Genomic DNA, 144,179 nt, shown 5'->3' with positions numbered 1-144,179 from the left:
TCCTTTCCATTCCCCATTTCAGAAAAAGATAATTCTGGATAGAAATTATATTTTATAGATGCAATTCTAGGGAAGATTAAACTATCAAAACAACTATAAGCATGCTTTCTTTTGTTTAAGTCATAACCACTGTCTTTTAATGTAGCACAAGATATTTCGGTGGTCAAAGTCAATATTTGTGAAATATTTATTTTATCATATAATGCCAAACCGTGGGTCTGGTATTATAGTCATAGATTCAGGTGACTGAATTTCACCATATAGCTTCTTACTGTTTATAACATTCCCGAAAATGTGGCTAATTCATCTGAATGAACCCTCACCTATTACAGAGCCCAAGTTTCACGCAAGGGCCCTGCTACCATTACCCGACAGCTCTTGTAAGCAATGTTCAAATCAACAAATCTTTTGTAGTTCTCTTTAATGGAGTCTGGATGATGAATTTACATCTATATATCAGAAACATTGTCTTCTGCCCTACATTACTAATGTCAGAAAATTGCCTCTATATAATTCATCAAAGTATGTCTATAGACTCAGTCCTTTATTATCTTTTCTCTTGCAAATTGTATAATTCCCCTTCATTCAACGTCAGGGGAGACCTTTAATCTTGCCTAGCTGCATTCTGTAGGACTTTCTACATTAAAGGGCTTGAGCAGGTGCCACTGCAGGAAACAAGAATGGGAACAAACAGTGATGGGGATAGTCCTACGTTTGTGACTTAAAAATAGCTGTATAGAATTTTCTAAGAGATCACAGCCTAAAAAAGATATTTTAAATGTTTATTTGATAAAAATTAAAATATCACTCATATTTACACATTTCTTTATATTTCTATCAGAATTTTCACTCAGTGTTATTGACTTATCCTTAAAGAACATTTCCTCCTGGATGCATCTCCAATATGCATACTTTAATTCTTTGTCCTCTTTAATAACAGAGACTAAAAAGAGTGAAAGTCTGGTAATACAGTCAGTGCATTTCCACAGTGTAATAATGGGATTCTTGGAAATGACAGACAAAATTATATGATTTCCAATCCTAAGCCTTTGATGTCTCAGTGCTTTTTCTACTCTTCTCTTAGATTTTGCTCCAGTGATATATGGTGGGGAAGTCACCATAAAAATCTTCAGGAGAAATAAATGCAAATGGATTTTAAATATCTGTTTACAATCCTTACAAACATCCCTAAGTATGGGTTAGACACGTCATGGGAAGTTTTATTTCTTGTTCTGGCACATGCATCATGCATCATGCATCATGCATGGGTTATGTATGTCCTCAAACCATGAGACTCAAGAAGAATAGAGGTTTTCTGACAATGGTACAGCAGATTTGCTTTTAGTTTTAGAAACTAGTGAAATAAATTGTCCAAAGAATCATTGACGAAAAGACAGGAACTATAACAGAGACTGACTTGTATTCTTCTTTGTCTCCCCAACACTCATCAAAATACCTGAAGCATGGTAGCTGTTCAATAAATGGTGTTGGATTGAGAGGGCTCTTGTTCAAGTTAGCACACTTCTCTGCATTTTATTTTCCTTACTTATAAATTGAATCTAACATAGGTTCTAGAGTCATACAGCACAGAGTACTGATCTTAACTTCCCTCTATCTCTAAAAGGCAATTATAATAAGGGAGAGATTTCCCAGGATTATCTTTCCTGTGTGGACTTGGATTAGAATTGGTCTTAAGAGATTTTTTTATTATTATTCACTAGGGTTGAGGCTCTGTAAGCCCCAAATACATAGGGTTATTAGTTTTTTATTTACTTTTCTACTGGGGTTGATATCTTTAATTGAAAAATAAAAAAAATGTATGCATTTGTGGTGTACAACATGATATATATGTATGTGTGTGTATGTATATATGAAGTGGAATGGCTAAATCAAGCCAATTAACATAAGTTACCTACATAATTATCATTTTTCTGGTGTGGGGGGAATACTTAAAATCTACTCTAAAATATACAATATATTGTTATGAACTATACTCACTATGATGGACAATAGATCTCTTGAACTAAATAAAACTTTGTATCTTTTGATCAATTTCTTCCCAATCTCCCCAGCCCCCAGCTTCTGGTAACCACCATTTCACTCTCAAGAAATTTCTGCTTGGAATTTGGAAAGTGGAAAGAGAGGATCTGCCAGTACATGTGGAAGGTCGCTGCAAGGCCACAGAGGCTACTACTAGACCATGTGTGTTCCTGATCTGCTAATCACCTCATTGGTATGAGGCATCAATCAGGCTTCTCCAGCTCCCCCCAGATAGGCTCCTTCAACTTTCCCCAGTCCTAGACAGAAACTTTTTTCTGTGTGTAAGGAAAGCAATACATCCTGAAGGTCCTCTGGTTCATCTGTGTCCTCAGGTTCAGGTGCAGTGATCAACAGAAACGGGAACCAGTGTGCCATTGTGGGTTCTACTTTGTCTTCATAGGTTACAGATTGCTCTTGTTTTGCATCCGGCTTTTTCCCAGTTTTCCAGTTTTCTCCCCTGATGATTTGCAGTGACATCAAGACCACCACCAGATGCAGAGGCAGAAGTCTTACTTAGACTTCTTCACCAGCCTCTCTTCATGGTTCCTGATTAGTGACATTTTTCTTATCCTCCAATTATCTTCTTTCAGAACTTTATTTCTCTACCCTCCATAATTGTGTAAGTTCTAATGCCTTTGATAAGCCCCATTCTCCATATGACTCGTGATTTAGCTCCCTTGGTGCACCCTACCTGATACAGTGATTGGTACCAGAAGAGGATGCAGTACAGGTTCTCCAGATTGGCTCTAGTATATCTGAAATTGGTTCTCTGATTCGATTGAATTGAAAGAAATTAATAATCCTATTTCCAGTGATAAAAGAAACACTGTTTCTGCCATAGAATAGAAAGTTACTTAAATCATCAAATATGCCCATCTATAATCAAATGGCTATACAAGGTACAAACTGGAGTTATCGAGTAGCTGCTGTCATTGCACATTTCATTGAAAATAAGGATAATAGGGGCTTAGTTGACTATTTATTAAGTATAATAGAGAACTTGGAGATTAACAGAGTCCAGATTTATAAAAACTAACTGAAAGTCTATTTCTATGGGTAACTGAATTGCATTTCAAATGCACTTCACAGCCACGCAAAGTCTTATGTGAATATTAGGGCACTAATTATATGAAAAGGGATGAGATCCTGAAAATCAGGATGGGGGTCATATGAACAGATTACAAAGAAGCCATGGCTTTTGAATCCCTAAAGTCTTCCAGTCTTCCTTTGCTGGCAGAGGTAACCTTTCCTCTCTTGTCTGAGAAGATCATTTTCCCCTTCCTTGGAAAACCTATAGTGGCCTCTTCTGTGGCAGGTATCTCAAAAGAGACTATTTAACTGCTCAGGGTCTAACACAATCACCCACCATTGCTTCTGGGCTTATAACCAAAGTTTCCTCAGACCCTAGGGGAACAAAATAATTGCATGTTTTTCCAATTTATATTGACAGACCCTGGGGTACATATATGGAAATAGACTGTAAGAATACTAAATAAGAATTAAAGGAAAATAATGTCAGATTGAATCAAATTTGTAGATACGGTTGCACTAAGTAGAATGACTAGAAGTTGTTTAACGGTTTGCTTGCTTGCTTGAAATATGGAACCAGAGGTAGCACTAAATGAAGTTGAAATACCAATGGATTTATGGTTTGAGATCTGTTTATCCATCCCTTTGCTATGTCCTCCAAAAAAGGCCAGAGAACATTTCCTTCAGCAAGACTTTGAGAAATACATTTGTGAGCAGAGTGACAGCCTCCTCAATAGCTCTAATTGTGGCTGTTCCCTACAGGCCAAAAATAAGAGTGCAAATGCTGCCATCAAACTGGGTTCCCTGAATTCAACAAAGATGATGAAAACTTGAGGTTGCAGGGGTCAAGGGGAAGCACTTAATCACCAAGACAAGATGTATGTGGTAGCTTCATGGGACAGGAGAGCTATAGTAGTAATCAAAAGGATTTGACCCGCAGAGATCTTTGGCATTGGCTAATTGATCAAAGCATTCTTATAAATTAAAAAGACGTGCATCCTACTAACATCTTACTTTATGTGGGAAAGTGGAAAATCTCTATGTCTGGTGAAAAGAAGTATGAATAAATCTCCACACTAAAGAGATAAGGCCCCTCAAAAAATTAACTATACTCAGAGCAAACTTGCATAAAGGTGGGGAGAAGAGAACCAGGTTTAACATAGGAACAATCTTATTATACTATCAAAAATTTATATCATAATTCTTCCAGCCTTCTCCAGAGGGAGCTGAAAATATTTACCAGAGTTACATGCACCAAGGAAGGAGAAATAATCAGATTTTTCAGGGATTCTAGTTGCTGTCTCTGAATTGATACTAATTACTGAGACCCAAAACACCACTGTGGTCCAGCAATCAGAATGGGAGCTTGTTGTGGTTGGGTGATCAATGGAATTTTGGCTTGTGTCCATCTCATAGTGGACTCAATAGAATCGTGGATCCACTCTGTGGTTATTTCCCCAGACTCAGAATGCATAGTTGAAATAGACACACTTAGGAACTGGAAAAATTCCTGTATTGGGTCCCTGATCTGTGAAGAGAAGGTCATTATAAAAGGAAGGACCAACTGGCAGGAATTAAAGCTGCCTTTATCTACCAAAATAGTAAGCAGAAGTTTAAAAAACACATTTCTGAAGTGATTGCAGAGATTCCTGACATTAAGGATTTGAAACATGCAAGGTGGTGATTCCCACCTCATCCCCTTCAGCTCACCTTCACGATGCTTCTGCCAAAACCACTGTTTGTGACTTACAGAATGACTTATAAAGCTTCACAGCATATACCAAAGCATTGCTTCTGACCAAGGATCTCATTTTTATAGCCAAAAAAAGAAAAGTTAGCAATGGACTTGTGCTCATGGAACTCACTGTTCCGATCATGTTTCTCATCACCCTGAGGAAGCTGACCTGATATTGCACTGAAGTGGCTTTTTGATGCCAGCTGGGCAGCATCACCTTGCAGACTTTGGATAATGTTCTCCATAATGTGTTCTATGGTCTACGAGGGTACTTCAGAAAATTTGTAAAAAAATAGAATTGAAAGATAATGTGAATCTTTCCATGAACATTTTGAAGTATGCTCATATATTGGTGATCAATATCTGATGCTGTTTGTGCCACAGTGAATGACTCGTGGGTTTGGGAATCAAGGGAAAGAACAAGAGGTGGCTCTTCTCACTGTTAGTAACAACGATCCACTAGTAGAATGTTTGCTCTTGACTTCTACAACTTTAAACTACTGAGTTAGAGGTCTTAGTTCCCAAGACAGCAATGCTTTCACCAGAGTATACAGTATAGGTTTTATCTGAGATGAAAGGTAAGAGACCCATGTAGATACTTTGTGCTCATCACACTAGTGATCCAGCAGGAAAAGAGTGACATTACTCTACAATTTGTCAAGATTAATCCAACTATCAAGGAGGAGTTGTGTCACTACTATATTGTGGTCATATGGTAAAGTATGTCAGGGGTATAGAAGATCCCTAGGGTAAATCCTAGTACTCCTATATCCTCTGAAAAAAAGTTAATGGGAGAGCTGATTCCTTCAAGATGGCAGAATAGATTATTCCCATCATCTCACCATCCCATAAGCAACAAACTTACAACTATTAAAAAGCAAAGACTTCCAACCTGGAGCTGGGGGAGGAGTAGGGGACACCTGCAGAGTTCATGAAGGCATGAGAGGCAATGATGAGAGGGAATAAGGACTGTACTTGTTCTTCCAAGCCAGCCAGGTACAGAGGCAGGGACTAGCTGTTACACAAGCTGGAAAAGTCAAATTGGCTCCCTTTGCTTAAACCTGCTTGGAGTCTGCAGGGGAAAGGAGGGTCTTAGAGCCCACCATACCAGACCACAGGCCACAAAGTCTACTGGCAGATTTTCCCCAGGCCCACATAGGAGCAAGCTACAAACCTAACAAGAAGTGAACATTTAAAAAACACATAAAAGAAAGGCAATATTAAAAGATGTATCTTGAAACAACAAATTGTCAAAAAGTGGGGAGAATGACACTAAAGTGTAGCATTGGCTTTGTTTTTTCTTTTTTCTTAGATATCAAAGTTAAGTTGTTATCAGTCTAAAGTAATTTGTTTAACATGTTTTTTTTGTAAGCTTCATGATAAGCACTACACAAAAACTTAGAAGAGACATACTAAAAATAAATAGCAAGAAAGCAACATGTAAAGCTAGAGAAAACTACTCAACCACAAAGGAAGACACTAAGACAAGAAAAAAGGAAAACGAAAAAGATCCACAAAACAAAACAAAAAATAGCAAAATGGCAGTAATAAGTCCCTATATATCAATAATAACCCTAAATGTAAACAGATTAAATGCCCCAGTTAAAAGACAAAAAATGATTGAATGGATGGATTATAAAGAACCAACAATATGTGGCTACCAAAAACTCCCTTAACCAATAAAGATACATACTGGCTAAAAGTGAAGGGATAGAAAAAAATATGTCATGCAAATGGAAACCAAAAAAGAGCAGGAGTAGCTGTACTTATGTCTGATAAAATAGACTTCAAGCCAAGGAGAGTAAAAAAAGATAAGGAAGGTCACTATATAACAATAAAGGGATCAATTCAACAAGAAGGTATAACAATTCTAAATATATATGTCCCCAACTTCAGAACACATAGTTATATAAAGCAATTACTGTTGGATCTAATTGGAAGAGATTGACTCCAACACAATAATAGTTGGGGACTTTAATACCCTGCTCTCAGCAAAAGACAGATCATCCAGACAGAAAATTAACTAGGAAACATCAGAATTAATCTCTACTATAGGCCAACTTGACCTCACTGATATTTATAGAGCATTCCACCCAACAGCTGCAGAATACACATTCTTCTCAGCAGCAGATGGAATTTTCTGTAGAATTGACCATATGTTAGGATATAAAACAAATCTCAACAAATTTTTAAAAATCAAAATCATATCAACTACCTTATTCAACCACAATGGAATAAAACTAGAAATCAACAACAAAAAAAGGGATGCTAGAAACCATACAAATACATGGAAATTAAACAATATGCTCCTAAACGGAGAATGAGTCAAAAAAAAAAAAAATCAAGAAGGGAATTAAAGTTTTTCTGGAGACAAGTGGAAATGAAAACACAACATATAAGAACCTATGGGGTACAGTGAAAGCAGTTCAAAGAGGGAAGTTTATAGCAATAAATGCCTACATTGAGAAGGAAGAAAGACTCAAAAAACTTAAAGTTACACCTCAAGAAGCTGGAAAAACAAGAACAAACCAAATCCCAAATCAGTAGAAGAAGAGAAATATAACAAAGATCTGAGCAGAAATAAATGAATTGGAGATTTTCAAAATACAAAAGATCAATGAAAAAAAGAGTTGGGTTTTTTAAAGGGTAAGCAAAATTAATAAATCTTTTAGCTAGACTAACAAATAAAAAAGAGAGAAGACAAATAAAATCAGAAACAAGGAACATTACAACTGATACCACAGAAATACAGGGACCATAAGAGTCTACTAAGAACAACTATATGGGAACAAACTGGAAAATGGAAAAGAAATGGGTAATTCCTGGACACATACAACTGACAAAAGTTGAATCATGAAGAACTAGAAAACCTAAACAGATCAACAAGTAATGAGGTTGAAGCAATAATAAAAATTCTCCCAACAAAGAAACTACGAGGACCAGCTGGGGGTTTTCACTACCAAATTCTATCAAACACACAAGGAAGAATTAATACCAATTCTTCTCAAACTGTTTCGAAATATTTAAGAGGAGGGAATACTTCCAAACTCATTCTGCAAGGCCAGCATTACCCTCATACCCAAACCAGAAAAAGACACAACAGAAAAAGAAAACTACAGGACAAATATCCTAATGAACACAGATGCTAAGATCCTCAACAAAATACTAGCAAACAGAATACAGCAACACATTAAAAAGATCATACACCATGATCAGTGGGATTCATGCTAGGGGTGCAAGAATGGTTCAACATATGCAAATCTATAAATGTGATACATAGCATCAACAGAATGAAGAGGAAAAAAAACATATGATCATTTCAATAGCCAGAGAAAAAGTATTTAATAAAACTCAAAACCCTTCATGATAAAAACACTCAACAAAGAACGTACAGAAGGAATGTACCTCAACACAGTAAAAGTGACATACAACAAACCCACAGCTAATATACTGAATAGACAAAAATTGGAGGCTTTTCCTTTAAGATCTGGAACAAGACAAGGATGCTCACTTTCCCCACTTTTATTCAACACAGTACTAGAAGTTCTAGCCTGTGCAATGAGGCAAGAGAAAGCAATAAAGCACATTCAAATTGAAGAGGAGTCAAACTATCCTTATTTGTAGATAACATGATCCTATACACAGAACACCCTAGAGACTTCAAAAATGGCTGGAACTAATAAATGAATTCAGTAAAGTGCCAGAATACAAAATTGACTCACAAAAATCAACAGCCTTCCCATAAGCCAACACTGAAAAGGCAGAATAAGAAAGTAATCCCATTCACAATAGCTACCAAAACTATGAAATACCTGGGAATAAATTTAACCAAGGAGGTGAAAGACATCTACAATGAAAACTATAAACCACTGGTGAAAAAAATTGAGGAAGACACAAATAAATGAAAAGATATCTCATGTTCATGAGTTGGAAGAATTAACATCATCAAAATGCCCATATTACCCAAATCAATGTACATATTCAACACATTCCCTATCAACATACCAATGGCATTTTTCACAGACATAGAAAAAATTATCTTAAAATTTGTATGGAAACACAAAAGACTCCATACAGGGATCTTGAACAAAAAGAACAAAGTTGGAGGCATCATACTTCCTTATTTCAAAATATACTATAAAACTATAATAACCCAAACATCATTGTACTGGCATAAAAACAGACAAGTTCACCAATAGAATAGAGAGCTCTGAAATAAACCCATACTCTTATAGCCAACTGATTTTCAACAAAAGCGCCAAAAATATACAGTGGGGAAAGGACACACAGCCTCTTCAACAAATAGTCCTGGGAAAACTGGAAATCCACATGCAGAAGACTGAAACTAGGCCTCTCTCTCTTGCCATACACTAAAATCAACTCAAAATGGATCAAAGACCTAAATTTAAAACTTGAAACTATGCAACTACTGAAAGAAAATATAGGGAAACACTACACGAAGTGGGAGTGAGCAGCACTTTTTTGAGTGAGACTACAAAATCACAGGCAACTGAAGCAAAAATACATAAATGGGACTACATTAAACTAAAAAGCTTCTGCACAGCAAGGGTATTAACAAAGTGAAGAGGCAACCTACAGAATGAGGGAAAATGTTTGCAAACTACACATCAGACAAGACTAATATCCAGAATATATAAGGAACTTAAACCACGCAACAGCAAAAAAAAAGAAAAAAAAAAAAGTAACCAAATAAAAAAATGGGCAAAGGACCTGAACAGACATTTCTTAAAAGAAGACATACAAATGTCAAACAGGCACATGAAAACATACTCAACATCACTAATCATTAGGGAAATGCAAATTAAAACCACAATGAGATATCACCTCACTCCAGTAAGATTGGGAGTTATCAATAAAAAAGAAAATAACAAATGCTGGAGAGAATGTGGAGAGAAAGGATCTCTCCTACTTTGCTGATGGGAGTGTTAATTGGTATAGCCACTGTGAAAAACAGTATGGAGATTCCTCAGAGAACTAAAAATAGATCTACCCTATGACTCAGCTATTTTACTACTGAGTGTATACCCAAAGGAAATGAAATCAATATATCAAAAAGATACCTGCACTCCCACATTTGTTGCAGCACTATTCGCAATAGCCAAGAGATGGAGTCAACCTAAATGTCCATCAACAGATGAATGGATAAAAAAAACCATCCTTTATATACACAATGGAATAGTACTCAGCTATTAAAAGAAACAACATCCTATCATTTGCAGTAACATGGTTGGAACTGGAAATCATCATGTTAACTGAAGTAAGTCAGGCACAGGAAGATAAATACCACATAATATCACTCATATGTGGAGCATAAAAAAAAAAAAGAAAAAAAAAAGTGGTTCTCATAGAAGCAGAGAGTAGAATAATGGTTATACCAGAGGCAGGAAATGGGGGTAGGAAAAATGGTGGACTAGTGGGTACAAAACTATGCTATTTACCCTAAGTGAATCACTGTGCAGTACAAGCATATATTGAAACAACACACTGTACCCCACAAATACGTACAAGTAAACATTAAAAATGAATAAAAAAAATAAGTAAATATTAAAATTTTAAAAAACTAAAAATAAATTAATGGAAAACCAAACAGCTGAATATATGCAAGACTGCTAATGAACCAGACCCTTAAGGAATAAAGATCTAGGTCACTCCACTAGACAAGGAACCACAACCATTCAAGTTTCTTGCTGAGAGCAAAGGGAATATCAAAGAGGTAGTGAAAGAAATATCCTCTAAATATTAGCCAGAACCATAGAATCATTGCAGAAATAAAGACCGTAAAAGTATTTCTGCCTTATGTTAGTGTGACTAGATTTGTGTATATATTAATGATTCCCTTTCCCTACTCAATAATGACATTACAGGGTATAAAATGGGGAATGTGACCCAGCTTGAACAGGAATACACAATCACCCCAAGATCAACTGACACTTGGTCTTTGTATCCTTTCTCAGGAGAAGTTTAGTGTAAGAGGGATGACTGCATCATCTTAGGTGGAAGCACGGTTTTGCTATTGCCTTTATTTGGAAGTTAAATATGGATAGACAGAGTGTATGCAGATGCTGAGTTGACAGAGGGCGAACCATGCATTTTTGTTTTGTGTCAACTTAACTAAGCTAGAACTACGTATTCCAGAACTTCCTTTCTTATGAAATTCTTGGTTAGGTGGGCTGCCAGGGAAATGTGCGAATGAGTCGGGAGGGAGAAGTGAGATAGAGGCCACTATGCTTAGCATTTTAGTGCAGGACCCAGGTACTGCTGCAGTTCATATACCTCCCAGTGATCTGCTCCCTCACTTTGTTGGTGTCAGGTAGCAGCTGGGTTTAAAGCTAACTGTCTCGAGCCAACAGCCTTCTCCTTTTGCATCTCTGAGTCCTGGGCCAGGTATGTGTGTCAGTTCTGAAAGTCACCAGGTACTCCATGTTAGATGCAATGAGGGGGTGACATGGGTTCCAGGTAGTCCTTGTCTTTCCCCTTGGTATATCTATCTTCCCTGCTTGACTTCCCACTCTGCTGACCTCCAGAGGTGTCAATCCTACCATGAGAATCAGAGGCTTTCACAGCCTTCATCACCTGGCTTGATCTCCTGCTTAGTGACTTTATGGTCTCCTGCTTAGTGAATATTTTTCCGATTCTCCAAAAATCCCTTCTAGTCTTTATTTTCCCAGATTTTTGCACAATTGTGTATGGTCAGATAATTATATTAAATCCTTTATTTCATATCATTTCAGTTCCCCTGACCAAGCATGAGCTGATAAAGACTTTGATTCTGATCCTCTTGGTATCAAACTTAACCATAACTTACTGTTCAAGTTTAGATTCCTTGAACAGGTGTCATGATGGTGAAGAGTAAGGAAAAAATTCATGGAGCCCCATTACTATGATTAAACCTGCGGCTAGTGGATTGAGAGACAAAATTCACCTCTGCTATTTTATCCATGTCTTATTGTTCATAAACCCATTTACTTTTCTATGTTTATATCCTCTCAATTTTGTACATAAGGAGGGGATTGAGTTTTGAGTAATGTTGCAAGAAAAAAAAGGGACCATAGTAAAGATAATTAATAAAGGGATAACTGTCCACCATCAGAAAGAACTAAGACTTTTTCTACTATTTTTATTTATGTTTATATTGTTTTTCATTAATTTCCATATTCAAAACACTGAGATCTCATTAGCACGAGCTGCTGTAGCACCTGTAATGGGAGATCCCTTTCTTTTCCTAACTCTCTTGAACTGCCCCAGACAATCGACTCTTGAATCCATATGGGAAGCCTAGATTAGCTGGTTTGCCTTCCTTCTTCTTTATTGGTGTGGATTCTACTTATCTTTCAGGACTGAACTCACATGTTAGAATGAATGGAAAATCATCTTCTGAGACCTCCTGTAGATTGTTTCACTTCTTTCTTTTGTTTGTTTATTTTTGGTTTTTACTGATATATATAATTATACATATGTATGAGGTACATGTGATAATTTGAGACGTGTACAATGTGTAATGATCAAATCAAAGCAATTGGGATATCTATCACCTAAAGTTTATAATTCATTTGTGCTGGGATCATTCCAGATCTTCTCTTCTAGCTATTTTGAAATGTACAATAAATTATTGTTGACTATAATCACTTTACTGTGCTCTCAAACACTGGAACTTATTCCTTCTCTCTAATTGTATCTCTGTACCCATTAGCCAACATTTCTTCATCTCTATTTGGAAACCACAGATGGATCTTAGGAGCTTACAGAATTCTAGGAGCCATCTAAATAATATGTAAATGCATACATTGTTTTTCTGAGGAGAAGGTTTATATAATTTATCCGACTTCCAGTGGGGCTCACAATTTAAGAGTTTTACAACTACAGCTCCACCTGAAACTGTGTTTAGCTACCAAGAGCAGGTGGATAAGTTGAATGACTATGGGGGGAGGGGTCACCATCTTCTTCCATAAGCTATTGCCTCCCAAAATTATTACTGTGCATTGCTTCAATTGCAAAAGATTTTACATTTTCACCACCAATATTACTAAATGAGTATGCTTCTTATTTGTAACTCAAAAGTACATATGTAAATAATTTAAACTCATTAGAGAACTGCAAGTATTAGTGTATCGCAACAGCTAAAATGTATCCAGTAAAGCTCATCTTAGATTTTTAAAAACATGCAGATAAATGCAGATGCATCGAATATTTTCTTATCTTTCTGTTCCCTCTACATGATTTCATTTATTTTTATGTTTTCAATTCTGGCTCAAATACAAGTGACTCCAGCATGCACCTTTTATCTCATGAGGACTCACCACAAATTTCCCTTAATAAGTGAACTGCCATAGACTTTAGGCCTATGCTGAAAGAAATGGCTTATTCATAGGCAACTACAATTAGAAAATAATTCCACATATACATACATACATACATACATAAAGAGTTGACAGAATTTGTTTTCCTTGGGATATCCAGCACAGGTCTCCTGGTTTAGGATGTAGTGCATGGTTTACAGCAGCTAAGATGTCCATTAAAAAATAACTGCTCTTCGGTCATTAGTATAAGGAAATGCTATGTCCCTGCCTTGTCAGTATGAAAATAAGATTTTTTTTTCTTGCAATGAACGGTATAGATTTTCTTCCCTTTTCTCATTTCATTCCCTGCCTTGCTTCTGTCTTGTTGCTCTGATATTTCTGAGTTACCAAGCAAGTAGGCCATTTAAAAAACACCAACTGGTAAGGATAAATCTGCTCTTGGCCCATGCATAAAATACTTGAAAGTTAAAAAAAAAAAAAAATTAAAAAGGATAAGAGCTTTTCAATCAATTTGATAAAAAATTTAAGTTAATTAAAGGAAGACTCTATTTTTCCCAAGAAGGCGACACTGATCTTTATTATTAATGCATACCAGCGTTCCATAGCTGTGCATAATGATGGCCTGTAACATCAGGAGCAGTTTCATCTGGAGCCTAATTTGTTATAAAATCTTTTCTAGTATTCTTAAAGTGTGGCCTCTGCCACTTCCTCCCTCCTGCTCTGGGGCTAGTTCTGAACTCTGAGAGAATATCTTCCTTTCTGCCATCACCTGAGAATTAATTTGCAAGATTGTTTTCAGCTTTAAAGCAGTTTCTCAACCTTCCAAAAAATCATTTATAGGATTTTCACTTTGCTTTTATTTTTTTCTTTGTGTTCTATTCATAGAAACTCTTGTCAAAACATCATACACACTCAATCTTCTCTTCTGTAAGAACAGCCGTAGCAGAGAAAGCAGAGAAAGAAGATTAAAGGGAGCAACACTTTAATTCAAATATTTCAGTTTGAGGAAACAAAAATATGTCCCCAAATAGGAGTATCAAGTTTAATTGAGTCATTCATTACTGCATTCATTCATGCAGATAAATATGCATTGAGCACTTTCTGTATGCCAGGCAGTGTATTAGACACTAGGAACATAAAGACATTTAAGATAGCCCTACAGAAAAGGAGATTAATGTATTCATTACCTTGTACAGTACCTTTTGTCCTAGATACCATGAGGATAAATGAAAATTAAGTTACAGTCCCTACTTTCTAGGGATTATGACTTTATACAAATATATAAAATAGAACCCAATACAGAACATTGTTCCAGCCTGTGTGCAGGCAAAAGGTGTTATATATGAAAGTTCATGTGAGCCAAATGTTCAGAGACTCTGTGAGGCAGATAGATCAAGAAGGATGGCCTGAAATGATGGAATATTAATATTTTATAATATTAGTTGGAAGAATGAGCTAGATGAATAAGTATCCATGATAAACTATTTAAGAAAAATGTTGTGATTCATTATTTGTAAAAATAAAAATCAAAACCTCTAAAAAAATAGGATAGGATGCATGTGAACAGAGAGTGAGAGGAGGAGGACATGGTAATATGGTAGACAGCAAAAGTTTCCAAAATCCATGTAGTGTGCAGACAGAATGGGCTGTCTGTGATGTGCATGGTGTAATATCCAGGAGAGAAATATGACATTGTGGGAAGCAATTTGCACCTATGTTCTCATCTCTGAACCAAGAGCCAAATCTTTTCTTGGAAAAGGCATAGCCATGTAGACCCCACCACATATGCAAGACAGACTGAAAGTGACTAGGACCTGAGAATCTACCAACTTCCTCTGTAAAGAAAGTGTTGGAGAAAATACCCAGTTACCTGGAAGAAATCAGTCCATGAGACAGTAGGAGTGCTTGTGGGCACAGGTGACAGGAAGTTCTCCAGACATTAAACACCAAGTATTTCCAACGGTGTATAGATACAGTATTCAAAATTCTCAACAGGAGACTTGTGCACATTTTCCAGGAAAAAGCAGAAGAGATAAAGATACCCATAGAAGTTGGTTTAATGCCCAGACAGAAGCAGTGGAGGGAATGAAAAGAAGAGAAAGAAAGATGATCAATCAAACTATTTCTAGTCTAGATAAGTGGGAGAAAAAAGGTTGTAAAATGGAGACTAAATGAGAATCAAAGAGAGGAGACCCTCCTGTGCTAGATCCCGCAAGGCTGCCAGGAGGGAGAGGAGGAGGAAGAAACAACTAGGCCTTCTCTCATCCCAGATCTCTTACTCAATTTACCTTGTGGAAGGAAGATTTATTAAGAAAGGAAGAAATTAACCTGAATCATCAGTTTTCCCCAAACCAGCTCATTGGTAACCTAGCCCAGTATCCTCAAAGTTGGCCAATTCTCAGTAATTCTCCTCTTAGGAGGGAGGATAAGGGGAGTGGAAAGAAATGAGCTATAAGGATCATTATACCAGCAAATTCTTGCTAAAGGCTAAAAATACAGTGACATCACACTTAGCCTATGAGTCAGTGCACAAAGTATAGGCAGAAGGTGGGAACTAGGTGTAATCAAAATGAGCTCCCCTATGGCTTAGAGTATAGGCTAAGATGTTGTTAAAAAAAAAACAAAAACAAAGTTGTTTCAGTTCCTTGTATATTCTGGATATTAATCCTTTGTCAGATGTATATTTTGCAAATATTTATTCCCACTCTGTTGGTTGTCTTTTAATTCTGTTAATTGTTTCTTTCGTTGTGCAGAAGCTTTTTAGTTTGATATAATCCCATTTGTTTATTTTTCCTTTGCTTGCCCGTGCTTTTGGGGTCATATTTATGAAGTCTGTGCCCAGTCCTACTTCCTGGAATGTTTCCCCTATGTTTTCTTTAAGGAGTTTCATTGTTTCACGAAGTATATTTAATTCATTAATCTATTTTGAGTTGATTTTAGTATGTGATGAGAGGTATGGGTCTAGTTTCATTCTCCTGCATATGGATATCCAGTTATCCCAGCATCAGATGAGTGGATACAGAAAATGTGGTACATCTACACAATGGAATACTACTCTGCTATAAAAAAGAATGAAATACTGCCATTTGCAACAACATGGATGGACTTAGAAAAAACTATATTAACTAATACAAGTCAGGTACAGAAAGAGAAATACCACATGTTCTCACTTATTTGTGGGAGCTAAAAATAAATAAATAAATACACAAACAAATGGGGGTGCAGGAAGAAGACACAGCAATCACAATTTCTTAAAGCTGTTAAGACAAGTGAACAGATATGATGTTGATGGGCAGGAGAGGGGAGAGAGAGTGGAGAGGGGGGATTTGGTAAAAGGACACAAAAATCAACCACATTGTATACTGATAAAATAAATAAATAAATAAAATTTTTTAAAAAAAGGAAAACACAATAGCTCTCAAGAAAAAATCCAGATGTAGGGGACCAGCATGCCAGGCCAGCCTGGCAACTCTGCTCCAAAAGATCACTAGAGAAAACAGGTTCTTTTCATTCTTTTCCTCTTGCTGTTCTTGTGTATGATCAAGGGAGGATCAGAAGGTATGGAAGAAAATCTATTTTTTTTTAAGCAAGTGATATGCAATTTGACTCCTCACTTCTACGTATATATTACTGATGAGAGATTGGTTGCATAGCCATATTAAGCTGCAAGGAATGTTGGGAAATATAGCCACTGGCTGACTGGTCATGGCCACCCTAGGGAGACAGCATACCAATAAGAAGGAATGCCTGAGGTTCTTGGGTTCTCTTGCTATGGAATAAGAGGTGATGAATTTTGAGAGAAAACCAGCTTTCTACCACAGTTTGTCTTCCATAGCCAACCAAACCATGCACTCCTTCAAACGCAAATTTACCTCCACCCCGAAGAGAAAACCTAAGGTCTCATTTAGTTACTGCAACAAGTTCAAAGCCCCAGTCCATAGCAATTTTTCATTAAGCCCAGCTGTGGTTCCTTGCAGTTAAGTTACCTATAAACTAATAAGCAAGTTAGTTGTCCCTCCCCCATACACAGTCTATCACAGAGAAAAAGAAACATGATAATTTCAAGAAAAACTTTTATTGGAAAAAAACTGGAAAACCCACAGTAGTCAGTAATTCATTGTAATGATCGAATCCTGCTGGACAGGCATTGCCAATCCTCCCAACGTGGCAGCAAAGTTCCTTGATTGGGCCCTGATTCTTCTCTGTGGGAAGAACTCTTCTGTCCATTATGGTTGAGGGGTCCTGGCTTCACCACTTGAGCCGTTCTTCTTTTCTGTTACCTTTTGAGACCACTACGGAATAGGGTGAGGAAAAGTATTCCATCTTGAAGTTGCATAGTTTTGTAACTGTTCAACGTACAGGACAAGAGTTACTTCGGTGATTGAAAAACTATGGGCATTAGTAAACTTGGCTTGGAGTCTCTTTGGCTATACAGCTCCCTTAGACTTAGTGGTGATTCAGTCTATTTGCATCCAGTCAGTCCAAGTGTAAGTAACTCTATTGGTCTGTTTTCTGTCACCTATACCAGTATACCTGAAATTGGGTAATATATATATATAGAAGAAACATTTATTTCTTACACTTTTGGAGGCTAGGAAGTCCAAAGTCCAGGCTCACATCTGGTAAGGCTCGTCTTCTTTGTGGGGAGTCTCTACAGACCCTTGTGATGACCCCAGGGTGTCACATGGTGAGGAGAAAGAAGAGAGCTTTTTTTTTTTTTTTAATTTATTTTTATTTTTTATTTATTTATTTTTTTAAATTTTATTTTGTCGATATACATTGTAGCTGATTATTGCTCCCCATCACCAAAACCTCCCTCCGTTCTCCCACCCCCCCTCCCCCCCAACAATGTCCTTTCTGTTTGCTTGTCGTATCAACTTCAAATAATTGTGGTTGTTATATCTTCTTCCCCCCCCCCCGGTTTGTGTGTGTGTGTGTGTGTGTGTGTGTGTGTGTGTGTGTGTGTGTGTGTGTGTGTGTGAATTTATATATTAATTTTTAGCTCCCTCCAATAAGTGAGAACATGTGGTATTTCTCTTTCTGTGCCTGACTTGTTTCACTTAATATAATTCTCTCAAGGTCCATCCATGTTGTTGCAAATGGCAGTATTTCATTCGTTTTTATAGCTGAGTAGTATTCCATTGTGTAGATGTACCACATTTTCCGTATCCACTCATCTGATGATGGGCATTTGGGCTGGTTCCAACTCTTGGCTATTGTAAAGAGTGCTGTGATAAACATTGGGGAACAGGTATACCTTCGACTTGATGATTTCCATTCCTCTGGGTATATTCCCAACAGTGGGATGGCTGGGTCGTATGGTAGATCTATTTGCAATTGTTTAAGGAACCTCCATACCATTTTCCATAGAGGCTGCACCATTTTGCAGTCCCACCAACAATGTATGAGAGTTCCTTTTTCTCCGCAGCCTCGCCAGCATTTATCGTTCACAGTCTTTTGGATTTTAGCCATCCTAACTGGGGTTAGATGGTATCTCAATGTGGTTTTGATTTGCATTTCCCGGATGCTGAGTGATGTTGAGCAGTTTTTCATATGTCTGTTGGCCATTTGGATATCTTCCTTAGAGAAATGCCTACTTAGCTCTTTTGCCTATTTTTTAATTGGGTTGCTTGTTTTCTTCTTGTAAAGTTGTTTGAGTTCCTTATATATTCTGGATATTAATCCTTTGTCAGATGTATATTTTGCAAATATTTTCTCCCACTCTGTTGGTTGTCTTTTAACTCTGTTAATTGTTTCTTTTGCTGTGCAGAAGCTTTTTAGTTTGATATAATCCCATTTGTTTATTTTTCCTTTGGTTGCCCGTGCTTGGGGGTTGGTGGGGGGTGATCATCTCTATAGATGCTGAGAAAGCATTTGATAAAGTTCAGCACTCATTCATGACAAAGACCCTCTATAAGTTAGGTATAGAGGGAAAGTATCTCAACATAATTAAAGCCATATATGCCAAACCCACTGCCAATATCATCCTGAATGGGGAAAAGCTGAAAGCTTTTCCTTTAATAACAGGAACTAGACAAGGATGCCCACTCTCACCACTCCTATTCAACATAGTGTTGGAAGTACTAGCCAGAGCAATCAGAGAAGAGAAGGAAATAAAGGGCATCCAGATTGGAAAAGATGAAGTCAAACTGTCCCTGTTTGCAGATGACATGATCCTATATATCGAACAGCCTAAAACCTCTACAAAAAAACTGTTGGAATGGATAAATGATTTCAGCACAGTAGCAGGATACAAAATCAACACACAAAAATCAGTAGCATTTCTTTTCTCCAATAGTGAACATGCAGAAGGAGAAATCAAGAAAGCCTGCCCATTTACAATAGCCACCAAAAAAATAAAATACTTAGGAATTGAGTTAACCAAGGAGGTGAAAAATCTCTATAATGAGAACTACAAACCACTGCTGAGAGAAATTAGAGAGGATACAAGAAGATGGAAAGATATTCCATGCTCTTGGATTGGAAGAATCAACATAGTGAAAATGTCCATACTACCCAAAGTGATATACAAATTCAACGCAATCCCCATCAAAATTCCAAAGACGTTTTTCTCAGAAATGGAAAAAACTATTCAGACATTTATATGGAACAATAAAAGACCACAAATAGCCAAAGCAATGCTGAGCAAAAAAAATAAAGCTGGAGGCATAACACTACCTGACTTTAAGCTATACTACAAAGCGATAATAACCAAAACAGTATGGTACTGGCATAAAAACAGACACACTGACCAATGGAATAAAATAGAGAATCCAGAAATCAACCCACACACTTACTGCCATCTGATCTTTGACAAAGGCACCAAGCCTATTCACTGGGGAAGGGACTGCCTCTTCAGCAAGTGGTGCTGGGATAACTGGATATCAATATGCAGGAGAATGAAACTAGATCCATACCTCTCACTGTATACTAAAATCAACTCAAAATGGATTAAGGGTTTAAATATACACCCTGAGACAATAAAACTTCTTAAAGAAAACATAGGAGAAACACTTCAGGAAATAGGACTGGGCACAGACTTCAAGAAGAGAGCTTTTACATGCTCATTTGCTGTGCTTATAAAGCCACCAGTCCACACCCATGATAATCCTTAACCCATTACTCCATAGATTAATCCATTCATGAGGACAGAGTCCTCACAATCAATCACCTCTCAAAGGCCCCACCGTTCAAATATTATAGTCTAATTTCCCATTCTCTTAACACTGTTAATGTGGGGGTCAAACTTCAGTAAGTTCTGGGGGGACATTTCAACCTCAGCAGTTAACCACACTTGAAATCTTTTTCTATACATACATCTGAACTCTCTGCATTCAGTTTTATTTTCTGGCTTCTGTGCTTATCCTATCTCCCTATCTTCATTTTGCTAGTGATTCCTTGAGTCTTCTGAAATAATAACCATGAGTAGAAAGACATCACAATTTGACTTTTATTTGGACTTACTCCCATTTTCTGGCTGATGAATCTTAATAAGAAATAACTAAGAAAGATCTGGAAACATCACTTGCTGTTTTAACTACAGAAGCAGTGAGATATTTCATCCTAAAGGTCCCCAAAACCTGGATTCTCATTTTATTTAAGCTAAATGCATTCTTTAATTCCAAGAGCTCAATTTTATTCCATTTTGCCTGCACTTGAGCACTTTCTTGCTCAAGATTTTTCTCTTGTAAGACTTTGCTAGAAGCAACAAGTAGTGTTCAACACAAAAAATGATTTTAAGTTGTTCTAACCAGTTTATTTGGAGTAGTCTTGAAAAACTCATGGTCTACCCGAATAGTTGTAACTAAAGATTTGACACTAGATTTTCAAATTGTGATATCTGTGCTTTTGACACCCAGCACCAAATCATTAAGAAAATCCAAACTATTTTTAGATTTGTTATGGCAACCCTCTACTTCCTGGTTACAACTTCTCTGTTAGTTAGGTTATGAATAACATTCTGTAATAAAGAGACAAAAATGCAGTGGCTCCAATAAGACAAAATTTAGTTATTTTCCTCCTAATATGGAAGATCTATACATTTAAAATCTGTATTTGGTGAAAGGATTGAATTATGTCCCCCATGTTTTCTGTATTAAGCTTAACCCCTACTGTAACTGTTGAGGGTGGAAAATGTTATTATGATAGTTGAAAGATGGGTCCTTGGAGAGGTGATTAAGTTGACGCTTTAATGGTGGTCATGGATGTGGTTCTGAGGGCTTTGAAACGAGTATGCACAAGGAGCTCTATCTTTCTCTGCTTCCACCATCTCACGGTCTGATACCCTGTGTCACTGAAGCCATCACCAAGGAAGTCCTTCACCAGCTGTGTTCCCTGGACTTCAGACTTCCAGCCTAAATTTTATTTTTTTATAAATTACTCAATTCCAGGTATTTTTTGTAAGTAACAGAAACGGACTAGTTCTTACAGCAATATACATATAGTCATATATATGCATACATACATAAGTGCATAGTAATACACAGTACACAATTGAGTGCATATCCCATTGTATCTTTATTTTATGAAAGAGAAAAGGAGGAATACAAATGATATGCAGAGTGTATATCATAGAATTTGCATAAGTTAAATGGTGGTATAATATATCTCTACTAGACCACTGTTTTTGTAGGCAAATAAGTTACAAACATTTTTCTTTTATATGCCTTACAATACTTAATTAGTCACCAACTTCTGTTCCTTTTTCTGGGGCCTTGCTCCAGTTCTGATATCAAAATTTTATTGACATCAGAGATGTCATTATATACATTTGGGCCTTAGTTTTCTAGTGTAAAATTAAAAATTTGGACTATAGTGTCTCTGAAATCTCTGCCAGGTATAAATCCTGTGTTTCAGTGTCATTAGTATCACTAATACTAGAGTCACTGGTGTGTCCTTGCCTTGCAGAACCTATAGATCTGGTAGCTAATGGTCCTTCCCTCTTCCCAACAGCAATCCATGCTCTGGTATTAGCTCTCCATTTGTTTTTCAAAATCACTTCTTTTAACCTCTTTATGAATGGATGCTGAGGACCTAGCAAAGAATGAGAAGGTCACTTAAGTCTCTTCCACAATGAAGACAAAATTTTATAGACAGATCTGTGAGTGTCTTCTGTCAATTGTATAAGACTCCATTAATATATTATGTACAAGCCATATTTCTGTTCCAAATTATCAACCTAGCTTTATGTTCCCTTACTACTCATTTTTACAGGTGTTTTACTATGCTATATAATATGCATCTTTGAAATTTCTTCTATATTTTCTTGGAACATTTCACAGATTAGTAAATGAATAACAAAGTCACAGAACAATTTAGACTTATACTCAAAAGTCATCATGAATTCCACACCCCCATTCCATATATTTGCCATTTTTATTGCCACATTTCCAGTACCTTTTTCTTTCCTTTTCTTTCCTTTCTTCAATTCTAAATATTCAGTTTTGGGTTGTTTTTTTTTGTTTTTGTTTTTTTTTTCCTTAAGCTGGCATCATTTCCCTTCTGCCTAAAGATCCTTACACTTTTTTATAGCAAAATTCTGCAGATGATTAATCTTTTATTTGGAGATGCCTTTATTTTGCTTTTAGTCATTCACTGACTATAGATTTCTTGATTGAGATCTACTTATATGTGTGTATAAATATATGTGTGTCTGTACATAATTTTTTCCTTTTAAAACTTAAGACATTATTCCACTGTTTTCTGGCCTCCATTGTTTATAGTGGAAAGCTAGTGATAATTTGAGTCTTTTTCCCTAAATAATATGGCATTTTTCTCAGCCACATTTAAGATTTTGTCTTTTTCTTTGGTTTTCAGCAGTCTAATGTTAATGTGAAAAGATGTGGTATATTTGTTTTTAATGTATGTAGCAATCATTGAGCTAGTTAAACCTCTAATTGTATGACTTTGGAAAAATTCTGGTCATTATTTCTTTAAATATTTTTTCCTGCTAAATTCTATTTCTCTTTTCCTTCTGGGACACCAATTATGTGTATGTTAGCGTGTTTTATATTCTTTCACAGGTTTCTGAAGCTCCATTTATTTATTTTTTTCAATACTAGTTCTCTCTCTCTTCAGATTGGGTTATGTCCATTCATCTATCTTCACTTTTACTGAATTTCTTCTGTCATCATCTATACTAAGTCCATTCTGCTCTAGTAATAACTTTCACATATTTCAGATATTTATCTTTTTTCCTAGAGTTTCTCTGCTAACATTTACTATTTTTTAGTTCGTTATGAGCATATTTTCCTTTACCTTATTGTGCATAGATACAAGAACTGCTTTACAATCCTTGTCTGCTAATTCAAACATTTAGGTCATCTCAAGGTTGGACTCCATTTATTTTCTTTTCTCTGAAATGGAATATTCATACAGAACTATTTCCTTCTTCCAAGTATCAAATTCTGTCCAGTATCTGCCTCTGTTAATCACTGCTCAGTGCCTTTGGGTAGTTGCTTTTTATATTTTGTCTAGGGTTTATGGCTGTTTTCTCTTAAAGGTTTGGGTTAATAGGAGTTATTTGCTATTACTGGAAGCAATTCCTACACATCACTTCCATTGCTTGCATATAAGATAATGGCTATATTGTTTAGCCTGTCATTCAAGACTCTAAACAATCTGGCCCTAATACGTCACCTTCAATCTTTACTTTCCACTTCCTCATTATATAAATACCACCACCCATACACACTGAAGTCTGTTACATGTCATTTATTGTAGAGGATTCTTAAAGCAAATGTACTTCACAGGGCTTGGTTTTCCAAAGCCTTGCAGTTTCAAATATTGACCTAGCGGAGGACTGGAAATTTCCCTTAGGCTGTAAAGTCTCTGGTGTAAGATAAAGATTTGTGGCACAGCAAGGTTGCTGGCTCAAGGACAGACTAGTTACTGATTGTTATATAAAAATACTGAGAAATTGCTGTAGGATCATTTAATTGTCTAATGGAATGTCATCTGGCTTGTTTCACTGAAAGTTACCAGCCTATATTGTTAAAATATAACCCCTCCTATGTTCTCTTCCTGTAACTTCCTGGTCTGGAAAATAAATGCAGGATGAGAACCCCAATTCGGGGTTAATTTCCAGAGGAAGGGATGGCTCCTTTCTTGAGCCTTCCCAAAGGAAGTTAACTGCTTCAGGGCCTCTCACTGCTCAGAAGAGATGGGCTTTGAGTAATCCTTTGCATCTCTGTCACCCAGGGGAAGTGGGGTGACAAATCCATGGGGGGGCAAAGCAACAAAAAGCAACAATTTGTTCATTGAACAAGAGGTTTTTGAGTACTTCCTATGGATCAGGCAGTTGAGAATAAAACCAGCATTGCCCTTGGAGCTGAGAGCCAAACATGGAAGACTTTAAATGTGCTTTATCATTACTGCCTTGAGTCTTTTCTCATGCTCAGTTGCCTCCTCTGTATTTTATTTTCTTCAAATATTTTCTATCCTTTCTACCTTTCAATACTACACATCCTCAAATTCTGTTTCATCACACCCTGTAGAAACTATATTTATTACTTTATTTCCGTCATTGAGGAAACTAAAGAATGTCATATTTTCAGTATGCTTTCTTTGTGTTACAGTGTTTTTCCCACTGTTGATGTATGGAAATGCTTAGTGAGTGAATTAATGCTATTGACTTCCTCATTACTTGATTTATAATTTATCATAATATTTAGTGAATTTACAAATTTGTTGCTAACAGGACCAAGTGACTATGTTAAAGGCCAAAATATTTTCATCCACAAATGAGAACTAGAATTTACAATAGCATTTAAAGCATTCTAATGCTTTTATGCATTAAGAATAGTTTACCTGTATTCTTCCCATACTATTGTGAATCATCAGCATATCAAGGGTGAAATAATCAGCATTTCATACTGATGTTTTACTGTTAATTAAAGTGTTAGTTTCCCAATATCATGATTATGTTTGCAATGCTTTTGCAGTAACTTTCATGTTCATTCAACCCAGGAGTAAATCAAGAGAATCAGGAGGTCATAGAAACACATTCTCTTTATTTTGAATATTTGCATTCATCAGTTTATCTGTTCTCTCACCTTCCAGCCAAGATTGGCCTCAGAGGTTAGTGGTGCAATGAGAACTATTCATGTCAAATAGAATGGTTCAAATTCAAAAGAGGTCCAAAGAACAGTTTTTGATACTTGAAACCATAAGTTTTTGCTTAGAATTTATGACATATGTATTAGTGCATTTCTCTTAAAAAAAAAAGAAGCACATATGTACATGTTCAGATAAAAGCAACATCACTATTATCTATCCTATGGGATTCTATCACCTGAGCCACAAATCAGAATACTGACAAAAGTTTCCATGCCACAGCTGAGTGTAGAAAGATGTCTGTGAAGTATAGATTACATAATAAAATACCAGAATTTAAGAATAGTATGGTGACTAACAGAGCTGAATTATAACTAGAATCAGAAATGCCCTGAAAAACACAAAGCGTGCAACCCTTACAGATGATTCATTTTAATGCAGAAATGGTGGCCTCTACATAGTGCACTCTCATAATCTGGAATTTCTTGATAGCAATTTTATATCTTATTTTGGATCCATCATTGCACATTGTGCAATCCTGGGAGCACACAAGCAGGACTGACATTCTGCAGTGTGCTCCAGAATGGCCAAAACAATCTGTTCTGATTGTCAGTACCCATATCATAGCAATTGCTAAATATTTTTATAATATCCTCTTTGTCTCTCTGTCACTGTCTCTCTCTCTCTCTCTCTCTCTCACACACACACACGCACACACACACACGGTGAGTGTTTTATTTTAGAGTGCTGATTTTCCCTACAGTGGATAAAGTACATTGCACATATAAGGTAAAATCATCTATTTTAGCTCACTGACTTAATGTTTTTTTCCTATATTTTTTAGGGAAGTGATATCTAATATGTATACACACACATGCACATATGTATATATATATATATGTACATGCACATGCACATATGTCATATATGTACAAAGACAAAGACACTTTAAAATGTTTATGGAAAGATTTGTATTATATTTTAATTATATTTCTTCATGAAATTCTTGAAGTATCTTTGCATATATGCTTTTGAGTTGGTGTACTCTTTTCCAACTTGCTTTTTTTTTGCTTTTCAGTATTTTATCTTTGAGATATAACCATGTCGCTACCTGTGGCTCTAGTTTATTTCTATGGACAAAAGTATTCTATTCCGTAAACACACCACAACTCCTTTCCATTCTTCCGTTGATGAATATATAATACCAGATTTTCAATTTTACCATTGAAAATGGTATTTTCAATATAAAATACCATTTTTTCAATTTTATGATTTTATAAAATGCTTCTCTGAACATTCTTTTTTATTTCTTGTAGTAAATATGTGCAAGCGTTTTTCTAGGATATATACTGAGGAATGAAATTGCTAGATGATAAAATACAGGCATCTTCAACTTTACTGCGTATTAACAAATCATTTTTCAAATAGCTTAAATCTATTTATGTGACCAGCAATGGCTAATAGTTCTTTTGCTCCAGATCCTTACTAACACTTGATGTCGTCAGACTTGTTTTTTTTTTTTCAATGTGATGGCTATAAAAATGTACCTCATTAAATTTTATTTTATTTTTTTCTGGCTTAAATTAATGTGGCTGAAAATATTTTTATATATTTATAATTTATTTTTGTTTCCTCCTCTGTGAATTGCTTGGTCAAATCTTTGCCCAATTTCCTATTAGGTTTTTGTTTTCTGCCTTGAATATATTTTCCCAAAGTTCATTCTAAAAGAAAATAGTTGATAAAATATGTCTTCCATAAATAGAAATGAGAATATATAATGTAAATTTAGACATGGTCACCAGATACATCTTATTCTTTGAAAAAATAAAACAGAAACACAAAGGCAAAGTTCATTACTGGACCATAACAGTATTTGGAATCTTGTTAAGTTACAAACTGGGCACTAAGAAGGGCTTCTCGCTGCCAGTAATTGCCCTACGGGGTTGCCCTGATAGTGGTGGCCTTCTGGTCTGGAGGGGAGTCTTACACTTCTGCGGGGGAGTTTCCTGGATGTGGCCAGGGAGCACCCTGTGAAAGGCCTGTGTCCAACACTTACTCATGTTGACTTATCTCAGTGATTACAGAACAAGGCTGCCATCCAGACCCTACTGGCTCTTCCAAGCAGATGTGCACAGGTGGCCTGCAATCTCAAGTGCTCTTCTATAAATAAAGTTTATAAGGGGATTAAGTGATCACTTGTCAGTCTGAAAAGAGTTGATTGGACCCCTGAGCCTGGTTGCTTGAAGATCTGAGGGATGCTTGTGGCATCTCCTTGTCCATGGAAGCTTTCTTTTCTAGATCTGTCTGTGCCTCTCTACCTCTAGAGATTTCTGAGCATTTTTAAATAAAATACACAGCTCATAAGCAATGTAATGTATTAGATTATGTAGGGCATATTAAAGCATTCATGTTTTCTTTCCTCAACATATAGAAAACAGATGTCTTTCTGAAGCTGCTCAGAAAGTGAAGGTGTAAGGAAGGAAAAATCATGTTTTGCAGCCAAGAAAACGAAAGAACTATATTTTCAGCCTAGGGTCCTGATGTGCACAAGGGCTTGTCTCCACACCTGGGTATGGCCACTTGTTAACTTTGTGAGTGAGCCGTTTGAGTGTAAGTTGTCTGTGCCTGATATTTGTGGCCACATTGAGATATCCATAAAAATTAATGATAATAATAATGAAATAAAAACCCCTTCAATAGACTGAAGTTTCATCTTATTGAGTACAGTTGAGATGAGTGAATCCCCATCTGTGAAACTGACGGATACATGACAGTGAGAAAGTGAACTAAGTTATCTAAGTCTCAATCTCCTGATTTGTAACAGGGGGATGCTGCCATAGTGTTTGGGCCCAAGTACTAGTCTTAAAACTAAAAAATGAAAAAGCATGATTTTATGCCATCATTTTAGTAATAGAGAATTACTAAGACCCAGGGAGTTTTCCTGCCTGTGTCATAATATACAGCCTATAAGTAAAATCTTATTCAACCTAGCCCCTAACTCCAGTGCTACTTCTGCTAATATATCCTTACTCTCCTCTTGATATAGTGAAGCTTGTTCATCAGATGAAGCAATGAGTATGAATATGTTTTTAAAAAAGCTAACCCTGCATTCAGTTATATACCTTAAGGTATTAATTCTTAAAGAGATGGAAAGAGAAAAAAAAAGTTGTATCAGGTTCAGCATCTGTCAATCAACTGAAATAAACTACGCAGCACTCTACCTACATGAAAATCATTATACCAGTGCTCGGAATGAAGAGCAGGGCTTCCCAGTCTTGGCACTGTTGACAGTTTGGGCTGAATAATTCTTGCTGTGAGGGCGGTCTGGTTCATTTTAGGATATTTAACACCATCCCTGGCCTCTACCTACTAGCTACCCACCAGCACCCCTCCCCCTACATCCTCCAGTGGTGACAACCAGAACTATCTCCAGATATTGCTGAATGTCCACTGGAAGGCAAATGGGTCCCTAACTCTCAGCTGAGAAGCACAGATATAGAGATATGTATCACAAGGTCTATGCCCTCATGAATGGATTAATTCATTCAAGGAGTAATGAGTCATCATGAGTGTGGACTGGTGGCTTTCTAAGGAGCAGATGAGAAAGCTCTTGCCATTCTCTCAGCATGTGATTCCCTGAGTTGCAACAGGACCCTATAGAGAATTCTCACCCAGAAGGCAGCCCCCACCAGGTACGTCCCCTGGACCATAGACTTCCCAGCCTCTAAAACTGTAAGAAATAAATCCTATTTCTATATAAATTACCCAGTTTCAGGTATTCTGCTATTAAACAATAGAAAACAAACTAATATATATATATGATGTATTAGTCTGTAACGTGTGTATGTGTGTGTATATATATGAACATACATATATATGGTATAGTGTGTGTGTATTTATATATATATATGATGTATTAGTCCATAGTCTGTGTGTGTATAAATATATACATATATAGTGTATTAGTCTGTAGTGTGTACGAGTTTGGTGTATTAGTCCATAGTGTGTGTGTGTATATGGAGTATTTGTGTGTGTGTGTGTGTGTGTGTGTGTATGAATATGAAACTGGCTGACCATATATGACACAATTATGGAGGCTGAGAAGTCCAAGATCTGCAATCAACAAGCTGGACCCAGGAGAACCAATGGTATTCATTTCAGTCCAAGGCTGAGTCCAAAGGCAAAAGAAGACCTATGAACCAATGCATGTCCAGCTTGAAGACAGTCAGTGATAATTCCATCTTTCTCAGCCTTTTTTTTACATTCAGGCTTTCAACAGATTGTATGAAGCTCACCCACGCCAGGGAGGGCAATCTGCTTTACCCAGTCTACCAGTTCAAAAGTTAATCTCACCCACAAACACTCTCACAGACATATGCAGAATAATGTTTAACCAAATATCAGGATGCCTTGTGGCACAGTCAGGTTAACATATAAAATTAACCATCACAGTGGCCTAATGGGACCACTAATCCACAGACCTGGCAAAAGGGACCTTCATGATAGCACCAACAAATGCCTCAGTTTGTGCTTCTTGGCTGGAGGTTGCTGCCTGCATTCATGTGTGCCCTGAACCCCCAACATTAGCATCCACATATGTTAGACAAGGATGAAAAATGTCCCTAAGTCCTACATTTCAAATAGCGAAAAAATAAAGAAACTCAGTGTTAAGCATGTCTATAACGAAGGTACGAGCAAGAACTACAAATACTCTACGGCAAAAGAAATATCATATTATTGGTGAACAATAAAATTTATGCCTGGAAGCCTGAGATTTTGAAAGTATATACACATACAGCAAGGAAGGACTAGAACACTTACTAACTATAGTACTCTTTCATTTCCCAGGATGCCCAGTTAAACTTCAAACCCAAAGTAGTATCCCCATTTTAAGCCTGTACCTGTAAATGATCCATTTACACTAAGCTAGGGGTCACTAGGTAATTAAATGCAATTGCAATAAAAATATTGCAGTTAGAGTTGCAAATGCCCACGTTTGCAAAAGAGAAGACCTCACATATTAGAATAGTCAAAGTAATTGCTCTTGGTTGATTGAGAAAAAAGTATATTGAAATGCTAAAACAAATCACAACAGCTGAGAATACAAATTGCAAATGTTTAAATTATTCCCTTTACTAGGTTTTTCAATGATAAACAGTAAAATGCAGAGCTCAGTTTAAGTACATAATCAACAAAACCCAAGCATATTATGTTTTAATGAGTTCTAGTCGTTATTAAGTAAATCACTCTGAGTCCCTGTGAGAGCCAAGAGCTTAGATGCTCTAGGAGTGACCGGCTATGAAGCACTGTTGAGAGTGTTTGCATGCTGCAGGCAGAGCCAGAGGGAGAAACCAAGAGTAATTTGGGCTCCTGGAAGGCTCAGGAAGTCATAACAGCTGAATCCACTAAGGTGTCTGAGAGCTTACTATTTGTGATTATTTTATACATATTAATGCATTTACATAAAATGTGTAAAGTGACAAGAACTCTAGGAGTTAGGCAGGTCATTTCTACCATCTTGGAGGTGAGGAAACTGAGGCTCAGAGGGTTAAGTACTAAGCAAGGCATACAGCTAAGAAGTTGCATAGCTGGGATTCAATTATGAGCAGCCTGACTCCAAAGTTCACCTTCTGCACTATTTCTCTCTACTGCCTCTGAGGGAAAGGATGGGGACTCTGCCCCACCATTAACACCTCCGCAGGAGAGGCTGGGACCTCAGTATTCTAATCACACACACTGGCAGAAATCCCTGTGTCTTCAACATCCAGAAATCCTCCATATAGGGTTCCCATATTAGAATTTTGGTTAAATAGGAGGAGCCAATAAAGTGTCAGAAAAAGAGTTGTTGTCAGAGAAATAACTAGAGAGACAAGAAGAAATCTCAAGGGAGATACGGTCTCAGTGAATATATTTTGAGCACTCACTAATTTTCAGGAGCTGTGGTACTTGATTCATGCACGTTCTCACTAAACACTCACAGACCGATGACATCAATCTTATGGGCCCTGTTAATGATGAGAAGATGGAGGTCACAAACAGTTCAAGGTCTCATTCAAAGGGCCAGATGGAAGACACAATCAAGCCAGCTCAAAGCCAGGTACTCTGAATCCAAGGTTGTGTCCCTTTTTTCTGTACAAATAGAAAGTTTGGGTCAGACAATTCAACAGAAAAGGAAGATAAGGGAAAATGAACTCAGGGTATAGCCAAAGACCTGATAATAAATCCAGATACAATAAAGGTCACAAGATTGGATATTGAAGAATGAAAGAACCACTCGTTATCCTTCATGTCATACCTTTTGTGCACCTGACTTCTTTGGGGAAGAGCCTGTGCTCTCTGTGGGAATGGGGCTACAGTGAGCACAAATTCTTCAGTGGCTTCCAGGGCTTTTTAGTCTAGATCAGGGTTACCATTGAACATTACCTGGACACTGCACTCTGTTCTGAACTATACAGAAAAGGAACTAAGTGGCACCTTTCCAGGCTGTGTATTCTGGCACTGAGAAACACTTTGAGAGAGATTTGTGGTTCTATGCTTTTCTCTTTGCCCCTCATATGGATACATTTTGATCAGTGTGGATAGTTTGATTTTTTTATTGAAATGTGTTATCATAATCAAATACATCAGAAAATGTCCAGAACAGAGCTCACCTTGCAGTAGCCTGGAGCAGGAAACAATAGGCTGAGTGTGGGGTGGACAACTGTCCTGGTTGCCCAGGACTAAGGAAGTTCCTGGGACATGTAACTTTTAGTGCTAAAACAATAATTTAAAGTCCTGTGAAAAATGAGACAGGCTGGTCACCCCAGCTGCATGTAAAAGAGAGAAAACTTAGCACAACATACCGCAAGTGCCAAAGGGTGAACGTGCTGCTATTGCAGTCCCATGCCTTGTGACTCTAGAAGAGCATATTTGGATAGTGAACAATTCTATACTCATTTAGCGACATAGTGCTGCAAGGTGGGTAAATACTATGATCAAGTTTCCCTCTCATATTTCCATTTGCAGAAACCTGTTTTCTAAAACGCATACTTTTTAATTAATTTCTTCAAATGCACTGCCAATTTTTTTTATTATTCCAAAGTGTAACATTAACCACCAACCCCCTCCCCCCCCAAAAAAAACATAACTAAGAACAAACTCTAGTGGACACTTAACATTAGTGCTGAGAGAGGTTTCAGATCCATCTGGTCTTATCACATCCTTTTAATAGACAAGAAACCAAAGAACACAAATCATAAAAAACTTGTCCCAAATCGGGCCTCTGAGCCAGGTTTGTTAGGATTCAGGGGTAAGATGCAATCTTATCAGAGAAAGCCCCCTTCTTGGATAATTCAGCATTTTGCCAAACACTGGAGATGCAGTTGGACCACAACTCAAACTGATTTACATAACAGGATTCTGTTTTGTTTGCTTGAGTTGGCCAAGTTTCTCTCTGAGGATTGGGAAATCTCTGTAGCTTCAGCATGAGGCCGGTTGTCGGAGGAAGGGTGGCAGGCAGGAACTGCTGCTTGTCAGCCTGCGAGAATGCCTTCAGGTGGCCAGTGCAACCTAAACACAGCCCTGGGAGAGCTGACATCTCCCTGTAGGGCTGCCAAAATATTCTTACACAAATATGGAAGTTTGAGTCTTTATTAAGTAGCTTACAGTTTCTGCTTTGGGAAATTAAGCCCACTGCTGTGAAGACACCCACCGTGCCTTGAAAGGGATGCAGAGAGATCAGCCAAGGAAGAAAATGTTTTGGGAATTCCTCACTCCAGTGGAGAAATCACCTATGCCCCTATCCCAACTGGGAAACAGAGCTGGGAAAAACAGACAGTTGCCTTTCTTTGTGTGCATGTGTGTGCCCGTGCACGCACACAAGAACACATGAGTGTGTGAATTCACATTCAAAACACATTGATTTTTTTTTTTAAATAACATTTTCCTTTATTTAGAAAGAAAAATTTAAGTGGAATTAGCTTGTCAACATGAAACCATTACTGGTTATAATTTATTTCAGAATGTTCAAAGCATTGGGGGAAGGGAGGCACCCTCCGCAGATAATTTGTAATGTTCTGTACCCAGTTAATGACCTTTTACATATGGACTTGAGCAGAGTCTGTGGGTACAATATATCTCCCATGTCCCAGCGGGTCGAGCCTAATTGATATCATTAGAGACCCAGTCCTTTCGCACGTGGCCTTGGAGATGTCGGTGTTACCAAGAAAGCTGCTTTTGATTTATTTTGCTTTTCTTCTTCATTCTTTACCTCTTTTCTTTCTTCCTTTCTCAAGTTCTGCTCAAAGGCCAAACTTGTGAAGGTTAAAATTCCACAATCCACCTGCAGGGTTGGAACACTCTGGCTTGCAAATCTGTTTCTAAAGCTGGGACAACTAACGAGATGCCCTTGGAATGTCTAACAGGTAGTGAGTGAGTCTTTTTTTTTTTTTTTTTAAAGGGGCAGTCTATGTGTAAGATACACTAAAACATTTCAGTCACTTCTCAGATGTTTCTTGTTCCCATTGGAAGAAAAGGATCTTCTTGCTTCAACTGCAACAGAAAACTTGAGGTCTCTAAATGATCTTATAAAATTTTTCTCTGTTCAGGTTCAAGTTCTGTGTCCTCCTAGCACTGATAAAGTTTTCATCCTCAGCCACAAGCTCACAATAGCACTTTTATACATAGTGATCATTGCTTGTAAAAAGCCTTTTGGTTTGACTTACTTTTATTTAAGATAAAACAACCCAATAAATATGTTCAAATTGATTGTGATAAGTAAGCTTATATGTTTTAGATTATTTTCAAATCTTTCCATCTGTCAAGTAAAAAGATTCTGAAAGCCATCAGCCAAAGATCATAAATTTCAGTTGACTCTGACTGTAACCGATGATCAAATGACATCTAATAGCACAGATTCAATTATTTAGTGTGTTTATTTGTATCAATTTGATTGCATTCGAAACAAATACATTGTTCTTTGATATGCATTAGAAGGAAAATATAAAAAGAATACCATCCAGAAACTTACATGCTTCAGTTTTCGATTGTTTTTGGTAACCTCTCATGTTTGTGGAGTACAGGATAGATCACAGAATGCTTCCACAAGCTCTTGCTCAATTGATGCTCAAAACCATGTGAGACATGCAGAGCATTCCTGTGCTATAGATATGGAGGCTGATGCTTAAAGAGGTGGAATGGTTTCCCTTAAGTCTGTGCAGTTGGGATAGAACAGGACCTGGTATCCAGACACTTTAACTTCTAGTTCAGGGCTACATCCTCTACCAAGAACGGACTGTTTTTGGAGATGGACCAAAGTCATAATGTGGCTTGCAAAGCTTTGTGAAGTTTGCACCATGAGGTTAGCTTCCTCCCTACACTGCTTAGGATTTATGTAACTTCATGTTCTGGCTGAATCAAACCTACTAGGTCAAATTTTGTTTGTTTCTTCTTTTATGGGCGTTCTCTGACAGTCTTTTCTCTGCCTGGAATATTCTGCTTAGCATATCAATATCTGTGCTGTAGTCCAAAATACAGTTAAATTCTCAAATTAGTAAACAGTGTTCTTTATTGCGGAACTCCTCAGGGTCTTTACTATGCTAGCGAGTGTTGCAAAATTCTCCAAGAGGTCACAGACTATGCGGAGTTTGATTAAGTTAAATAATCACGGGAGTTTAGTGATTTGCCAAACATCATGCAGCCAGATAGTGACTCTACCACGACGACCATCTGGGCCTCTGGGTTCTCGGCTACCACGACATACTGACCCTCTGCTTTCCGTAGCAGACATTCATTTATGCCCTTGAGTCAAAAGACTGGATAACTGTTTGAGAGTAAGAAAGTCATAGGAGGAAGCTGACCTTGCAAAGGAATCAAGATTGTAAAAAGAAATACAGTTTCTCTCTGGCATCTATATCCCACAGATAATTGAAAGTGAGAGCCCTCTGAAGCAGAGAAGGCTTAAGAATATATCTTCAACTTGGTAGCAACTTTCTCAGATGTAGGGGAAGCAATCAATCGTTTCTCGAAACCAGTAGCAATAACCAATTCTAATTTTATGGATTAACTGAATGGATTATTTCATATAAAGCATAATTGATAAGATTAAAATAGAAGTAGACATACAAACACAAAAACATACTGTTTGAGCCACTATTGTAGGGATTTTTTTTTTTTATCTTGGGTCTACTCAAATTTTTAACATCTCATTGTTCCTTTATGACACACATGTCAAGGAATATTAGTACCTTTTAAGTCTTATAAGTTAGCAGATTCTGACCACTGGTGAATTCTAGGGATAGAAAATAAATGGAGGAAAAAACTTGATACAGTTAAAAATTACAGGGAAAAGAAAAGTTATTTTCAAACATGACATTTCTGACAGTTCTGGGTTCTTTGGGCTGGGGGAGACCCTCATCCACACTACACCTTCATGCAAATCGGAAAAAGGTGCACCTTACAGCAGAAGTATCTCCCTTTGGGGCTGCCAGCTTAGCGAGTGGAACTCAGGTTGGATTTCAGCCCCCACCGGCCCCATGATCTGGGAATCCTAGTGTAGTGAACCCCCTGCATGACTGCACAGGGAGCACTGAATGTCGAGAATCCACTCCTCCACTTCCATTTTCTTCCTCCGTCAAATATGATGTGTCGCGTTCAGTCAGAGAACACAGAACCATTAGGAACCATTACCACTTAATATATTTTGTTGACAGAGTGCTTTTGTATAGATTCCCTACTTGGGTGCAGATCATATAGCTATGAATTTCTCTGGGAGCTTTCAATTTCTTTGTTATGATGCTACATTCCCTCTCCACCCCATAGATCCTGTTCGTTCTCTGGAATTTTCTTCCTTAGTCATCAGACTTCCCTCTGTCCTACCTCTCTTTTGGCATATGCATGCTGACCCTCACAACCTTACACATATGCAAAGTTCAAAGAGTTCCCCAGCCATGATCAACAGCAAATAAATCCCAGAGGCAGCATTGGGTTACAACAGTTTTATTTCCACCATCATTCTTTCCTGCCTTTACCGTCTCTCTCTCAGAGCAAAGAATCCTGATGTTGTTGGGAAACCAGATGAATGGGTTCAGTTAGCAGAGATATAATGCTTGTGTTGTTTCTTTGGGAAATATGAGGGCTTAAGTGCAAAGAAGTCTCTCATCTGGGTCAGGGAGGGGCAGGTTAGTTATTTGTTTTAAAAAATATTGTTGAAAATCAATCAAAATGAAACACAGGTTTTCTTTCTCTTGTGGAAAGGACAGTCTGGAGTAAAGCAGACTTGAGACTCGATCTTGGTTTAGCTACATTTGAATTGAGTGAATGTGGGCCAGGTAGTTTACACTGAAGCTCAGTTTTCTCATGTGCAAAATGGGATTGATAGTGCTCCCCCTGGCCATGCTGTGAGAGGAAATGGCCAGAGCACCTCTTCAGGGGATGTTCAGTCCCTTTCCCTGCTCTGCCCTGAGTCTCTTGCTTTCTTTTTTATTTCCTTCTCTTTGTCTTTCCCTCATTCCCCAAGGTGCCTCTTTCTTGCTTTGCTTTTCTTTCTCGTTTGCTTCTGCCTTTCCAAAAGAAAGTGATACCTTTTTTTTACACCTTTTGCCTTTTCCACCTGTTCTTTAGAGGATTTTCTTTTACAAGATGATGTCACAGCCCTTCCCCTCCTGTGAATAGAAGCATTTTAATCAAGATAAAACCACCATGGGATCCTTGCAAAGGTCAGCTGGAGCCACGGTGTGTAGTACCAGTCCCACAAAGAAACCGTCCTTCATGAAGAAGTTTTGAATTGAAAAGAATGTTTCTATTCACGACATCTTTCTAACTTAACAAAGGGAAGTTAAAAGACTCGCTCCTGAACTCAAGGAGCATCAAACTTTACATATTTTGCTTTACCATAACCCTACAACAGTGAACTATTCACAGAAAAAGGCTTTTATGACCATTTCAAGGGAAACACCCTGCAACTGATCAAGGACCTGACCCAACCATAAATCAGGGGATAGTCCTTTTTTAGGTGATTTTCCCCTCTGAGGTCATGGTCCTAGGGTCAGTAAGGAGGCCTTTAAGTCTAATGGCTTTATACTGATTAAAAGAAAGTGAGGTTCTACCACTCCACCCCTGCCTCCATCCAAAACCCTTAGGGGGCTAACTCAAACCTCTAGGTGAACAAATTCAGTATTGTTTCACAGCATATTAAAAAAAAAAAAAATACTCCTTTAAATATATATGAGTATACTCTCTGATTAAGTATCTGAATGCTGTTACTTAGGTATCTCAAAGAAATGAGACCGAGTCAGGGTTGAGTTGGGAGAGATTACTGGTCATGTCCGTTTCCACCTCCCTCCTGGTTTCTCTTCTCTTTCTGCCCTAGGCTCATTCACCTTCTCTGCCACACCAGACACTGAACTGTGGTGAGCGCTTCTGACAAGGTCACAGCAAAACACAACTACCTTTCCAAGAACCATCCCCTTCCTGTGAATACATGTCAATCCTATTGATTTGTTAAATTCCAACTGCTTTATTCAAAAGCCGTTTATTCAAATATATTTATGAAGCAAACACCAAAACCACCTACTGTCAGATGCTCACACATATGCATATTTAGACACCTCAACAACCCCTGGGGACCTGACAGTAGGCGGGGCTGCTATATTTGAAATGCAATAATTAGTACCTGTTAAAGAAGAGGAAAAACGACATCACTACCTTGCAACAAATTACTGGAATCGGTATGTCCAACTTTATAAGACTCAGTGCTGAAAGGAAGATCTCTGCTAGCAGTTAATATGATGTGGCTGTCACTATTACACTTGGCAGCACTATGTTATCAACAAATGGCTTTTAGTCTTTCTAATAGGAAGAGAGTCTTCACTGGAACTTCTAGAGGGAGGAGAGTTAGAAAATAGTGTATCTCATATTTTCGTCTTTACTTCCTCGTGTTTGGGGTTTGCATTTTTTCTTCTAGTTAAATTAGTTGTTTGTTTTTGGTTTTAAATGCAGAGTAAAATGTACTCATCTGTTAGGATTAAGCCACCTTCTTTCTCCTTCTGCATAGATGTTCAACATTTCAGTCTCTTCCGGTTCAACTAAGCAAACTTTAATCCCCTAATATATCTACTGTGATGTAGGCATCATGCTTTTACTTCTCACTTGAAGGAAACTGTTCAAAGTGGCTGACATTTCCAAATGCAGAAAATTACTTAACGGAGAGGCAAGGCTTCATTCTCTAGCCTCTTCCCAATTTCTTTCTCTGGATTTTTCGATGTGGTTTTATAAAAATAAAAATGTAAAAAATATATATACTCTTGGCAGACAGTGAACCCAGTCATGAAGTCCTAACTGCACAATTTAAATTGACAGCAGTGGGAAGTTTTTATGCACAAGAGTCAATTAAAATTATGAAATTAAGACCTGGGTAGGTCCAGGGGCATTAACATTCAGAAACACTTTGACATTTGCAATAAAAGGGGGCGAGGCATTCCCTTCAGGATGCCTCTGAGGTCATCATTTAAACTTGTCCCTCTTTTCTCTTGATTTCAAAATAAGGATCTCACACCTTCACTTCATCTTGCCGGACCGATTAGCTAGCTAATGGACCATGTTTCCACATTCGCAGTTTTCTCATATCTCAGTAAATGCACGAGTTTTGTATTGCCAGTTGCTCTCCAGAAAACACTAGTTTCTGGTTTGTTTGTTTATTTTTCTTAAAAACACAAAAGTATTTATCTCTCTTCTGTTTTCCAGAAATTGCATACGTATGTTAGTCCTCAATTCACTGACAAAGGTCTAGTCCATCAAAATCCCCCAGCTCCTCAGGAGGTGGAGCCCTGTTCAGTGTCAAGAGCAAGTGAGAAATTGTGTTTCTGAGGCCACGTAAGACTGGCCCAAAAGCATGAATCTTACTTGTTGGGAAGGCTCATCTCGCAAAGACCAGGAAACAGAGATCGCTGCAATCAAGCAAGAGGTTTTTTTATTCCAGCATGATGGGGTCTCTCCGTCTTCAGGACAGAAGCGGCCCGAGCCCTTAACACAGGTGCTTTTTATACAGTTTTTAGACAGACTTTTGCAACAGGATAAGTTGTACATAGCTTATTGGTCATCTGAGGCAACCTTTAAATTCATTGGTAGCTTTTGGTGGGTTTGCACACTAACAAGGAACAGTGTATTGCTTAATCATCTTCCCCTCTGGGTCAGACCTGGTGGCCCCTAGATAAGGAACTGGTTAGTCCTTCCTGGAACTGGGTGTACTTTCGGTGGTTACTCCCTTCCTGGAATCTACGGTGCCTGGGCCCACCTTGACTATGCTTATCCTCTACATGACCCCTTAGAAGCTGCCTTACTTAAAATGGCTGATGTCATTAATTATGTTCCCCATCACAAGCAAGCAGTAGTACAGAAGCAAATCATGTATGTTAGAGTAATAAAATTTCCTTTACATTCCCCCCCTTTTCTTGTGCATATTTCAATCATGAAATACTGATTCCTGTTGGTTTAATGCCTGATATTGTTGTCTTAACATCATAATCTGAACAGTGTTAATGGGTTCCCTAACAAAAGCTAGTAAGTGATTTAAAATGCAGGGACCAAAGGTTAGAAGCAATATTAAAATAATTAGTGGTCCTAACAGGGTCGACACGAGGGTCGTGAGCCAGGGGGAGGAGTTGAACTATGACTCAAACCAGCCCTGATTTTGTTCTCTTTCTTTTTTTCTTTTGGCTAGGCCTTCCCTGATTTTGGCCATGGAGTCTTTAATTACCCTTGAGTGATCAATGTAAAAACAACATTCTTCTTTTAGTGCAGTGCAGAGTCCCCCTGCTGAAGGAACAAGAGGTCTAATCCTCTTCTATTTTGTAGGACCACCTCAGAAAGAGAGGTGAGGGATTCCTGTAATTTAGTAATTGAATTTTCTATTTCTTTAATATCAGCATCTATGGCTACCTGCCAACTTTGGTAATTTTGATGTTGTATAGCCAGAGCTGAAGCTCCTGTAGCTGCCCCAGCTGCTCCCAATCCTAAGCCCAAAAGGATAGAAAGTGTGATACTTAGGGGCTCCCTTCTGGTTCGGTAGTACCCGTTATTTTCATCCCAGTGCGATCTGAGGCAACAACTGAACCAAGACACAGAAATCTTGGGTCTCGTTTAGGACCTGTAAGCTAACACTGGGCGTGACCCCAGTAGCACAGGCCCACCATCCTTCTGGAGGGGGCAACAGATATGTGTCACCAGACCACTTGGTCACGTTAAGAGTCTGATTGCACAGCTGGCTGTGTGAGGAGGGGATCTTTCCCACACATGTTCCTTCCCCCACAACAGCTGACAGAGTGAGTTTGACCTGTCGTTGCTGCCAACGACAGTTGGAGACATCAGTTGTAGTATTAATTTCATTTCTGAAGGCTATTCCTTCACAATATGGGGGAGCAACATTATAACAAAGCCAGCAGGAGCGGGTAGCATTGGGATTGGTACTATTTAAGACCTTGAAGGCTTCAGAAACTAAGCGGAATAACCCAGGTTGTTTTTGAGGCCTAGGCTCAGGGGGCTGAGTTATTTCCTTTGGTGCTGCAGCCTCTCACCCTACAGTGGGGACTGAGGACTCTGGTTGGGTACACGGGGGTGCTGAGGTAGTCTTTGGTTTGACCCCTGGAACTAGGTATTTATTTGGGCCTATGGCAGTATACTGGGTTTCTATTTTGAGCTTGATGTTGAACAACAGCCCATCATCATACCTCTCTTTACAAAATCTTAACTCCCACATAAATCCTTTTTCCCACTCAGTGGCCTTTTTTCCTGCATCCGTGAAAGATACTCGGAGGGGGTGGCACCATCCCGTGCAGGCAGGGTTATCTTTCCACTTAGAGTGGCTGCTTCCCAATCGGCCTGCCCACCCTGCAGCAGGGGGAGAGAGGTGGGTATAATTAGCAGTTACCTTTATAGAGTCCCCGGAGGACGAGGGATTCCAATATGTGTCTCCCGTGGTCTCACAGCCCTAGCCTTTCAGAAATAATCTGCTTTGCCTCCACACTGATAGTTTAGTGCTCTGTCATGGTGGAACCTAGGGCACACACAGAAGGTGAGGGCACTCAGCATACTTCTCCGATCTTTAGTAGAGCAGCCCCCCCCCCTCAGTTTGAGCCCAAAGCACCCCGGTGGGGAGGGTGTAGAACAGGGTTTGTGAGCATCAAAGTATCCTTCTAAATCCCAGTTGCCTGGGGCTCCCATGGCTAATTTGCACACATTGGGAAACAAGTCAGGCCACCATTTTCCCGTGGTGACCTTGGATAGGTTCCAGATTTCATCTCCCGCCCCATTTATAACATACCAAGTTAACTTTCCGGGGATATGTGGGCTGGAAGCTCTCAGGCTCCCGGGAAAGACTGTCAGGTACAGAAGGGGAAAAAATAAAATTTTCATCTTACAATATTTAAGGTGTTTGAACCCCCAGTCTGAATGATTTTGAGCTTCAAGGGGTGTTCCTTGGAACTTTGGGCTCTCCAGGTGGCGTCTTTTGATCCTTGGTCCTCTGGTGGTGCAGGCTTTCCGTGCGAGGCGTGGATCCAAGCGGAGATCCTGTCTACCTTCACAGCCGTTGGTGTTGTCAGGAGCATGAGGTCAGGACCCTTCCAGTGGGATTCCAGAGTCTGAGAGCGATGTCGCCTTACGTAGACTGTGTCCCCAACCTGGAACTGGTGAGAAACTTTGGGAGTCCCAGGTTCATAGGTGGCCGCCAGCTGTGTCCAGACTTCCTTCTGCACCACTTGCAGTCCTTTTAACCTGGCATATAAGTCACTGTTACTGTGGCAAGTGAGTTCAAAGGCGTCCCACAGTAAAGTCAAGGGAGCAGGGGTACCACAGAGAATTTCAAAGGGGGTCAGGTTGAACCGGGAGGGAATGTTCCTAGCTCTAAACAGGGCCAAGGGAAGGAGCACCACCCAGTCCATGCCAGTCTCCATGGTTAATTTAGTAAGGGTCTCTTACAGTTCTGTTCATCCTTTTTTCCTGTCCTGAACTCTGGGGTCTGTAGATACAATGTAATTTCCAATTGACCCCTAGGTATCTGGCCACTCCCTAGCTTACCTTGGCAACAAAGGCGGGTCCATTGTCGGACCGATTACCTAGGGTACTCCGAAGCGTGGGAAGATTTCTTCCAGGATTTTCTTGACCACGACGGTGGCTGTTTCCTGCTTTTTGGGAATGCTTCTACCCATCCAGAGAAGGTGTCTACAAAAACTAGGAGATACTTGTAACCATATTTACCTGGCTTGATCTCTGTAAAGTCTACTTCCCAATATACTCCTGGTCTTTCACCCCTGAGTCTCTTGCCAAGTCCTACAGTATTTTTACAGACATTTACTTTTAGACATAGCACACACTTATAAACTATCTGTTCTGCTAATTGTTTTAGCCCTATGATGTGATATTTTGTCGTTAGGGCAGTCTTGACCAATTTGTTAACTCCCAGATGAGTCCATTGGTGCATTTGTTTGATCATGGCGCGTGCTTGTTCTTGTGGCAAGATAGGCTTGCCTGATGCTGCATGCCAGTGCCCTTTTTCCTGATCAAAGTGGTTATTAGAGTCCCTTCAGATCACTGCTACGTCCTCAGCAGAGTATTTAAACTTGGGTTTTTCTAGCTCTGGGACGTTAACTAACAGAATAGGCGTGGACCTGTGGGCCGCCACCCTTGCTTCAGAATCGGCCAAGTTGTTTTCCCTTTTCCCCACTTGAAGGGCTGACTGTTTTTAGTGAGGGGATATAACGGGGCTGCCATCTCAGCAAAACCAGGTATCCATAGGCGGCAGAACCTGGCAGTACCTAAAAATTCCCTGACTTGTCTTGGGTTAGCGGGTGGCAGAATGTGAAACACTGTCTCTTTTCTGGCCTCAGACAACCATCTTTTCCCATCTTTAAGAAGGTACCCCAGGTAACTGTCCTGTCGCTTGCAGATCTGAGCCTTTTTGGTGGAGACTCGATAGCCCAGTTTTCCCAACTCTGTGAGGAGACGCTTTGTTCCTTCTAGACACAGTTTTTCGTCAGCTGCTGCCAAGAGGAGATCATCTACATACTGTAACAGAGTTACCTGGGGGTTAGAGGCTCGGAACATAGCCAAGTCTTGGTGGAGGGCCTCATCAAAGATGGTGGGTGAGTTTTTGAATCCTTGAGGCAGGCGGGTCCACGTGAGTTGCCCTGCTAGGCCAGTCTCTGGATCTTTCCATTCAAAGGCAAAATAATCTTGACTTTTTACAGCCAGTGGTAAAGAGAAGAAGGCATGTTTGAGGTCCAGTACCGAGTTCCAGGTCCTGTCTGGGGTTAAAGAGCTTAAAAGATTATAGGGGTTAGGAGCTGTGGAGTGGAGGTTGGCCACCCACCCATTTGTTTACCTCTTGGAGGTCTTGGACCGGTTGGTAGTCATTAGTCCCAGGTTTTCAGACTGGTAGCAAGGGCGTGTTCCAGGCTGACTGGCATTTCCATAGGATCCCCAGCTGGAGCAAACGGGCAATGTGGCGTCAGATGCCTTTGTGTGCCTCTTGGGACTTTGGGTATTGTTGGACAGCTATAGGACTTGCCTGAGCCCTCAGCTCTACATGGACGGGGGGCCGGTTCTTAGCCTTCCCTACCCCTGCAGTTTCTGCCCACGCCTAGGGGTAGTTTTTTAACCACCCGTCCATCTGTCCGGTCTCCCACCCTTGTTTTTCAAAAAATTGGTTCTCATCTTCCAACCTGAGAGTTAGTACCTGGAGAGGCTTTCCTTGTTGGTTTAACACCTGAGGTCCCTCGTGGTCAAAATGAATTTGAGCACCCATTTTGGTGAGGAGGTCTCTTCCCATTAGTGGGTAGGGGCACTCAGGAATGACAATGAATGACTGGGATAACCAGCCCATGCCTAGGTCCACCATTCTTCAGGTAATCCATGAGTACTGTCTGTTCCCTGTAGCCCCTTGTACCCACGACTTCTTTTTGAGAAGGGGTCCATCTGCCTGTTGCAACACTGAATGTTTGGCTCCAGTATCTAACATGAACTGAGTAGTCTTCCCCTCCACTGTTAGGGTTACCCTGGGTGCGGGGAGGGGGTCCGAACCCCGTCCCCTCTAATCACTGTCTTCCTGCAGGGCCAAGACCTCGGGGGTCTGAGGCTTTTTCTTTTTCTTGGGGCATTTTCGAGCCTAGTGTCCTTTCTCCTTGCAGTATGCACATTGATCCTTTGCTAGGGGTTCCTTCCTGTTGCCCAGTACGGTCTTATTAGGTTCCCTAGTTTCCCTGACTACAGTGGCCAGAATTTTGTGAAGATTTCTTTTTTGGCGCTTTTCTCTCTTTATTTCTTTTGCCTCCTGTTCCTTCTGCTTTCTCTCTTCTTTTTTTTCCTCTGACTCTCTATTATGATAAACCTTTTCGGCCACCTGCGCTAATTCCCTTAATGTCTTATCTTGTAACCCTTCAAGCTTCTGCAGTTTCTTCCTGATATCCCTACTAGACTGGTCAATAAAAGCAACTATCACTGTATCCTTGTGCTCCTCACTACTAGAATCATATGGGGTAAACTGACGGAATGCCTCCATGAGTCTCTCCAAAAATGCTGACGGAGACTCATTGGGCCCCTGGATTACCTCTCTTACCTTAGTCAAATTGGTGGGGCATTTTGCTGCCCCTTGGAGACCTGCCATTAGAGCCTGGTGATAGACCTTCAGGTGCTCCCTACCTTCTTCCGAGTTGAACTCCCAGTTTGGTCTGGTCAATGGGAATCCTGCATCTATGACATCAGGGAGGAGGGTAGGTCACCCATCGTCTCCTGGTACATTCTTTCACGCCTCCAGGAGGATTTGTTGTTTGTCCTTGTTGGTGAACAGGACCTGGAGGAGCTGCTGGCAGTCATCTCACGTGGGTTGATGAGTAAAAAGAAGGGATTCTACAAGGTTAGTGAGACCCTGGGGGGTTTCAGAGAAAGGGGGATTCTGAGATTTTCAATTGCAAATATCGGAAGAGGAAAAAGGCCAGTACTGTAAGGGCTGGTTGCCCTCTTCATCAGGAGGGCCATAAGCCCGCAGGGGGAAGATAGGAATTGCCTCTGGAGAGGTCACTCATTTACTGCGTGTCCCTTGAGCAGGCCCTCTCTCAGGTCCTTGTGGGTCCTCTGGAGGAGCTGACGGGCCGGCTGCCTGTGATCGGAGAGAAGGAGGATGGGGAGGAGGGTCTAGAAGAAGCAAGTCTGAATCAGTCGGGGGTAGGACTTCTGGCTTCTTTTCCATCCTTTGAAGAGCAAACACAGCCAATGGACCTGCAATAGGAAAAAAGGGACAGACCCACGGAGGAGGGTCCATGACCAGATCTTCCCAGACAATGATATAAGGAAACTGGTCTGGGTGACTTTTAGAATTGAGACCAAAAACTTTTCTTTACTGCTGTGATCAGCGGCAGAGAGAAAGAGCCTTCGGCGGGCCACCCGAGATGGAAAGTCGGCCACTCCAAAGAACAGAGTGTTACCCATTTATTTTATTATTATTTTTTTAACCTGTACAGACAGATTAAGAGCTCTGGCCTTCACATCAGTCCAGTATTTCAGAGTCAGATTTAAAGGGGTTGAGACAGTCTGCCCCATGTTGCCCCAGAAAGTCATCAGTCCCAACACACACGCAACCAGACAAACAAAAACCAAAACACTGACACGCCCCTGCCACGGGCGCCACAACCTGATTATCAGAGAACTCGGGAGGGGTCTTCTTCCTAGAGATCTCCTGTGGAGCCGAAACCGTTCGTCTCCAACAGAGGAATCTGGAGCGTCCTCCAGGATTCCTGTGGCCGCAACATGCTGGTATGTCTACCTGCCGCTATGACCACTACAGACCGATGGCTCCATCTCGGAGCCTCAGATAATCCGAAACCAGATTGATGACTCCGTCCCAGAGCCACCGAAAAGCCAAAACCAAATTACAGCAAACAACAAAGACACAAAGCCAGACACAGACACAGCAGACAGACAGAGACAACCGTGGTACCTGCTCGAGTGATCCTTTGTTCTCTAGTCTCTGGTCCCGGAGGGAGCCATTTCCCAGCCAATGCACCAAAATGTAAGACCAGCCTGAAGGTGAGAATACTACTTGTTGGGAAGGTTCATCTCACAAAGACCAGGAGACAGAGATCACTGCAATCAAGCAAGAGGATTTTCTATTTCAGCATGCTGGGGTCGTTCCATCTTCAGGACAGAAGTGGCCCCAAGCCTTTAACACAGGCTCTTTTTATACAGTTTTTCAACAGACTTTTGCAACAGGATAAGTTGTACATAGCTTATTGGTCATCTGAGGTGACCTTTAAATTCACTGGTAGCTTTTGGCGGGTTTGCACACTAACAAGGAACAGTGTATTGCTTAATCGTCTTCCCCTCTGGGTCAGACCTGGTGGCCCCTAGATAAGGAACTGGTCAGTCCTTCCTGGAACAGGGTGTACTTGCGGTGGTTGCTCCCTTCCTGGAATCTACGGTGCCTGGGCCTGCCTTGACTATGCTTATCCTCTACATTACCCCTTAGAAGCTGCCTTACTTAAAATGGCTGATGTCATTAATTATGTTCCCCATCACAAGCAAACAGTAGTACAGAAGCAAATCACATATGTTAGAGTAATAAAATTTCCTTTACAGCCACAGGTCTCCTTGGTCTCTAGTGACTCGTTCCTCTGCATCGCCAAAAGAGAGGGGTGTTATTCTACAGCACAGAGACTTTCCACCTGTTACCTTCTCAGTGTCTCTTCTGAATTTTGCTGTCCAGTTGTACAAGTCACTCCATGTTATCATGGGGTGTGTATTTGAAGCAAGAGGTGGGGAAGGACACAGTGTTTTTCTTTTTTCTCTTTTGTTAACTCGACACTAATTAAGTTTATTATGATATTACACACAGGGAATTGGAGTGCTTTGAGAAGTTAACAGAAAATTAGTATAAGTAGAAATGTCAAGATAAACCAAAAACCAGTGTGTGTTTGTGTTGGTGTGTGTGTGTGTGTGTGTGTGTGTGTGTGTGTGTGTGTCTTGTGTGTGTGTATGGGAGAGAGAGAAAGTGAGCGAGAGAGGGATTCACTCATTATTTATTGAGGCTTGATGATTTGGGCTAGGCATATTGACAAGCATCATATTAAGATGATAAGACATGGCACATGACCTCCAGGACTTGAGAATTAGTTTGTATGTAGGAATCCCACCTATAAGAGACAATTTTTCTAGTTGCAAAGCAATGTATAATACCTCATGCAAATTTAGAAAAAACTTAACTTCAACAGAGATAAAAAATAATTTATGGCTATTTCTTGCAAAATGACTCACTGCCCTCTCAAGGCCAATAGCAATAGGGCCAAAATTGAAGAAAAAGGATAGAGTAAATAAAAATTCAGTCTTCTTAAAGGCATCAAAGCTGTGAAAAGGTCACTAAGTTAGGTATGAATTCTAATCTCCTCCTGCCACTGAGGAGCTACTGCATTCCAGTGAGTAAAATAAAAGTCTCTCTCTCTCTCTCTCTCTCTGTATCTATTTATCTATCTATATATATATATACAACATATATATAATATTATATAATTTACATACATAAATTTTATATAATTATAAGTAATTATATATGAGGGTACTTCAAAAAGTTTGTGAAAGAAACAGAATTAGAAGATGATAAGATTTTTTCCATGAACTTTTTGAAGACCCCTCATATAATAAAATTATATTGTTATATATAATCATATATAATGTATAATTATACATACACTTATAAAAATAATACCTGTTACTGGAAGAAATTTTGAAAGCTAAAAACCTATGAAGAAAATCAACTAAATTACTTGTTTTTTCCATTACATATTGGTAAACAAATAAACATGTCAGGTGGCCCTGAAAGTGGCAGCTAACAGCTAGGCTACAAAATTGTTTCCTACTAAATGTGAACATTTCCACAGAATGTCAGCAATAATTACACAAGGTCACTCTGTGACTATTGTAAAATATGGCAAAAAAATAAGGCTACTCTGCAGTCATGCCTGAAGAGAAAGTAAGGACAGAAAGAAATAATTAAGATCAAAGCAGGACTAAATGAAATAGAAACCCCCAAAATGATACAAAAGATCAATGAAATGAAAAGTTGTGTTTTTTTTGAGAAGATAAACAAAACAGACAAAACATTAGCTATGTTAACAAAAAGAAGATCAAAGACATAAATGACAATAATCAGAAATGAAAAAAGAGACATCACAAATAATACCACAGACATACAAAGAATCATTAGAGACTATTATAAACAGCTATATGCCAACAAACTTGAAAACCTGGAGGAAATGGATAAATTTCTGGACACATACAACCTACCAGGATTGAACCAAGAAGAAACAGAAAACCTGAACAGACCAATAACAAAGCAGTAATCTGCAGTTGCCAACAAAGAAAAGCCCAGGACCAGATGGCTTTACTGCTGAATTCCACCAAACTTTTACAAAGGAATTAATACCAATTCTCTTCAAACTATTCCAAAACTTGAAACAGAGGCCATTCTCCCAAACTCTTTCTATGAGGCCAGCATCACCCTGATACTAAAACCAGACAAAGATAAAACAAAAATGGAAAACTATGGGCCAATATTTCTGATGAACAAAGGCACAAAAATCCTCAATAAAGTATTAGCAATCAGAATCAGGAACACATCAAAAAAAAAAAAAAAAGATTATACACCACAACAAGTAGGATTCATCCTACTTGAAGGTATGCAAGAATGGTTCAACATATGCAAGTCAGTAAATGTGATACAACACCACAACAAAATCAAGTACAAATCCATATGATTATCTCAATAGATGCAGAAAAATCATTTGACTTAATTTGACATCCCTTAATGACAAAGACACTCAGCAAATTCTGTATAGAAGAAAAATATCTCAAAATAATAAAATCCACATGACAAACTCAGTACCAATATCATCCTGAACAGGAACAAGAAAATGATGCTCACTCTCACCACTCCTTTTTAACATAGTATTGGAATTACTAGATAGAGCAATCAGGCAAGATCAAGAAATAAAGGGCATCCAGATTAGAAGAGACAAAGTCAGTCTGTCCCTATCTGCAGATGATAAGATCCTATTTATAGAAAAGCCTAAATAGTCTTCCAAAAAAACTCTTAGGGCTGACAAACAATTTCAGTAAAGTTGCAGGATACAAAATCAACATGTAAAACTCAGTAGCATTTTTATACACCAATAATGAAATAGCAGAAAAAGAAAGTGAGAAAGCAATCCCACTTATGATACTTACTAAAAAAACGTGTGTGTGTGTATACAAATCAATTAAACCGATTAATTAAATCAATTAAGCTAAGGAGATGAAAGATCTCTACAACAAGAACTACATATAATGCTGATAGAAGTTAAAGACCCAAAAAGATGGAAATGCATTCCATGCTCTTAGATTGAAAAATTAACATTGTGAAAATATCCATACTACCCAAAGTGATCTATAGAATCAATGCAATCCCCATTAAAATACCAATGACTTTCTTCAGCAGAAATAGAAAAATACATTCTTAACATTCATATGGAACAATAAAAGACCTCAAATAGCCAAAGCAATCCTGAGCAATAAAAAAAGAAAGAAAGAAAGAAAGAAAGAAAGAAAGAAAGAAAGAAAGAAAGAAAGAAAGAAAGAAAGGAAGGAAGGAAGGAAGGAAGGAAGGAAGGAAGGAAGAAAGAAAGAAAGAAAGAAAGAAAGAAAGAAAGAAAGAAAGAAAGAAAGAAAGAAAGAAAGAAAGAAAGCCAGAGGCATAATAACACTTCCTGACTTCAAATTATGCTATAAAGCTATAGTAAACAAAACAGCATGGTACTGGCATTAAAACAGACACACTAACTAATGGAACATAACAGAGAACCCAGAAATCAACCCACATACTTATAGCCAACTGATCTTCCACAAAGGCAACAAGGACACACATTGGGGAAAAGACTGCCTCTTTAGTAAATGGTGCTGGGAAAACTGGTCATCCATATGTAAAAGAATGAAACTAGACCCATACCTCTCACCATATGCCAAAATCAATTCAAAATAGATTAAAGTCTTAAATATAAAACCTGAAATCATAAATCTCCTAAAAGAAAACAGAGGGGAAACATTTCAGGAAATAGGATTGGGCAAAGACTTTTGAAAAAGACTCAAAAGCACAAGCAACAAAAGAAAAAATAAAGAAATGGGAATACATCAAACCAAAAAGCTACTGAACAATGAAAGAAATAATTAACAGAGTGAAAATACAACCTACAGAATGGGAGAAAACATTTGCAAACTATACATCTGACAAGAAATTAATATCCACAGTACACAAGAAACTCAGTAACCCAATTTTAAAAAATGGGCAAATGAGCTAAATAGCATTCCTCAAAGGAAGATATACCAATGGCTAATAGACACATGAGAAAATGCTCAACATGACTAAGCATCGGGGAAATGAAAATCAAAACCACACTGAGATGTCATCTCATGCCATTTAGACTGGCCATCATAAAAAAGACAGAGAATAACAAATGCTGGTAAGGATGAAGAGAAAGGGGAACACTCCTATGCTGTTGATGAGATACAGCCATTGTGGAAAACTGTATGGAATTTCCTCAAACAACTACAGATAGGACTGTCACATGATCCAGCAATCCCACTGCTGGGTGCATACCCAAGGGAATGGAAATCATCATGTTAAATGCATACCTGCACTCCCAAGTTCATCACAGCTTTATCTACAATAGCTAAGAGTTAGAACCAACATAAATGTCCATCAGTGGATGTCTGGATAAGGAAAATTTGGTACATAAACATAAGCAGTATTAAATTCTGCCATTCACAGCAACATGGATGAACTTGGTGAAAATTATGCTAAGTTAAATAAGCCAAATGCAGAAAGAGAAATACCACATGTTCTCACTCATGAGTGAGAGCTTAAAAAATAAACAAATAAATAAAAAAAGAAAGAAAGATACAACAGTCATAATAATTCATTGACTTTTCAAAAGGAGAGAACGGAACTCAGGTACCAGAGGTGGGAAAGGAGGAGGAGGAGAGAGGGTTAGCAAGAAATTGATAAAGGTCCACAAAAAATGGTTATAATTTATAATGATAAATATAGTAATTATCCTAATTTGAGCATCACATATTGCACACAGGTATTGTTATTCAACACTGTACCCCACAGATATGTACAACCAGTTATGTTCCAATAAAAGATAAATAAATAAACTGATGGTAAAAAATTGTGCAATCATAATTATTTTTATGAATAATTCATTTCATTGCTAACAATTTTGGCCTCCGGCCCCCAAAGCCTACAATAGCCCCATTCCCAATCTCCAGGCTGAGAGTCTCGGGTGCTTGCTGGTTCTATAAGTAGTGCTAGGCATCTATAAGTAGCAGTAATTTATTGCATGTTCTCAAATGGCTAGAAGAGAAGAGCTCAAATGTTCTTATCACAATGAAATGATAATTTTTTGTGATAATTAATTTGCTAACTACCCTGATTTGATCATTACGCATTGTATCCATGTATTAAATATAACTGTATCCCATAAATACAATCAATATATTTAAATTAAAAATATATTTCAAAAAAGTAAATATTTTTAAAGCTATGAAGTACAATAACTGTGAAAAATGAAGGATTCTGATGAACTCAGTATTCTGCTTCACTGGGAAGCAAGTGGCATCTGTGCCATCTGGCTACAGAGACAGACATAGATGGCAACCAAGGAACACCAAGGCTTACCAGCGGCCATCAAAAGCCAAGAAAAAGTCATGGAGCAGGATCTCCCTCAGAGCCTCCAGAAGGAATCAACCCTGAAGACACATTGATCTTGAACATGTACCCTACAAAACTGTGAGAGAATAAAGTTCTGTTGTTTTAAGTCATCAAATCTGTGGTACTTCATTACAGCAAGCCTAGGAAGTTAACACACTAAGTAATTGCAATTAAGATGTTATAAAATTTTTCTTAATTCTCTGGGAAAAAATAATTATATTAAGTGAAATAAGTCAGGCACAGAAAGAGAAATACCACATGTTCTCACTTATTTGTGGGAGCTAAAAATAAATAAATGAGTACACAAACAAATGGGGGGCAGGGAAGAAGACACAGCAATCACAATTCCTTGAACTTGTTAAGACAAGTGAACAGATATAATCTTGATGGGTGGGAGCAGGGAGAGTGAGCGGGGAGAGAGGAATCAGTAAAGGGACACGGAAATCAACTACACAGTGTTTTGATAAAATAAAAGTATAAATAAATAAATAAATAAAACTGTTTATTAACCCTTAAAAAAAAAACTGAAAAGTGAAAGTGTCAATGGCACTTCAGTTTTTGTGGGGGATAAGATGGGTTATAAAAAATAAATAAAATCCAGTGGACTATATGTTACTGTATTAAAAAATGTGTTTGATTCTATGCAACAATGTACTTTACTAAATATACTGAAAGAGTAATTTGTGCATTTAGACAAGTGGTATTTCCATTTTCCAAGTCTAGGTGTCTTTTAGGAATTTGGAAATCATCAGAAAAGCATACATCTATAAATATGGAGCCATAATTTATAGAGCAATAGCTTTTAAAACAAAATACTCAAGACTGTGAACTTAACACTTAATCTCGAAGACAGTTAAGCCGTTCAATTGTGGAGATTTATACACTGTGTAGCTCTTAAGATTGGGGGATTCAGGGGGCCTCTAGAATTATACTACCTGAATTGGAATTCGTGCTCCATTATTTGTAGCTGTAAGTTGGACAAGTCAATTAACCTTTCTATATATCAGTAATACCTATCTCATTGGGCTATTATGAGGATTACATGAGTAAATACATATAACGCACTTAATGACAATGCCCAGCATGGATTAAGCACTGAGTAAATATTAACTATTATTTAGGTAGCCATATAATTTACCATGCACACCTAAAGAATTATGAAAGTGAATGACACACTATTATCACTAGCCTAGATAAGAGTGTAATCTGAAAGTGTGTGGGGCAACCCTAAGCACGTGGTAACCAAAGGTTTAATAGTTCTATGGACTGAAAGAGTTCATCTTAAAGGGCCTAATATATTTTTGAATAATGTTTTATTAACTTTCTTAAAAAGTCCATATGGAATTCCAAATCCACAATCTTTATCTATAATTTTGAAATCCAAAAATCTTTAAACCCCAACTGTTGTGCGATCTTTTGTTTGTTAATTTGATTTGTTTTTCATAAAACTATAAAACCAAACTGGGGCAACTTGTATCTTTATTCCACTTACTAGTAATACTGTTACAATACTATACAGTCTGAAATATTAATGTATTATGTATTTAACATAGGGGACAGCCCTAAGCCCAGTAGGGAGCACCATAATGCTCTTCTAAAATAAAAAATATAGTCTAAATTCAAAACCTACCTCCCTCTAAAGATTTCTGCTAAGGAATCATGGACCTGTACTTAGTTTATTTAAATGCAACAAACTTTTGTTAAAATTCTATTACATAAATTTGCCAATTTGCTAGGTAATATAACATTTAATTAAAAATGTTAGACATAGTCTGTGTCAAAATATTAAATTAGTGTAGGATGTGGGCACATAAGCTTTTGCCTGTGATACAAAACACCTGGTCTAACCATTCAGTGGAAATGCAAACACTGACCTTTAGACATGAGGACTTAGGGAGGACTGCAAGAGAAAGGAGCTATTTCAACTGAGTCTTGAAAAACTATTAGGATTTCATTACACAAAAAAACGGAGGAGAGCTTTTGGGTTTAGGGATCTAAAAATACTTGACATATTCAACTCACGGCAAACAGTATTACAGAAGCAAAAGACAATGGCAGGTGGTAGTAATATCTACTGGAAAGATCGATTTCTAATGCTAAGGAGAAAAATAACATTATTTGAACTCTTTTAGAAGATACTTATTCCCCTGTTTTTGAGAGAAGGAAAAGTGTTAGTGGATACAGTCTGTGAAATATTTCTTTTCTAATAAAATCATATATTATATTTTGAATGACAGAATTGTGGCATTTCTGATTTGACCCTATGGTGTTGCAGAAAAATAACACATAGAGAACATTCAGACTCTGAAGCCAACATCATTTCTTGGAAGATATGGGGACATAGAATATATAGCTTTGTTCCTCAGGATGGAAAGTTTGTAAAGAAACCCACAGTGTTCAAATTGTCTATGTCTCTTATCATCAGCTACACACAGGACTAACTAGTTTTCTCTGAATTCTATTCAAAATCTGGACAGAGTTCATCTTATTGGTAGAGCCAGGTTGGCCCTAGTGGAAACTCCTGAATGAGTCATCTTTGACCAGGGGCACAAGAGCAAGGTGATGTCATTATGGCTCCTGGTTCACACAGACATAGAGAGACAGAGGATGGTTGAGGTGGCTAAGACCTGCAGACACACCTTGCAAAATATTGACAAGAATTATTTTTTAAATTCTTTGTTTTATTGGATGATATTAGGGGAATGGTATTGAAAGTAAGGTTTCTCTTTTGCCAAATCCTCACTGTTTATAAGTCAATCTGCAGTGAAGTGTTGCTGGGTGACCACAGGTTTTGGTGGCAGACAGACCTGGGTGCCAGTCTGGCTCTATTATTCTGAACGGTATATTTTTCACCAACTCTTAGGGCCTAGTTCTTTGTACTCTAAATGTCCTCATAGGTAAAATGAAGAAAATTATGCCAACCGTATAGGGTTTTAACATGCATAAAATGAGAAAATACAGTTATAATAATCAAAATAAAATATTCAGCATATCTAGAAAAAAGTAGGTGATCAGTAAGTAGTAATTATTTAAAATATTAATTTTTGCATGCACAATATTATTACAATAAATTGGTGCACCAGATTATTAGCATTGACATCACATTGATATTTCCATGGTCAGCTTGTTGGGTGGCTTATGCTAATAAGATGTTCTGATGGGCTCACACTAATTCTGTTCCCTATTTACCTCTTGTGTAGTGCCCATCCTAGAAATAAAAATAAATAAATAAGTTGCAATGAAATGGAAGCATCACCTTGGGAGGTAAACACAGGGTGTTATCCACATTTTCTCTTTAAATATTATAAGAATAGTCAAAAGCAGAGTGCCAGTATTTAGTTAGAAACCAGAAACCTCAATTCACTCTCTTGACTCACTTACATTATCGCAAAGGGGGCATGTGATAACCCTCCACCAAATGAGCTCAACCCAGAGCATGAGGAGATAACACGGAGTAAGCATTTTTTAAAGTAAAAATTCTTGAAGTCTGTGCCCAGTCCTATTTCCTGAAGTGTTTCTCCTATGTTTTCTTTAAGAAGTTTTATTGTTTCAGGATGTATATTTAAATCCTTAATCCATTTTGAGGTGATTTTAGTATACGGCGAGAGGTATGGATCTAGTTTCATTCTCCTGCATATGGATATCCAGTTGTCCCAGCACCATTTGCTGAAGAGGCAGTCCCTTCCCCAGTGAATAGGCTTGGTGCCTTTGTCAAAGATCAGCTGACAGTAAGTGTGTGGGTTGATTTCTGGATTCTCTATTCTATTCCATTGGTCAGTGTGTCTGTTTTTATGTCAGTACCATACTGTTTTGGTTATTATAGCTTTGTAGTATAGCTTAAAGTCAGGTAGTGTTATGCCTCCAGCTTTATTTTTTTTGCTCAGCATTGCTTTGGCTATGCGTGGTCTTTTATTGTTCCATATAAATGTCTGAATAGTTTTTTCCATTTCTGAGAAAAATGTCTTTGGAATTTTGATGGGGATTGCATTGAATTTGTATATCACTTTGGGTAGTATGGACATTTTCACTATGTTGATTCTTCCAATCCAAGAGCATGGGATATCTTTCCATCTTCTTGTATCCTCTCTAATTTCTCTCAGCAGTGGTTTGTAGTTCTCATTATAGAGATTTTTCACCTCCTTGGTTAACTCAATTCCTAAGTATTTTATTTTTTTGGTGGCTATTGTAAATGGGCAGGCTTTCTTGATTTCTCTTTCTGCCTGTTCACTATTGGAGAAAAGAAATGCTTCTGATTTTTGTGTGTTGATTTTGTATCCTGCTACTGCGCTGAAATCATTTATCCATTCCAACAGTTTTTTTGTAGAGGTTTTAGGCTGTTCGATATATAGGATCATGTCATCTGCAAACAGGGACAGTTTGACTTCATCTTTTCCAATCTGGATGCCCTTTATTTCCTTCTCTTCTCTGATTGCTCTGGCTAGTACTTCCAACACTATGTTGAATAGGAGTGGTGAGAGTGGGCATCCTTGTCTAGTTCCTGTTCTTAAAGGAAAAGCTTTCAGCTTTTCCCCATTCAGGATGATATTGGCTGTGGGTTTGGCATATATGGCTTTAATTATGTTGAGATTTCATGAATACGACCCCAAAAGCACGGGCAACCAAAGGAAAAATAAACAAATGGGATTATATCAAACTAAAAAGCTTCTGCACAGCAAAAGAAACAATTAACAGAGTTAAAAGACAACCAACAGAATGGGAGAAAATATTTGCAAAATATATATCTGACAAAGGATTAATATCCAGAATATATAAGGAACTCAAACAACTGTACAAGAAGAAAACAAGCAACCCAATTAAAAAATGGGCAAAAGAGCCAAATAGGCATTTCTCTAAGGAAGATATCCAAATGGCCAACAGACATATGAAAAACTGCTCAACATCACTCTGCATCCGGGAAATGCAAATCAAAACCACATTGAGATACCATCTAACTCCAGTTAGGATGGCTAAAATCCAAAAGACTGTGAACGATAAATGCTGGCGAGGCTGCGGAGAAAAAGGAACTCTCATACATTGTTGGTGGGACTGCAAAATGGTGCAGCCTCTATGGAAAATGGTATGGAGGTTCCTCAAACAATTGCAGATAGATCTACCATACGACCCAGCTATCCCACTGTTGGGAATATACCCAGAGGAATGGAAATCATCAAGTCGAAGGTATACCTGTTCCCCAATGTTCATCGCAGCACACTTTACAATAGCCAAGAGTTGGAACCAGCCCAAATGCCCATCATCAGATGAGTGGATACGGAAAATGTGGTATATCTACACAATGGAATACTACTCAGCTATAAAAACGAATGAAATACTGCCATTTGCAACAACATGGATGGACCTTGAGAGAATTATATTAAGTGAAACAAGTCAGGCACAGAAAGAGAAATACCACATGTTCTCACTTATTGGTGGGAGCTAAAAATTAATATATAAATTCACACACACACACACACACACACACACACACACACACACACACACACAAAAAAAAAAAAAAAAAAACCGGGGGTGGGGAAGAAGATATAACAACCACAATTATTTGAAGTTGATACAACAAGCAAACAGTAAGGACATTGTTGGGGGTGAGGGGGGGAGGGAGAAGGGAGGGAGGTTTTGGTGATGGGGAGCAATAATCAGCCACAATGTATATCGACAAAATAAAATTAAAAATAAATAAATAAATAAATAAATAAATCTCATAGAGCTAAGAAAAAAAAAATAAAGTAAAAATTCTTTTAGACTCAATAAGCTTTGAGCTATCACAAAAAAAAAAAAAAAAAGAAAAAATTTGAAAAAGAAGAGAAAAAGATGGGAAAGAACAGGATAACCACTAGTTTCTGTTTTTGCTTTGTGCTGGAAGATACAGTGCCAGGACAAATTGTCGGGTCTTGGGGTGAATTTTCTAGTCACAGTGGATGATGCATTTGGTCGGCTGTGGTGACGGATTGTTGGTATTAGTGGTCCTGAGCGTGATTAATATGGCTGCTGTGTCTCTGACAGAGTGGGAACTGCACCACTAAAACTGAACAGAGGTGATCCTAGTAAAATCTGCTATGAATATTCCTTGGGGGAAAAGAATGGTACAAAGGAAGTTCCAGGAGTAGAGAGTCAGTTCCCCAGCTGCAGCCATACAGATCAGAGCAAGACGGCAAGGTCCCGAGTAGAAGGTCTCTGGCTGCTCAGTCTGTCTTCTTAACAATGAGCAACAAGCCTGAATTCCTCCTCTTCTTCCATCGTGGCATATGTTTATTAAGCAACATCATGTATGCACAAGTGTGTATGTTTGTATGTACTGTTATCTATACAAATAAAAGAAAAAATCAAAATAATAACACATGTGCTATTGAGAATATGTTTGCTTTAAAATTTGTCAACTGGCAGGTTTGAAAAGAAAAAAGAGAGAGGGGGGTCAATTTTTGGTCTATTAACAGATGTGTCTAACGTTTAGATGCTAGAGCCAGGTTTTCATATTACGTAAAATAGAAATATATTCTCTTATGACAATATATCTCTCATCACCATCAAAATATAATAAAACTGTACAATGGAAAGAGAAAACATTTGAAAAGTTGGGTGAGGCTGTGTCATATATTAAGAGTTAGTATCTGAGAGTTATGTTCCTAGTTAAGCCAGTATCAGGAGACTTAACAAGGGTAAAAACGTATTTTTATCCATCTCTTGGAGGTTCATATATTGGAATGTGTGCTCCTAAAATCAAAGCCAACTGTTGTTATTGATAGCCTATCCACAAGGACTGACAGCACAGAGCTTGCTACTTTGTTAGTAGGCAAAAAAGCAGATGCCAGCAAGGTGCTGTTACTGATCAATTGTGCTGTAAGATCAATGTGAACTTTTCAATACTATCTTGAGAAATGCCAATACTGTCTCAACACAATTACCTCTCCAGGGTGGTGGAGTCTTGTAGAACAAAACCTTTAGTGACAGCATTACCATTCATAATGAGAATCTACAAGATGTTAGGTGAGGATCTATTTGTTCCAGATAGCATTCTCTGCCTATAGTAAATACAAACCCATTGGTCTAGAACTTAAATTTTATGCAGACACTGTGGAATCAAGTCCTTTTACAAATGATTATTATTTTACTATGTGTACTTAACTCCATTTTTTTCTAGTTGCAGTTAGAATAATTTAACAATGGAAATAACAATCTATACCGTTATGACACTTTATGGTTTGCAAAGTACTATTTGATTTCATTTGTGCATCATGAATTTTTAAATGTGCTGGACTCTTCCATTTTTTTTTTTTTCCTTTACTCTTTTCCCAGTAGGTATTGAAGTATGGAAGAAGGAATGGAGAAATGTAGAGGATTCCCATATCCAGCCTATGAAGAGAGTAGTCTGAGATTTGGGGTTTGGTCACTGGTAAATTAAATGATGAAGAAAGTAAGGTGTTAATTCCATGTATTTTCACCTTTCAACTACTAGGCCAGCATCCTGTGGATGAAGTTTATATCTTGCTTAACTGATGAAGATGCAATACTTACTTGTTGTACCTGGAGTGATATCTATTTTCTTGTGACCAGGAAAATGAGTAATAAAATATTAACACTCATTATTAATTTGTTTGCACATTTATTTGTAAATACAATGAAAAACCTCATTTATGTCAGATCCAACCCTTGTTAACTGTAAGATCAGGTTAAACTCTTAAGCAAGCAACATGTAGGTGGCTTTTATTAAGTACTGTTTCTAAAGGTACAAGCAGATTCAGAAAAAAAAAAAAATCATTTCTACAGCAAACTTAGGCACACACTCAATTCTTATAAGCATATCTATGCACTTTATTAAATTCAAAATAATTGACATATATTTAATGTTTCAAGTGGTATAAATTTAAAGATTTACTTTAGAAAATGTAAAGAAATACAGGTTCATGAATGCATTTAATTCTGAAAATCCAGTACCTACTATATAGTAATTACCAATCAGTGTTTATACTGATGAATTAAACTTCTAGATTTTCATGTGATCACCTTATGCTAATGTATTGCTATGCTACAGTTATCATGAAAAAAAAGTCATCCCTGCTAGACCAGTGGAAGCACACCTCAGAGGTCTGATACACAGGAGCAGAAGGCAGACGGTGGCCTGCAGGGCACGCCAGGCAATCTCATCTTTACCCCACTTTGCACTCAATGTGGATGGCCCAGAAATGGTGGGAATGTGGGGGTTCTAGGTGAGAGTGGGGGTGATGGGAACTTAGTTCCAGTCTCTGAAGTGGTTAACATGTTCATTTTAGTCTGTGTAGTTCTGTCTGGAGTGTCTAGGCTGGTCATGAGTATTGGACATCTATTTCTCTAGCACGTCTCTTGTAAAAAGTGAATTCTCAAACAAAGAGTGGGATTAGAGAGTTGCTTTGATCCCCATAGAGGTAAGGCTGGTAGTGAGAGAAAGGTTCTTATAAGTCCCATTTGGGAATTGGGCTCCAATTACCTTAGAATTTGCTGCCTCCTTGTAACTTGTACCTTAGAGGATCCTTCCCCAGCATGGAAAATATGCTACTTGTCCAAGCCCTGACTAACGTCCATGCCACCATTTTTAACTCAGATTCCCCAAAAGCAGGGGAAGGGAGCAGAGCCTCATCTTGGAGATCTCCTTCTGCTCTCCCCTCAGTTCCAAACGCTACTACAATTGTCCTCTCTGTTTTTGTCCCTTTAGACAGTGAGGGCTCCTATGACATAGCTCAGATGCTGGTTACCCATCAGCTTTTGCAAGATTGTTTTCATTGAACCTCTGTCACTGATTGACTAAACAACCTTGGGCAATTCATCCAGGCACTCTGAGCCTCAGCTTCCTCATCAATAAAACATAGATAATAACACATATGCTATTTCACTGGAAGAAATAAGGATAGTGTTTAACATGAGTAAACGCTCAATAAATGGTATCTATTAACTTCTTAAGTCACCAATAGCATGAGTTTAAATGTTTTAAATATACAAGTATTTAGCTAAAGTTTTGTCTATTTTTTTTCACTAGATGCTTTGTGTTTATTGAATGAAACTAACACTTTATAGATATGCATAACTAAAGGTTGAGAAAAGAAAGAAAACCATCTCCAGCTGAATCTATATATATATATATATGTGTATATTTATATATATATAAAACAAAATACCACGTACAGATACATTTTACTGATTATAATTGTTTCCTTCACTCAGAAAGAGTTTTCTATTGTGCAACAAGTGGTAGAACTGGTCGTTGTTTTCGTCGACTCTAATTTGTACCAACGTTTATTTCCTTCTAGAAAAAAATGTGAATTACAGAATTCTATTAATTATGCTTGATTTTACTTGAAATATAGCTATTATTTGTTGGATTTTATAAGTGTTTTGCCATTGCGATCATTAGAGCCACTCTGTGTAATATGAAGGGTTCTGTTTGCAAGATGCTATTTTTACAGCATTAAGAAAGGAATCACTTCTTAGCTTCTTTGAAAGACTCTGTGACAATCCTGTTGAAATAGTATTCAAAGTCCTGCCTGTCAGGTCTCTGCACAATCAGTGTCAGCAGAAGAATGGCCAGGCTGGACCTTCTTAACCTGGCCAGCCTGAGACAGAATCAGGATTACGATGTATACATCTTGGTTATTTAGCCCTGCAAAACTTCATAGCTGTTTTAACCATAACAATAAAAGGTTTTCAGGGAGAGCCATAATGAGGTCCCAGTAACTCATTTCAAATTTCATCTACAGCTATGTGGGACACCACGGAATTGATTCTCTTCTGTAAGACTTACCATTGGGTTTCCTCTTTGCAAACTCAAGCCTGTTAAGTTTGGATTTGAAGTGGTAAAAGTGCTCTTCTAAGTCTCACTGAACTCGCATGTTTACAATCAACAATACATAGCCTTATTTTCAAGACTGTGAACTGTATTTGTGAAGTCCCCAAGGGCTCTTATTTTGTTCCAAAAACAAAGAGAGAGAGATCACTTACAACCTGCTCTGAGAAGAACAGAACCAAGTCTGTTGTTCATTCTTTATATAAACTAGTGTCAGAAATTTTCAGTAAAATGGAGAAAAAAAGAACCTATAATTAACACTGACAAAAAATATCTGTCAAAATGGAAATGAATCATTTCTGAATGATTAGTTAGGGCGATACTATAGCAAAAAGAAATTGAATAAAAAGGGATGCAAGATTCCCTTAAAAGTCCATACTAGCTTAAGACAAAGACACATAGAAAAAGGGGAGAAAACAAAGCTAAACTACTGTTGCATTCATGAGCTTCAGATAGTTTAATTAAGCAAGAAGAGAGTATTACTATTAAGCTTTCTCAGGTATGATCAGGGATTGACAAAGAACTTTTATGGAATAATCCACTGGGTAGATGAAAGCCTAAAGACACTTTGGAATGTCTGTTATCGTGCAAGCTTCCCTTAAGGTGGCTGGTGCTAAATTACCAAAGTTGCACATAAAAAGATTGCTTCATTGGATTTACTGGACACACCAGGAGCTAAATATTTGTGTCTCTGTCCAGAGACCAATATTGTAAGTTGACAGTCCTTAGAATTTTTATCATCATGTGCCTTAGACCATTGATGTCAGGTGCAAGCATTTCAAAAAATAATAAAGAAAAACTTATAAAAGAAGGGAAGAAAAGTTTCTCTCCTTTTCTTCCAGGGACCAGGTTGTTTATATCCATCAGATCCAGTTTTAACAGGCGAGGCGGAGGCATGGTGTTGGGTTAGAGCAGTGGGCACAAAACCAGTGCTGTGTGCTGACAGAGCTAGGCTGGCAGTTGAGTTGGACACTGAATTTAATGCCCCAGGGGAGTTCAAAAGGGTCCTTGAAAGAAGCAGCAGAGAAGGAAGTATCAGAAACCAAAAGCTGAGGCTTAGATTAGAGATGGAAAGAAACAGGTGAGACAAAGTGGGTCAAGAGTAAAGTGGGACAGAGGGTGTGGCTCTGGGGAACTGCTTAGGGAAGCCTCTGTTGCTACATGGGAAATCTAGGTAAATTTGAAAAAACAGCAACAACAATAACAGCAACAAAAACCCTAAAAAGGCTAATTCAAGTCAAATGGGAAATACTTTCTGTATCTAACTCAAACTGCACTTCAAATGTAGATTAGGGATTCAATGAAGAGTGGTTTCCTTATGGCCTTTGTATTGCTCAGTTTTACCTGTATTGACCTACAATGTGTACTTAAAAGACTATGAATCATAGTGGATCACATCTCCCTTCTTATTGCTTCTGGGCACCTCAACAGAAACAGGCATTAATGGAGATGCTGGGACTGGATTTAGATCTCATTAAGGTGTCAATAGACTCCATGATACATAAATAAAAGGTGGAATTTTTTTCAAACAGTGGTACTAAGATATAACAGGACTGAGTCTAACTAGCTTCCACTATGGTGAATTTTCTGAAAGAAAATGAAAGAAAATGTGCATTCTGTCTATTTTTGAAGAAGATGTATGTGCTATAGTTGTCTTACAGTGCAATGAAATGCAGACTCTTGAACACTGCAAAAGGCATTGTGTACTTACTAAGAATAATTTGTTGTTGGGGGGATCTGTTTTTCAATGAGTGTACATGAATTTCAAGAATAGGAATTACTGAAATTTATTGAGATTTTCTCTAGCTCATTCCCTAGCTTAAGCTAAGGATTCGACATTGACAATGTCAATCATCGTAGCAACACTGAGTTGGTTCTCAACTTTGTCTTAAAGATGTGTAATAACTTTTCAAAAGTTATATAACTAGTTAGTGTAATAACATCATCCTAATACTTATTGTATTTTCTCTATCTTATATCAAGAACTGCTTTTTAAGTTTTATTGATAGATTTTATTTTTTAGAGTAGTTTTAGGTTTACAGAAAAGTTGAGCAGAACGTACAGGGAGTTCCTACATACCCTCTCTCCCCCAACACACAGTTTCCCCATTATTAACATCAGGCATTAGTGTGGTACATTTGTTACAATTGATGAGCCAACGTTGACGCAGTATTATTAACTAAAGTTCATAGGTAACATTAGGGTTCACTCTTTATGTTGTATACAGTTTTGTAGGTTTTCACAAATGTATACTAACATGTATCTGCCATTACAATATTACACAAAGTAGTTTCTCTGCCCCAATATCCCCTGTGATCCACCTACGCATTGCCCTCTACCCATCCCTCAGCCCCTGAAAACCACTGATATTTTTAGTCTTCACAGTTTTACCTTTGCCAGAATGTCATAGTGTTGGAATCATGCAGTGTTTACCCTGTTCAGATTAGTCTCATTCTCTTAGTAATATGAGGGTACTTCAAAAGAGTCATGGAAAAATAGAATTAAAAATATGCAATTTTTTCCTTGAAATTTTGTAGTACCCTGGTAAGCATTTAAATTTCCTCCATGTCTTTGTGTGGCTTGATAGCTCATTTCTTTTTATAGCATATAATATTTCATTGTATGAATTATACCACAGTTTATCCATTCATCTTGGTTGCTTCCAATCTTTTCCAGTATGAATAATGCTGCTACAAAAGACCTGCTTTTTACCTGTTTAACCTGATATACATTATTTAATTTTTATCATATCACCTTGAATCAGACATACATATGTACATATAAAAACATCAAGATGCTTTATTAAATTTATTAAATACATGATTTTGAGAGTCACAGTATGATTTTCAGCATTCAAGATTTTTCAGCCTAAGATATAGGAATTGTACTAATATATGCAGAAAGTTAGAGAGTCAAATAAAAGTATTTAACTAATTCTTATGTCTTCAAAAATGATATAGAAGTTAAAGGTATATGGAGTATTATCTTTTGATAATAAAGAAAACCTATGTTAAAAGTGTACAATAAAATAGTAAAATATTATAAACAGAAAATTAATTTTTCTAATCATGAAAATTTGTACTTAGAACTAGAACCAGGGGAAATAGTCATTTCTTTTCTAAGGAATACTTAGATATTAATCAAGATTTAAAATGACAAATTTGGAAAAAGATAGGAAAATCAAGATAGAAAGAAAGGATATCAAAAATATACAAAATAATTTCTGTTTATAATGACAGAATAATTCTGACAGTTATATTTCTTTGTGTGTGGAAGTTTTAATGTTATAGAGACTTTTATAATTTAAAAAAAGCACCTCTTTTAGACCACAAGGCAATGATTCTTCACATTAATTAAAAATAAACTGGTGCATGGGGGGGGGGGGGGTCGAATGATTTGTCCCAGACAAAAAATACCTTCCAAATGATACCAATTTTATGAAGATCAAAAACGAAACCAAACAGAATAAAAACAATTACACAGACCCCTAGAGATATAACAGGAGAATGAGAACATTATGATTTTTATATAATGGTAGTATGTTACTCACAAAATGTCTGGAAATGTTTTTCTTTTGGTAATCTACTTTATATGATAGAAATAACTAGCTTCCAATGCTTTTACAAATAAGACACGAGCATATGGATCCATACACCCAAAATATTGTCAGAAGGATAAAAATATTAAACCAAGTCTTAAATATATCAGAGAATTTCTTTCACATGCAATTCAAATTAAAGGGAGTATTTGGAGATATCAGATATCAAGAACACACAATTAGAGTAAAATTGTGGAGTAAAATTATCTTATTTTCATTCCCTTTACTGGAAGACAGTGCTGCCTGCTTTGCTCATCATCATACTCCTTGTGCCTAGACAAGAGCTTGGCATGGAATAGACTCTCACTCAATAATTACCTGGTTGTTTGTCTCTTCGCTAGCACAGTGAAGCATATTTAGGGGAGAATTATAAGTCAAATCTCAGAATCAAGGAAACAGAGGAGAGAAGTGTCTACCAAGCTTAGTCACCAGCCAGCAGCCTGTCCTTACCGTTGCCTTCACGTCAGAAGTGCTATATAGCTTCACAGAGCATGGGTTTGCAAAGTTATTTGGTAAATATTCAATCTGTCCATGCTATCTAAAATGTGAATAAATGACGTGCAGTCTGTCTAAGCTGGTAAAAAGTATAATCCAAAATCGTAGACTAATGGATATTGTCCTTGTTGCTCACTTGTTTTCCAAATGCAGATCTTGGCTGAAGTTCATGTGTACATATGATAATCATATGCCCACGCAGAAATGACATCCAATTTCCAGTATAAGCACACACACAGGAGCAGCTGTCATTAGAGGAGATGGCGTCAGGGGAGGGAGCAAACACAATGTAGCTGCACAGGAGTGGATGGGGACCTTTGACCCAGTGTCCTATGGCTGTGTTATCATACTCTCTCCACTCTCTCTCTCTCTTACACTCACCATCTCTGGGGAATGAGACCCATTCACAGAGTGGTACTGGCTTTGGAAAAAAAAAATCAATGACCTATTCTCTTGGTCAGATCATGGAGTGTTGTGATGGCAGTCAGCACAGCAGGAGACGGAGAGGAAAATGAAATAAAAGGATGCAATATCAAGGGATGGGGGATATAATTATGCTTGCAGAAAAGTATGTTCAATAAGCAGATTGCTGGGGAGTGGCAGAGAATAGCTTTTCATAAATATGAAACTGGAATTGGGTTGAAAAAAATTAGGGCACTGGAGCTTTTTCCCTGAGTAAGGGAGGCATGATAATAGAGGTTATTTCCATCTCCATTGCGACCTGCCATTTGTCAATCACCTAATTACACTTAGTAGAGGGGGCTACAGCCCATGTTCTCCACTGTGCAGAAAGCCTGGATGTGGTTTCTGCAGGACTCCCTGGCTTTGTTTTATTTTTGACTGTTGAAGTCAAACTACTTTTTAGGAAAATGAGGCACAAATGGGAAGGAAGGGAAGGGAAGAAGGGAGGGAGAAAAAAGGGAAGGCAGAAGAAAAGAAAGGAGAGGTTAGAAGGAAGGAAAAGTGGAGGAGACAGGAGGATGGGAATGAAAGAAAGAAAGAAGGAGAAAGAAAGAAGAATGGGAGCAGCCAGAACAGCCTGTTCATGTCTGTGAGGAGAAGTACATCTGGCTGAGCCCAAGCTTTGGGAACTCGGCCACTCCCCTTTAGTCATTACAGAAAGAGACCTGCCAAGATGAGAAATTACCCAGGAGGAGCTGGATATTAGGATTAATTGTCTTGAACCAGAGCAGTGGAGCAGGAATGCAAGGAACATCAAGGTGGAGATAATGAAGCCAATGAGCAGTACTCACTGGTTTTTTTCCCCTAAAGAAAGTAGAAATTTAAGTAAAGATAGCAACATTTTCACTACAATGTTACAAATTTCAGAAACTTTAAGACAAGGTAATGACTTTTTATTTTATCATGATTTGCATCATCCTCGAGCAGTTCGAAATGTCTGTGGTCTTATTGTAGCCCACCTTCCTTTTTTCCTTACTCCTTTTGATATTGGTTTTAGATTTTGATAGTTATGTTGACTATTGACCAAATCCCTTTACAAATTTAGGTTTCTTTAAGTTGTTTATGGACTAAATAATACTTCAAAGTCATACATGTTGACTACGACATGATACTGGATGTGTCTGTTTGTAAAATGTCGCTCAGTGGAAAGTCACTAGTTTACAAATTATTTAATTCTCTTCTGTAACTGAACTGAAAAACTAAGGAGTTCAGGTGTTGTATGTTTTTGTCGATATCTCTATTTTCACAAAGGATTATTAAAAAATTCTTTGTAACCACCCTGTTAAAGTGTAGCTGCTCTTAGAAATTCCTTTGCTCTTTCCCCTGATTTGTCCTTGTCTGGAGTCAAGTGTAACAAATAAGATCATCAAGTCATTTTACAGTTTTCCATCTAATTTACTGACATTATTAGTAGACAACTTGGTTATTTCAAATTCACGTGAGCTGTAGATTTTCTTCTTCAGATAAATTGTCAGCAATGTTTTCCAATTTCACACACACTTCCTTCCTGGGAACCTAATGGAAATTAGATATTGGTTGATTAAACTCATTGTACACCTGTATTAATTTCCCGCTGCTGCTGTAAGAAAGTACCACAAACTTAATGCCTTAAAACAACAGAAGTTTATTATTTTGCAGTTCTGAGAATCGGAAGTCTAAAATGGGTTGGCAGTGCTGTATCTTTCTGGAGCCCCCAGGAAAGAATCTATTCCTCGCCTTTCCCAGCTGCAAGGCTGCCCTCATGCCTTGGCTCATCACCCATCACTCCAACCTCTGCTTCCATTTCCTCTCTTCTTTTTGACTTCTGCTTCCTTTGTGATGACATTAAACCTACCCATATTATCCAGGATAATCTCCCCATCCAAAGATATTTAATTTAACCACACCTGCAAAGTCCCTTTTGCCATGTAACACATTCATGGGCTCTGGGGATTGGGGTGTAGGCATCTTTGAGAGGCCACTATCCTGCCTACCACAGCACCCACCAAATAAATAAATGAATTGATTTTTCTTATTTTAGCACATTCTATTGGGGGGGGAGAGAGAGACTTTTTTCCTTTCAAGAGCACATTAAAAGAGTTTAGCTTGGTTGACTTTGTTGAAATAGGAATGTGACTTTCTAAAGACATAATTTGTGGTATATCAGAAGCCGTTCATTTAGTATCTCTGGTGCACTTTGAGAATCTAAAGATGACCAATGAGCAGAGATGGAAGTTAAGGTTCCCATGATTGAGGCTAGGCTTGGTCTGCTCCCTAAGTGCTCTTGTGAATTCCCAGGGCTTTGATCTATTTTTGTTTTTGTTTTGTTTTATTATGCTTTGTGGCTTATTTGGGGACTTATCTTATTAAAATTAAATATATGCAAGGGAAAATATGGCTTTACCTTGTGCTAGGTGATTTCTAAGAAACTGACTACCTGTCACCATATTTCCGGTGTTTAGTACAGTATCTGTCATGTGGTAGATTTTCAACCAGTGTTTAATCAATATGCTACTGATATATCATTGGTGTTCTGGCTCAGTGCTCTTATGGTCACCCAAAGTTCCATTTTAATTATTAAGTGAAGAGAAAGATGACAAGGGCTTAGTATTATTGGTGTCTTTTGGTGGATCCCTGGTGGGGCCGAGTCTTGGGGCAGAAGGGCTCAGGGTTTGTCAGAGAGGAGCTCTGGTGAGTGGACATTCTCAAAAGCAAATAGGCATTGCCAGTTGGTAGGTCCACCCACAAAGGAAACTGAGGCATTACCTATTACTCAAGCCCAAGAAGAAGGAGCTACCAAAGTCAGGATGCCAACCAAATAGATTGGGCTCTAGCTTCAGTGGAGAGCTAAATTGTGAGGAGGAAAGCAGCACTGGAATTCAGTAAAGTTGATGGAAACAATCCAAGGAGAGAAAGGGAAGATGATTTCTCAGTGAGCAACAGGTAGCAAGAGAGATCTTACATACTTCCGGGATGCAGGCTTCCAATGTACAGGGTGAGCTGGAGGTCAAGGCAGGATTGAGCTTGCATGTTGACCCAGTGCATAAAACTCAGATCAGATGGAGAAGCCAGAAGTTGATATCACTGTTTGGAGAAGTACTTGTAAATTGCGACTACAACCCTTAGAGAAATTATGTCATCACCTCATTGGAAAAGGTAAGCTAGAAAGGATCCACTTTTTGGCATAGCCTGGTAAAAATTGAAGCTGGATATTCATGTCATCATCAGCTAGTAGAATATCAGAATGCACTGGCTGTGTGAGTGCATATTCAATTCTTTCAAAGCTTTTGTTTTGCTAGAGTCAGGGGAAAGCTGAAAAATATTATTTGTTCATGCCCTCAGAATCTGTGTCTTAGATCTTAAACAAAGTCAGTGTTTCTTCAAACAGATGACATGGGCTTGGGCTATGCCCAACAGAGAGCAGAGGCCCTGTCTAATTTAGAAGAGTGCAGGCGTCCTTGTCAAAGCCAGGAGAAGCTCCAATCGGATTCTCCGTCGGAGCCTGACCCTGTCAATCAGAGTGGCCTGTGGTCACGATTTTCTGGGAAATGTGGAAAATCATCATCTACGGTAAATCTGCTGCCTCAAATGTCTCATATTTTCTATATTTTATTTAAAAATTGGATGAATATCTTCTATTGCTTTTGTGCTTTTAAACTTCAGTGTAACAATATCTAGTTGAAGAGTAGCCAACCTAACTATGGCTGATAATGCCTAAAAAGGATGAAAAAAAATTATTTTAGTTTTAATTTTTATTTATCTTCAGTAAAAATGATTGTGGTAATCAACACCTTGTAACATGAAAAAGACTTCACGTTTGCAAAGCACTATTGAGACAATGGCAGACGCAGAGACATGGCACTGGTCTCAAGGGTGTCTTCGTATTGCTAAAGAGACTGTCATGCTCCTAAGAAAGCTGCTAGGGTTTGACAAGAAGAGAAGTTCTGATGACCAAAGGAGGACAGGAGGTTTTTCAGGCATATGTCATGCATGGGCAGTGGTGTGGAGGCTAAAAACATAGCCCCTCTTTGTATGGAAGAGTGGCCTGGTGTGGTTACAGCCAGGAATGCCAGTGAGTGGGAGGCAGCATCTGAAACTGGGAAAGTAAACTGGGACCAGATTGTGTAGAGCCTAGATTGATGTGGTGGGGGAGGAGAAGGTTTTAGAGACAAATAAACAGAGGATACGTAGGAATGAGGAGGTGAGAATGTACTGTAGCCTCTACCTCACTGGACTTGGTAGAATACTATTTTTTGAAAATGAAAACAGTTATCATTTTAAGTTAGGTAATGCATGTGGTATTAAAATAGACTCTGACAATAAGACAATTCTGTAAATATCAAGTAATTCAATTTACTTTACTGTTACTCAGACCACCTCTAGACAGTCCCAAACAAATATCCAGTCTCTGTGTGAACAGATGTATCCCACTACACAGTGGTTCAGCTGTTGGTTATGACCAAGTTCTTCCTTATGTTCAGCCAATTCTTCCTACCTCGAGTTTCCACACCCCAGTCTCAGTTCTGCTCTCTAAGGTCATGTGAATAGTTCTAAATTTTCTAATACATTATAGATATGCAATTATTTTACAAAACTGCCTACCACTTCAATGCTATTCTCTCCTCCATGCCATGGCTCACAAGACAAAATATTATTTGTTTATTTATTTACTTTTTAATGGAAACATTGTATGTATTTGTGGAGTACAGTTATATTTCAATATATGTATACAATATGTGATGATCAAATCAGGGTAATTAGCATATTCATCCTTACAAAACAATCACGTTTTGTGCAAACATTTGAACTCCTCCCTTCTAGCCATTAACATATAGTAAATTATTGTGAATTACAGATGCCTAGTACTACTGTCCACCACTAGAACTTACTTTACTTGTCTTGCTGTAATTTTGTGTCCATTAACCAAACTCTTCCTGTCCCCCATCCCCTCCTCTTCCCAGCCACTAGTAACCACAATTCTAACGTCTACTCCTAAAACGTCAACTTATTACTTATTTATTCACTAGTTCCCACATAAGAATAGGAACATGTGGTATTTACCTTTCTGTTCCTGACTTATTTCACTTAACATAATGTCTTCCAGACTCATCCATGATTCTATGAATGAAATGATCTCATTCTTTTTTATGGCTAAGTAGTTTTCTGTGGTTTATATATACCACATCTTCCTTATCCATTCATCTGTTGACATACACTTAAATTGATTCCATATCTTGGCTATTGTAAACAGTGCTACAATAAACATGGGGATGCAGATCTCTTTGGTATGCTAATGTTCTTTCCTTTGGATAAATACCCATTAGTGGGATTGCTGAATCATACAGTAGTTCTATTTTTAGCTTTTTAAAAAACCTCCATACTGTTTTCCATAATGGCTGTAATAATTTACATCAGGACATAATCTTGAGTGTCTACCATTCTTCTAGTGCCTTTGCTCACCTGTCAAAGTACTTTATCTTAAAGGGTGGACTCTAGAAATAGAGAAAAAAACATCTAGATGTGACCTGATGAAAGACAGCAGAGTGTAACTATTTCTTCACCCTCTGGTGGACTATTTTCTGGAAGAATTCAGTAGCCATAAATGTTGAGCTGACACCCCAGGACAGGCCTAGAGTCAGTCATTCACACATACGAATATCTCTGTTTACAAATGAGGAAACTGAGTGCCAGAGAGGCCATGTAATTTACTTAAGGTTATCCACACAGCAGATGATAGAGTCAAAACTTAATCCAGATCAGCCTCACGTTATCTTTATCTTCTGATGTCCTTTATTTACCTGCCAAGCTACACCAGCAAGTGCTTGTGAAATGAGTGTAGACACATTTCAAAATACACTATTCAACTACAAATACAAAGGAATAGTCAAAGTGTCTCTATCCTGTCTGAATTTCAGTACAGCTTGAAATGTAAATAGTCCAAGGATGTAAATAGTCCTGGCAAATGAAAATTAAGCTAATGATTTTCAGGACATGGTAATGTCCAGTAAAGCTTTGGGCTTAAACAGATTGACTTGGAGAGGTTGTAAGAGGAAATAGGGAGATAAGAGGAATGCTCTTGCTAATTTAGAAACTAAAGAATTTTCATTTTAATTTGCAGAAATATGTAGAAAATGTAGGCAATTGTTGTCTTGGGCTATTTTCCTTGCGCTACAATGTTCCCAAGTAGTGATTGGTGACAAGGCCAGTATGATTCACAACAGGCCTTGGGATTCTTCGACATCCTGCTACCCACTTCACATTTTGTTCTTACAAATTCGTCAGCAGATAAAGAGAAGATGACACTTTCATTATTCAGAAGTGACATAAGGTAACCTATTTCTTAACATACTAAGACAATTTTTAAAATAGAAAATCAGTTAAGCATTGGCATAATGGAGCAGAGGCATCCCCAGTGTTTTAAGCAAATTATGTGAATATTTAATGAAACATGCTTGCTTAAGGTATTTTGAAGAATGTACATTGACCTGTGACCTATCCAAATCTTTAGGATAATGAGTTGTGCTATGATGCACTCTGCTCAACCAGTAAGATTTTTTTTTTAAATCTACTTGGCATATAAAGACAAATACACACTAGGAAATCATTTTTTCAACTTCTATGTATGATTTTAGAAAACTCTACTTTCCTTATCCTCAATATTGCACATATATGTTGTTGTAGCCTATGGCTTGGTGAATATATGTGGGAAAAATAATTATTTCTACTGACTCATCTTTGACCAAAGAACACTAACATAATTGACTATAACAGGAGAAAACTGAGTGACTGGATAACATGACCCTGTATTGTGTCCGGAATTCCAATACTTTTGCCAACTACTAACACTGATACAAAACTCAACTTAAAATAAATTTTAAAATATTCATGAATTAACATATGATTCCTGTAGTCATTCAGGCTGCCACTTTGAAAAATAATGCCTAAGAAATATGATGAGTCTTTGAACTAAGTCACTAGGGAAACTTGATAGAACTTTTGCTAAATTGGGTATGACTCTTTTACTTAATTTTCACCTATATATGAAAAGGAGAAAATACAGTTCTAAGATAGGCTTTTTTTTCATATATATATATATATATATATATACACACACACACACATATATGTATATATATATATGCATTTTTTAATTTAGTTGAAAATTACTGATTGTACATATTTATGGGGTACAGAGTTATATTCCAATGTGTAGTGATGACATTTTATATTTTAAATATAAATATTTAATTCTAATATCTGTAAGCATAATTTAATTGCTTAAAATATTTTAATTGATATTTTAATTGATAAATGGGCATTTAATGTGGTCAGGTTTCCTTGGTGCTTTTAACTGATGATGTGCTTATAATCAATAACATCTTCATGACAGGAAAATATAGTTGCCCAAGTGAGCAAGGTGGATTTGCAAATTTTGAAGCCCTTTGGAATTATTTTATTTTTATGTATTTAAGCTGGATGTGAAAATTAATTTTTACCCTTATGAGAGGTGTGTTTGTGTGTGTTTCTAAAAGTTACTGGCTGTGACCTGAAGGAATAACAATGTGTGTGCTTAGCTCCTTCTAGTGAGAAGACCTTGAAGAAGACTGAGGGTCCACCACCAAGAGACATTATCAGATTTTAGAGAAGTATACTGAATGTGTATAGTGCAGTGAGTCCTCAGAGAAGACCCAGTCTTGGAAAGGACAGATAGTAAAGGCATTTACCCTGGAAGGAGGATAAGAGCATCTCATGCCTTTGCTACACGTAGAGTTTACTTCAAAGAAAGTTAGCCAAGGGCACATCATGGCCCTTGCTTCTAGATAATCACATGACTGCAAGTGGCCTCAGCATGGGCAGTTTGGTCCTGAAAATGGTCTTGCCATACAGGAAGGACAAGGCCACTATCGAGCCTTCAGTAATATTATCATTTGAGCCCCTGGGGAGATGTACTGTTCAACAGTGGATGTTTCAGACAAAATAAAAACTAAAGGATTATGCCTATGCAATTTTGTTAAATTTCCCAGAGTGATCCAACTATCAAATATACCTGAGTAGTTGCTAAGAGAGGGCTGACTTGGGGAAATAGTTTTTGTATCAGCAACTTTGGACACTGATTTTTTTAAAGGAAGTTAGCTCACTTTTCAGAGAAAAAGAAAGATCCAGCACTCATATCTCATTCTTTTCCCAAAAGGCACCCTACATATCAGCTCTTCTGAACTACTTCTTGTTTTCTGAATTTCTCATACTTCTCATTGGTATATATTTACACATAGTCTCCTCTGGAATATCTTTTTTCTAATTTCTGTCCAACCAACTTAAAATGGTCCTGTAAATTTTTGCTCAAATGTCATCTCCTTGATGATCCTTTTCCAGAACTTCTGAAAAAGAAACACCTTCCCCTGGTTTACACCCATAGCACCTCTTCCCCCTCTTGCCTGACCATGATCTATAATATGGTTATTTTTTATATACATATTCTCTACTGAGATCATGTGCAAACAAACTGTATGGTAATAGTCTTTGCATCCCCAGAGCCTATGTCTGTAGTTGCCATTTTCATTCAGTAAATGTTAGTAAATGCACACACCCCTAAATGGAGGAGGTCACCTTCACTGTACAGGAAATGCATGTGGATGGCAAACATAGATGTGGCCTTCTTTGAAAAATACAATCTGCCACGTGTTTAAAGTTTTTAAATTGAAAATGATTAACTCCTTCTTTCTTTCCTTCCTTCAAGTAATTAGTTTCCCAAATCTTCATTGAATATATATTGTCTGTCAGGCATTGAGGTAGGGAGTAATAATAGAAAGAGGATTTGGAAGTAGTTTCTTAGAGTAAAAGTCAGGTTTACCTGAGATATAAAGAGATAATTATAAAATGCTACTGTAAGTATACAGAGTACTGGCAAATGTCGAGGGTAGACTTCCACTAGAGCACATAGTGGAGGTGACAGATAATTAGAAAACACTTCCATGCAGAAGGTGACATGTGCAATGTGCCTTAAAAGATGAGTAAGCATGTATTAGAATAAAACATGGGAAAAACAAACAAACAAACAGGCAGATAGAAAAGAGTAAGCAAAAACATGAAAAAACAAACAAATGGGAAAAAACAAAAATATGTGTACACAGGAAAATATGTCATTTATTGTGCTGAAATATAAGCTATGAGTCATGGAGTGATAAAATATAACACTGGCAAGGTTGATAGAAACAATATGAGGTGCCTTCACAAATTTTGTGGAAAAGACATGCTATGAAAAACTATGCATGAATTAAACAAAATCTTTTGCACCAAAATAAACTCTTACCAAATTGTTATAGTATGTCTGAGCAGGATGTAATTTTAGGCACTGTGAAGGATAAGATATCAGTTTGAAAAGAGTTTTTATTATTGCATCATGAATTCCGCTAAAATTGAAGCAAGAATAAACATCAAATTTATGGTGAAGCTTGTATGAAAGAATGGTAAAATCTTTGGTAAAATTTGATGTTTTACAAAAGCTTTGTGGGGACAATGCCCCAAAGAAATCAGCAGTTTACAAATGGATAACTTTCTAAGAAGGGATGACATAATGTTGAAGATGAATCTGTAGCAGTAGACCATCCACATCAATTTGTGAGGAAAAAGATCAATCTTCTTCATGTCCTGATTGAAGAGGCCAATGGTTAACAGCAGAATTAACAGCCACACAATACTGTAGACATCTTAATTGGTTCAGCTACACAATTCTGACTGAAAATTCCAGATAAGCAAACTTTTTGCTCAATGATTGTGAAAACTGATGCACCTAGATCAGCTATAGACAAGAGCAGAGCTTTCAATGGAAATTTTAAACAGGTGAGATCAAGACCCTGAGGCATTTCTTTGAGAAATTGCTACAGGAGATGAAACATGGCTTTGCCGGTACAATCCTGAAGACAAAGCACAATCAAAGCCATGGATACCAAGAGGTGGAGTTGGTCCAATCAAAGCAAAAATGGTCAAGAGCAAAGGTTATGGCAAAAGTTTTCAGGGATGCTCAAAGCATTTTGCTTGTTGACTTTCTGGAGGGCCAAAGAACAATAACATCTGCTTATTATGAGAATATTTGTTAGCCAAAGCTTTAGCAGAAAAATGCCTGAAAAATCTTCACCACCAGAAATTCCTTCTCAGTGACAATGTTCCTGCTCACTCCTCTCATGAAATGAGGGCAATTTTGCAAGAATTCTGATGAGAAATCATTAGGCTTCCACCTTACAGTCCTGATTTGATTTTTTCTAATTTATTTTTGTTTCCTAATCTTAGAAATTATTTGAAGGGCACCCTTTTAATCTTCAGTTAATAATGTAAAGGAGACTGTAATGATATGGTTAAATTCCCAGGAACCTCAGTTCTTTAGGGATGGACTAAATTGCTGGTATCATTGTTTACAAAAGTGTCTTGAACTTGATGCAGCTTATTGGAGAAATAAAGTTTATATTTTTATTTTATCTTTTAATTCCATCTTCCATAAACTTTTTGAAGTTCCCTCATATTATGAGGAATATTTTATGTCATACTGAAGACTTTGATTTTGTCTATCATTCAATAACTTCTAAGTAAAGACTTGACATAGTCAAAATTTTTTCACTTTGTGAGTGGTTAACTTGAGGTGTAGGAGAGGAAGCAGTTACAAATGTTTATGAGAGAAATAATGGAGTAAAATAGAGTGAAATAATTTGGAATTACAATTCAAATGAGAAATATTTAGAAAACAAATGTTTGAGGACCTGTTATTTTATTAAATAGAAGGGTAGAGAAGAAAAAAAGAAGACTAAAATACAATCGCCAATGTTTTAGGTTAAATGATGATGAATTTTGATGGTATCATATAAGTTAATTATGAAAAAAGAAAGAACTGGTATAGAAAGGTAATATGCTATATTTGGGTGTGCTGAATTTGAGTGTCTGTGTTCTATGTAAACATTTGAAACACAGAAGTAGAGAGATGTATAAGTTTTATAATTAAGGAAAGAGTTTAGGCTACAGTGATAGATTTGGGAGAAATCAAAATATAGATGGCAGTTGAACCCATGAGAGTGGATAAAATTAACTGGATAAATGCATGGGTGAGAAGAGCAGTGGAATAGACTAAGAACTCTGTCTAATTCCACATTTCAGGCTAACACACGAGGAGGAGGTAGGAAAAGATTGGTCAAAGTGATGCAAGTAGTACACAGAACAATTCAAGAGATCCAAAATTTAATAAAAGTATTCATTACATTTGACAATGTACTATTTTTATGAAAGCTGTGTTATCAGTTTCTTTGTAACTGTTTTTTTCCATACTGTGTCCCTAGTACCTAGAATTATGCAAGGCATATAGTGAGCTCTCAATATTTATTAGAAAGTCATGGATGGCCTCGGGAATGAAAATTTCAAGACAGCAATAAGGTCAAATGCCAGATGGTTCTAAGAGAAAATACACAGTGAAGTAGCAAAGTCTCTAGAAGTATAAATTTTTCATTTGATAACTTTAGATGATAATCAAAAGAGAAATACTTTGAGAGGGCGTGAAATAAGGTAGGCATTTTTACTTAAAGAGGGAGAGCTTTGAAATTACGTACAGACAGATAAATCAGAGACTCTGGAGCAAGAAAGCATGAGTACAGGAATACAGCTCCAGAAGAAAAGGAAGGGAATAAAACCAAGAGGTAAACAAGTGAATTTTTAACAAGGAGGGAAGAACACTTCATCATTTGAGAGGGAAAAAGGGAAAAAGAAGGCAAAGGACATGTTTATTGATATACAATGGTACAAAGTACTGAGAATTCTTATGAGGGTCTCTTTTTCCAGTGAAGAAGGCAGCAAAAACAGCAGCCAGGAGGTGGCTGGCCAGTTAGCTCAGGTGGTTAGAGCACAGTCTTACAACCCCAAGGTTACAGGTTCAAATCTCCATACCAGCCAGCAAAAAAAGAAAAAGAAAAAACCAACAGAAAGAGCAGTGGCTGAGAAGAAAGGGCACGGAATGAAGAATAATGCCTGAGAACAGCAGAGAAACTTTGCAGTAACTTTGAATGAGGTGACCGAAAATAATGAGACCAATTGATTTCAGAGGTCATGTACTTATAGGGTTCCACAAAATGGAAGATTTGCTTTCATGTCCCAGTGCATAAAGGCATATTTTAACACCACTTGATATGTGAGGTTCAGCTGATTGTATTGTATGTAGAGGGAGAAATACACAAAGATAGAAGGTTCTGACCGGCTCTATGGATCAAACAAGGAAAGAAGAAATTTAGTGGAAGTGATGTTATGAGAAAAAAGACATCCATCTTTCATCATGCAATTGGCTATTGACATTTAAATGTCTGAGATAAAGCTGCTTTAGGAAATGACAAAATTTAGACTACGGCTTATGTAGGAGGGGCAGAGGGACAGAGGAGGTGAAGTAAAATGGCAGTAAAGGTATTTAAAATTAGAAAACCCAATAAATAAATAATTCATTAGGCAAATAACAAATGGCCCTACATAGACATATTTTGCAAATTTGATAAATTATTAAGATGCATTAACTAATATGAAAGACTACAACTGGAAGGGTAACTAGAGAGCTAAGTCTGAGGGACGAACAAAATCAGTTTTCTCCTGCACACAGGAAGTAAGCCTCCAGCTCTTTTTGTCCACAGGTGGATAAAAATATTTAGTAACTGGATCTGAATATTGGACACCATCGTATGGGAGTCTTTGCCTCTAAGTACAATTGTCCCCAAGAAGGAGATCACATAACCTCATTAGTAACCCTCATGTACATTTGTGGACTCAGCCACATGCACAAGTGGATTTAAGAAGATGGTGCCTCTTAAATGATGATATTATCTTACCTCCAGGGTCCTTAATACTCTTGCACAATGACAGGAGCATTACTTTTTCCCCTAAGGTTTCTTTCTGAGGCAGTTTATATGGAACAGCCTCTTACATTAGAAATCATTCCAGATTTCTTCCTCAGGCACTGGGGTCTGTGAAGCATTCAAAATTAATCTGTGATGGGAACTATTTTAGCCTCGCAAGATACGTCCTCTGATTATACTCAACATTTTCCCCCTTAAAAAACACTGGCCATAAAAATGTTTAATTGGCCAGAAATCTCTTTGGAGGCACAGTGTTTCATTAACTCAAGGAGACATCAGAGACATTTTAAGAGATAAATCTGAAGCAATGAATGCTAAAATTTTGTAACATTTGAAGACTAGACAATAAATGTAGTTTGCCAGGATGTACATTTATAGTTTTCTAGATGGTTCTCTATGCTCTTCTTCCATAATTTACGTCCTTCCCTGCTATGATATGAGCAACATGAAAAATGTAAATAATTAAGGCTTGAGAGAGTGCCCAGCCCATGTTGCTCAGAAACCAGTTAGAGGAGTTTTATACCACACTTGCCATTGTATCTTAAAAATGCTCTGAAATCTAAAGCTGTCTTTAAGGTCAGCTGCATGTGAGGGTTCCTGCAGAAAGGTAATCAAAAGGACTCTCCTGGCTTTGGTGCCCTCTGTCTCAGAGGAAGGTGATCCACGACATCTGGAGATGATGGAACGCATGATTAACATTACCACAGAGAATGATTAATATCATCTTAAAGCACCTACTTCCAGATTATCCATCATTTCATTAGAGTGAAAAAAGTTGCCTGTGAAAGGGGCTGGCCCTCTGAACCATGAATAACTCACCCACCCCTTGACATGTTTACTAATTGAGTAGCAGAGCGGGCTTAATACTTTAATATATTTATACTAAGCAAATTATGACTTTTTTCCCAATGCTCAGGGTGAGTTTGAGATTGTAGTGAAATAACAAAGTGCTTTTGTTTGGCAATTAAAGGTCATTTTATGATTAATACTAAACTTAACCCTTATTCTTGACAGAAAGCATTAATTTTTTTGTCATAAACCATTGACCAGATTTCTTGTAAGGGAATTCTTGCTATGCAATATTGGTTAATTTGCACTGTCAATGTGACATTTAAAAGATTCCTCATTAACCAGGGCCTTTGAAAGCATCTAGTTTTAGCATGGGTCTTGAGTCTATGAATTTATTTAGTGTTTTACTTGAAGAGAGATTATGTATTCAGGAAAAGAAAGTGCAAGGATGATGTCAGATTTTCTGTATTTTTTTTCATCCTCGCTGTAAAATGGAATTCTTAATGTAATGGTGGTACCTCCTAATACTGAACCCTCTCCCAGAGTCCTAAAAACATGATATTAAAACGATCCTGAGAACCATTTCAATGCATGTGGCTTATTTAGATAATAACTCAAGAAAATAATTTGTACAAGTCATATAACAGATCAGTCTTTTGTTAAATGTACTCAAAATATTTCTGTTTCAATAACTTGTAATCAGACTTTTTCACTTCATTTTGATCATGTAAAAATTCTGGGAAGACATCAAATTCACATTCATCTTCAGGAACTATCATCATCCTGCACCATTCCCAATACTATGGATTGGTTTAAGATTTTACTTTTCAGTCAGTCCTTTTGGGCCATAAGAACACAAATGATAAAGACCAATGTTGTTGATAGTACCACTGAGGAGCCTCAAGAACCAGTGTGAGCAGAGTTGTGTTCTTACTGCCTAAAGCTAAGCACGTTGTTAGGTCTAAGGTAATTCACCCGCCGGCTGTGTGACTTTCATTTCTAGTCTTAGTATACCTGGAAACTGAAGGCTTAGGCTAAGTGATCACTCAATACCTGTGACATTAATGAGAGGCATTCAATGAACAGTTTTGATAACGTTTACATATTTTCTCACATGACATTCTTGAATTATAATAAATACATTCTTCTTACGTATCTGAAAATGATAATTCATTTTGGTGCCATGCTCATCGAGTGTTGCATGTACTTGTGTGATGTGCATGTGAATATGCACATATCAGAAAACTTCAATTTCCAGAAACTAAATTGCCTTACCCTTTAATGAAAGTGTCTCAAACATTTTGTATTTGTGTGTATGTTCATGTGCATGTGAAAGGAATCAACTGATTGGAAACACATTTCAAGGAAGGTCCAAAAAAGAAAATGTGGGAGGACACAATTCATTTCACATCTATGAATAAAACGTTTTGTTGCTGCAATGACCTGAAAGATTATGGATGATCAAAACCAAATTCAAGTGTGTCTATTACACTGCACTATATCCACCGTAAACCAGCAATAGACTCAATGAGATAAGACTCATTTTCTAAGCGGTGGTCTTCAGAGTGCTATTCTGTGGGACTTTTATAAGCATGCAGTAAAAATAAACGGACAAAAACTTAATTATTGGTTAGAAATGCCAAGCTAAATGAAGTTAAATTTCTTTACCATAGAAGTTTTCATATCCTTGTGAATTTTTTTTAAGTTTATTTATTTATTAATATTATTATTTACGTTCTAAGGTGTTGCGGAGCAGTTGGTGGGGAGGGGGAGAGGAGTAGGGGGAAGGAAACAGGGTGGGAGAGGAAGAAAGGGGGGATGTGCTTGAGGTTTATGGCACCCCCCTCACTCCTGCAGGGAGACCAGGGGACTTCCAGCAGTGGCTCGGTCATTGCTGGGCTGGATGCAGATGTCAGGGTGGTGTGGCTGAAGCCCTCGACCCCCTACCACCTTGGCTTGGTACACCAGGGGGCTTCCAGTAGTGGCTCAGTGGTTGTTGCTGGGCTTCTTGCAGATGTTGGGGGTGTGGTGAAGCCCTTAACACTCCAAGGCCCTGGCTCTTGAGCCCAGGATGCTCCCTGTGGTGGCTCAGTGGTCATCACTGGACTGGATGCAGGTGTTGGGTGGCATGTCTGAGGCCCTACGCCCCCACCACCCCAGGAGTCCAGGGTGCTTCCTGTGGTGGCACGGTGGTCATCACTGGACAGGTTGTGGATGTTGGGGAGCATGGTTCAGGCTCCCGGCCCTCACCCACTCCTGGCTTGTGAGCCCACGGTGCTTCCAGTCCTTCTAGGTTTTACAAGTGTTCTTTGGTGATGTGAGACCTTTAGTGGTTAATATCAAACTTTGTCTCTGGACTCCTGGTACTTTGTTTTTTCTTTCAGTTCTGTGTTGGATTATTTGCTATTCCCACCACTCTCTGAACTGGAACGAATTTGTTGTCCTTTTCTTACTTCTAAAATGGGGGAACTTCCTATGGGGATCAGCTCTTGAGCCCTGTGGTTGAGCTAAATTGCTGCTTTGCTGCTGATTCCCTGGGGAAGGCTTTTGGGGCAGCTCAGGTTTTAATTGTTGACCGCCTATGTACTTCCAGGTGTTGTGAGATCTGGTACACCTGGGTTGTGTGGAAACTCTAGTCTGGGCCTGAGTCTTTTCAGCAAACTGCTCCCCCTGCAGTTCTATATTCCTGACCAATCTCCACTGAGTGGTCCTATGCTGATTGGGGGGCAGATCAGTTGTTCACGCTGTGCCCCAGTGATCCCAATGGTGGGCCCATCTCCCCCACTGCCCACACTCCAAGCACTTCCCCTGGGGTAGGCCGTGCACTGTTCCCTTGTGATGACTCACCAGCCTCTGAGTGGCTCCTTTTTTTCAGTTGTTCTGGCTCCTCACTCTTATGTGGGTCCATAGGAACCCTGTTAGTGGTCTTGCTGGCCTGGGGGCCAGCAAGGCCCTCTTCTTCCCTGCCGCCCTCCAAGCAACTTTATAATTAGGGCTTAGCTGCAGCTTTTGCCATCTCTTGCTTCATGTGCTCACCAGGGCCAGGCTTGAAGCGGCTGGGGCTCAAAATGCTGGGAGTGATCCTTTCTTTCCCTCATCGTGGCTTCTCCTGCCTTCATGAACTCCATAGGTCTCTCCTCCTCTTCTCCTCAGCTCTAGTGGCCCCAGCTTGTCTGTCATTGCTTTTTAATAGTTGTAAATTGGTTGATTTGTGGGAGAGAGTGACACTGGGGACCATCTATTCCACCATCTTGACCAGAAGCCCCTTCTTGTGAACTTTTAAGAAAGCAATAGGGCTCCTAATAGTTCCCAAACCAATTTGGCAATGAAACAATTTATTTATTTGTTTGTTTGTTTGTTTTTGGCCATCTTGGAAACTATTTATTTTATCCTTTTTTCAGACTAAAGCTGAGTGGAAAATAATTGTATGTATGCAAATATGCATATTTGTGTATATATATATATATATATATATATATATATATATACTTCCTTATACTAGGGTACTTCAAAAAATGCATTGGAAAAAAATCATATTATCTTTTAAGGCTATTTTTCCACCAACTTTTTGGAATACCCTGGTATATTACTATATATCTGTTTCTATATGTATAAGAATAGATAATTATTGCCAATATTCAAGACTGTGACTTAAGTTGAAGAATTAGGAAATATTTATGGTAAACATAAAGCTATGAATGACCCAATGAGAGATATAAAATTCAACAAGAGTAGATGTGATGCAAAATCTGTAAATAATTAGAAATAATTTTCAACTGATAGAATGATCGGTTATTTGTAGCTACATCTTTTGGCTGTTTACTAGACACTGAGCAAATCTCAATTTCCTGAGTGGAGTTATAGCTTTGGAGTCATGTTAACACAGGGCTTAGTTTTATGTTTTGGCAAAGCTTTAAAAATTACTGGGAGAAGGTGCTGTGAAGCTGACTTTAGGTGGGGGTGGGGGTATGATGAGCTCTGCCGTGGTCAGATTAGGCAGCCCTGGGAAAGTTCTTACCTCCTAGACTGTGCCAATAAGAACTTTTACTCTGACCATCTTTGACTATGGCCAGGAGGAGCTACTCTAATATTTAGGTGGTTGGCTCTACCTAGCTAGTTCTATCTACAGCCATTGTATTTCTTTTAAACAAATTACTTCTATGGATACTTTAAGGATTTCTTTCTTCTATCCTACCATGGCCCAAAATCTTGCCAGTAGCACAGTGTTTCATTAACTCAGAGAGAAATTAGAGACATTACAAAGAGATCAATTTTCTACTTCATATTTACTGCTTCTGTAACTGGTGTCACAGCTCTTTTGGGAATGAATGGCATATCCTTGTCTGAGGGGCACTGATGTACCAGAGAAGTAAGGGTTTTCTGGTCAAGAATCTGTGGGTTCAAATTTTGGCTCTGCACCTACTACCTGTGTGTTTGGTCAATTTCACCACCAAAGACATATGATTAAGACTTGATACTCAAAATGTGGTTCATAGACCAGTGGCCTCAATATACCCTAGGAGCTTGTTAGAAATGCAGAATCTCGGGATCCACAGCAGACCTATTAAATGAGAATCAGAGTTCTAACAAGGTACCAAGTGATCCATACGCACGTTACAGTTTGGGAAGCCCTGTTGGAGACGATAGTCTAGAAGTCACATATTGAAGGACCATAAAAAGTATAAACCACAACATACAAAAATGCCTTATCATAATGGTTGTGATTATTGAGATCAAATCATTAAAACACTTTAGATTATCAGATAATGTTTTCCCACCAACATCTTTCCATTTGCTCAGAAATAGGACAGTAACATCACCACCTTCTGGATTCTCTTGCCAATCTTATACCTCGGCATTTCTGCTGCTCCTTCTCACCTTTTGGGGTTGCACCCATTTCTTTGGGATTCCTCATATCCCTGTAGAATATAATACAGGACAAAGTCTTGACTAGAGTTACCTTGGGCTTTGAATATTTTTTCTCACTTTTTTTTTCAGCTTTGGATGTCAATATTAAGTTTTGTAAAAATCTCCTTTCACTTCACTATATTTAAAAACAATTTTTTTAGTAAACCAACAAGTCTAGGTTTAGGTAGCTCTCCCATCTGTAATCGTTTTGTCTAACAACATTTGCACATATTGATGTGTGAGTATTAAACAAAGTTCGAAGGGAGTGTGCCCATTACACAGCAGTCCTATCATAAATACCACAATTCTTCAAGATCATTCACTGTTTTTGGAGTGACATGTATGTTCCACAAGGATTCAACTTCAGCTTGTCTTTTCCCCTGAAGATCATGGCCTCCGGGGCTCAGGTGCACATGCAGGCGAGGCCCTAAGCATTACTTAAGCAGCAGCTCAAGAAGACCCCTGGCCAGTGTAGACCCCTCCCTGCCTGTCAGGCCTCAGCTTTCCCCTTCTGGTGGCTATTTGTCCTCCTCTTTGCCCTCTCTGCTCCATTGCGATCATCCCAGATTTTCCCTCTATGCAACTGCTGTCCAGACCAGCTGCACCCACTACATCTCCAGCAGTGGACCGAGGAAGGTATTAATCATATTTTTGAGGAGGACACTCTGCTATTTATCTCCCTGACACCTCCAGCGATGGGCCGCCCAGGCCTGCCCACAGTCCATTGACTGGTGAGATTACACATTACCTTGCTCCATTGCCTTTCCCTGCCCTCACCATTGACTGGCTGTTCAACAGTGGAGTTGTGTTTGTTCAATCAGACATAATTTATACCTTTTTGTTCTTTCTGGAGGGTGCATGTTAATTTTTACTTGAAGTGCAGCATTTTTAGTCCAATTTCAGGTTAAACAAAATGAGACCAAACATGCTAGGAAATTCTGTTACCCCTCCCCTACTGCGACCAAGTACCATGGGAATCATGGGGACTTGTAGGCTTCAACCAGCAGCTGCATTTGCTGCATGTATGATCAGGTTTCCAAGCTCTCAGGTTTTGTTATAAATTTTGCACAGATGCACATTCATACAGAGCCTTTACCTTGAAGTTTTGAAGTTCCCTACAGAGAAATGGCCCATCCTTCTCTCCGATTCCATGCAATTCCTTTCTTCTCTTATGTGTAATCTCTCATTACAAGGCATTGTGGTTTGCTTGCCTTGTGCATCTCATAGCTTAATTTGTCACTTATCTTCTCACTTCTCAACCCTATTATTTTATTTCAATATGCAAAGGAAGAGGGAGGGTAGCAGGGCTGCTTAATGACTGCAAAAATCCAAATATGTAAATAGCATTAATAATTAAATTAATTAATGATTAGCTAATCAGTAAGCTTAATAATAAACGGTCTGCAGAGGTACAAAAGGCTTCGACTTTGCCTCGACACATCAAAGTGACTTGGTTCTTTGTTTTCAAAAGCATTGTTCTCTTGAATGTGTTTTCAACATTAATAATTGGCTCAAAATCTGCTGGATTATGCTGAATAGGCAAATTAAAGAAAAGTAAAGAAACATTCAATCAAGATTTCCCCCTGAATTCTTCATGCATTTATTCAGCAAGTAATCATTATGTTCCTACTATGCATCATCAAGTGCTGTGCAAGCAGCTGAATTTATTTTGTTTTTACACACACAAACACACACACACAAAATTTTATTTATTTAGTCATTGTAGAATGACACTGTGGTTTTCTATGTTAATATATACCCAGAAATGCAAAACTTCCAAACTGACTTCTCATTACCTTGCATGGCTTTTGTGTCCTCCATTAGAAGGAGGAAACTCAGAACAATTGACAAACAGTGTAAAGAGCACTGAATTGGGAGTCAGATCTGACTGTGTTGGAGTCCTCGTTCTACCTGCAATAGGTATGTGTTTTAGAGTAATTCCCTAGACCCTGTAAGTCTCAGTTTTCTCTTCTAAAAAATAGGGACAATACCAAGTTAGTGGATTGTTATGAAAATAAATTAATATAACTGTTTGAAGAGTTCGGTATATAAAAATATTCAACACATGTCAACTTGTTCAATATAATTTTTGTTAGTGAATGGAATCAGACCTATATTCAAAGAAACTTTTGATTATACATATACTATCAAACATGACAATTTTATTAAAAACCTAGAGAAGTATACCGTAACGTGCAGAAGTGATGAGTAAATTTTACAGTAGGTTGTGCTGCGCCTGTTGTCTCTGTATCAGAAGCATCCAGGGGTTCTAGCAGGTTCACTAGCTCCATGTCCCCTGCAGCAGCCTCTGGATGGGCAGAGGCCACAGCTTGCTCCATTGTTTTGTGCACCAACACACTTCCCCTGCTCTCAGACTCTATCAGTGTGTCGAAATTGTCTGCCTGACGATGGTCCCTCCAAACTCTTAGTTTGTTTGTAATTTTATTTATATATGTATATAGAGGGAGACACACACACACATATGATTGTTTAATATGTGTGTGTGTGTGTGTGTGTGTGTGTGTAATAAATATAATTGTTCTCGCATGGATATTTCTCCAGGACCAAACCACAGTTTAGTGGAAGCTGATATATTAGAGTCATTTGAAATAGTATAAATCTTAGCTTTACCCCTTGCAACATGACTTTGGTGACTTCTTTAAGCTTCAGTTTTCTCATATGTGAAAATACAAATGTCAATTCTGCTTTGCAGTGTGTCATTGTGAGGACTGAAGGACGTAACAAGTAACATGTAAAAGCTCTGGCATGTAGGAGTGACTCAATCAGTGTGTTTCTCTTTTCTCTTTCTTTCTTTTTCTTTTCCCTTCCTTCCTTCCTTTTCTTTCTTCTTTCTACTTTTTGCATTACCCTTGTTGTTGTAGTTAAACAATAAAACATTTCATAATGAAAACACTGTGAGATTTGGAATTAGAAACATTTTGTTTAAATCTTGGATTCTCCAATTACTATAGACACATTATTTGACATTTCTGATCTCAGTTTCTCTATCTCTGATAGGAGTATAATTGCACCTGTTTTCTGAGATTGTATGAGAAGTACATTTAGTGATGGTATGATATGTTTCCTGTTTCCAATAAGAAATCAATATGCTGTCTACATTTTTACTTCCTTATATGTCAGCAGGAAACAAAGACAGGGCCTCCACTCCCTTTTTGTTTCTTAGTGCCCCAGCTAAGTACTCAAACATTTAAAGAATAAAAGTTCAGTTGAGCAAACTCAAACAAGATAAATAGAGAATTATATGAGCTTCTTCCACATTGTTTGTTTAGAGATTTTAGTAAATGGAAGGATTTCTACACAATACAATTTGAAATATAAGAGCTGCTGCTATGCCCTGGTCTCTCAGTTATTCACATTTCTGATTTTCTCCCCACAACTGTACATTCTATCCTTTCTCTTGCATATGTATGACCAGTTCTACATGAAGACTTTGCATTTGACCCTAAATCTACCTAGATCCTTTCGCATCTTTTAATTCAAACTTCCAAAATGAAAATCTGATTGGCATCACTCGTCACTTTTATGGTAGAACTCTACGTGCCTTGGGTGCTTTGCCAGTTTATTAACTGGCTCCCACTGGAAACAGGTGATCCAGTCAGTGGCCACTTTCTGTAGGGACCAGCCCAGAAGATTCTCTGTTCAGGGCTGAGTGTGGTAGTTTAATCCAGAAGTGAAAGCTGTGCTCTATGGACACATTGACACATAGAGTGCATGAAACTGGGTATTTTTACAAATGAAGGAAATTCATCTCTGCTTAGTGTTAGTACATTTGCAAAATCTTATATAGGTGGGATCAAGCGAAATAGAGAGAGTTAAGAGAGGAAAAAAAAAGAGGAGAGAGAATGTTTTATTATTTCATTGTGATCCCAAAGAAAACCTTCTGACAGGGTACGACAATTTTCTCTAGAACACTAGAGGATTCTCTGCCAATTAACATTAGTTTAGAAGAAGTTTTGTAGGCTACACTGTAGAAAATTTCTTTGCTGACAGAGATAACATCTAAATAACCCAGTGAGGCTTTTCCACTCTAATTGTAATAAGGTTTTAAACTCAACAAAAGAGGCTGACAGGGGTGAGAAGGTACCCTCTGTAAGCGTGCTCAGAGGTGACCATGTGGCCAAGACACTCTCTGGGAGGTGGGATGTCAGAGCCGACCTCATTAGGGGCCTTCTGCTGCTAAGGCAAGGCCTAGCCCACAGATTCCCCACAGGGAGGCAGGGGCCTCAGAAGGACACAATGTGAACGAGGAGACAGCAAAGTAGTGATTTCACAACTGAATTTCTCCATTAAGCAGGAGGTTCCATAACCAAGAGTTCTTTAGATAATGTGAATTAGCAGCAACACCCAGAAAAATATCTGTATTTCAGGGAGACATTTCACTCTGGTGGCATCCTCAGTAGTTTCTCTACTTTTTCTTCAGCCCTCAAAGATGGGGCATGGCAAAAATACTGGAAGAGATAGCCTTTTTTTAGCTACTTTTTTCAGCAAGAAACCAAAAGAAAAATAAATAACGCTTTCATTGATATGATGAAACTTTTACCTGGCTAAATTCAAAACTACTAGTATTGAGTCCTTCAAAGTGTGAAGAAGCTGTGTGATTTCTTTTAATAATCCTTTGTCAATGTTTGTCCATAAGTACTCTTTAATAAAAACAATTTCTTTTCTTTGTTTGCAAATTTGGAGATCAGAGATTGCCTGGCTTAGGTGAACATAAAGTCAGTTACAGATAAATGGCCTTAAAATGATTCTGCCACATCATTTTATAAAATCCTTTCTCTTGGGCCACTCACAGATCTGGAATTATGCACTGTGATTCTAGGCCAAGTGCTTGGGTATTAAATTTCTAGACCAGGCCAGATAGGAAAGTAGTAGTGCATTGATAACTTTCTCCTGGTTTGTTTGACAGTGTCTGTATCTATGATTCAAATCTCACTACAGGTCCATTGTTTCTACCTGCCCAGGGCCTGGAATTCAGTGTTTGTGGACACGCAATAGGGAGATAGAAAGACAGGAGCTTAGTTCTGTTACTTAACCCACTTGATTTGGAACATTTTATATAAGGAATTAAGATACAAATAGCTATGTTTTCTTTGAGGAAAACTCAGCAAGCATAAAGTTAAGTGGCTACTCCAATAGACTACTTTCAAAAGCAGCACTTAAGATTTCATTTGAGAAAAACAGACCAAATCTTATGAACAGAACTAGCTACATAATTTGTGGGGTCTGGTGCAAAATGAAAAGGCAGAGTCCCCTGTTCAAAAATTATTAAGGATTTCACTATAGCAACAGCAGAGCATTAGCAAGCACAGGATCTTCCTGAGCATGGGCACCTGTGCTGTTGCCCAGCTTCTAACAAATTGGAGATTTGATTCAATGTAGCCATTTTCTTGTCAGTGTTTTCTGCAAGCCCAAATACAAGAGCGATTAATAAAAATTATTAGCAGACAGATTTATCTCTAGAGTATTTCAAAAATTTTGTAATCCACCAAATAAGTACAGCCCATCTTGCTATTTGTTTGTGCACCCCCAGGCATTAGTCAAATATCTTAGTTTCTTTGTGGGGAATGCAGATAGCACTATTACCCCTTTCCTGTAGAATTAGGACTATGTTTGCTCTCCTTAGTGGAATGAAGAATGGAATGTCCTACTGGGGATTGTGCGATGTTACAGTGTCACATAGTTTGTGCCAGGAAGCCCAGTGGAGCCACTTATTGAATAGCCATTTAGTCATCTGAACTGGGACATTCAGTTCAAGAAAAGCAGAGAGATCTTTGCATGCAGAGAGTTGAATTGAAACTGCACCACAACAGGGACAAGCCCATCACAGACACAAGTGCAAGTGGTCTCCCTATATCGGGTCAGTACGGTATCTACTGCATAGGCTCTTGAACAGCTACCAAGAGCTAATCCAAGGAAAGACGTTAGCATACCATAAGGGTTCAGTGAATACTAACCTCTCATTATTAATCTAAATGGGAGTCCTCAATATGTAGTTCCATTTACATTTCCATTAAAAATGCTGAGGAGAATGTTAAAGCTGTGTCAATGACTGTCGTCGTTTCTGTTTGGATAGGTCTGTTTCCTCAGCAAAGTCCTTGAACTGAAAAGGGATCATTTGCTTGTTTGAGGGTTTGGCCATTTAGGGATCCCTGGAATCTGAGAAAATTTTGCAACCATAACTCTGGGCACAGAGGGGCATTTTTTTAAATTACAGAAAAATTACAAAGGTAGTATAGGGATTTCCCATATACCCGACAACCAGTTTTTCCTGTTATTAAAATCTTAATTTATTGTAGCCACATTTGTCAAAATTAATGAACCAATATTGATACATTATCAACTAAATAAATTAAATAACTAAAATAAAGTCTATAGAGTACTCAGATTTTCTTAGTTCCTACTGATTTTATTGTTTTGTTTTCTTTTGTTCTTTTTTTTTTGTTCTTTTTGTTGTTGTTGTTGTTGTTCCAGGATCCCATCCAGGATTCCACATTATATTTACTTGTCATGTCCCTTTAGGTTCCTCTCAGCTGTGACAGTTTCTCAAATTTTGCTTGTTTTTGATGACCTTGGCAGTTTTGAAGAGTACTGGTAAGGTATTTTGTGAAATGTCCCTCAATCTGGATTTATCTGATGATTTCCTCATAATTAGACTGCGGTTATGGGCTTTTGAGAAGAAGAGCACGGAGGTAAAGTGCCGTGCTCATCACATACTCTCAAGACTACATGCCATCAACATGGCAATGTTAACCTTGATCACCTGGCTAACGTAGGTTCATCAGGCTCTTTCACTGTGAAAATTCTTTTTTTTTTTTTTTTTTTGTGGAGGGGCATTTCTGAGAAAAGAATTCCAGATCCCAGAAAAAGAGCACGACATAACAGCATCCCTGAGTATAAGGCTCCTGCTACTCTGCAGGTAGGTAAATCTGGTTCATCTAACATGGAAACTAGCATACAGAAGGTACTCAATAAATGTTTGGTGGGCCCATGAGGAAGACATGGCCTAAGAATGTCACTATCTGGAGAATCCTATAATTAATTTTTGTATTTATTTGACATAGTTATCACTCTGTGTTAACTATTTGCTTGGCCCTCTTCTAGATATTTTACATACATTATTTGTTTTAGGTTCATAGCAACCCTCTGAGATAGGAGCTATTATCGTCTTCATTTTCCAGAGGATGCTGAGGCAAAGAGAGGTTTTGTAACTGACTCAAGGTTGCACAGCTAATTAACAGTCAGGATTCAAATCCAGGCAGTCTGACTCCAGAGTCCAAGCTGTTGCCTGGTCTGAATTAGTCCGTTTGGGAAAGACTCCAAATTTTAAATCATATTAGAGAAGCTCTTTTATAGGACTGTGTTATCTACTGCAGGAAAGATGTGAAAAAATATAGAAATAAAAGTTGAATTTTTTTTGTAAGTGTTAATACCTCCTCAATTGCTAAATGATTATATGGACACGTTTTATCTCAAAGGATTTAGCAAGAGGTTAACTCATTGAAGTCTACTTTTCTATCTATTTTAAAAAGATACATTAGAGTTCCTTTCAATGAGTAAATCTGACTGGAGTTTGACAAAAATGGAATCAAATAAGCCTTAAAAAAGGGGAAATTCACTACTAAGAACACTATTTAAGGAATATAATTTTAAGTCATAAAAAGTTAGAGGAATTTAGCACTTTTCTAGTTCAAACTTTCACTTACAGAAATGTCCTCTTAATTCTGTGAGGACACAGATTAATTTTTCATGTTTTCTGGAGCACACTGTTTTTATGTACATATTTTGTTACACCTTTGGTAACAATTTATGTCTGTAAATGAACATTTTTCGGAGCAATACACATTCAACCAGTGAGTAGTAACAGCTAGAGTTTTTCCTAGGCTTTTTTTTTTTTATAATTCTGCAAATACTCAGCATGAAACACATTTTAAGTACACATCACACCACATACACACATGCACACACACACCAAATATAGTTTGTGTGTATGTATATATATACACATCGTACATATACACACACATACATATACACACGTATATGTAAAAGCAACATTCATGCAGTGGTAAGCCTTGAATTGCCTTAGCTCCAGGTAATACTGATATTTACCTCCAGGGTGTTGGCAGGTTCTGTATATATTATCACATTTTGATGTCTTCCTTCAGCTTTATGAGTCAATCAAGTTGTACAAAATCCTAATCAGAAATTACACTTTTTTTTCGAGGTTATGAAGCTCAAACACAAATACTAGTATTTACATATCTGAAGAACAGATTTTGCTTTCTAATCTGGACTTGGAGTTATCAACTATGCACCAAGTGACTTGCAAGAAAAAATTTTTACTGCTGAGACTGTCTAAAACCATTATCTTAGTCTTAAGATACATACATACATGCAGAATACGTAGTTTTCAATCTCATACGAACCTCTACCATCACAAGTAGGTATCAAAGTGAGTCAGGAAATACCAGGGTTCAGGGGTCACCTCACATTTTCTGCTCAACACTTCCCCCAAATTGCTCACCTAAATAAAAGGCAGAAAGAAAAATAAGCTAACAAATCACCTCATTTTAGTAAAAGTCGCCCAAGAAATATGTACTAGTTGCCTCAGTCGTAAGTTCTAACAGCAAAACATCCCAGTTTCTTTCTACTCAACATCCAATATGTTTTCTTACTTTAGGTCAGCATTTAATGTTTGCCCTTTGGTTATTTTAGCAGTAATGTTTGGCAAATACATGCCAACATTCAGAGCATCAACTTTAATAGCAGTATATCTGAAGCAGGAAACACTTGGCCCCTGACAACAAAGTGATATGACTTGGTATAGAACATGGCAGTAGATGGACTGGTCCTTTCTCATCACAGCTGCTCTAGGTGAAGACTCATACTTGGATAAAAATATTCCAACATAATAAAATTATTTTGATATGATTTTAAAAATAGCCCTTAACACTGGGCAAATCTGGTTCCAATCCTGATGCTTTCACTAGTCCTATGCTCACAACCAGGTTGCTCAACTTTTCCAGGTTTCACTTTCTCCATCTGTGAATGTTTTAAGGATTTAATAAGAGTATTTAGGCAAATGATTAGTAAAATAACTAAAGGCACTCAATGGCTGGTATTAAGTATATTATAAATTATTATTGCAATGGAGGACCCATCAGGTAATCAGGGGCTTACCAGGGTAGGTTCTGCGCAGTGCACCTGATGCAGTGCTTAAAGGAATCATTGATGCCGATCATTCTGGGAAATATTGGAACTGCTCTTGGAGATTTTCAATACCATACTGTCTGTACTATAGAAATTCATCAGTAACCCAAATAATTAACGTGTTTGCACCACAGTTTGAGAAATCTTGGGATACTGTAATTTTAACAATCTGTTTATATTTAAGAAGAGAAAAGCCATAATTTCAATACAGAAAAAATTAAACAGAGGTCATGATTTTTCAGATTCTAACTTTATACTAAGAGTATTTTTGTTAATGGAATACTAGACCATTTTAATAATCATAAGAATTGAATTTACTATGGCAAAGGAACATTCAGAATGAATCACTCCCCAACACACACACATCATACATATAACAAAATTTTGCTGGGGCAGGGTTAGGGATAAGGGGAATGCACTGGGTTCTGAGAGTCTGAGAGGCCCCAGTGTGTGAGGAAGGAGCCATATCTTTTTAGCACCCTTGCCCCTATAGTGCAATGGGATTATACTAGCACACCCCTCAAAATGTTATACTATTAAATTAAAACTGCACAGGACTATATTAGTATGTGTACATTTAAAAATCTGTAATGTACTAATGGTAACATTTTTTCTTACAATATTCTTGAAATTAGTGCAATAAGGAAGAATAATGCAGCCTTTCTGAGTTGACACAGTATAACAGTTACAGATATCACCATTTCATTGAATTACTCTGATTATGTAATAGTTGAGCATATTTACATAAAGTGTGTATACGGTCACACGTTTCCTATATACAAGTGAATGTGTGCATACATATATAGAATGTGTGTACATATACATGTAATACAGTATGTTACTGTGTTCTTGAATCCCACCATCATTCAATGTCTTGCCAATTAGTATTACAGGCATAGTGCCAGATCTTTCCACTTCCCCACTAAAGTCACTTGGAACATATCTGAACGTGGCAAAATCCGTTTGCCAAGTTATGTGCATAAAAACATCCTTTGATCTTTCAGAATCATAAATATGTAATAAACTACATGATTGCCCTACTGATCTGCCCAACATCAATCTTACCTTCCCTTTTTATGGGTTCATCAAAATAAGATATGATCTAGGTACAAAAGAGTTAAAGAAGCTATTTATTTTAATGTTTCCTTGGAGAGCAGGCTTGTTATTGTGAGTACAAATTATATATATAATATTTCATGAATGATGTTGAAGCATTAAAAATTACCTCTGCTCTTGAAGTTAACACAAAACTCTGGCTCTCTGCCAATACTCTCCTCTTCCCCTTATAGCCTACTACAAGATGCAGTGTCATTTTTCCAGAATAATGCTGGAGAGCTTCTCAAAACTCTATCTTTGTCAGAGACTGGATTCTTAACATAATCCATATTTTTAAATATCCAGGAATTGGACCCTGAAAGAGCTATTTGTCTTGAGCTAAAGTGTGCTCACTAAAATTAGGAATTATCCAAATTTTAACAGACATCAAAATAAGGTTTGTGGAGAGAAAAATAAGGTGTGTAGAAATAATAGGAAGGGATTATGTTAGCAAAGGCAAGCCATTTTTTGTTGTTTTCATCTTTAAGAAGTGCATATCACTGGCTTCTGCGCCCACTTGTGGTTTATTGAGTGTTTTTAACAACAAGCTGCAAACATGGGTTACATCAGGTGATGCGATCTTTAAATTGACTATTGTGAAATATTGTAGGAAAGCAGAAACATTATGCTAGCCATAAATTGAGTGAGTGATATAGTGGGTAGTAAAACCTACATTTTTTTTTCACAAGGGACAAATAAGATTGAACTAAGTGTTTCAGTTGTTAAAAGGATGTGAGTTTTACCTTATAGTGGAAGAAAAAAATTATCTGAGATTATTCTGATATATTTAGGGCAATGCAAAAGGATGACTAATGTCATTGAACACATTTTCACAAGTGTGAGTTAGATACTTTTCTCCTGGTAGCATAAAATAGACTGGGTGTTAGTGTAAGTTTAGTAATAAACCAGGGAATTTTCTCCATTGCAGACAATTATTCTATCAGAGAAGGAAGGAAAGACTCTAAAACAGTTCAATGGAATTCAATATTGTGTAAATATACCACAAGATTTTAATCTCACTCTCAGTTATGCTACTGATTCATAATATGAATTTGATTTTAAAAAAAGGAAAAAAAAAAGAAAAACAAGAATGAGGGAATTTTCCAGGAAAATGCATTTATATGAGGCAGGTAAAAAAAAAATGAGCCACTTAATATTTACAGAAATTTCTGAAATAGGACTATTTTGCCTATTGACAAAAAAGAATTCCAGGTTTTACAAATTATTGGTGATAGCCTTGCACCTAAAAGATCATGAACAGTCATGGATTCCTTTTCATATAAATCTGTGGTCTGTAGTGATTTCCTATTCAAAAAAAAAAAAAAATCAGGCCTCTACCTTGCACTGAGAAATTTTAGTTGTGCCTTAGTGCCTTAGTGTGGGAAGAGAATGCTTTCTATAATCCCTCACGTGTACTCCCAAAGGTTACGACCAGGTGAAAGTGAGCTGAGCCAGATCTCTATGGAGAACAGTGCCCGAGTTCCTGAAGACCATCTGAAGACTAAAGCTTTATGTCTGCTTTGCGCACAGAGATGAAGGGAGCCAACATTTGGGTCTTTGACTGGGGTTATCACTAGTCTAACCAAGTTCCACTCAAGTCAAGTTTCTTGAAGTTCTATGCAGAACACTATTCAAGGGCTCTCCTACACAGGACATTTATGATTTCTGTATTTTTCTTACTCCCATCCCTCATTTCTTATCCAAGTCTGCTTTTCCCTCAGCCTCATCCTTGGCTGTTGAAAATACCTGCAGTCCTTAAGCCCCAAACCCTCCCTTTCCAGATCACTTAGAACTAAGGAAGTCACTATTTGCTAAGGAAATCAAGACTATGAATCTTGAATTTCTTTCCTAAGACCTCTTTATTCATCATTTTTCTTATTCTTTCTATGCACATGCATAAGTTATTACTTTCTCTCAAAGGGAAATCCATTATGTTTTCATTCTTTGTTTCATGAATTAAATATGCAATGATGTTTTTCCTCTTCAAGTATTTGAATTCATTTGGGGAGAAGATGTGTAGTTCATAGCCTGTGCCCTCAAGGAGAGGCTATCTTAGTTTGGGGGGATATACTCTGTATAGAAGTGACTAATAATAGAGAAATCTCTAAGAAGTTTAAATATGGTGTGATAGAGAGCTATTTAGTTTTATAGGTAAAAAAAAAAAAAGGATAGTTTCTGGAGTATTGAGAAAAAAAATAGAAGTATTGAGTATATCATTTAGTCAAACAAAACTCAAGGTCAGAGAAGGGCTTTAAAGGCAGGCTAGGGCCAGAGGGAGGTGACCTATGAACTTGGGTAGGAAAGTCTGGATTAATTTGGCGGGCAATGAAGAAATTTTGTCCAGAGAACTGTTAAGATCTTTATGTTATATTATATTTTAAGAACATTTGTCTTTTAACAATAAAAATTTCTCTTCCACAGAGCAATTTCCAGTGTGGCACAGTGAGAAGGTCAACAAATCTTGTTCCTAACAAAAGCAATTATAAATCTGGATGAGACCGTTAAAAACAATCATTGAAGCAACCTGGAATTCAACCAAAGGCTTATAATAAACAGAACTATTTATTCATGAAAAATACAGAACAAGTTCTGGTAGGGGGTCAGAGTTGGTGACATTTTTGGCTGTGGCTGCTTTCATCCTCCATTTTGCCTTCCAGCTCCATCAGCCCCATGGTTCAACCAGCGTGTGGCAGGCCTTCAAAACAGCATGTGTCCCATCACTCATGAAGGGACATCATTTAACTTGGAGTGTGGTCAGTTAAAGTAGTCATCTTGGTGGCAAGAAAACAAGGAGGATCAGAGGCTCCATTTGTCTGAGATTTCAGGTCTATTTGAGTTAAACAACAGAATAACAGAACTAGCCAAAGATTTTATGGGGATTTCTGGAAAACAGCCAAATGACTCCTGATAAGGTGTCCATGTATCCTAGATTGACTGAGGACTTTTTAAATACATCAGATCTTGGGCCGGCCCGTGGCTCACTCGGGAGAGTGCGGTGCTGATAAATACATCAGATCTAGCCACACATATTTGGTCAATCGCATCTGAATCAGAATGGCAAAAATATCAGAGGATGCATGAGAGAAGCTGATGGAAAATTAAAAGCCAGGGCAGACTTGAAAATGGCCCAAAATATAAATGCACTCCCACAATAATATGGTTAACTGTTGACTTAGTTACAATGAAGTCTAGAGGCAGTGGAATGCCACATATCAAGTGCTAAAAGAAAAAAAAAAGATAACCAACCACCTATTCTATTTCCACAAAACCATCTTTCAAAAATGAAGGCAGAATAAATACATCGCTACAAAAACGACTGAGATAATTCTTTGCATGATGAACCACCTTAAAATAAACACTAAAGGAAATCCTTCTTTTTGAATGGAAGCAACACCAGGGACACTTACAATTGCATGAAGAAATGAAGAATGCCAGAAATTATAGATATAAAAGTCCCGGTAAATGTATATTTTCTCACTTTCTCTTATTATTTTTTAAAAACTACATGGGTTGGTATAAAACTACAACTATAAACAGTTTGGTGGCTTGGTGTGTATATATATATATATATATATATATATATATATATATATATATATATATATATATATATATATATATATATATGAAAATAATAACAAAAATGAGAAGGAAAGAAAAGGAGATATGGTGGAGTGGTGTTTCTATATTTTACTGGGTTTAAAATAGTATTATTAAAAATTATTTAAAATAGTGTTATTCTGAAGCAGATTGTGATAAATATTGTAATCATTAGAGCAATTACTAATAATATAATTCAATATATTAAAAAAGAAATGGAAGTAATTTTTTTTGATTAACCTAAAAGAAGGCATTAAAAGAGTGAAGAGAGGACAAAAATGATAGCATTCAAATGAAAAAGAAAGAAAATTGGCATATAAAAACTCAACTGTATAAAAAATGGTAACAGATATGACAGGACTACTAAAATACAAGATTGTCAGATTAGATATTTTTAAAAAGGAAAGAAAACAACTAATTCTCTAATACCTACCAGATACACACTTTTAATTCAAAAATGTAAATAAATTGAAAAATTTAAAACATTTCTGAAGATGTAGAGAGAAATTTAAGAACATCAGGAAAACATAACAATTACAATGTATATATGCATCTATCAGCAGAAATCCAAATACATTGAACAAAATACTAATAAATAGAAAGGATATATCAATGATTCAATAACAATGGCTGAAAATTAATTACTTTTTCTCAATTATTAATAAGACAAGCAGAAATTCAGTAAGATTATAGAACACTTGTTCAAGATTATCACAGAAGTTGACCCAACTGGCAAATATAATCATTTTATCCAACTACTGCCAAATAAGCATTCCTTTCAAGCATACACAGGACATTTTCCAGGTTAGACCATATTTTGGTTCACAAAATAAGTTGCAACAAATTTAGAAATTATTAATAATAAGTGTCAGGAACCCAAAATTAGAAAAGCACTTCCTCAACCTGATAATCTATAAAAACCTACAGTTTAATAAAGTTTAATCAAATTTAACAGCAAAATGCTAAATGTTTTGCCCCTAAACATGGGAACAAGGAAAGGATGCCATCTCTCACACTTCTATTGAGTATTATAAGGGAATGTCTACCTGTTGCTGTAAGAAAAGTAATTATTAAAAGGAATCCAGATTGGAAAGGAGGAAGTAAAACTGTCTTTACTTACAAATGACATGATTGTATACATAGAAAATTCTAAGGAAAACACAATTAAATTAGTAGAGCTAATAAATGAGTTTAAAAGACCAAATGATACAAAAATATATTGATATAAAAATTTAATTGTACTTCTATTACATAGCAATGAAGAGTTTAAAATTACCATTAAGAGATAATCCCATTCACAATAGCATCAAAAAAGTAAAATACTTAGGAATAAGCTCCTGCACTATGGCCCCAACTTTAGGCACCAGCCTGTACCCACCCTGAGCCCTGGAGAAGGCATGCTCATTGAACAACTGTGCAGGCACCCCAGGTGAGTGCTCCTCCCATGACCCAGCCTGAATTCAAGCACTGGCCTATGCCTACCATGAGCCCTGGAGAAGGCACACCCACCAACTGAGCAGGAGTCATGGCAGCCCACTGCATACTCAATTGCACTGATACAAGAAGAATCACCAGCGCAGCCTACAAACAGAGGAGGAAGTCTTTCCCCTCATAGAACACTCCAAAGTAATAGAAAAAACATGTGTCCTACCAAATGACCAAACATCAATGAAAAAGTACTAGAACTGCAAATACACAAGAAGATATTACCCTACCAAAGGAATATGGTAATTCTCAAGTTCCAGACCCCATAAAGCAGGAAATTCTTGAGATGTCTGAAAAAGAATTCCAAATAACAATCGTAAGAAAACTCAATGAAATAAGAGAAAAATCAAATACAGAACACAAAGAGACAAACAAACAAGAAGAAGTTAAATCATGTCACCTCAAAAATCCAACTAACATTGAAGATGAAAAACTAAAAGGGAAAAAAGGCACAAATGATATTCAAAACACATAAACTAAAAGTAATATGTTGTCAGGAGTAAAGCAATGCCTGCCAATAACAATCCTAAATGTAAATGGATTAAACTCCTGATTCAAAAGACACAGACAGACTGATTGGATTAAAAAGTTAGACCCAATATATGCCATTTACAAGAAACCCACCTCAATTTTAAAGACACACACAGAATAAAAGTGAAGGGATGGAAAAAACATACCATTCAAATGGAAACCAAAAACAAGTAGGAGTAGGCATACTTATATCAGATAAAATAGACTTCAAACCAAAAACCATAAAAAGAGACAAAGAAGGCCATTGTATTATGATAAAAGGATCTATCAAATTAGAAGGCATAACAGTCATAAATATGTGTGCACTCAACACTGGGGTCCCCAGAGATGGCAAGCAAATGCTCTTAGACCCAAAACAAGAGATAGAACCTACTACAATAATAGTGGTGACCAAAACGCACCCTCTCAGCATTGGACAGATCTTCCAGGCAACAAATCAATAAAAAATCACATGACTTAAATGACAAGTTAGACCAATTGGACCTAGCAGACATCTACAGAACATTTCATCCAACAGCTACAGAATAGTCATTGTTCTCATTAGCATATGGAACATCCTCCAGGGTACACCACATGTTAAGTCACAAATCGAGTGTCAGTAAATTTTAAAAAATTGAAATCATTCCAAGTATCTTTTCAGACCTCCATGGATTAAAACTGGAAATCAATAACAACCAACAATTTTGGAAACTACGCAAGTGCATGGAAGCTAAACAACAGACTCCTCAATGGCTTTTGGCTCCAAGAAGAAATTAAACAGGAAATCAAAAAATTTATTCAAAGTAATGAAAATAAAAATATGTCATACCAAAACTTGTGGGATACTGCAAAAGCTGTACTAAGAGGGAAGTTTATTACAATAAATGCTTACATCAAAACAATGGAAAAATTTCAAATAAACAACCTAAACAATCTAGTTCTTTGAGAACTAGAAAAGAAACTAGAAAGTTTCTCAAAGAACTAGAAAAACAAAACAATCCAATCTTGGAACTAGTAGATGAAAAGAAGTAATTAAGATCAGGGCAGAACTAAATGAAACAGAGACCCCCAAAATGATACAAAAGATCAATGAAACAAAAAGTTTTTTTGAGAAGATAAAGAAAATAGACAAGCCATCAGCTAGGCTAAAAAAAGAAGAGAGAAGACCCAAATAACAAAAATCAGAAATGAAAATGGAGACATTGCAGCTGACACCACAGAAATATGAAAAATCATCAGAGATTATTATAAACAACTATACACCAACAAATATGAAAATCTGGAGTAAATAGATAAGTTTCTGGACAAATACAAACTTCCAAGTCTAAACCAAGAAGAAATAGAAATAGAAGAAACAGACCAATCATAAGCAAAGTGATTGAAGCAGTAAGCAGCAATCTTTGAACAAAGAAAAGCCCAGAAATGTATGGCTTTGCAGCAGAACTTTACCAAATCTTTAAAGAAGAATTGATACCACTTCTCTTCAAACTTTCCAAAAATTTGAAAAGCAGTCATTCTACCAAACTCATTCTATGAGGCCAGCATCACCCAGATATATAAATCAGACAAAGATACCACACACAAAAAAAGAAAATTTCAGGCCAATATCACATTGACCAACATAGATGCAAAAATCCTCAACAAAATATTGACAATCAGAATACAGCAGCACATCAAAAAATTATAGACCATGCTCAAGTGGGATTCACCCCAGGGATATAAGGATGGTTCTACATATGCAAGTCAAAAAAATGTGATAAACCACATCAATAAAATAAAAGACAAAAACCATATGATTATTTTAATAGATACAGAAAAATTCAACATCCCTTCATGATAAAGACTCTCAGCAAATAAGGTATAGAAGGAAACTATCTCAACACAACAAAAGCCATTTATGACAAACAAATTGCCAATATCTTCCTTAATGGGGAAAAATTGAAAGAACAGGAAAAAGGGAAGGATATCCACTCTCACCACTCTTATTTAACATAGTATTGGAAGGACTAGCCACAGCAATCAGGCAAGAGAAAGAAATAAAGTGTAGCCAGATTGGAAAGGATGAAGTCAGACTATCCCTGATTGCCGTTGGCATGATCCTATATATAGAAAAACCTAGGAACTCCACTAAAAAATTCTTAGAGATGATCAAGAATTTCAGTAATGTTGTAGTATATAGAATTAACATCCAAAAATCAGTAGCATTCTTGCACTCCACTAAAGAACAACAGTAAAAGAAATCAAGAATGTGAGCTCATTTATAATAGTCACTAAAAATTAAAATAGCTAGGAATCAAGTTAACCTAGGAGGTGAAAGATCTCTACAATGAGAATTATAAGTCACTACTGAAGGAAATTAATGAGGGCACAAAAAGTTGGAAAGATACACCCTACTCTTGGATGGGAAGAATAACATTGTGAAAATGTCTATTCTACCCAAAGCAATCAACCGATTCAGTGCAATCCCCATCAAAATACCGTGTTATTCCTCACAAAAATAGAAAAAACAATCTTCACATTCATGATGGAACAACAAGAGACCCCAAATAGCCAAAGCAATCCTAAGCAAAAAAATAAATAAATAAAATAAAACCAGAGACATAAAACTACCTGACTTCAAATTATATTACAAAGCTATGTTACTAAAACGGTATAGTACTGGTATAAAAACAGACAATTGGATCAATGGAACAGAACAGAAAACCGAGGAACCATCTCACATACTTACAGCCAACTGATCTTTGACAAAGGCAATAAGAACATACACTGGGGGAAAGACTGCCTCTTTATTAAGTGGTGCTGGGAAAATTGGACTTCTACATGCAAAAGAATGAAACTGGATCTGCACCTCTCACCATATACCAAAATCAACTCAAAGTGAGTTAAAGACTTACATATATGACCTGAAATTATAAAATTACTAAAGGAAAACATAGGGAACACTCAAGGAAGTAGGACTGGGCAAAGACTTTATGAATAAGACCCCAAAACACAAGTAACAAAAGAAAAAATAAACAAATGGGACTATAGTCCCATACTAAAAAATTTCTGCACAGGAAAGAAAACAATCAACAGAGCAGAAAAACAACCTATGGAATGGGAGAAAATATTTGCAAACTATACATCTGACAAGGCCTTAATATCTAGAATATATAAAGAACTCAAACAACTATACAGTAAAAAAAACAAATAATCCAATTAAAAAATGGCCAAAGTAGAAAATAGACATTTCTCAAAGGAAGACTTACAAATGGCCTAGTGGTATATGAAAAAATTCTCAAAATCACTAGTCATCAGAGAAATGCAAATCAAAACCACATTGAGAAATTGTTTCACCCCAGTTAGACTGGCCATTATTAAAAAGACCAAGAACAACAAATGCTGGCAAGGATGCAGAGAAAGGGGAACTCTTCTACCCTGTTGGTGGGACTTTAAATTAGTACAGCCATTTTGGAAGAAGGTTTGGAGATTCCTCAAACAAATACACATAGAACTACCATATGATCCAGCAATTCCACTACTGGTCATGTATCGAAAGGAATGGAAATCAACATATCAAAAGGATACCTGCATTCCCATGTTCATTGCAGCTCTATTTACAATAGCCAAAATATAGACCCAACCTAAGTGTCCGTTGATGGATGACTGGATCAGGAAAATGTGGTATATATATGCTATGGAGTACTACTCAGCCATAAAAAAGAATGAAATTCTGGCATTTGCAGCAATGTGGATGAGTCTGGAGAAAATAATGTTAAGTGAAATAAGCCAGGCACAGAAAGAGAATTACTGCATATTCTCACTTATAACTGGGTGGGAAGGAAGGAAGGAAGGAAGGAAGGAAGGAAGGAAGGAAGGAAGGGAGGGAGGGAGGGAGGGAGGGAGGGAGGGAGGGAGGGAAAGAAAGAAAGAATAAAACAATATGTTGAACTTACAGAAGGGAAAAACAAACCTAAGTATACTAGTGATGGGTGGAGGTCAGAGGGGGAGGTTTGGGGAGGGATAGGTTGGGTAAAAGGCATAAAGAAAAATCACGATTTGTAATAATAATATGCTTATAATAAAAAATAAGAAGAATACATAGGAATAAACTTAGTAAAATAATGCAACATTGCTTAAATTAAAGATCAAAATAAATGGAGAGACACTTCATGTTCATAGACTGAAAGAGTAAATATTGATTGAATGACAATTCTTTCCAAATATTTCTATAAATTCACAATCCCTAACAAAATTGTAGCAGGATTTTCTTGGTAGAAAGTGATAAACTGATACTAAAATTTATGTTGAAATGCTAAAGACAACAGCAAAACAAAACAAAAAACCCCACACAAAACAAAAGCTAAAAAAGACAATGTGGAAGGGCTTACACCACCTGATTTCAAAACTTATCATAAAGCTACAATAACCAAAACATTGTAGTTTGGGCACAAAAATGGTGATATGGAAAAATGGAAAACCATTGAGAAACCAGAAATTAACACTTCTCTTTATAATCAACTGTTTGTGGAAAATAGTGCCATGACATTTCACTGTGGAAAGGACAGATTTTTTCATTAAGTGGTCCTGGGACAAACATCTCAATATACGTGTTAAAAATACTAATCATCCAGAGCTCTGGATACTTGAGTTTAAGCCTCCTGGAGTATTTTTTTTAATCTTTCTTTTATTGAAATATAATTGATTGTACATATCTGTGGGGTACTGCATTGAATGTCAATATCTGTGTGCAATATGTAATGTTCAAATCAGGATAAATGTATATTCGACATTGCACAATGTTACCATTTTTTGTGGCCCTTTACCAATTTCTCACTAATCCCTCTCCCCCTCCCCCTTTTCCACTTCTTGTAACCTCAGTTCTGTTCTCTCCTTTTCAAAGTTCAACATATTATTGTGGTGATTATTGTTTGTTTGTTTGTTTCTTTCTTTCTTTTATTATTTTATTTTTAGCTCCCACTTATGAGGACATGTAGTATTTGTCTTCCTGTGCCTAGCTTATTTCACTTAATAGGATTTTCTCTAAGTTAACCCATGTTATTGCAAACGGCAGAATTTCATTCCTTTTTATGGAAGAGTAGTATTCCATTGAGTATATATGCCACATTTTCCTTATTGAGTCATCTGTCCATGGACATTTTGGCTGGATCCAACACTTGGCGATTGTAGGTAGAGCTGTGATAAACATGGGAGTGCAGGTATCCCTTTGATTTCCATCTCTTTGGGTATATACCCAGCAGTGCCTCATGGAGTATTTAATTAATATTGTGGTTCTACTGCATAGCCACTGTGCAACAAAATGTATCATAAATAGATCAATGATTGGAGTGAAAATGTAAAGCCATAAAAGCAATAGAGGAAAATATGGGAGAGTTCTTCCGTAAATTTCTCTACCTGGGCAGGCATCATAATCCAGAACAACTTAATCTATGATTAATAACTGTAGAATTGTAAAAGAAATGGATTAACTGTTTAAATGTATGAATGAAAACAAAAAAGTGCTCGAAGAAAACACGAGAAAATTGAGTTGCATCTCTTGAGTGCAGAAGGACTTAACTATGACTCAAAATCCAGAATCCATAAAATAAAAGTTCAATGCATTTAGCTATGTAGAAAATTAAAATCTTCTGTATGGTAGTGACCTCATTTTATATAGTAGATAAAAAGGCAATTCCTTCTAATATATAAACAGTTCACATATAGTGATAAGGTGAATATCCACAAGCCAATAGAAAATGGTCAGGGATACAAAGTAAATAAATAAGTAAAAGACATTCAAATGGCCTTAAACATAATTAAAATACAATAATGTCATAATAGGTGAAATACTAATCACTGCTATTGAGATACAGGAGCCTGGGCTCCAGGCAGCAGAAACTAGTGGAGAAACTAGGGCTTCCCTGTCAAAATGAATCATTTCACACACACTTCAGTTAAGCTTTAGAAGTTACAGAAACTCCCTAAAATGCAGTTTGCAATATGCACCGAGATATTAACAATTTTTGTATCTGTTTCCCAGCAATCCTATTTCAGGGAATCTACCCTAAAGAGCAATACTAGGCTACTTGTGACAGGGATGTTGATTAACAACGAACCTGATTGGATTTGGCTTTGGTCCAGTGTCACCTCTTGGCCAAGAGAATGCAGAAAATCTTGATTGAAAGTACCATGAAGAAGGAATGCAAGGAAGAGGGGTTGTCTACTTAACAAATAATTTATAATGCTTATTATGTATCAGATACTGTTCTAATTGCTTTCACGATTAAATTAGCCACTCAGTTAATCCTCATAATATTTCTCTAATGTTGGAGCTATTATTACCCTTATTTTGCAGATGATTAGCTGTAAGCAACAAGATGTTACAGTAAGTTGTCCAGGATTACACACTAAATACGTGTTAGAGTGGAGATTCAAACACGGTATTATAGCTCTAAACTCCATGCATAGCATAATGCTCCTGGAGAGAATTAGGTGCTATTTCCAGAGGAAGGGAATGTGTTCAGGCAAACACATTGTGTTTCGGTCAAAACCAAGGCATACACTGCAGTCAGTGGTGTTTGTGGTCCAGAGCAGATCCCCTTTCAACCCCATAGGACCCACAGGCTACTTTGATCACAGGACATGGAACAGCACATTTTAGCTGACGTGAACATGTCTGTCTACTTTAAAGGACCCTACAACACAATGTGTCTAATGCTTACTTGTCAGGCTGAGACCTCAGATCTTTCTGCCACTTCCTGTGCAGGTCGTGAGTCAGGTAATCAAAAGAAGATACTGGCAGCTTTAAGCAAGGTAGACATACTTTATTCTTCAGACATGAGCTACACAGACATGCTTTATTCTCAGACATAAGCTCAGGCTCTACTCCACTGACCCTCCATGCTCTGCCCACCTTCCATGCTCTGCCAACCAGCAGTTCAGAGCAGTTACCTTTATACTTTTAGTACACAATAGTGGCCACAAGCCAAGTATTACATAATTACAACAATCGTGCTGAATCAGTAAATGGGCACACATGCGCAGTCACACTACTTTTGTAACTTGTTTCTGGTGAATGTGCTAAATCTTGCAAATTTGTAACAGATGTGAGGCAAAAGCCTGACTAAACTTTTTCTACTTTCCTTACATTACTGTAAACTTAATAAACAAGGTTGAATAGTATTAAAGAGAATTAGGAAGAAAGTATTCTTCCTTGACTTTTACCTCAAAGTTTGTGTAGACAGGATCTTTGAAGGGAAATGGAAACCTGTGAATAAATATGGTTCAAATAATAGAGGTTTCAACCTCGGGTTTCATTAATTTCTATTCCAGTATAATTCTGATAACAGACTGGTCAGAACAAAACTGAACTTATCTCACAACATAATGTAATAGCAGCACAGACTAATGAATTTTAATACTGGAGGTACTTGTTTCAAAGTCAAAATAGTAAAAATATGTTAGTATTTAATATACATTAATAAATCCTCAAAATTTATTGATTCAACAACTATCTATTAGGAGCTAGTATAATCCAGCCACTACGTGAGGCTCTGGGCACCATTTAAAGATCCATATTGCTTCCTGTAATTTGGTCACTGAAGAAAAGCAATTATCTGTGGTGATACCTGTTGATGTAGCCACTTTTCAGTCAAATAGCTTGCAATATATTTTGTAGAGACATATGGTAAATTTTTGTTGCTTGACTTAAATATAAATCAATTTAGTTAAAAACAGTTAAAACTAGTGGCCTAGATGTACTATGTTAATATATACTTCATTTACATATAGATGTGAGAAGTGCTCCGAGGAGTACCAAAGCCACCTCTTGTGCCATGCAGCATGCTGATGGTTATTGCACAGGTGCAGTAAATAAATAATTAGAGTTACACACCAGATTTGATTCATATTGGTCAACAATCAGCATAATTCTGACACCAAAACATTTTGTTTGAGTGCTCAGTAAATGAATTGATTTTAATTAATTTCCTTTTATTTTGGGAATATAAAAGAAAAATAAATTTTATACCAACTTTTCTATTCATAAGACAAAAATTATGTAAACTTTAGAAATTAGAAAAAGTTTTAACAAAAGAAGAAAAAGCAATGTATTTTAGAATTCTGAATCCCATCTACTAAGATACCAAAACTTTTTTCAAAATTATTTATTTGGCATAATAGTTAATTTTCTCCCAATTCTCCAATTTTAGTAATCATCACTATCATAATTATTTAGTAAATATCTAATGATTACTTTTTAGGGTAGTTTGCTTGAAATGGGATTGCCAGGGCAAAAGGACTTTTTTTTTTTTTTTAAATCTTGGTACATATTGTCAAACTGATTTTTAAAGAGTTTCTTTTACTTTTTAAGTGTAACTGAAATGAACAGAAGTGTCCAATTTATGGAATTGCACTGACTTTCATTTCCTCATAACTTTTAGAGCATTACCATGCTTAATTCAATAAAGGAAAAACGGCAGCTTCCAGTTTTAATTTGAATGCTGTTAACAATATACTTGCATCCTTACCATATTCCAGGCATTGGGCTAGATACGCTCACATTATAAATGTTGACAAAGATGCTTGTATCATTAAGAACGATGTCAATATGTGAAATTAGTAGGCAGAGACCAGGAATAAGAGATTCTGCAAGTAAAGCAGAAAACGAGGAGCTTTAAATAATGAGATATGCGACACTATCTTATGCATCAGGAGTTGTGAATGCATTCAGCAGAAACTCAAGATACCAAACAAAAAACATTAACATAAAGGCTTATTCATATTTTTTACGTTTTTAATTATTTACGCTTGCTAAATGAGCTTTTAGCCTCAAATTAGTTACTGAAATGCACATTCACAGAATGCATCTGCCTAAATGCCTTGCAAAATAATTTAATATTATACCGTATTTATTGTGCCATTCCTCATATTGAGACTTACACTTTAACTAAAAGAATTGTGAACATAAACTGTGCCTCTCCAATTCACCTATTGTATAAGTTTCCTTTTGCTGCTATAACAAACTATCATAAACACAGTGACTAAAAGCAACACACACTGATCTCACAATTATGGAATTCAGAAGTCTCTGACAGGTTTCACTAGGCTAAAAATCAAGGTATCAGTTTGCAAGACTGAGTATCTCCTGGAGGCTGTAGGGGAAAATCTATCCCCTTGGCTGTTTGCACTTCTAGGGGCTGCTGCCTTTCCTCCTGGCCATACTCTCCATCTTCAGAGCCAGTGGTATATTCAAGTCTCTCTTTGATTCTGCTTCCATCATGACATCTTCTCTAACTCTTCTAAGGTTCACATTGGGCCCACTCAGACAATTCAAGATGAGTCTTTCTAATGTCCTTAACTTAATCACATCTACAAAGTCCCTTTTGTGATGTAAACTAATATATCCGCGGCTTCCATGGATCAGGACCTGGACATGGTTGGATGTCCATTCTTCTGCTTACATCACCTACATACAACAAAAAAGCAAGGTTTTGTGATAAATTGTATTGAAGATGTGATAAATCCCAGTGTGTTCACTTTGCAAATATTTGTTGTATTTTGTTGTGGTTTTAGTATCATCAAAATACACTTTATTTTTTTGTGATGACTATAAGAAAATAGTACTTTTCATTTTCCTCTCATTTTCCTCATTTTAGACTAAGGTTAGTGCTCTAACAAAAATATACTTATTAGCTAATGAGAATAATGAAGGCAGGCTATTTTGTTTATTAATAACTCTGCATTATGCATAATGTATTTTATTCCACAGGGTAAAAGGGACTTCACAAATGAGAAAACTAAATACCAATGCTCAATACATATCCAAGAAATTAGATGGCTAGGGTTGGCTACGTACAAAGAAATACACATTTTAATTATCCCATTTTCCCCACCTATTATGTGACTTTAATAGTAATGTGTCATAGTGGAAAGAGCCTAAGGTGTTGGAATTAGACCAATCAGAGTTCAAATTCTGGTTGTTCTACTGACCAGATATTTGCATTTAGGCAATTTATTAAATGTTTCTAGATTTTGTAAAAAGGGAATTATAATACTACACTGAAAGAGTGTGCAGATTAAGGAAAATAATGTATGAAGATAATTTAGTATATAAAAGGTCCTCAAATCTGTTCATTTGCATTGCTCTACTGTCCTTGCTTTTTAAATTATTATATTCCATCTACTAATATATGTTTGTCTTCATGTTAATAGCTAAAACATTTGAAAATATTTTATTCTATCAAAAATAAAAATAAAGACTACTGGCTTTTCGCTATTACAAAAATCAACTTTTCCCCCTTATTACAAGAATAAATATGGCACTGAATTTGCAGACAGGGAAAATACATGCTTTGAATGTTAATATATGTCCATCTATATTCTATTTGATCTCAGATAGAATGATTTTGAGGTACAATGATTTGTTTTAGATTATATTCTCAGTAAGTGACAAAATTTGTAGACTCTCCTTACAGGCACTCAGCAATGAAACAGAGCAAATAATTGTTAATAAAGGATGGACAATTCTGCATAGAATTTTGTGTTCTATGTATATGAGGGGTCTTCAAAAAGTTCGTGGAAGGACTCATATTACCTTTTAATTCTGTTTTTTCACAAACTTTTAGAAGATCCCTCATATATGCAGCAGATGACTGTATTTTTGAATGCCACTAGAAGTTTCTGAAATTGAAAAAAAAAGCTATTTCCTATAGGAAAATCTTCCTGGAAAAGAAGAATTGCATCTTCAAATCAGTTTTCCAGGACATCTTCAGTAAGTTCAGCCTACGAAGACTATGTCTCCCTAAAAAAAACCTTCAATGCACATTTACATTAACTAAATTTTTACATATTTATTTATTAAAAGTTTAAAGTATGTATTAGCATTTATTTTATTTATTTTTATGATATAAAGTGGATTTCTAGGACTATACCCTTGGTTCATAACACTGAATCTTTTGTGTACAAGTTTTTATTTATGTGACTAAATATATAACTATCATTCAAGTGGCAAATAAATCCAAAGCCAAGAATCATCCAAACTATGTAAATTCATATGGTATAAAATTCATCACAGTTTGTGAATTAGAATAGGTAGTAAGATATCTGAATAAAAATTAAGCTAGTTTTATAATTGCCCATTTTTAAATGTTTGAAGAAGCTGTCGGGTGACCTCGTTTTAAACACACAAAAGTGAGTATGTTATAAAATGGAACAACCAGCTAAAAAATTAGGAACTTAAAAGCAATACCTTGAAATACATTTCAGCTTTTCCAGCATTCCATTTTGAGTTATCAAATGACTGAATAATTTTTTATCCAAAAGCATTTTATCATCTAAATGCACCATAATTTGGAATCAATTGTCTATATTCCCAGTGCATTTGATTTTATTTCATCTGTTTTTAAATTTGTTTGAAAGAATAAAAAAAAAAAGAAAAAACAGAAATCAATGACAAGGAAAGAAAATCACCCTCTAATTCTTAAAACTCTGGGTGTCAGGCAGACTACCAAACTTTAGAGTTTCTACTGAGAGTAAAAGACGATTGTAGATTCACAGCTGAAACCTCATCTAAAATTTGTTCATGTTTGGCTATCCAAATCTTCTTATATAAATTAAGATTATTTCTCTCACAAGTAATTTATGTGGTTATCATCAAGAGATATGTAAGAAAAATAATGCACAGAATCAGAGGAAAAATTGAACAACTTCAGCAAACTGAAGAGTCAGAGCAAATCCAGGAATTTCAGCAATGGAGTTTTATGAATGTTCGTTCTAGTCACCATGGACATCTGACTGATACTCAGAAACCTAGCATTTCTGGAATCAGATTGGCTCAGATGAAGTTGGATTCTACCCTGGAACCAATTTGCCAGAAGTCAAGGTCTTGCAACAGTTGCTTTCTAAAAGCCTACATTATTGGTGGCGCTCAGGCTATGAGAGAAATGGTGTTGGAAAGCCAACCCAGGAGGTGTCTTCTAATTAATAATGTTTGAACTAGAGTTAATTGGACTGTTTTTATAAATCCAAAATTCTTTTTTTAATACAAAATATTTTAACATTAACTTGTACGTATTTGTGGGGTACAGTATGTTGTTTCATTGCATGCATATACGTCACAATGATTCACTTTGGGTAGATAGCATAGTTGTGTACCAGTTAGTCCACCACTTTTCCTCCTTCCTCCTCCATCACCCTAAGCTCCGATAATCATTATTCTACTCTCTACTTCTACAGGTTTTTTGTTTTTTATTTTTTTCTTTGATTCTACATATGAGTAAGATCATGCAGTATTTGTCTTTTTGTGCCTTACTGTCTTCACTTAACATGATGATTTCCAGTTCCATCCATCTTCCTGCAAATGATAGAATTAAAAAAAAAAATAGCTGAGTAGTATTCCGTTGTGTTCGTATTCCCCAGATTTTTATACATTCATTCATTGATGGATATTTAGGTAGATTCCATCTCTTGGCTATTGCGAATAGTGCTGCAATGAACATGGGAGAGCAGTTGTCTTTTTGACACATTAGTTTCATTTCCTTTGGGTATATACTCAGTAGTGGGTATGATATCTCACTGTGATCTTAATTTGCATTTCCCTGACAATTAGTGATGTGCATTTTTCATGTGCCTATTGGTCATTTGCATTTCTTCTTTTGAGAAATGTCTGTTTATGTCCTTTGCCCATTTCTTAACTGGGTTATTTGATTTTTTGCTATTGAGTGGTTTGAGTTCCTTATATATTCTGAATATTGTCCTTTGTCTGATGTGCATTAGCAAACACTTTTTCCTGTTCTGTAGGTTGTCCATCCACTTTGTTGATAGTTTTCCTTGCTGTGCAAGCTTTTTAGTTGTTGTAGTCCCACTTATGTATTTTTGCTTTAGTTGCCTATGCCTTTGTAGTCTCGCTCAAAAAGTGCCTCCTGCTCCCATTCTGTGTAGTATTTCCCCTATATTTTCTTCTAGGGATTTCAGAGTTTAAGGTCTTAAATTTAGGTCTTTGATGCATTCTCAGTTGATTTTTGTGTATGGTGAGAGATAGGGGTCTAGGTATGAAATTCTGCATGTATATATTCAGTTTTCCTGGTACCATTTGTGAAAGAGGCTGCCCTTTCCCCATTGTATATTTTTGGCACCTTAGTTGAAAATCAATAGGCTGTTAGTGCATGGGTTTATTTCGGGAGCCTCTGTTCTATTCCATTGCTCAATTTGTCTGTTTTTATGCCAGTAACATGCTATTTTGTTTACCATAGCTTTATACTGTATTTTGAAGTGAGAGAATGTGATGTTTCCAACGTTGTTCTTTTTGTTCAAGATTGCTTTAGCTGCACAGGGTCTTTTATAGTTCCATACAAATATTAAGATCACTTTTTCTATTTCTATGAAGAATGTCACTGGTATTTTCATAGAGATTGTGTTGAATGTGTAGATTGCTTTCTGTAAAATGGATGTTTTGATGATGTTAATTCTTCTAGTCCAGGAACATGGGATATCTTTCCATTTCTTTGTGTCCTCTTCAATTTGTTTCACCAATGTTTTATAGTACACCCTTTCATGATAAAAAAAAAAAAACCTCAGCAAATTAGGTAGAGAAGGGATATACGTCAATACAACAAATACCATATGAGACAAACCTACAGACAATATCATACTGAATGAACAAAAATTGGAGGCTTTTGCTCTAAGTCTGGAACAGGACAAGGAAACCCACTTTCCCCACTGCTTTTGAACATAGTACTGGAAGTTCTAGCCAGAACATAAGGCAAGAGAATGCAATAGAGAGTATTCACATCAGAAAGGAGGAAGTCAAACTATCCTTATTTGTAGATGACATGATCTTAGAGCCTATACATAGAAAACCCTAAAGCCATTGCCAAAAAATTACTAGAACTAATGAATGAATTCAGCATAGTGGCAGGATACAAAATCAGAACACAGAAGTCAATATCCTTCGTATATACCGATAACACAAAAGCTGAAGAAGAAATCAAAAAATTATTCCCACTCACAGTAGCTACCAAAAAATGAAATACCTAGGAATAAAATTAACTGTGGAGTTGAAAGACCTCTACATGTACAGTGAAAACTACAGATCCTAAATTCTTACTGTAGCCATTAGCCTACTAGTATATTTTCCACATTTTGAGTTGCTGAGGATTATTTTCCACAGCGTTTCTTTTTTTTTTTTTTTGTGACTGGTAAGGTGATCGCAACCCTTGGCTTGGTGTTGCCAGCACCTCGCTTAGCCAGTGAGCGCACCGGCCATCCCCATGCAGGATCCGAACCCGCGGCGGGAGCGCCGCTGCCCTCCCAGTGTCGCACTCTTCCAAGTGAGCCACAGGGTCGGCCCTCCACAGCTTTTAATAAATCGGTGGATAATTATGTTAAATGCAATGGTAATGACTAATAACTAATTTAGGTCCCAGATGATATTAGAGAAAAATAAACTGCATAAATCAAACATAGAAAAAAAAAAAAGTAATGTAGAGAAAGAGAGAGGGAGCAATGAGGGGGAGAGAGAGAAAGAAAAAAAATTTTTCTACAAAAATTTGTGGAAGGTTTTTAAATATTGAGAATTCAAAGACTGACCTGGATGATTATCATGTAAATTCCAATTAAATGTATTTCTATATTATCTAGGCTGAGATTTGCAAAATTATCAAGGTGTAATAGTAGTTGTCTTTTCATTGCATGGTAAGACTCCCCCTTAAATATCAAGAAGTACTTGAATAGACATATTAGGTGTAAGGAGATGAAAGATAGCCAATTGTTCATATTTCCAGAGGCTTACTTTAAGCCTAGGTCATTCATAACTTTCATGCTAAGGATTAAATCCCGGCATCTGTGTGTGGCACAGTTTTAGAACTTCCTAATCTTTACTAGGAACAAAGGAAGCCTTGGAATGCCCCATTAAGGAAAATATATTTGAAACTTTATGCAAACTCCAACGTTGAAATCTTTTGGTTTCTTCTTTCACAGAGCGCTCAAAGTGTCTTTATCAGAACAGAGCCTCCCAAAATTATAGGATTGGCTGTGGCATCCCACACAGACTTCAGAGAACACATTGTGGAAGCTTTAACTAAAGGAGACAATGCTGTCAGTACCTCCCCAGAGAGTCAGAAAGCCCAAGAGTGAAGCATTCATCATCATGACTCCACCCACCACTTGACTGAAAGCATTTTGCACTAATTTGCTTTGTGCCTGTCCAGACAATCTAAAAAGAAAGGATCAGGGGGCAATAGGTGTCTATTAAACAGAATAAACAGCCTTCAGCAGAAGAATACATTTTACACACTTGTGGCTTTGGAGAGTTGGAGGTGGGGATTAGGGAGAGGGAGATGCAGGGGGAGAAAAGGATTGGAGTCCTCTCCAGCAGCCTGGGACTGCTTATCTCCATCTGTGGTCACAGGGGGCTGTATGGCCCACAGGATAAAACTAGCGATTGAGATGGGGTCTTAGGTTAGTGCTTTCTCTGGAGGTCTTTGTAGGTGTACAATTCATATTCAGAATGGATGGGTTAAAAACCTACTTGGCAATTACTTCCAAATTCCTAATGTAATAGATGAGTTGCTTTCCCCGATTGTATCTTAAATGTTTATCTCCACATAAATAGAATTGTTCCAAGGTGGTTTTAAGCCTCTACTATGGTTCAACTAAAAACTAAAAAGGTCTTGAGCTTTTTGTCTGACTTTGCTGATAGCATGCAAGAAACACTGTGGTAAAGAAAAAGGGAGCTAAAGAATTCCCTCTGGGCTCTCTAGTAAGCTTCTATTTTGAATTGTGAAGAATAGGGAAGGAAGCAAAGGAGAGAGAAGATTGTCTAACGAGATCTCCACATAGCCTTTTGCATGCTAAACACATCTGGGCTTCTACTCACGAATTATGTTCTACTCACGGTTCTACACTCGAGGCTCCTTCAGGTGCTCACATTATCATTGCTGGTATTTATAATTATCTACTTGCATTATCATTAGGAAATGCGGCAATATTCAAGGGAGAGTAGATATGAATCCAATTTTTAGGGCTGTGTGTGGTTAATCAGAAAAGTTTATTATATTTTTCAAAGACCAAAACTCTTTAGGTATATTAAGTTGTCGGATATTTTTTAAGCCACTTGCAGGCTGACCCTTACACATTTGACCTTCTAAATACATAATATGTGGTTCAAATTTTCCTTAGGTCTTATGGAAAAATGGAAAGGTTGTAATATTGGATCTTCAACTGGTAATCCAACCTCTTTCCATTTTATAGGCGAGAGAGATGTGGGATTTGAGGAGCATCGTGGTATGTTTGTGTTTATGAACATTTTCCTCATTTGCTGTGAAGCATTATTCACTTTTTTGGATGGAGCTGTAATACAAGTGTTTTCTAGAAAGTGTAACATAGTAGGACAAAGGGCCAGATAGCAATGCCTTGGCAGAAATATCTTAGTAAATAAATGGGCATCGAACAGGTTGAGAGAAAAATGCTTTTGTGTGGGGGGAAGTGTGTGAAACCACAAAGTTAAGCACACTCTGGTTTAGTGTCCCAGATGAGATTTCTATGCTAACAGATTTTTTAAAAAATATAAACCATTCCCAGGTTGGGTCATAACATAAGAAAAAGAATACATACAGGAGATGTATACTTAGTCAGCTTTACAATTTTGCGTAAGTGGGATAAATCTATTGAATTTTGTTTTAAAATTATTTTGCTTTCTCTAGTTCATAATTCTGCTTGTAAGTGATATGATGGATCTTTCAGGATTTTTAATTTTCACAAATATAATCCAAATGTTCCTAGGGCTTAGGAATAATGAGTTAATTCATAATTTTTGAATAATGGTGTTACATGTTCATTATTTTAGCAAAAGCAATAAACATATAACAAAGAAAGAAAAAGGAAACTAAATTTTTTGAACAATCTGACTACACAAAACAGCCATTGTTGACATTAGGGAAATGTTATTCCACACATTTTAATTCATGTGTATACATCTAAATATAAATCTGAATATAAAACAACAGAGAGAGAGGAAGAAAGGGAGAGATCAATGGATAGAACAGTGGATGAATGTGTGGGATGTGTGGATATAAATAATATAAATATCATTTGTGCAATTTTATGTTTGACAGCATTTAATTTTATTTGAAGTTTATATAATAAATAGAAATTGTGATGGAACTAATAGAATCACTCAGCTTTAGAAAAATATTTTATCTCCACAAGAACTATTAGCTCCTAAAAAGATATTAAAGGTTAAGGAAATAGATAGCCATAAAAATTAAATACACCAGAGTCATTCTGGGTTTTTTATTTTATTTTATTTTAACAATATTTAATATAGTTGATTTTCATGTCCCTTTATCAACTCCTCCTTTTCCTCTCTCCATCTCCTCCCTCCCCACATCAACATCATATCTGTTCGCATGTCTTAACAAATTCAAGGAGTTGTTGTGATTGTTGTGTCTTCTCCCCCACCACAATTCATTTGTTTATTTACTTTATTTTTATTAGCTCCCACAAATAAGTGAGAATATGCAGTATTTCTCTTTCTGTGCCTGGCTTATTTCACTTAATATGATTTTCTCCATAATATGTCTATCCATGTTGCTGCTGATAGTAGTATTTCATTTTTTTAAAATAGCAGAATAGTATTCCACTGTATAGATATACCACAGTTTCCTTATCCACTCAACCAATGATAGCCATTTAGGCTGGTTCCAACTCTTGGCTGTTATATGTAATGCTGCAATAAACATGGGAGGGCAGGTATCTCTTCAACATGATGATTTCCATTCCTCTGGGCCTATACCCAGCACTGGAATAGCTGGGTCATATGGTAGATCTATCTGCAGACGTTTGAGGAACCTCCGTACTATTTTCCATGCAGGCTGCATCATTTTGCAGTCCCACCAACAGTGTAGGAGGGTTCCTTTCTCTCCACATCCTTGCCAGCATTTGTCATTCTCAGTCTTTTGGGTATTAGCCATCCTAAATGGAGTAAGATAGTATCTCAAAGTGGTTTTGATTTGCATTTCCCAAATGCTGAGTGATGATGAGCATTTTTCATGTGTCTCTTGTCCATTTTTCTATCTTCCTTTGAGAAATGCCTGTTCACCTCCTTTACCCATTTTTTAATTGGGTTACTTGCTTTTTCACTGTTAAGTTGTTTGAGTTCCTTGTATATTTTGATTATTAATCATTTACCTGATGTATATTTTGAAAATATTTTCTCCTACTCTGTCGGATGTCTTTTTGCTCTGTTAATTGTTTCTTTTGCTGTGCAGAAGCTATTTAGTTTGAAATAATCCCATTTGTTTCTTTTTCCTTTGGTTGCCTGTGCTTTTGGGATAGCATTCATAAAGTCTGTACCCAATCCTACTTCCTGGAGTATTTTCCCTATGTGTTCTTTAAGGAGTTTTATTGTTTCAGGACATATATTTAATTCTTTAATCCATTTTGAGTTGATTTTGGTATATGGTGAGATGTACGGGTCTAGTTTCATTCTCCTACATATGAATGTCTGATTTTCCCAGGACCATTTACTGAAGAGACAGTTTCTTCCCTAGTGTGTGGTCTTGGAGCCTTTGTCAAAGATCAGATGGTTGTAAGTGCATGGGTTGATTTCTAGATTCTCTGCTCTGTTCCCATGGTCCATGTATCTGTTTTTATGTCAGAACTACGCTTTTTCAGTTACTTTCAGTATGTAGTATAGTTTAAAGTCAGGTAGTGTTATACCTCCAGCTTTATTTTTTTTGCTCAGGATTGCTTTGACTATTTGTAGTCTTTTTTTCTTCCATATGAATGTTAGGAATGTTTTTACCAATTCTGAGAAAAATGTCATTGGAACTTTGATGGGGATTGCATTGAATCTGTAGATCACTTTGGGTAGTGTGGACCTTTTCACAATGTTAATTCTTCCAGTCAAAGACCATGGGATATCTTTCCATCTTCTTGTGTCCTCTTTAATTTCTCTCAACAATGGTTTGTACTACTTGTAATAGAAATTTGTCACGTCCTTGGTTAAATTTATTCCTAGGATTTTTTTTTTTTTGGTGGCTATTGTAAATGGGCTAGCTTTCTTGACTTCTTTTTCTGCCTGTTCATTATTAGAATATAGAAATGCTACTGATTTTTGTGTTGATTTTGTATCCTGTGACTTTGCTGAAATCATTTATTAATTCTAAGAGTTTTTTGTAGAGTCTTTAGGATGTTCTATATACAGGATTGTGTCATCTGCAAACAGGAACAGTTTGACCTCATCTTTTCCAATCTGAATGTCCTTTATTTCCTTCTCTTCTCTGATTGCTCTGGCTAGTACTTCCAACACTATGTTGTATAGGAGTGGCAAGAGTGTCTTGTTCCTGTTCTTAAGGGAAAGGCTTTCAATTTTTCTCCATTCAGGGTGATATTGGCAGTGGGTTTTTCATATATGGCTTCAATTGTGTTGAGATACTTTCTTTCCATACCCAATTTATAGATAGTCTTTATGATGAATGAATATTGAATTTTATCAAATACTTTTTCAGCATCTATAGAGATGATCATATGATTTTTGTCTTTGATTTTATTGATGTGGTGTATCACATGCATTAATTTGCATATGTTGAACTAACCTTGCATCCCTGGGATGAATCCCACTTGATCATGGTTATGTATGTGTTGCTGTATTCCATTAGCTAGCATTTTTTGAGGATTTTGGCATCTATATGCATCAATGGAATTGCCCTGTAGTTTTGTTTTTTTGTTGTATCTTTGTCTGGTTTTGGTATTAGGGTGATGTGAATGAGTTTAGGAGAGTGGTCTCCGATTCAATTTTTGGAATAGTTTGTACAGAATTGCTATTAATTCTTCTTTAAAGGTTTGGTAGAATTCTTCAGTGAAGCCATCTGGTTCTGGGCTTTGCTTTGTTGGGAGACTGCTGATAACAGCTTCAGTCCCTTTGATAGTTAGGTCTGTTCAGATTTTCTATATCTTCTTGCCTCAGTTTCAGTAGTTTGTATGTGTCCAAAAATTTATCCATTTCCTTCAGATTTTCAAATTTGTTGACATTTAGTTTTTTATAGTTTTCTCTAATGATTCCTTATAGTTCTGAAGTATCAATTTTAATATCACCATTTTCATTTCTAATTTTTGTTATTTGTGTCTTCTCTCTTCTTTATTTACTTAGCCTTGCTAATGGTTTGTCAATTTTATTTGTCTTTTCAAAAAGCCAACTTTTTGATTCATTGATCTGTTGTATCATTTTTTGGGTTTCTATTTCATTTAGTTCTGCTCTGATCTTAATAATTTCTTTCCATCTACTAACTTTGGGTTTGGATTGTTCTTGTTTTTCTAATTCTTTAAGATGAAGTGTTAGGTTGTTTACTTGCCATCTTTCCCTTCTTCTGAGGTAAGCATTTAGTTCAACAAATTTCCCCTTTAGTACTGCTTTTGCAGTATCCCACAGGTTTTGATATGATGTGTCATTATTTTCATTAGTTTCAATAAATTTTTTGATTTCCTATTTAATTTCTTCTTGGACCCATATGTCATTAAGTAGAATATTTTTAAATTTACGTGTGTTTGTATAATTTCCAGAGTTTCATTCCTTATTGATTTCTAGTTTTAATCCATTGTGGTCAGAAAAAATACAAGGAATAATTCCAACTTTTTTGAATTTGTTGAGACTTGGTTTGTGACCTAACATGTGATCTATCCTGGAGAATGTTCCATGTGCTGAAGAGAAGAATGAATATTCTCATGTTGTTGGATGAAGTGTTCTGTATATATCTGCCAAGTCCAATTGGTCTAAAGTGTTATTTAGGTCTTGTGTTTCTCTGTTGACTTTTTGCCTAGATGTGGAGAGTAGGGTGTTCAGATCCCCAACTATTGTGGTACAGTATCTATCACTTTCTTTAGGTCTACTAGTGCTTGCTTTATAAAACTGGCTGCTCTGAAGTTAGGTGCATAAATATTTATGATAGTTATGTCTTCTTTTTGGACAGATCCTTTTATCATTATATAGTGGCCTTTTTATCTTTCTTTATGGTTTTTGGTTTAAAGTCTATTTTATCTGATATAAGAATAGCTACTCCAGCTCACTTTTCATTTCTGTTTGCATAGTATATCTTTTTGCATGGTATATGTTTTTCCATCCTTTCACTCTTAGTCTATGTGTGCCTTTATAGGTGAGGTGGGTCTCTTGAAGGCAACATATTGTTGGGTCCATCTTTTTAATCCAAACAGTCAGTCTGTGTCTTTTGAGTGGGGAATTCAAACCTTTTACAGTAAGAGTTATTATTGAAAGATATTGATTTACTTCTGGCATTATATTGATTTTTGTTGGAATGTTTTAAATATCTTTTGTTCCTTACTTTCTGATTTACTGATTGTCTTCTGTGTTTGTTAGTTTCTTTGAAAAGTGGATAAACTTTTTTTTCCATCTCTTTATGGTTAACAAATATTTCACTGGTGGGTTTTGTTCTATCTTGAGTATTCATAGAACTGATGATTGTTTTTTAGGTACCAGAACGAGTACTCCCTTGAGAACTTCTTGTAAGGCTGGTTGTGAGGTGGTGAATTCCCACAGTGAGGTAGTGAATTTTTGCTTGTCTGGGAAATATATTATTTGTCCTTCATTTCAGAAGGATAGCCTTGCTGGGTAAAGTATTCTTGGCTGGCAATTTTTGTCTTTTAGTATTTTGAATATATCATCCCATTCTCTTCTGACTTTTAGGGTTTCTGATGAAAACTCTGATGTTAGTCTGATAGGGGTTCCCTTATAAGTGACTTGATGCTTCTCTCTTGAGGCTTTTAAGATTCTCTCTTTGTCTTTGAGTTTTGCCAATTTGACTATGACATGTCTTGGAGAGGACCTTTTTGGGTTGAATATGTTGGGAGATCTTTGAGCTTCCTGAATCTGAATATCTCTATCTCTCCCTATACCTGGGAAATTTTCTGCTACTATTTCATTGAATATATTTTCAATGACGTTTCCTTTTTCCTACCCCTCTGGAATACACATGATTCAGATATTGGAGTGCTTGAGGTTGTATGTTATCTGTCTTAGATTTTCTTCAAGTTTTTAAATTATTATTTTTTCCTGTCCACCTGTATTAGTTCTAACAAGTCATCTTCAAGGTCAGATATTCTCTCTCCTGCTTGATCTAGCCTACTGGTTAAGCTCTCTGTTGTGTTTTTTATTTCATTGAATGAATTCTTCAGCTCAACAAGCTCTGCTACATTCTTTTTCAGGGCATTGATTTCTTTGTACATTTCCTCTTTCAGGTCCTGTATACTTTTTTTTCATTTCTTTGTGTTATCTAACTGAGTCTTCTTGTATCTCATTTAGTTTCCTTAGGATTGTTACTTGAAATTCCTTGTCAGTCATTTCAAGGACTTCCTGTTCTCTAGGATCTAGAACTTGAGAGTTGTTGTGTTCCTTTGGTGGTGTTGTACTTTCTTGGTTTTTCATATTTCTTGTCTCTCTTTGTTGGTGTTTAGTCATTGTGGGTAAGGCTTTCACAGCCCATTTCTTCCACCCTGGTGTCTGGAGCGATATCAGGGAGTTTTGTTGATGCTCAGCTACCTGTTGCTACCTCGGGTCCTGAGTGTTTGGCGGTGACTGTGGCCTCTCTTGGTGGTAGTGGGGGGACCGTCCTGGCTGGTGGCCTGGTGGTTCTGTACATGCAGACGGTGCCAGGAACTCCATGGCTCCATGGCTGCCTTGGGTACTGGGGGCTCGGCAACAGCTGCAGCCTCTCTTGGAGGGGACAGGGAATCACCTGGCTGGTGGCCTGGGGTCCTGCCCATGCAGAGGGTTCCAGGAACTCTGCAGCTCTGCTGATGCCTCACGTCACGGGGGCTCAGTGGCAGCTGCTGTCATTCTGTTTGTCTAAGACAAAACATATCAGTGTTAGTCAATTTCTGTTGACCCCAAACCATGAAAAATTGGGAAATTAGCATACTTTCCTCTATATCTAATGCCCTTGCAATGACATTTCTTTTTCTTTTTCAAGGTTGATCATGTTTTTTGTTGTTTTACAACTCTACTCTATTTGTTTCAATAATTGCCACAAATACTATTACCAGTATTGCTATTATGGCGAATCTATGTCTGAGTTTATTATTTTTAGTCATATCTCTATTCTCTATTGGCTCCCAACTGGTTAAATGTCCTTGCTGTTATTATAATTATCTTTTTCTTTCTTTAGTTCTCTAGGAATTTATTTACTTTCTTTTAGTTTCCTAGCAAGGGTAGCTCCTTAGTTCCTAAGTTCTCACATGTTTGAGAACATGTGGTGACCATCAACTAACAACATCACCTGAGTACAAAATGTGCTCACATCTTCACAGTCTCATTTTCCTCATGGCACACAGACACCCTCATACCCTTTTCAGGCATTTAGTGCTGCCCTCATCTTTTTATAGGACTTCTTCATTCTTCTTTGGAAAGATTAAATTCCATTAAGTTTTGAATAAGTGTGTGTTGAGGCAGCAAGGTCAAAGAAAGGCTTGTAGATTTTTTAGTCTGTTAATTCTTCCATGAATTAGCCTATTTATCAGTTACTTTTATATGTGAAGGACAAGCTGATTGAGGATCACATTCTCAAGTTATATTTCATCTCCCTCAGCACATGTTAGCTATTATTCCATTACCTTTTGCCATTGAAGGTTCTCATAGTGAAGACCAGCTCAGTTTTTTTTCCCCATTATAAATGATGTGTTTTTTTCTTCATGGACACCCACAGACTGCTTTATTCTGGCAGTTTAATAACTTAAATAAGACACCTGTTACTCTGTGTTAACATTCCCTGGAATATGCTATACTCATTCAGTTGGCAGCACTGTTTCTTCCTTTATCTCAAGAAAATTTCTGTATCATGCATTATGGTCTCTGCTTTAGGAATACCGATATCCACGTTAGAACACCTTTTTCTATTTTCTACACAGTTTTTAAATTCCTTTCCTTTTTTTTCCCTGCATTTATCTTTATTCTCAAGCTTGTTATCCATGTCAACAATTTGGTTTGATTTTTTAGCCATATCTGTTTTGTTCCCGGTTCTAATTTACTTAGTACTATAAAGATGAGAGCTACTTTGTTGTGTTTTGTTTTGTAATCTCCAATTTTTCCTTGCCACTGCAATATTTATGTTCATCAATTTAGGTTAGTTTATCACCATGTCTTTGAACTGTTCCCTTTTTTCATACTCTAATAATTTTTGTGGTATAAGGCCCTATTTCTGTTTTTCCTCCAACTATATTTTCTTCCAAACTGGATTTTATGATTCTTTCTTGCTTATGTAGGTGCGTGTATGTGTGCGCATGCGTTATTTGTGAGTGTGATTTGCTGACACAGACACCATGCCATTTTCCCTCTGTCTTATTCATTCTTAGTGTAGATGTCTCTGTTTAAGCTTTCTGTATATTCTGTGATGCAATTTGTAAAGTTTTCTTGTCATTATCCATCTTCTTTAAAAGCGATTTTCTTTGTTGGCAAACTTAAACTCCCCACTTTCTTGCAAGACAAGTGTGAATAAACGTTTTCTGTAAAGAGCTAGATAGTAAATTATTAACATTTTGTGAGCCTGTAGTCTCTGTTGCTACCATTTAACTCTGCTGAAATCAGCCAGAAACAATGCATAAACACATTGGCATAGCTGTGTTCCAACCGAATTTACTCACTAATCCATGTGCTCAGCCCACAGGTCAAAGTTTGGTCAACCCAGTCTTTAAGAGACGGTTTAATGTCCTCTGTCAGGATTCTCTCCACCCTGTTTTGGATGTTACCTATTTAGTAAACGGAATGTCTGCAGATTTCCTAACAATTCCCTAAATCACCACAGATTGTGGGTACAGGGTGAATCCCTTCAGCTTCCACCAACATCCTATGGAAGCAAGGGAGCCTTCTACTATAACTAGAATAATTCCTTGCTTTTCCCTAGAATTAAATGAATATCCTTAATTTGATGGTCCCCATATATGGGGATATTAATGAGTTGTCAGAATTTTGTTGACTCACTTACCTCCAGTGGTAATTCTTAGGAAGGGAGATATACTTAGCAGATTTACTAAGAACTTTTTAAAATTCCTTTTTCTTGTATCTTTATTTATTTATTTATTTATCTATTTGTTTGTTTGTTTATTTATTGAAACTTACTTGATTGTACATATCGGTGGGATGTAGAGTTGAATATCAACATCTGTGTACAATATGTGATGCTCAAATCAGGATAATTAGGATATTCAACGTTATGCAATATAATTGTTTCTCGTGGCCTTTTACCAATTCCTCCCTTAGTCCCCACTCCCTCTCCCACCTCCACTAACCTCAGTTCTGTTTTCTCCTTATGAAAATTCAATATGTTATTGTGACGGTTGTATGTTTCTTATTTATTTATTTATTTATTTTTTAACTCCCACTTATGAGTGAAGACATGGTATTTCTCTTTCTGTGCCTGGCTTATTTCACTTAATATGATTCTTTCTAAGTTCCTTTGTTGATGTGAATGTCAGTATTTCATTCTTTTTTATGGCAGAGTAGCATTTCATTGAGTAGATATACCATGTATTCCTTATCCAGTGATCCAGCAATGGACAGTCAGGTTGGTTCTAACTCTTACTCTTGGCTGTTGTAAATAGAGCAGCAAAAAACATGGGAATGCAGGTATCCCTTCAACATGATGATTTCCATTCCTTTGGATGTATACCCAGCAGTGGAATTGCTGGATCATATGGTAGTTCTATGTGTATTTGTTTGAGGAAACTACATACTGTTTTCCACAGTGTTTGCACCAATTTACTGTCCTAAGAGCAATGTAGGAGGGTTCCCCTTTCTCTTCATCTTTGCCAGCATTGGTTATTCTGTCTTTTTGATAAAAGCTAGTCTAACTGGGGTGAGATGATAAGCAGTGTGGTTTTGGTTTGCATTTCCCAGATGATAGTGATGTTGAGCATTTTTTCATGTGTTTATTTATTTATTTTATTTTTTTTTTTTTAAATTTTATTTTGTCGATATACATTGTAGCTGATTATTGCTCCCCATCACCAAAACCTCCCTCCCTTCTTCCTCCCCCCCTCCCCCCCAACAATGTCCTTTCTGTTTGCTTGTTGTATCAACTTCAAATAATTGTGGTTGTTATATCTTCTTCCCCCCCCCCCGGTTTGTGTGTGTGTGTGTGTATGTGTGTGTGTGAATTTATATATTAATTTTTAGCTCCCACCAATAAGTAAGAACATGTGGTATTTCTCTTTCTGTGCCTGACTTGTTTCACTTAATATAATTCTCTCAAGGTCCATCCATGTTGTTGCAAATGGCAGTATTTCATTTGTTTTTATAGCTGAGTAGTATTCCATTGTGTAGATGTACCACATTTTCCGTATCCACTCATCTGATGATGGGCATTTGGGCTGGTTCCAACTCTTGGCTATAGTTAGGTATAGAGGGAAAGTATCTCAACATAATTAAAGCCATATATGCCAAACCCACTGCCAATATCATCCTGAATGGGGAAAAGCTGAAAGCTTTTCCTTTAAGAACAGGCACTAGACAAGGATGCCCACTCTCACCACTCCTATTCAACATAGTGTTGGAAGTACTAGCCAGAGCAATCAGAGAAGAGAAGGAAATAAAGGGCATCCAGATTGGAAAAGATGAAGTCACATGTTTGCAGATGACATGATCCTATATATCGAACAGCCTAAAACCTCTACAAAAAAACTGTTGGAATTGATAAATGATTTCAGCACAGTAGCAGGATACAAAATCAACACACAAAAATCAGTAGCATTTCTTTTCTCCAATAGTGAACATGCAGAAGGAGAAATCAAGAAAGCCTGCCCATTTACAATAGCCACCAAAAAAATAAAATACTTAGGAATTGAGTTAACCAAGGAGGTGAAAAATCTCTATAATGAGAACTACAAACCACTGCTGAGAGAAATTAGAGAGGATACAAGAAGATGGAAAGATATTCCATGCTCTTGGATTGGAAGAATCAACATAGTGAAAATGTCCATACTACCCAAAGTGATATACAAATTCAATGCAATCCCCATCAAAATTCCAAAGACATTTTTCTCAGAAATGGAAAAAACTATTCAGACATTTATATGGAACAATAAAAGACCACGAATAGCCAAAGCAATGCTCAGCAAAAAAAAATAAAGCTGGAGGCATAACACTACCTGACTTTAAGCTATACTACAAAGCTATAATAACCAAAACAGTATGGTACTGGCATAAAAACAGACACACTGACCAATGGAATAGAATAGAGAATCCAGAAATCAACCCACACACTTACTGCCATCTGATCTTTGACAAAGGCACCAAGCCTATTCACTGGGGAAGGGACTGCCTCTTCAGCAAGTGGTGCTGGGATAACTGGATATCCATATGCAGGAGAATGAAACTAGATCCATACCTCTCACCGTATACTAAAATCAACTCAAAATGGATTAAGGATTTAAATATACACCCTGAGACAATAAAACTTCTTAAAGAAAACATAGGGGAAACACTTCAGGAAATAGGACTGGGCACAGACTTCATGAATACGACCCCAAAACCACGGGCAACCAAAGGAAAAATAAACAAATGGGATTATATCAAACTAAAAAGCTTCTGCACAGCAAAAGAAACAATTAACAGAGTTAAAAGACAACCAACAGAGTGGGAGAAAATATTTGCAAAATATACATCTGACAAAGGATTAATATCCAGAATATATAAGGAACTCAAACAACTTTACAAGAAGAAAACAAGCAACCCAATTAAAAAATGGGCAAAAGAGCTAAGTAGGCATTTCTCTAAGGAAGATATCCAAATGGCCAACAGACATATGAAAAAATGCTCAACATCACTCTGCATCCGGGAAATGCAAATCAAAACCACATTGAGATACCATCTAACCCCAGTCAGGATGGCTAAAATCCAAAAGACTATGAACGATAAATGCTGGCGAGGCTGCGGAGAAAAAGGAACTCTCATACATTGTTGGTGGGACTGCAAAATGGTGCAGCCTCTATGGAAAATGGTATGGAGGTTCCTTAAACAATTGCAAATAGATCTACCATACGACCCAGCCATCCCACTGTTGGGAATATACCCAGAGGAATGGAAATCATCAAGTCGAAGGTATACCTGTTCCCCAATGTTCATCATGTGTTTATTAACCATTCATATATCCTCCTTTGAGAAATGACTGTTCAGCTCCTTTGCCCATTATTTAATCCAATTATTTGATTAATTGTTAAACTGTTTGAGTACTTTGTATATCCTGGATAGTATTCTTTTGTCAGATGCATCATTTGCAAATATTTTCTCCCAGTGTGTAGGTTGTCTTTTTACTCTGTTAATTGCTTCTTTTGCTGTGCAGAAGTGTTTTTGTTTGACATAATCCCACTTGCTTCCTTTTCCTTTTGTTGCCTGTGCTTTGGGGGTCATATTCATAAAGTCTTTGCCCAGTCCTACTTCCTGAAGTGTTGTTTCTCCTATGTTTTCTTTTAGGCGTTTTATAGTTTCAGGTCTTATATTTAAGTATTTAATCCAGTTTGAATTGATTTTGGTAAATGGCAAGATGTACAGGTCTAGTTTCATTCTTCTCCATATGAATGCCCGGTTTTCCCAGCACCATTTATTGAAGAGACAGTCTTTTCACCAATGTATGTTCTTTGTTGCCTTTGTTAAAGACCATTTGGCTGTAGGGTTGTCGGTTGATTTCTGGGTTCTCTGTTCTGGTCCATTGGTCCACTTTTCTGTTTTTATGTAAGTACCATGCTGTTTTGGTTATTGTAGCTTTGTAGTATAATACGAAGTCAGGTAGTGTTATCCCTTTGGCTTTATTTTATTTTATTTTATTTTTTGCTCAGGATTGCTTTGGTTATTCAGGTCTTTTATTGTTCCATACGAATATTAAGGTTTTTTTCTATTTTTGTGAAGAATGTCATTGGTATTTTGACAGGGATTGCATTGAATTTGTAGTTCAGTTTGGGTAGTATGGGCACTTTCACAATGTTAATTCTTCTAATCCAAGAGCCTGGAATATCTTTCCATGTTTTTGTGTCCTCTTTAATTTCTTTCAACAGTGATTTTAGTTCTTATTACAGAGATCTTTCACCACCTTGGTTAACTTCATTCCCAGGTATTTTGTTTTTCGGTAAATATTGTAAATGGTTACCTTTCTTGATTTCTTTTTCTGCTAGTTCATTGTTGGAGTATAAAAACTGTACTAAATTTTGCATGTTGATTTTATATCCTGCAAGTTTACTGAACCCATTTACCAGCTCTAAGACTTTTAAAACATTTAGGCTTTTCTATATATATAGGATCATGTCATCTGCAAACAGGGACAATTTACTTTGTCTTTTCCAATCTGGATGCCCTTTATTTCTCTTGCCTGATTCTCTGGTGAGTACCTCCAATACTGTGTTGAATTGGAGTGGTGAGAATGGGCATACTTGTCTTGTCCCTGCTCTTAAGGGAAAAATTGAAAACTTTAAGGATTATAATGATGGTGGGTTGGTCATATATGGCTTTTACTGTGTTGAGATACTTTTCTTTTGTACCTAATTTGATGAGAGTGTTTACCATGAAGGGACATTGAATTTTGTCAAATGCTTTTTCTACATCTATTGAGATAATCATATGTTTTTTGTCCTTGATTTTATTTTTGTGGTGTATCCCATTTGTTGACTTGCATATGTTGAACCATCCTTGCATCCCCAGGATGAATCCCACTTGATCATGGTGTGTAATATTTTTGATGTGTTTCTGTATTGTTTGCTAATATTTTGTTGAAGATTTTTGCAAATATGTTCATCAGAGATATTGGCAGACATATTTTCTTTTTTTGTTGTATCTCTGTCTGGTTTTGGTATCAAGGTGATGCTGGCCTCATAGAATGAGTTTGGGAGAATGGCCTCTGTTTCAATTTTTTGGAAGAGTTTGAAGAGAACTGGTATCAATTCCTCTTTAAAGGTTTGGTAGAATTCAGCAGTAAAGCCGTATAATCCTGGGATTTTTTTTTTTTTTTTTGGAAGAATGTTGTTTACTGTTTCTATCTTGTTACTTGTTATTGGTCTGTTCAAGTTTTCCATGTCTTCTTGGTTCAGTGTTGGTAGTTGGCATGTATCCAGAAATTTATCCAGTTTCTCCTGGCTTTCAAATTTGTTGGAGTATACTTGTTTACAATAATCTCTAATGATTCTTTGTATTTCTGTGGTATCAGTTGTAATGTCTCCTTTTTCATTTTGGATTTTTGTTATCTTCTCTATTCTTTTTTCAGATAGCCCAGCTAATGGTTTATCTATTTTGTTTCTCTTCTCAAAAAAACAACTTTTTGTTTCCTTGATCTTTTTTTTTTTTTTTTATTGTTTGGGTCTCAATTTCATTTATTTCTGCTCTGGTTGTAATTATTTCTTTCCATCTGCTAATTTTAGGATTGGATTGTTCTTATTTTTCTAGTTCTTTGAGGTATAGTATTAGGCTGTTTATTTGAAATCTTTCTTCTTTTGATATATGCATTTATTCCAACAAATTCCTTGTTAGTACTGCTTTTGCACTATTCCACAGGTTTGGTATGATGTGTCTGTTTTCATTAATCTCAAGATTTTTTTTTTTTATTTCTTGTTTAATTTCTTCGTTGACCCATAGATCATTCAGGGGCATGTTGCTTAATTTCCTTGTATTCTATAATTCACAGAATTTTTTTTGTTATTGGTTTCTAGTTTTAATCTGTTGTGGTCTGAAAAGATACTTGAAATGATTTTAATTTTTTTAATTAGCTGATTCTTGATTTGTGACCTAACATGTGGTCTATCCTGGAGAATGTTCTATGTCCTGATGAAAAGGATATATATTCTATAGTTTTTGGATGAAATGTTCTCTAGATATTTGCCAGGTCCAGTTGGTCTAAAGTGTGATTTAAATTCTGTGTTTCTCTGTTGATTTGCTGCCTAGCTGATATGTCCAGTGCTTAGAGAGAGGTGTTCAAGTCCCCAACAATTATTGTATTGGGTTCTATTACTTTTTAAAGTCTAATAGTGTTTGCTTTATATATCTGGGTGCTCTTTTGTTGGTTACATATATATTTATGATTATTATGTCTTGTTGCTGGATATATCCCTTTATCATTACGTACTGGCTTTCTTGATCTCTTTTTATGGTTTTTGGCTTCAAGTCTATTTTATCTGATAAAACAATAGTTAGTCCTTCTCTTTTTTGGCGTCTATTTGTATAGAATATCTTTTTCTGTACCTTCACTACTAGTTTGCGTGTGACTTTACAGGTGAGGTGAGTCTCTGGAAGACAGCATATTGTGGGGCTTAGCTTTTTAATCCAATCAATCAGTCTGTCTTTTGAGTTGGGTATTTAATCCATTTACATTTTGGGTTATTACAAAAAAGTATTGTCTTTTTATGGCATTTTATTGATTTTGATTTGGATGTTTTAAATATCTTTTGTTCTGTTCATCCCCTTATATAGTTTGTCTTCTGTGATTTTTGGTTTCTTGAGGTGATTACATAAGGTTTCTTTCTCATTCTTATTTGCATTTTTTTTCTACTAATGGGTTTTGTTCTGTTTTATGTATTTATGGTAGTGATTATTGTTTTTCAGATTCTAGATATAGTACTACCTTGAGGATTTCTTGTAGGGCTGGCTGTGTGGTGGTGAACTCTCACAGGTTTTATTTGTCTGGGAAATACACTATTTCTCCTTCATTTCTGGAGGATAGCCTTGCTTGGTATAGTATTCTTGGATGGCAATATTTTTCTTTTAGTATTTTGAATAAATCATCCCATTCTTTTCTGACATTTAGGGGTTCTGCTAAGAAGTCTCCTGTTAGTCTGGTGGAGACTCTTTTATGGGTGACTTAACACTTTTTTCTATTGTTTTTTTTTTTTTCATTCAATACATATTTATTGAGCATATAGAATAGGCCAAGCTCTCTTCTACAAGCTGGAAAAGAAAATATAGTGAACAGAACAAACAAAAATCCATGCTTTCATTGAGCTTACATTCTAGCAAGAAAAGATAGAGAGAAATAATAAGTAAGACATATGGTATGTTAGATGATGGAGCAGATATCACTGCTGCTTCTTCGTATCTGATTCCCTTTTTATTCTGGGCACTTGAAAGAAATGAATGTCTCCATCTCCTTGAAATTAGTCATAATCATGTAATTAATTCTCGCCAGTAAATTATGCACAAAATGGACATAGGTCACTTCTAAGCTGTAGTGGATTTAATTATGTCCCCCCAAACTCACTGAAGCTTAATTGTGTCCCCTATTTTATGTATTAGAAACTTAGCCCCCACTGTGACTGTAAAGAGGGTGAGAAATCCTATTATGGTAATTGAAAGGTGGAGCCTTGGAACAGTGATTAGATTGTAGGAGCTTGCAGTAGTGAATGGATTAAAAATGGTGGTCAGGGGTGTAGTTCTGAGGGCTTTAAAAGGCAAGTGCATGAGGTTAGTGCTCTCTGCTCTTTCTGCTCAGCCATTTCACAGTGTGATACCCTGTGTCACTGAAGTCACCACCAAGACCCTCATCAGATGTGTTCCTGGGACTTTGGACTTCCCAGCCACAGAAACTATAAGCAATAAATTTTGTTTTCTTATAAATCAACCAGTTTCAGGTATTTTGTTATAAGCAACAGAAACGGACTAATACACTGATGCAAGACTTTCTGGCTCTATGCCTTCCCTCCTTCACAGAAGCAATTGACAAGTGGATCCTGGGTCCTGAGGGACTACACAGAAAAGAGGCCCCAGTCATATTTGATAAACATGTGATTGAGCAAAAAAGTATAATTTTGTTGTTTTTAAGCCATCAAGATTTGGAGTTGTTTGTTATTGAGGCATAATGTAGCCTAACCTGACTAGAACAGATGGTGCTAAATGCTGTGGAGAAGAGTAAAGCAGGGAAGTGATTTCTACTGTTTTTAAGACCCTCTCTTTGACTTTGAGATTTGCCAGTTTGACTATAATGTGTCTCAGAGAGGAACTTTTAGGATTGAAGCTGCTTGGGGATGTTTGAGCCTCTTGGGTCTAAAAGTCCATGTCTCCCCTATACCTGAGAAGTTTTCCACTATTATTACACTGAATAGGCTTTCAAAGCTTTTTCCTTTCTCCTCCCCTTCTGGAACACCCATGATGCAGATGTTTGTGTGCTTCAGGTTGTCTGCTAGCACACTTAGATTTTCTTCATTTTTCAAAATTCTTTTTTCCTTTTCTTTTTTCGTCCACCTGGGTTGTTTTGAAAGAACATCTTTAAGATCAGAAATTCTTTCTTCTGCTTGCTCTAACCTATGGCTTAAGCTCTTGGTTGTGTTTTTTATTTCATCAAATGAATCCTTCAGCTCCAGGAGCTCTGCTATATTCTTTTTTAAGGCATTGATCTTTTTGTACATTTCCTCCTTCAGATCCTGGATACTTTTTCTCATTTTGTTGTGTTGTCTAACTGAGTCTTCTTGTACCTTATTGAGTTTCCTTAAGATGGTTGCTCTGAATTCCTTTTCTGTCATTTCAAGGACTTCCTTCTATACAGGGTCTGGTACTTGAGAATTATTATATTCCTTTGGTGGTGTCATATTTTGTAGGGTTTTTTGTTTGTTTGTTTGTTTGTTATTTCTAGCATCTCTGCATTGATGTCTAGTCATCTGGTAGAGCAGTTGCTTCTTCTATCACTCAGGAGTAGGCTTTGAGGAGAGAGACTTCCTCCTTTATACATGTTTTATATTGACCTTTTAGTGGGTGTTTTGGTATTGGTTCCAGCTAGAAAGCAGAAGTGTAGTCTCTGTGTAGGTACTTTGGCTGTATTCAGTATTGGAATTGTGTGTGAGTGCCTCCATGGCCTAGGCACTGGAACTCTTAGTGATTCCTTGCTGAGGTTGTTGAAAATATGTTGATTTGTCCAAGACATAAGCAAGCTCTCACATTCTGGACTCCTTGTTGCTGTTTGAGTGGTCCTGTTGGTACCCCAGGTAGCTCTCCATGACCCTGATGAATGCACTAGTATATACTGGTGCTCCTCAGTTTGAATGGGTGACCCTCAGTGGGTTTTCATTTTCCTCTTTCCTATAGGCAGAAGCTCTTCCTTGGACCTTGCTTCCCCCAGTTGGGGAATTGGTTAGTGGTGGTCGGGTATTTTCTTCCTTACTCTGTTTGGGTATCTTAGGTTTCTGTACTTTCAGAGGGTTCCACATGTGTCTCTCCCACGATCAAGGCAGTCCTGTGCTCTGCACATGTACCTCCCACCTCCAGGTGTGCTACCATGTATGACAGCATAGTTCCCCCTGTTGGCTGGGCCAGTGGGTCACAGACCTGTGCTCACTCACCTCTTTCTCTGGGCTCCACTGGTGACTCTTCTGTCTATGCTGATGAGTGGTCAGCAGGCTGTCTATATGCCAAACTTCTTCCTAGGATAGGACAAAAACATCAAAAGATAGAGGATAGCCTAAAAATATTCTACCAGCAGTGCCAGAGCAATTTCCCACCACCAGCAGGAGAGTTCTGAGAATCTTGGTGCCTCTGAATACAGCCCTCCGTTCCCAACTTTCAGAAACGGTAGGAAATGCTTTCCTTAAACCTAAGATCTATGCATCAAGTTCCAGTAGATTAATATTGAGTTTTCTGACAACCTTCAGAGAAAACTTCATCTACCACAGGATGGGATCTTGCCTATAGTAGCCTCATAATAAGTTGTCTAGGTTATATATAAAGTTTCAAATAATACCATGAATAGGACAGCAACAAGAAGGCCAGATCATCATGCACCAGCTACAAACCATTTATTTTTCTGCCTCTACTACTCAGCCACCTTGTTCTGAAGCTTCAGCCACAACCATTGAAACAATAACACATTTTCAATATACACATATTAATTAACTCCCAAAGAACGAGTGCAAAGTGTGATTGAAGAGCACACTTTAAAACCATACTTTCACCAGAAACAGTGTACAGAAACCTTAGTCTATTAAAAAACGCACCCAAGTAACCTAACTATATAAAATATTTCACTTTCATCCCAAGCACAAGCCTTCTAATATTTTTTGTTTTTAGAACTTTGGTGAGCTGTACTTATTTTTCTTCTATACAATAAAAAGAGCAAACATAAATTATTCTCCCCCTTAAGCTTTTTTAGTTTCCTGCATACCCCCTGCCAAAAAAATCCAAAGTACATTTAAATGTGAAAGTCAGAAAATGCTTTTGAAGGATTTGAAGGTCCAATAGCTTTATGGAATAAGTCAGTGTTCAGTACATATATGTCAAAGCACCTGCCTAAACATAGTTCATTCTCAACATTCATACCTAAGTCCATAGATCCAAACCAAAAATACTATAAGCAAGTTTACCAACTTTTGTTTCATCAAGAATGAGAATCTGCCTATGTTTCTGGTTTGCCCTGTTCTTAAGGAGAAAGTACTCATCCAGAGCTTTGGCACTATCAGATGTTGGAGAAAAATGACTTCATGTACAGTTTGACTTCATTCATTCAACTAAACTTACAGACATTAAAAACATTTTCCACTAAAGAGTTGATTTTATTGTACATTTATTCTTCTTCTAATTTTTAAAACAAATAAATATACAATATATTTTACTTTTTTTCTCTCCAGCAATGAGAAGAAATAATCTTAACACATTTTTCTCCCATTCATTTTCTATTTCTGACTAGAAATAGAAAGAGGTTGTTATTTAATATATTAGGAGTTTATTCTGGGTCTTATGTCTCCATTGCATAGAATAGAAGCATCCTTGAGTAACTTTCTTTTAAATTAGTTGTGTAGTGTTCTAATCTCCATTAATTAATGTGGAATAAATAAAGACCCAGTGAGAGTCAATATGGCTTAGCGAAGCAAAGAGACTAAAGTTACGTGTATGTACTGGGACCAGATAAGTCAAAATTATTTTCATCTTTCAAGCATGGAAGCGAAGTAGCAAAGTCCTACATGAAAGGTTTTCCCCCCACTCTCTCCATGAGACTGTCAGAAAATGGAGCTGAAATAGCTAATGCTGCTATTAAGAGGGTGGCAGCATCAAGAGGTAAGCTGAGGGGACTTCAAAAGCCAGAGGAGCTGTGGACATAGAAGCATTTGCTAGGAAACCCAGGCTCTGAGTCTCATTTTATCTCCTTTGAAGACTTATAATTGGGGAAGAAAAAAATCAAGCATTTTTGTTAAGACCTCTACCAAAGAAAATTATGGGAGGCAAAGATGAAAAGGAATGCGTCCTGATTGTCCTGTTATTTAAAATCCCCAAACAGTAAGAGTATCATTGCAATCACTGATGCTGAAAAGACCAGCTGAACTTGGAGGCTGATATGGAGTAAGCGTCTGTTCATTCCCAAAGATAATGGACCAGGTACTTATGGGAGATTACATTCCAAATTAATATATATATTCAAAGGGAACTGAAGATAAATTTGTTGTCAAACAATCTAAACAGTTACTTTTCTGCTACTAGGAGATTAACACAGTCATACTAAGGTTTGTGAAATCTTTAATCTTTGAAGTTTAACTCTTAGGGATGGTGATGTGTGCCCTCATTTTTCCTAGAAATCATTTTGCCACTTCCAATTTGACTTGCTAGATTTTTCTAGAAATAAATGAGTTTAATGCAAAAAACGAATTCCAGCAAACAAGAAAACAAAAAATAAACATCAAATAAGTAAAAGCAAAAACACAACCAACAACTACCACATACCCCTGTGGAGACCACCATTGCTACACTAGACCTGGTCCTACCCAAATTGGAAAAGTACAAAAAATTTTGGAAAGCATTACACAAGTTGTTTTCAAAGAAGTTCTTTAATGAAAGTCATTTTGGTAAATATGACTTTTATTCTTAATTCTTACCTTCTGTTGTAGCCAATAACATTTGTATCTTTAAAGAGCCTGTAGACATACGTTGATTTGATTTGATCAGATGTCTGTCTGAAAAAATTTTAATTTAAATAAGTTTAAAAGTGCCTTTAAATTAGCATTTTGGGTTTTTTTTTTTAAGATAAATAGAAAAACACAACCACTTAAAATACAACTTTTCTTTGTATTTTGTTTGATATTTTGTACTAGTTTGACAAAGGGTATTTGAGAAATACTTCAGACTGGACTGAAAATAATGTTGAGCTCAAAAATATTTTAAGAAAAAAACCAACTAAATAAAAGTGTTTAAGTTAAATACATATTTTCAAAAGTACACCTGTTCTGGAAGAAGGCCCACCTATTAGATCATGGTGCCTTGCTAGATTAATGTGTATTATTCCATTGACTTCAGATATGCTGTTTTGAAGAATAGATTATATAAGCTAGAAAATAAAGCTTTCCAAACTCTTCCTTCTTCACAGGACTGAGGGACGCCTCACCACCTGCCTTTCTCATTTGCCCAGGAGCCCCCTAAGCCATGTTCCATTTGCAACTTTCAGGTAAGGGAAGGCAGCATACTGATGGGTAGTGCTGATAGAAAAATGAACATAATTTCACTTTTATTGATGTGAGAAATATAGGATTTTTCTAACTAAGATTTAGCCAAACTAAGGTCACCTTTGGCCACATGGCTCAGAATTAGCATCCTGGATACCATACCTTGTTCTAAAACTGTTAGCTGCTTCAGATGGGGGCCATCGTTAAGTTCAAAATCACCTCATTTTGAGAACTTGTTTTAAAGAAACATTTTACTCAAGCCTCAACCCTCTCCCTTCCATCAAAACACTCTTACCAAGAACACTTAACTATGCTCCATGTCATCAAATCCAAAGGGTATTTTTTATCTCATTTTACATTACCTCTCAGAAGCACTCAAGATTATGAAAATGTGTGACATTTGCTCTCCTTAGACTGTGACCCTGTCCTCTCCAGTGTTTCTCATTCACTCTGACCAATCTTCTCCACCACCTTTGCTGGCATATCACCAAATTGTGGCATCCCTCATGTCTCTGTCCTGGAACTGTTTCTCATATTCCTTTATACGTTCACTCTAGATATTGGCACATTCTAAAGTGACTTCAATTTCCATCTGTATATTGGTGACTCCCAAATCTAAGCTTATATATGGCCTCTTCCTAAACCTCATTCCCAATGATCTAAGAGCCATCAGGACCTCCTGACTTAGATGCCTGCATTTTTGTTATACTCACCATGTTCAAAAGACAGTCTCTGGAACCAGATGGCCTGGTTTCAATTCTGGATCTACAACTTGCTAGCTGTGGGACTGTTGCATGTTGCATGTTCCTTCACCTCACTGTGCCTCAGTTTCTTCAGCACACCCCTCAAACTGTTGCGAGGATTAGATGTGTTACTATATGAAAACTCCTGTCAAAATTCAAATCTCCTCAGGTCACTGCCCTGTTAAAATCCCTTTGAAGGTTTCCCTTAACTCTGGATAAATCCATAAAGCCTTAACCAGCCTACGAGGCCCTGTTGATCCGGCCTTATCACCATCCCTATTCTGTAGTTAAATAGGTCTACTTTCAATCCTTCAACTGTATGTCCCTTTCCCACCTCATGATGTTTGCACAAGCTGTTTCTCCTGCCTGGGAAGGTCCTTCCCTACTCTTTGCCTAGATAGCCGCTATTTACTATTTAGATCTCAGATCAAATCTCATTTCCTTTAGAAATCTTGCCTGACTCACCCAAATTGAATTAGATTCCCCTGTTAGGTTTGCACATCACCCCACATTTTTATCCTAATGTAAAAATATAGATCTCTGAATAGTTTATGCATATGTATTCATTTATGCTATTACATGACTAGTAATTTTTCATCCTAAACTGTGTGACATAAGAGGCAAAGAGTAAATCACAAGGGGCATTTGAGCTGTGAGAAGGGGTCAAGATTTTATTTTGACATAATGAAATTTAAGTAGGAAGTAATGTAATTCCTGCTATGTTAAAAATGGAATCAAACTTTTTATCTTCTGCCTGAAACTGTTCCACCCTTGGTCCTCCCTGTCTCTGTTGGTGGCAACTGTACCTTTCCCATTGCTCAGGCCAACATTTTTGGAGTCATAATTAACTTGTCTCTTTGTCTTAATTCATATCCCAATTGTCAGGAAATCCTGTCGGTTCTACCTTCCAAATATCATCAGAAGCCAGTGAATTCTCTCCATTTCCCATTGATCTCATTCCAGTATTAGCCAGTATCATGTTTGGTTTACTTCTTCTAATGTTTTTATTGAAGTCTCTTTCTTAAAGTCTGTTCTCAAAACAATGGTCACAGTGAACATTCTAATCATGTAAGATCATTGCACTCCTGTACTAGAAACCTTTCATTTTAAAAGCCACAGATTAAAATGACAGTCCAGGACTGGTATAATGGCTCTCCCCATCCCTTTCACTTTCTCTGCTTTTATTTTTGACTATTCTCCCTTCACTTGCTCTGCTCCAGCCTGTGGCCTCCTTACTGTTCCTGCTTCTTTGCCTCCTCAAGCTTTTGATTAAATTCCACTTTTCCAACTAGGCCAACCCTGACCACTATATTTAAAACTGTGACACTCCCATATACTCTTACTTGGTCCTTTCAATCTCTCATCACTCTTCTCTACCTTTTTATATTATTATTATTTGCCAGAGGATTTACTTCCCTATAACATGATTCTTTATTATGTTAATTTTTTATTGTCAGTATACTCCCACTAGAATGTAAGATCCATGAGGATAGAGATTTTTGTCTGTTTTTTTTTTTTCATGAATCATCTAAAACCCCTTAAAGTGTCTTATATTGTTGACTTTCAGTATCTGCTTAGTGAATGAATGACAGAGGGTAATCTGGAAAGTAGTGAAACCTGTTAGAAGAGTAATTTAGTAGCTCATAGAAAAGAGTAATTTGAGTTAAGGAAGTGTCAATAAACTTGGAGAGAAATATAAGGATACAAGATGTATTTTGGGAGATCAAGAATTATTGCTTTGTGTTCCTTTGCCCCCCACGGATTTGTCACCCCATGTCCCCTGGGTGACAGAGATGCAAAGGATTACCCAAAGCCCATCTCTTCTGAGCAGTGAGAGGCCCTGAAGAGGTTAACTTCCCAGGCACCCTCCAGTGAGAGGCAGCCCTTCCTTGGGAAATTAAGCCAAATTGGGGTTCTCTTCATGCATTTATTTTCCAGACCAGGAAGTTACAGGAAGATAACAAAGGTGGGGTTATAGTTTAACAATATAGGCTGGTAACTTTCAGTGAAACAAGTCAGATGACATTCCAGTAGACAATTAAGTTGTCCTTTCAACACAAGCTTGATCTTAGCGAACATTCCTTCTTATAGCAATTTCCCAGTATCTTTACATAACAATCAGTAACTAGTCTGTCTTTGAACCAGCAACCTGCCGTGCCACAATTCTTTATCTTACACCAGAGACTTATAGCCTGAGGAAAATTTCCAGTCCTCCACAAGGTCAATATTTGAAACTGCAAGACTTTAGAAAGCCAGGCTCTGTGAGGTACATATGCTTTATAGTATATTCCACATCTCCCCCGTTTTATTTATTTAAAAGAAAAAGCAAAAGCCATAGATCAGGTTGGCACAGTGAAGACAAAAAGCTTTTAAAGCAAAGTTACCATTTTGTCTCCCACAGGACCGGTGTGGATTCCCTCTAAAGCTGTCAAACCTTATCATGTGGAACCCAGATCCAATGAAGGACCCAATCCGATCCCAGAGTTTCAACACCTCACCCTCTCACCTCAGCGCATGCCTCCAGAAATGGCATGCAGCAGAACACCAATGATGATGATGCCGACAACCAACTTCCCTCCAACCTACATGAACCCGCCAGTAATGACAACAACAACAACTAGCTCCAAACCAACGTGGGATGGATTAAAAGGTCTCATTAGTCAAGCAGAAGCTACAATTCAAAGAACGGGCATTCCTCTAATGCTGGAAAACTTATTTCTGGCCATCCTTTCTCTCATAACCATTAACTCAAAAGGATAGAAGGTAACATTAGTCTTGTTAACTTTCCCTATGCTTTTCTCCTCAACTGTAAGTACTCCTGTTTATTGGACGCATGTACTGAACCCTCCTGTTTTTGATCTGCTTACCTGGGAGGATCATGAGCTTCCTCTCTCAACTAATGATAGTGCTCACACTGGAGGCATCTGGCTCCCTCCCTCAGGCCTTCTTGAAGAATGTGGACAATCCTGCTCTAATTTAGGATACAATGCAGGATGGCATACACTTGCTCATGATTCGTACTTCCTCACTGACAATTTACCCGTCTGTATTACACCCAGCTGGACAAATAATAATTTATGTGTTCCTTTCTGTCTTCAATGGTGTATGGGATTATACAATAAAAAATCCAAACCAACTTTTATCATTAAAACATCAATTGTTAATTTCAACTGCTGGAGTTCCAGGAGTTTTTCATAATTGAAAAGATCACTCTAAGCCTAATATTCCTGTCTGTTCCCATCTCTGGATTTCCATAGAAGACGGCAGACAGAGATTTAAACTGGATCTCTCGCTGTTCTGTACAATTACTGAAAACACATTACTTAATGATATTACATTGGAAAATTGGGGACCACAAAATTTATTAATATTTCATTCCAACACCACTTGGAATTTATCCCCTTATAACTGGAATCCTGGTTTGGCTGGTCCCATTTTGAGATTAAAATATAATTCTTATTACTGTCCCCTTAAAAGAACAATTTGGTGTCTTGCCATCCCGTTTTTCTCTCACATAATTAGACAAATGACAAACTTTAAATTAAAATGGATGACACAGGATAATATTGATTCAGTTATGATTTGTACCTCTTGTCCTTACATATTTGCTATGTTATCTACAAACTTCTCTTTCTCCTTTAATTCTGAATTTAATATCACTCTCACAGCAAATTCTACTTGGTTTACTCCCTGCATTACTTATCTTAATGTTACTACTCTTAAAATATCTTATATTTTCATACTAAAACAAAGAGCAGAAGCTTGGCTACTTGTAAACCTTACAGGACAATGGATGGGAAATTCTGCCCTAGAGCAAGTAACCTCTGCTCTAGAGAAAGTGTGCGTTAAAGATTCTTGGGCATTCTAATAGCTTCTATAATAGCAGTGATGGCTGTGGCTGCTACCACAGCTACTGCAGTCATGGCCTTAAGTCATTCTATTCAAACAGCACAAACAGTAAATGATTATTTTCAAAATGTAGCTTCTGAATTTCTGTCTCAAACTAAAATTGACCAAGAAATCTTACAAAGATTAGATGCCTCAGAGGCAGCTGTAACCTGGATTGGTGAAGACCAACAAGCTCTCTGGACACGAAGCCAGCTTAATTGTGATACAGGATATCGCTCCATGTGTATAACTTCTATTCCTTTTAATTCCTCCACTGCATGGAAAGACATGCAAAAACTTTTACATGGAGCTTTTCATTCTAATTTACATGGAGATATTCAAAACTTAATAACCAAACTTCAACAACAAATGACACAGCTTCAAGAAGAAGCTCAAAAGATTACTATTAATCATTTAAATGATTTGGCCTATTGGCTTAATCCTACCCAGTGGTTTTCTGGTTTAAATATAAGAATTTGGATTATTGCTGGAATTGGTGTCCTATGTATCTTATGTTTTCTTATAGTGATTAAACTGTTATGTTGCATGGTCCAACGGACTCATCAAGCTGAAGTAATGCTGACTGTTCTTCATCAGGACACCTTTGACTCTGACTCCCTCATCACTTCCGATTTTTATAGTGATAATAAGGGGGGAGTTTTAGTGGGTTAGAAATAGTGATTTTCATTTGATTTTAGAATAAGGTTTTTAGGTAAATGCATGTATGGGGCAAAAGCCCTCGGACAGGGGGCCACAGCCCATAGATAGTGTGGCCAAAGCCCATCTAATCAACTCTTAATCATTGGTTAGGTACGGGACTGTATACTTTAATTATTTTAGAGATGACAAGTAGTTGTCATACTGGTTCTGTTAAGAGTTAAGAATTGCTGATGGGAACATTGTGGAAAAAATGTTTGCCAGGGGCAAACTGTCTGTTGGGGAAAACTTTAGAGATAATTGTATTTAGATTTTATCATAAGAGTGTAACTTTTGTTTAAGGAGAGGTCGTACTTTATTTAATGAGCCAGTTTGACCAATTTAGCCCTTGACTAATTGCACTTTGAAATGTCACTTTAATTTTCTGATGTTACTAGTTTCCATTGTTAAGCTATACTTAAGCCATAGACAACTTTTGTAACACTGCCCGTGTCCTTATGTCCTACTTTGATGATTGAATCCACTGATTTTCCTAGTAAAACTTCCTTGTCTTGTCAATAAAAAGAAAGGCTGATTTTGGATCGGGGCTGCTCCCCTGATGGGTGGCAGTCCCTCCAGGCCTCACTGATTGTATTTTGAGCGAATTCTTTCTTTCTCTGTTCTCTGTCTCGGTTACACAGAGGAAAGTGTAACAAACAATTTCTATTGGATAGAAAGCCAGGAAGATGGGGAGGGAGGA

Source organism: Cynocephalus volans, chromosome 3 (assembly GCF_027409185.1).
Source record: "Cynocephalus volans isolate mCynVol1 chromosome 3, mCynVol1.pri, whole genome shotgun sequence".
NCBI classification, from domain to species: Eukaryota; Metazoa; Chordata; class Mammalia; order Dermoptera; family Cynocephalidae; genus Cynocephalus; species Cynocephalus volans.
This window is presented reverse-complemented; position numbering follows the sequence as displayed.